Source organism: Emydura macquarii, unplaced genomic scaffold (assembly GCF_026122565.2).
Source record: "Emydura macquarii macquarii isolate MOO-44397 ecotype Brisbane River unplaced genomic scaffold, CSIRO-AGI_Emac_v2 contig_1451, whole genome shotgun sequence".
Taxonomy (NCBI): domain Eukaryota; kingdom Metazoa; phylum Chordata; order Testudines; family Chelidae; genus Emydura; species Emydura macquarii.
Genome location: NW_027131588.1, coordinates 19172358 through 19294253, shown reverse-complemented (window position 1 = coordinate 19294253; position 121896 = coordinate 19172358). Strand labels below are relative to the sequence as shown.

Below are 121896 nucleotides of genomic sequence, written 5' to 3'. Positions count from 1 at the left end.
TTTCACAAGCACTGAGTGCACTAAAACAATTAAGAAAATAAAATTCTTGCTAAGTTATGCCCCACCCAGACCCTGCTTAAATCTCTATGGCTGGTAGGTGCTGTTTCACCTAAGACAGCGTGGCTCATCCTTGCAGAGAAAGGAGAGGGTGTGTAGGGGAGAGAGAAAAAGGCAGGACAGAGAGAATCTCCTGGGAGATGCAAAACAAGCTCCCTGGATTGCTAGGACTAGTGGTGACACGCGCCAGACAAAGGAACTGGCATTCTATAAATGAGGCAGCCAGGATCAGCAATTGGCTGACTGCAGCGAGAACAGCCTCTCTGTCCAGGGTCTGTGAGAGCAAAGAGAAAGGAAGGGAAATCATCCTATTCTGCTGGAAGCTGAACCAGGTTTCAAGAGCAGCAAGCACCTGTGTTTGGAAAAGTAAGTGACGACGGCTTTCTGCTTAGCTAGTCATTTGGGGGCTTTCGTGTCTGCATTGCAACTTTCCTGGGTGTGCACAAGTTTACTGCCAGGTATACGCAGCAAAGTGTATTCAGGGAAGGAATTCCTTTTTGCCATCAGCTGGGGCTTTATTAATAATGACTCCCCTGTGTCCTGTCTCTGAAAAACTAATAAAAAAGCAACATATCAGACCAGCTGAAGTGCTATGAAAACTGCCTCTTACAGGTTACTGAATTCAACCAAAAAGAGACACTTGTGTTGTACTCCTTATGTGCCTATAATTTTTGTGGGATTTTAACTCAAGCTGTTGAAAATTTGCTAAAACTTGGCAATAAAAATCTCAAGCAAGCAGCAGAAATTTGTTGCTTTTGTCCATTTCAAAAAAATGGAGTGAGGAGGTTTAAAATTATATGAAATCAAAACAATTAAAAAAAACATGAATGGATTCCTTCATTCTGTGATTTTATACCCAAACACATTGGGCCTAATTCTGTCTTGTCCTGCACCCTAGGTAGTCATTGCCACCAATGCAAAGTGGGTGTAGAATGCTACCGCCTCAGAATTGACGCTCTTTGCACTGGTGTAAATGGCCGCAGAGAAGATCAAGCCCTTTGATTTCAGAAATAAAACCAGTGTAACTCAGTAGCATGGTGTGATGGCTTTGGGCATTTAAACACAAAGCTTTTAGAAAGCCTAAAGAAACCAGCTTGTTATGCATATTTGTGCAGTAGATTGTAAATAATATGCATTTAAACACGTTTCATCTTCAGGTCTATTGCATAAAGCTATATTTGACTAAGGAAATGAATAAATAATACTAAGAACATATTTCTAAAATAAATTGTCAAAACTCCAGTGACTTCTGTGGGCTCAGGATTAGGTCCAGTATTGTGTGTGTTAGGTCCTTTCTCTAAAAATCTGTTTCTAAAATGCCAAGTAAAATATAAACAACCTTTCCTTTTCCCCTTTACGTAAACCATTCAAGTTGTTGCGACACAAATAGCTAAACGAATCAATGCAGCATTGACAAAAGCGTATATTCCAGCTGAAATGTGGTTAGGAGGGAATAGGCATTGCCCGCCGAGTGTGGCAAGAACAACACTATTCTGACCACACGAACGCTGAATTTTATATTCCCGAGTCTGATCTCACCCGCACTGCTGCAGATGAGTAGTAGCCCCCTTGGAGTCAATGGAATGACACTGGTGTGAGATCAGGATTGGGACCTTTATTTCCTGGTGGTTTCCATCCCAATATAGGAAGGTAGGATTTGCCACAGTGGATCAGTTTCTCAGTAATTATGGGGAGCAGTAATTTTACTGAAATACAGCAGGTCAAATTCATTCCTCGAGTAACTCTGTGCAAGCCAGAAGCACTGCACCAGTTATGATTGTTGCGCTGTGCATTTGGAAGTGAATGTGGACTGCATACACACAATATGATCCATATAGAGGGTCCAGTCCTGCTCTCACTGAAGTCTATTCTCTCTCTGAAGTCAAAGGAAGATTTGTTTCTGCCGTGAGTGGGAGAAGAGCTGGGTCAGGGTCATATTTTAAAACGGCACTGAAACCACCCGCCTCTTCAGGCTAAAATCGCTTGCTGTGTTGCAGTCCCCCCCACCTCGGAAATGGCAATGAGTTTGGCATAAGCTGCTCTTTTGCTGAGCTCATAGGTCCAGAGCCCACCATCCCTGCGTCATTCTTGACATGGCACAGATTTCTTCTGTCACCAAGAGAGGGGTGGACTCTGCACCACCTGGAAGGAGGTGGTACAAGCAAACAGGTACCCCTGTTTTTTACCCTTCAGCTTTGTGGCAACAGATGCACAGGCAGAGAGATACAGCCAGATACCTCAGTTCTCATGAGCTGGGAGTATAACTGAAGGATGGTCTTAGAGCAGGGGTTCCTACATAATATGGGGCCCATCAAGAATTCCTGAAGTATTCACATAGTGCTTGGATTTTCTTTCTGATCAGGAAAGCATGGACCGTGACCCTTGTATAGACGAGTCGGGAAATGAATTTGACAGAGGCTCTGTCTGTGCTTTAAAGAAAATCTGCTGGGACAGGGGACCGAGCCGTGGCCTTAAGAAGGTTCAGTTTTCTCTACCTCACAGGATGGGGGAGCAGCAAAAGGGCAATGGAACATTTTACAGAAAATAATTTCTGACAGTAATATGGGCTTAATGAATAAAGAGCTCAAGTGTTTAATCTTTAATTAATGGTCCTTAATAAATAGCACTGAAGCTAAAGGTCAGCATGCCCCTGCAAATCTGTCAGATCTTGCTCAAACCAAACTCCCACTGGCGCCAATGAGGATCTTGCTTGAGTAAGGGTTTGGCTTTATAGAAATGTACATGCAGTGAAACTGAGGCAAGAAAGGAGCGTTCCTAATGGGAGAGCAATGGGAAAAGGAAAAGGGCTAAGAGGTCTGTTTTTCCACCTGCAAGGGAATTTATGCATTTAGCTCTCATCAATATTAATGGAAATCTTTAAATGCACATTTTGCCGAGAGGAGAACAGAGCCTCTGCTCTGCCATGTGCATATTGGCTAAACGCGGGTAGATCGACTGGCCCAACTTGAAAAGTAATGAGTGATTTTAGGTGCCCGACTTGAGATCCCCTAAAGACAGAGAGAGAGAGAGTGCTGAGCACCCACCTCTGAAAATCAGGCCCCTTTAAGGTGTCTCAAGTCGGAGCACCCCAAATAACTAGTCACTTTTGAAAATTCAGGCCATGTTTCTCAGCCAGGGTCAGAGCTGAGCAGTTGAAGAGCAACACAGAATCTTGATAAAAATGCCTTAGAGAAATGTGCAGGTAGTTGCAGCTTCATTTGTCCCGGGATATGAGAGACACAAGGTGGATGAGATAACGTCTTTTATTGGGCCAACAGCTTGTCTCTATCAGTAACGGAGGCTGGGCCAGTAAAAGATATTACCTCACCCAGCTTGTGTGTCTCATAAAAATGTGATGATAATTATTCTACAGTTAAAACAATGAGAATTCTGTGGTTGTCTGACGCAGTGGGTTTCTGCCCACGGAAGCTTATGGCCAAATAAATGTGTTAGTCTTTAAGGTGTCACAGGACTCTCGCTGTTATGCTGAAAACAGACTAACACGGCTACCCCTCTGGAACTATTCTACAGTAGTATCCTCGGCATACGGGAATACTAATTTAAGCATGTGTGTTTTAGACCATGGCTTTAGGACACCGGAGTGCTCATTTAAAAGTACCTTTTTACAATTTGAGAGCTCCAGCAAACACTGGCTTCAGAGGGGAAGGTTTCTGGGATCAGAGGTTTCACAGTGTAAATTTCGTCCCAGATTCATAGCTATTAGAAATGGTAAACATCTCTGCCTTTGCTGCTTTGTTTCTTAGTGTCTATTCTCTGCAGTGTTGTGCTTTCGAATATTCCATAGTAAAGCCACCACGATGATGGAGGTACCTGGCTTGTTGAGTACAAAGGAGCCCCCAGTTAATTCAGACACAGTTTATTTTCCCCCTCCTGCCTGTATTTATGTCTTTATTTGTTAATAATGGTAACGTTCATTAAAGGTGTTCGCTATAACTCCTTTAAACTCAGGAAATATTTATTATTGTTATCATTCCTTGAGGCCTCTCTCAAGGTCAGGCGCTGTTGTGCTAAGTGCTGTACAAACACACAATAAGAGACCATCCCTCGAAGAGCTTACAGCTGAAAGAGACAAGACAAGCCAAGGAGTGGGGGGGAAGGAAACGGACGCAGAAGGAGGTGAAGGTACTAACTGAAGTAGTGGCAGAGCTGGGAATAGAAACCAGGAATAGAGCTGGGAATATAAACCAGGTTTCTTGACTACCAGTCCAGGGCTCTATCCACTAGACGTCACTGCCTCTCTTTTATCTTCTTGCCTTTAAATATGACATCCCTGCAGAGGAAGTTACGATGGCTGCATGGCTCCTGTAGAATCCACCCTCTCTAGTAGACGCCAGGCGCCATGGACGGGTAGTGGTGGCGGTGACATTGGTGCTTAGTCCCTCACTGGTGAGCATTAGGCCCAAAACCCTAACGTCCACGTTCTGCTTCTCGTGTAACTAATTCATTCCAGTCACAAGGAACTCAAACTTGTTTCTACTGGCTTTTCTACCGGGACTTCAAAAGACGTGTGTGTTAGTGCTGGCCGGTGTAATATTTTGTGACAGCCATGTCAAATTTTCCCCTCGCTGCTGGGTTGCGTTCCACAGCCCAATGCTACCGTGAAATCGAAGGGCGAAACAATGGGGCCTTCCTCTTTCTCCCGTGTTTCACGTTGCACCAACGCACAGTGAAAAAAACTCAGTGCCAAGTGTTTCTCGGGGGCTCTTTGGTCCTCTTTTAAATCGACCTGGCAAGTATCTGCCCGATGTGTGAAACAAGCTCCATCATTGGTTTCATTTCCTGTTATTCCAAGGCTGAGGGGACTCAGAAAACCTCAATGGGGAAGTATTAAATAGCAAGTGTTAACAAACCTCCTTGCTGGAAAAACAGCACTGTGCGGTGGGTGTATTCATGAGGGGCCCGATCCTTGACATCAGGGGGCGTGTTGACTGAGCAAGGGTTTCAGGATCGGGTCCAAGGGGCTAGATACATCCCTAGTGTAGCTTCACTGAGCTCAAAGGTGTTACACTTGGGATCGATTTAGTCCAAGGTATTTGTTTTTAACCAGCCTGTTAGTAACTACTGAATCTCCCACGCTCCATGGCAGCTCCATCGCCCATTAACCGCAGCTTCGACAGCCATTTGCTTTGGAATGTCTGAGCAGAAATATCGCTTTGTGCCGGGAATTCCTGCTGCTGCGTCTGTTCGAACACCCTGAATGGCTTTTGCATAGAGCGGCTGCGAGAGCTGCTGCTATTGAGACCGAGATCTTCATCTGTTCTCTGCATTGTTTAACTTCTCGTATGGCCGCATTTGGATCTGCCTGAATTTTTTGGGTTTTTTAGGGGGTGAACGGGTTATGAGGTGCTGCTGGAACTTGTTCGCTTGAGGTTTATGCTCCTTGCTGCAGTTGAATGGCTGCGAGTGACTTACAGTTCGGCTGGGGTTATATTTAATCTGCATGCTTTGGTTAAACTATAATTCTGCGAATACGGCTCACATGTCATCACCCAGCATCTGTCAACTGATTTTGGGTGTTGCTTGTCTGATCCAAGGGAAATCCCTGAGCCAAATTCTGTTCTCTATTACTGTGATTTTAATCCAGAATAATACCGCCACTTTCAATGGTGTAACCTTGGATTTATACCTCTGAGAGCAGAATTTGTTCTCTTGGATCTAAGCCGGCATTTGCCTGGTTCTCCTTCTGTTTAGGTGAATTTTTGTCTGTGCCTGGAGGTGAACTGAAAGAATTGACTGGAATCCATACCTGCACATTAGTGCAATATATATATATATATTCCTGTATTAGATATGTATAAAATGGTGTCTTTGCATTAGATAAGTGGCTATACAATAAACGAGCAGCAGGCGGATGATACAAGTTCCATATACTGCATCAGAGAGAAATAATACCATGCTTAGGTATGTAACATTAGCATAAATCAGAAGCTGCAAAGAGTTTGAAAGCAAAGTGGAGAGCGGGGAAAGCAGGTGAAACGTAAGGCAGATCATTCCGTGGAATGCTGGCCATTTTTGCAGTGTTAAATATAGGGATCCAAATGCCTTAAGAGAAGTCTTGTGTGTGGAAGAATGGGACAGAAGAAAGAGCTGCAGTTGATTTCTGAGACATTAGAATTGCTGCTATGTTGGACTAGGTTGATTTTAACTTGCAAGATCTCTGTCCTGAGCTAGACAACAGGAAATGTTGAGAAGCCTGCAGCTTAGTGAAATAACAGAGAAGGAGCGAGGAATTCAGGGTAGAGATTGATGAGGAGGTATGGAAGTTTCACATGCAGGCTTCACGGGGGGAAACGCCTGGTGTTTGCTGATCTTGAACAAATGTCAGAGATGCAGGGGCACATTTTTAACATGTTGCACAGGAGCTGGACTCATAAAGACAGCTGTTTGCTCACAGGACTTGAGTTCACAAATCCGGTTTTGTCCTCCACCCGGGGAGGGGGGAGCCAAAGAAAGACTGATGTGAACGAGTAGGCTGTGGTCAGCTTTCCAAAATTAATACCACTGCAAAGATGGGGTCAAATACTTGGAGAGGTTTGCTGAAGGGAGGCCGGTGATCTATTCTAACCATTCTCCTGGAACATTTTACTCAGTGCTATAAGTAAAACCCAGGAAAAGAGGCCATGGGCTAGTGTTTGCACTCTGGATTTAACGTAGTCACTAAGCGGACACAGAACTATTAAAATGCATGTGCCGGTATTAACGTTCAGACTGTGATAGGCACATCACCACTAATAAAATCAACAACAAAGCATTGATGAGTTGTCCAGCATTTTAAATGTCTCTGTTTTCACAGAAGAATAAACTTCTCTTTAAGCAAAGCAACCGGCATAAGCTGTACACGATTATAATAAACAACTGCTAGGAAAACCTCGTCAAAAATATACAGGAGAAAGTACAAGTGTCCAGGGAACTTTATATACCAAATTAGGGATGAGGATGGGGACATGATGTACAAAGTCAGTGCAAACCCATGGTCCAGCAGCATTTTGGCAAGTAAAGTACACACTAGCTCTTTTAAATGGGTTCAAAAGACCCATTAAATATACGCTCTGTAGTGCAAACATAAGGTAACAAACAGGAAGCACAAAATAAATGAGATAAGATTCCCAGCAAGAACAAACCAATAGGACTCCACATTTCTGGTGGTTTGGGTTTTTTTTAAATGAGTCTGTTATGAGAGAGGGATGTTTTGATGAGATCGTTTCATCCTCTGGTAAAGCAGTTTAGAAAAATCAGGACTTGATAGTGGCTGGAAAATTATAACAAAATACAAATGTTCTAGGACTTGAAAGGATACAAATGAAGGCACCAAAGTGGAGCCGGGGATTAGCTATGAGAACATGCTAAAAAATGGAAGGGTGTATTTTTAGTGCAGAGCACAGAGGGTTATGCACCTTCGTTCAATGCTTTCATGTCCAACACGTTAAGATTGAAAGCTCTATGGTCAGGGAACATCTTTGTTGCAGAGACCTGTGCCTAATGTAGTTGGGCCTCAATTTCTGACTGCGGCCTTCGAAGCACGACTGTGAAATAAATCCTAGTAATGCTGACAGTATTTTCCTGGTGGTTTGGTAATTGGGGTGCTGGACTAGGACTTAGAAGATCTGGTTATGAACACCCAATTCTGCCACAGACTTCCTGTATGAGCTTGGGCAAGTCACTTAAATGTTTGCCTTCCAGCCCCATGGTGGAAGGTGGGTTATCGCCTGCTCAAACCATGTCACCGGCACAAGGAGCACTTTCCTTGATGATGACGATTGCCTAGCAAAGAGTGTGCAGTGAGGGGACGAAATCTGGTGATGATTCCAAGGTGTGCGTGGGAAGGACAGTGGTGAAGTATTTAATCTAGAAAAAGGAGCAAGGCGGTGGAAAATCATGGAGCAGCAGAAGGGTCGAAGTGCCTAATGGTGGATACAAAGCAACTCCGGGTGGGATTTTCAGGAGTTGGCCTTACTCTGCCACCACTGACATCAACAGGAGCAGAGTCCGGCCAATGATGATTGCTTTGTGAAATCCTACCTGTAAACCACACTGAAATACTGGGGGATGTGAATTATTTTAGGGTCACGGTCCAATCGGCTTGGTCTGGAAATTGGTCTCTGTACTCTGGTTAGCCTGTGATGCGAGCTGGTCAAAGCTAGGAAAGCCACATTTTGGCCAAAACTTGTCTTTTGTCTGTCCCAGTTTCCCTCAGTGGTCTGCAGGGTCCAGTGCAGTGGCATTTATAGCAGACTTACCGACACTGAGCGGGGAAAATCAAACCAGAGTTAGCATCTTTCCATTGAATGTTTACAGCTTTTCAAACTTGATTTAGCTCCTTCCCCCGCCCTGCCTGTTCTAGTGATGAGTGCACATCCCGTTGCTGAAAAGCCCTTACTTCCAGCAACGAGAGCTGAATGTGGATTGGGAGGGGAACCGGATCACTGCTTCCCTGAAGGGTTCTACTGACACAGCCCTACGACAGTCACCGGCGTAATTAGGCAAGCTACCCTGCACCAGTTCTGTTTTCCTAGGGGGAGTATTTCTCATGGTGATTGGTAGATGTCAGGGGCCCAATCCTTGAGCCCAGCTGGGCTCTGCTTGGCTCAGGACCTGGGGTGGAGGTGGGCAGCAGTGGGTGTATGCCATATTTACCCTCTTTGCCCTATTCTGAGGCTGGATTGGGGCTGGTTTGGCCCCCAAGCACTAGTCAGAGCAATTTCAGGGCTACTGTAACGTGTGTCAGCTGGTAATGGTCCCCAGGGGCAGTTATGCTGGTTTGGGATTGTCACAATGCTGCTGCTTTCAGCCACATCCCCTCCCCAGTACCCCCCTAGGTGGGGGTCTGTGAGGAAGGGTGGTGTGTGCAGAGGCAGGCTACACCAACTTTATGCTACCTGGGGATCCTCCATGCCAGAGGAATCCTCAGATGTCTGGAGAAAGCCAACTTTGCAGCCCCGGGGGGAAGTCAGGATCTGTCCCCACGTGTGCTCCTTCACCAATCCTCTGACAATACGATGCTAGACCGCTATATCCGACTGCAGTTACTGTGTTTGAGATCGGCGTCTGGGCAGGGAGTTGGACACAGGTGGCCTTGGAGTTATGGTCAATCCCCAGCTGGGGAGGGCAGTGTCTCAGAATGCTACCGTTATACCGCCTGAGGCCTCTAACTTCCCCACATTGTCCCCTTTGCTTTGCAGCGCCTTGAGCATGACCAGAAAGATCTTCACCAACACCAGGGAGCGGTGGAGGCAGCAAAACGTCAACAGCGCCTTCGCCAAGCTGAGGAAGCTCATCCCCACCCACCCGCCGGACAAAAAACTGAGCAAGAACGAGACTCTCCGCTTGGCCATGAGGTACATCAACTTCCTCGTCAAGGTCCTGGGGGAGCAGGGCCTGCCTCAGACAGGAGTGACTGCCCGGGGAAGTATACTGGGGCTCTTCCAACAAGCCCCACGTTTGCAGAGTATGGAGGACTTGACTCTGATTGAAGACTGTGGAGTCCCTTCTCCGGGCACAAGCAGCAATATTCCAGAGTGCTGGTCAGAGACATCGTCTCCCTAGCAGGCAGTGAGTGATGCAGTCCTGGTGTTAGTCTGATAGTCCCCTCGGCATAATTTGTGGATTGTTCCCCTCTGTACAGTATTTATCTATTTATATCTATTACTGTTTTATTACGTATATTTTTATTTAAAAGGAAAGGAGGTGGAAGGAGTCATTGGCAGGACAGAGCTTAGCTAAAGAGGGAGTGTTGTTCAACCCTTGGGAACTAGCAAGCATTCATTGTAGTGGTTCCATAGAATCATGGAAGAAACCAAAGCCAAGAGGGGACCATTATGATCCGAGCCCCTGTATACCACAGGCCATAGCATCTCATTTGGTGATTGCTGGAGTGGAAGAGATTATTCTTTCTTGCTACATAAGGAGATACTATTGAGCCCAATAGCTTGTGGCTGAACTAGAGTGTTACGCTTAAAAAAATATCCAGCCTTGACTGAAAGATTCCAAGCGATGGAGCATTTACCACATCCCTTGGCCAGCAGTTCCCATAGTTACTAACCCTCACCGTTAAGAGTTTACATCTTCTTTCTGTCTTGAATTTTTCTAACACGTAGTTTCCAACCGCTGGATCTTGCTATGCCTTTGTCTGCTAGACAGCCACCCAGGAATTCAAACAAAAATGCCAGCCTATGTTGAAGGAAGAAATGTTATGGGCTAGGTTTCTGCAGGTGCAGTGGCTAGAGGCCATCCGCAAATCCACCCTCAACTGTGGGAGCAGAAGGGGGGAAGCTGACCGTCCTCATTCAGGCTCCATTCAAAACCCATAAAGAGGCTAATCCTCCGGCCCTCCATGGCAGGACTTAAAGGGCCAGGAAGTCGGCTTATGTACATGAATCCCCTAGCCCGGCAAAGGCCCCCTGTATGCACGTCTAGGCACATTCCATGCTTCCCACAGGCTCTTCCAAACACGAGCAGGAAGTAAGGACTCTGTGGAACTGTTGCTGACCAGAACACAGGCTCTCGTGAGCCCAACTTTTGCAGCATGTGTGTGCGCCCGTTTGGGGCATGCTTCCAGAATTAGGTTTCCTATGATCGTTGCTACGGCATAGGAAACCTGGGCATAGCTCTGCAAGAATGGGCAAGGTCGTGTTTATTTCTACCTGTGTGCGTTGCAAGCAGAGGCGACGGGGTGGGGTGGACTACACATACTCCTTGTGTATGTACCGTGGGCTGCCCTTAAAACATGCTGATTTTGCCTTTGACAATTAGATGAGTTTTCCTCGCTGTGAGTTTGAGCTAAAGGCCAATGGAGTCAATAGAAAAATTTCACTAGGAAATACTTGCACTGAACTCAGTGTGCTTTGGATCAGGCCCCATTAGCAGTAGTCCCTGTGCAAATTACTGTAGGGAATACCTAAATTATACAGCAAATACTGAGATAATATTTTAATATCTAAGGAAATTGTCAGGCTTTTAAGCATGACCCCATGGAGTAGGAGAGAAATTGCACTGTAGAATGTTGCATACCATTCAGTTAATTTGAGTACCGGCATTACCTCCTGTGTCAGCAAAGATCTGGACAGCTCATAGGTGTTAAAAAAAATCCCATTGAACAGCAGGTGGAAAAGTCTAGGGAATCAGATATAAAGGGTTTCCGGGTCAAATCCAGCTTCCACTGCAGGTAATGACAAAATGCCCCAGGAGTTCAGTGAGACCGGGATGTGGCACGGATGGATACCTGAGTTTGAAGAACCTTAAATCCCTGAAAAGAAAGCTATTCATTATGGTTCAACAAGTGGAAGTGAGAATGCTCTGCCAGATCTCCTTGGCTCTTAGTGAGACAATGAGCCACCTTCAGAAACTGTAGCTAGGGCTTTGAGTGTGTATTTCACGGCTTACAATACTTGCTTGTAACACAGGGAATCTGTCCCCCGAAACTGAGTTTCATATTAAAATCACACAAACCAAACATGTATCTCCACAGTCCCTATATATTTATTTGTCTCAGGGGACCTGACCAGGAAACAGATATGGCCCAGCTGGGCATGGTTTTTGCCCATTTGAACCCTCACGAAGAGTAAAGTTTGTTAAAAACATTTCTACTCTGGCTCTGTGATTGCTGCTATAAGGCACAGTGGAAACATTTCAAATATTGACAAAAAAAGCTGAATATTTTAGTGAACATTTAATTCTGTTTTTCAAAGAGCTCTGGTTTCCAGCCTAGCTACTCCTAGATTTCGGTGCTTTGAGGACATGAAACGAGTGACGATACTGAAGAGCATCTGAGTGGAAACGTGCCAAGAGTGTTTTTCATGTTCTGTAAAGTTAATGCTTTATCCTCTCCTATGCCTACCTTAATGTTGCTAAATGGATTGATATTGTCTATTTTAGGCATCGTCTCAAATTTAATGGGCCAGTTTCTCATCCTAGGTATCTCTTGGCTTAAATGGAATTACACCACGGATACATTTGGCCAAATAGGTGTAAATGTTTAAGTGTGATTAGTGTTGGTGCAATTCTTCCCATCAGCCCATTGGAAATGTTTTCTCATCAGCAAGGCAAGTCAAAATAGATCCGTCCTTTGAGCAGAGTATTGTTGTCAAGGAAAGGGAAGAAAACCTAGCAAGTATGTAACATGAAATGCTTGTTGTTTATGTATTAAAAACTTTTCTTATTCTTGGTTCAAACGTTTTTTGTTCTCTTTTCATTTAGGATCCTCCTACTCTGAGGTACAGCATGTATGTGACTAGATTTATCTACCAAAGATTTTTTTTGTCAGGACTTCTGTTTTTTGTGATTTCTTATCTGTATGGCTGTGAACAAATATGGTGTAATTGATCACATTTTGTGGCATACAATGTTATTTAACTGCTAATATATTGAAATAAATTATTTAAGAAACTAACCGTTTTCTAAAATTTACTTTTACATTTTAAAAAAGCAGAATAAATTCTAATACAAGGATCATTTTCATGTTCAGCACCTAAATACGGCTTTTGATATTCAGAATATTTTACCAGCAGTGCTTAAAAATTAGAGAGGGTCTAAAAACCCAGAGATAAAACAAAACAACCCCACACCCTATAACATTTTTTGGAAAATTTTCTTACTTTATTTTTAGTCAAAGTTTCATCAAAGTATCAGTGTTTGAAAGATTTTAGCCAGCTCTTTTGTTGATCAAAAAAAATAGAGTGGTAAAAATGTGTTGTAAAAATGTTTGGTTTTTTTTCAAAATTTCACAGTTCAAAAGATTTCAGATAGCTCCATTTTAAAAAGTAGAGCTAGTCTGAAACCACAAAAGTTGGACCCAGTTATGGATTTTGAACACCCCAACAGGTTGGGATGTTCAGATAGGAACCATTTGCCATATTTTTATTGGGACCCAGGTTTGAATTGCAGATATTCCCCAAAACCCGGTGATGTTTAGAATCCAGTTTGTTTCTGTCCCGTGTCTGTTCCCAAAGGATTGGTTTTTACAATCTAATCCCAGCTAGTGGTTGGATGGGGTCTAGGAAGGCCAGTGGTGGCAACGCTGTGGTGAAAAGATGGGAGGAGGGTTTCCCGTCACTGGGAGATGGTGCTAGCATTGGATCCTGCTGGCAGTGACTTCTGCCAGGCCCTGAAGCTACTTTAACTTATACCAACCACAGAAATGGAGGATCTGAGAAGTTGGGTCTATTAACTTTAGAGGGAGTGTGATGGGGTTGACTAGGCTCAAAGGCCCCCAGCTGGAAGCTTCAGGGTCCTGCCACACCCATCCCAGGAAAGGGTAAGTGGAACTAAATCCTACATGAAGCCTAGAGAGATTGTGCAGGAAGCAGCCAATCAGGAGGAGGCCGCAAAGGTCTAGCCAATCAGAGAGGCTGCAGGGAGCAGCCACTCAGGGTCCAGGAGGGCCATATAAAAGGAGCTGCAGAGCCACAGATAGGCAGTTCCTTGCTGGAGCCAGAAGAGTGCAGGTGACCAAAGGAAACGGCAGCACCACAGACAGCTCAGTGCAGGCAGGGACTGGAGGGAGCGGGAAAGAGCTCCTGACTGGCTGCTGGGCCTGAACACAGAAAAACCCTGAGCTAAGGATGAAGCATCCATGAAGGCTGGGACCACAAAGAAGTGGCCCAGGGAACTGGAAGCAGTTTCGTTAAAGCAACATGGGGGCAATAACTGTTGTTCTTAGGGTCCCTGGGCTGGGGTCCAAAGAAGTGGGCAAGCCTGGGTCCCTTCCATAGGCCACTTTGTGGCCTACACCTGGACAGTGATAAACCCCCCAGAAGGGGATCTGAACTACTTAGTGGCCCAGCTGGAGAACTGGGGCCAGAAAGGCCCAGAGAGAGCAAAACCATTGCCTCCAGGGAGGAAGCCCTGGGAGTATGGCCAATACCAAGCTGGGACTGTTTAAAGACTGCAGATGTACCTGACCAGAAGGGATGCTCATGAGAGGTGAGTGCCATGCTATTTCAGGGAGATTTACTTGGGAAAAAAGGGTGACTGGACCAAATGACTCTGGAGTAAGAAAATCTAAGGCCTGAATCTCATTAACATTCATACCCCTTAAAATCACCAGCGTGGTGTGAAGTGTCTTCAGTGTAAGGCGAATAAGACCTATAGTTTGAAAGCCCCTGCAGAGCTTCTCAGTGGAAGCCAACAATTTCTGTAAAGGGGGACTGTGCGACATAGTGTATATGATCTGCACAAGGGATGGCACCAAGGAGATGAACCACTTTTGGTGGGGAGGGAAGGAAACATGCCCTGCCATGTGGAAAGCATCTGTAGTTAATACCAATTAAGGACCCATCTCTTGGCAGCAACCAAGATGACTGGATGTAAAGTAGAGAAGGGGCATCTCAACACGCTCCTTGTTGAGAGGTGATTGGACTATTTGCTTCCCCGCACAGCACAGATGGGGACTGATGCAGCCCAGGTACATGGCTTCATGAAACAAATTCTCAGTGCTGTAGGGACATGCTTAGTGTGGATCCCTCTCATCGGCATCCATCAGAACCAACATCTGAAGTGTTTTAATAGGATTGTGGCCCACTAGTCCAGAGCAAACATGAATTATTCTGTTAGACAAGTGAGCGTTAGTTGGAGCATAGCGAATACCCTTCTCTAAGAGACTGTCCACGTTGCAATAAACAACGTGCAGCACGGGCGTGGTTGGCCCTGGTCAGCTCACTCGGGTTTGCGGGGGTCTCAGAGCCCGTTCTCCAGCCTGAGCCCCCGCAAACATCTACACTGCAGTTTTATAGCCCTGCAGCCTGCGCCCCGCAAGCCTGCGTCACCCGACCTGGGCGCTAAGACTTGTTGCCAACGGTTTGTTATTGCAGTGTGGACAAGCTTTGATTCTGCACCACAAACATGACCACAGGTACTAAATTAGGACCAGAAAATGTCTCTTGCTTGGCAGCTCCAGAAACCACTCAACAGGAGAAGGCTGGTGCTGGGCTGATATGTTTGAGGGAAGTACCAGTTGAAAGCTGTTCAGTAGGTCATTCCTATTAATTTAGCTTGCTGCCTATGAATATTGTTAGACATAAGGGAATTGCCTGAGATGACCAAGTGAAAACTGCACAACTGACTTTTGTTCTTTGACGGCTAAGTGAGAAAGGAAGGGAGGGAGGGGGGAGAATGGCCAGCTTAACCTGTGGGTCAGAGGTCACTTTAAAGTCACATCCTTAAATCTTAACGCCAGAGATAAAGCAACAGACTCTAAATCCATTGGTTTTCATTGCTGTAATTGTACTTTTAAAGCAGCAGGTGCTGAGGGGAGAATCAAAGGGGGAGAGGGTTCGGAGAATCAAATCTAATAAATATTTGGCTAACGGAAGGAATCTATTTCTATATTGATCTGAAACACAGCAATAACGGACACGTTTATTGACGTACCAATATGTTGTCCCTGGGATTTTCAAACCTGTTCGCAGCGTTGGCCTAACTCTGCTCCCGGTCAAGTCACTGGTAAAACTCCCACCGTCTCCAGTGGCAGCAGAGTTAGGACAACGCTGAGCCGTTCTGAACACCCCACCCTGCGTGTAGGAATATACAGCCCATCCACTCATACTTTAGACTGATGACAGGGATTATAAACCATGCGGCTGTGGATTAAGGCAGGAGTCTTGGCACCCCAGGCTTTTGAGGGGGTCTTCCTAAAGAGGGACCCCCGGATGAATAGATTCCAAGGTCATTGTGATCATCTAGTCTGACCTCCTGCAGAACACAGGCCATAGAACGTCTCTGGATTAATTCCTGTTTGAACTAGAGCATAGCTTTTAGCACAACAGCTGTGGCAGGGGTGGATGGATACATCCCACACTGGAGAGAGAAAGGTGCAGGAACAACTCTGGACTGGGGAAGCCCCCCCACAACAGGCCTGCTGGGCATGCACCAGTTGGAAGAAGGACGTAAAAGGGAGTCTCTTCAGCACGGCAAGGCGCGGGCGGAGAGAGGCAGGCCTGCACTCAGTACTGCAGAGGGACGGCGCCAGGAAGGCATTCCCAGAGGGGAGCTCTGCTTCACAGAGCCAAGCCTCCCTCCCCGGCGAAGACCAGTGGACCAGGTTGCCAGGGACAACGTGCTCCAATGGGAGGGGCAGAGCTGTAGGAAGAGACCCAGGCAGGTTATCTGGATCACAGGAGTGTGGCACTCGGGAGGGCCCCTGGGTCACGATCCAGTGCGGTGGGAAAGCCGGGGTTGCCCTACCCATAACTGCTAGGTGGGGCAGCACCTGCGAGGCGGGGGGGGCTCACCCCACTCATCGCCTCTTACCTTGATTTTAAAAAAACGTCCTGCCATGGAGAACCCATCACAACCCTTCGTAGGTGCCAAGACTCTGCCAGCTCTGGGGTGGAGCGGCAGTGCACTCCTCACCGGGGAGGGGCACAGCAGGGGAAACCCTTGCTCGTGACTAAGAGCCGGAGGCAAAGCCCACGGAGGGGAATGGAACTCTTCCTGTAGACGTCAGCGGCCTGTCCTTAGGTAGCCATCGGGTGTGGGATTTGTTAGTCGCCCACCAAAACGAAATCAACTTGAAAGCTGTGATACAGGCCATGCAAAGAAATTCACAGTTAAAGGAGAACCTTCACTGAGTACATTCGCCGCTGAGTGTGTAACTCCTGTGATTAGTACCTGGCAAAGGGCAGCATTAAGAAAAAATGTCGAGTTGGTGTGTCTCAAAACCGGAGAGAACACCTGGCGCTTTATTGTCCTTCACTGGAATCGCCTGACTTGGTCCCTTAGAGAATCGGCCATTTACTGGGTGACTGATACCTGGCAATGACTCTACCGTACTGTCAGTATAGCACAATCTGTGAAAGAGAGTATAGAGTCCATTGGAGTACAAACCTTCAACGAACCAAGCTGTACCACAGCATCACTATGGATAGACAGTTCATGCGTGAGTAGGAATTTACTACCGAGCACCTGACCAGGGAGGTGATGGTGACTAGTCCTGGAACGCACCAGGGGAGAGGCAATGCTTATTTTAGTCCCAAGCGGTGCACAGGCTCTGGTCCAAGAGGTGAATATAGCTGAACCGCTTGGTAATAGCAACCACAGTGTAATTAAATGTAACAGCCTTGTTGGAGGGCAAAGACCAAAGAAATCCACCACAGTGACATTGAACTTTGGCAAGGGGACCTACACAGACATGAGGAAGCTAGTTAAATGGAAATGTAAGGAACAGTCACAAAAATGAAATGCCTGCAAGTTGCATGGACTCTTTTAAAAAAAAAAACCCACTATAATAGAGGCTCAAGCGAAATGCATGCCCCAAACAAATTACCAAACAGACAGTAAGAAGACCATAAAAATGCCAACGTGGCGAAACAACAGAGTAAAAGAGGCAGTTAGAGGCAAAAAAGGCAAATTTTCCATTGACGTGGCTGGATGGGGCTAGAGTTGGACCAACATGGAGCGTTGCATGGAACCTCTAATGGGGGAGTCTTGATTTCAACCCTTGCCCCTGAATCACACCATGACTCAGTGGCAGAGCTCATAGGGAGATGGGGAGACAGCTACCCCCGGGCTGTCATTTGATGTGCGGTGCTTTTCCAAGCATATTATGCAATTGACAAAACGGGGTGTGTAACACACAAGGCTGGAAAACACGCCTCCCCTGCACTCACCCAGCAGTGATGGCGCCTGTCCCCTGGGGCTGGCCCTGGCTTCCAGCTCGGGGCATTGTGTGCTGGTGCATGGCGGTCGCTCCGCCATTCAGGTTTGGCCTGGCTGCTGCTCCATCATGACCCAGGAGCAGCCGGGCCAAATGTGAGTCAGTGGGTTGCGACGTGTGCAAAGGGGCGCAGTGCCATGTCATTGTATGCGCCATCTCGCAACGCCTGGCGTGGAGATCCAGGCCTATTCTCATGGGACAGGAACCGCTGCTGCGGGGTGAATGTGAGTTTGGTCTTCAGCCCACTACCAATGACCAATCAACCTTCCCCTCCACCTCCGCGCAGTTACAAAACCTAGCTCTGGCACTGCCAAGAATGCTGCTGTTATTCCACCTCTAGTAGATGAGTGTCCAGTTGCCTATGCTTTAAATGAATTCAAGTGAAAAATGAAACCCAGTTGGTACATTTGCCACGGGAAATGCTAGTCTCAGGGGGAACCCCTCTCTGCAGAGCTGTGCCATGCAAATTCATGCCTTAACCCCAGCTTTTGGAAAAGCTTTCCACAAACCACTGACTTTAGGCAGCAAATAGTGAAGTGCAAATTTAACTAGCGGCTCGGAGCTGAATATCTGAACAGAGAAAATGTCCTGCTTTTTTTTCCCCGCTCCTGGAAGCTTGGCAATGTGAGAATCATAATTAGTATGTTTGCTCATCACCTTATTTTTATTTCAGATTAAGGAAAAGAAACAGAGAGAGAATTACTATAATGTCCCTGGGAAAGAGAGACAGCGAGAACACCCAGTGACATTGTGTGTCTGAACTGACACACGGAAACAGAAGCAGCCCCTCCTCTACATTTAAAGGTAAAGTCCACAAACATGGAATTGCAACATCACGTTTCAGTTACATAGCGATATATACCACCACACTAGTTAATTAAATAACTGAGCTCTGAGGACCTGATCCAAAGTCTCCGATGGACTTCAATGGCCTTTGAATTAGGCCCCAACAATATAGGTGCGCCAACAGTGAAACAAAATATCAATCAAGTATTATAATTAAAATATCCAAATTCATCTAATTCTTCATTTGGAAAATATATCTGTGAATTAATTGCCCTGCTCAATAGTCAAATAATGGCAGAAAATATTTGTCAAAAATGTATTAAAAATAAAATTCCTCCGATAAATTTGATGAGTATTATTCAGTCGGCTATTCATTACACTCTCTTATGTAGAACTGGACTGAAGATGGCATCTCGTCTCTAGAACACATCAGGTTGGAGCCAGCATGAGCCCCTGGAGAACTGTGGGCCGAATTCTGACGTTCTTATTAAGGCGAAAGTCCTGAGGAAGTCAAGGGCTGAGATTTTTCATAAGTAACTAGTGATCTTAGGTGCCCAACCTGAACCACTCAAACAGTCTGATTTTCTGAAGGTGAGGGCTTGGCCCTTTGTGAAGGTCAGATCCCTGTAACACATTTCAGATTGGCCCTCACCAATGTGAGCACTTAAAATCACTAAAAAATTGGCCAGTGATTTCAGAATTGGGCCCTCTGTGAGTTCTCCCCTCCAAGCAAATTTATAGAGATAGGGTAGGATTAAGCAGGATGCTGTGGGAATCATTCCAATCACTTTATGTCATGGCTGTATGCAGCGAACGTGGGGTGACTAAACAGGCAGCTCGTGTTTCCATTATCATCATAAACCTTTGCACCAGATTTGAAGGGTAAGGCACTGATTTCTTACACCCACCAACTACCTCTTGCATGGAGCTGAAGCTTTCTGCCTTTTGTCTTTTTTTAAAGTGTGCTTACAAAATGATGGTAAAAATGAAATATGGGCAATTAAAAACACTGTTAGGATGGAAACGTAATAAAAAACATAGCATTCCCCCAGATTTAGAAATGCAAACCAGCCACAAAACTAGCAAAATAAAAACAGCCAATGGGCCTTGTTCCTACTACATTTCTTATCAGTCTCCTGCAGAGACTCTAAAACTCTTATCTCGATAGACCAGATTACTGAGCTGATCACCTCTCCATGCTGAGTAGGAATCAAACGACCGTTTCCCACTGTCAGCACGCTGCACATTCCCAGTCCAGAGAAATCAATTAATGAGATGCAGGGCTGATTTCTTTCTTTCTGTCTGTCTTTCTGTCTGTCTTTCTTTCTTTCTTTCCCCTCCCCCAGTTCTAAATTTTAATACCATCTAAGAGTCCTTAGTTAGAAGAGGACTTGCTGGCAATGCAGGTGCAGGTTTTCAGCGCCTGGACACAACGGCAACAATCCCCCCTTCTGCCCTCCTCAGGGTTTCTCTTTGTGAGACACTTTTTCTTTTCTTCCCTTTTCAAATGTACAACCCCTGCAGCTAATCTGATTATGCTAATTTGTCCTTCATGAACCCAAACACTGTAACAGGATCCATGGAGGGTGCGCTGGCCTGGGCTGCAGGGATGATGGTGGTGGGGATGGAAGGGAAGGGAAGGGACAATGAGTTCAAGTCAGTTAACAAAAAAAGGCTTCTGTATTGTTGGACAAAGCGCACTCTGGGAAACCCATGCAGCTCTTGACAATTTAGAGTGTTCGAAACTGGCCATCGAGCAGAAAAGGCAGCACTGTGAATGTACAATGAGGGGCACAATGAAAAGTCTGTTTCCTGTTGACAGTTGTTTTTCTTTTTCTTTAACTAATCCTGCCCCCAATCAAGTAACTGAAGTATTGTACCCCAATTGCTAGCCGGGTGGTAGCTGTGACACTAGACATCTTCTGAGTGTACCCTGTCTCATTAGTCCTACTGGCTTGACACTACATTAAACCCACTTAAAATGTGGCAGCAGGGTTTGTGGACACACAACGGTTTGTGAACAATATTGTAACCACGCTCGAGTGCTGTTAGGCACAGCGTCTCCAATGTGGTTGTGCCCACACATGTTTTCACGACAGCAACGTGACGGGATCTGACCACTTTTGTACAAAGTGCTCAGTAAGATGCTTAAAAAGTTGCGCAATACAGTGGTAGAATGAAAGTAATCACTGCGGGCATGGTCTCTGTATGGCAGTGTGTCACTACCAGATGACTTTGGGCTAGTTCCTCAGCTGGTGTGCACAGGCATAACTCCATCATTATAGCAGTTCAGGACCCGACCCACGGTGGTGGCATAAAATGCAATTAAGATGCTTATTTTGCAATTTAGATTGGAAAGCCTTTAGAGTAGGGACTTTGTCTCCATCTCTCTGTATTAAAGCACCTTCTATACACCCCACACTTCATAAATAACAGGAATTATAAAGGGGCTTTTCAGCAAAAGATGGGTCTGAACCAACCCTTCCATACTGGCGAAGTTTGAGACCAATTTCTACCTGCAAAGAGTGTTTCTCTTTCATTATCCAAAGACGGAGAGGTTGATTTTAATGGCTCCACTAATAGCCAACATATCAGTCTCAGTCGCACTCCCTGGGTCCCACTAACATTCGGATGGTTCCTTTCTCTGCTATCACTCCTCTCTCTAGATTCGATTTCTTTGCAGGTGCCAGAGAAAAGGGGAACTGAGAGAATTTAGGTGCTCTGTGTTCCACCTTAATAAAGATGGCTCGCCTTGGAGGACAGAGTAGCATCATTCCCAGTTAGTTCATCAGCAAGGCACAAAGCAGACTAGTCATTTTATGAAAGCAAACAGAGGAGGTAAGGTGAGTTCCTTAAAGCTAATGTTTTATGTGCTCTTACATTGTCAGTTCTAGTAGCACTAAACGAAACTTCAAGAGGTGCTTAAATTCACATTATTTCAAAGGGGGATGATAATTTATACAGCAATATTTAACAAAATTAGCTCCAGCAGAGCAGTGAGTAGGCAATGGGAAGGGGGGGGGGCGAACCCCACACAAGTGAAATGGGATTAACAGGTTAAATTCAGCCATAAAGAGTGTATTGTTTTGATTTGCTGCATAGTGATTGGCACGTCTGTGATGTGAAGGAAAAATATACAAAGCAAGTTATGTTTATAATATACATGCAAATATCTCTGAGTCGTCCCTCCTCCTGCTCGAGATATACAGGAAAGCCTAGCAGATATGAACCAAAACAAGTGCTGGTTCTATGCGCTATCCTTACGTTGTACATAAATATAACTGTTTCTGTGAGTTGTGCTAAATCAAAGACCAGCAGCAGTTTTAATCCGGGAGTCATTTAGCTCTCCCAGCCAGCAGCAGTGTGTATTGTGGTGGGGAGGTGCTTGATGCATGGATGGAGATACACAGCACAAAGAAAAGTGAATGTTTTTATTTCCACTTTGGTGTGCAGTGGAATGGCAAGATAACCAATCAATCATGCTTTGTGTCCATTTTGGCACTGGAGATTCACTAGTATGCTGTGGCCACACAAAAAAAAAAAAAAAAAAAAAAGGGGGGGGGGGGGGCTGTAAAATTGTCTTAATTAACAGTTATTTTGTTAACCTATAACAGCCAGAGTCCACTGGTGAACCTGAGCCTGTCTTGTATCAGCTGAGAGAGGAAATCTGTATTTTCCCTTTAAACAGAAGGGATTGGTTTCAGTGACTTCAAGTGGTTGTTTTAGGATCTCATTATGACTGTGTACCTTGCTCGGATCTTACTATGATTTGAATGATAAGGCGGTTGGGGTGTTGAGTGGAGCCAGTCCGCTCGTTTGTAGTCCTCTGCTCCCACACCAAGGGTGCTACAAACATCTCCTTGGGGGTTACCCTGAAAACACGGATAGGCCCTTAGATTGAGGTGCAGGAGGCAGGTGTGGGGAACAGGTGAGAGAGGAAGGGGGGAGACCTAGCTGGGATGTTAACGTCAGGGGTAAGAGTGGAATAAGAAGAGAGAGAAGACACGGAGGTGCTGCAGAAGGAGTCGGGATGGAAGAGACTGAAAAGGGACAGGGAATATCAACCCTGGATAAGGCAAAGGAGGGTGCACTAGAAGAACCTAAAGAGGCACAAAGAAATGTGGGGGCACAGGAGGAGGCTGAGGGAGGGGCAGGGGAATGCGGGGGGCGCAGGAGGAGGCTGGGTGCAGGAGGAGGCGATGTGGTAGGACTGTGACGTGGTGCACAAGCCCCACACTGTTGAACTGAGGGCTATAGAGCAGCTTTGGGCCCAGAAGCCCCCACCCAGCAGCACCTGCTGGGCATGCTGACAGTGGAGGCAGGGCTCAAAAGGGAGCAGCTCAGCCCAGCCCAGGTGCACAGAGCAAGGGAGCAGTTGTGTGCTGCAAGCTCCTGCAGAGAAGCCACGGGGGCTCCATGTGGCTGGGATCAGCCCCCAGCACCAAGCCAGCGCAGGCCCTTCCCCCACAGGGGGTGGGAATGATGTGCCGTGACTGACAGTGGAAAACCCTCCGCAGCAGGATCAGAGAAAGCTTCCAGGGGAATCCAGACGCAGCCCAGTGGCACCAGTGAAGGAACTGAAGCCGGGGTAGGACATGGCCCAAGGAGCAGGCAGAGGGGTGCCCGGTCCCTGGCCGCACAGTTGAACTATTACTCACAGGGTCCTGCATCGGAGCCCAGTGGAGCAGGGAGGACCTGGGGTTCCCTAACCCCAGCTGTTGATTCTCGCCACTGGGTGACACGGCCATTGACTCTCATCACTGGGCCATGTTGCCGTGTTTGTACCTCAGCCCCCTAACCAGGATCCCAGATATTAAAGGGCAAATAAATATAATCCAATTTTCATTAGCAACTTTACTCAAAAAGAAGCAACCCGTCCTTTTACCATGAGTACCTTCTCCGCCAGGAGATACGACGTTAACAGACAGTTCTGTGTCATACGTCTCTCCAGGCTCTTTTGCGAGATCTGGGGAGTCACAGGATGAGGATGTCTGACTTTTAAACTGCCACTTGCTGTTGTGATGGGATTTCGGGATATTCTGTCACAACATCTTTCTTAAGCACGTGTAAGTGATGGTTGTTCAGCCAAACATTTCTTTGGCTGTAGAACCATTCAGGGCATATGCTCTGTGTTGCTCATGAACTCCATACTCATGCAAGAAAGCTGAATGCTTTGGCATGCTGATATGAGCTCTCCCGTCCTCCCCCACCTTCTGTTAGGTCTGAGGAGGTGAAGGACTCTGATTGCCACGCTCCCTTTCAGTGTGAAGTAAAGTTCGACTAAAAATGCTGCAGGCCAATCCATTAGGCCTGCACTTCTACCAACTTCAGTACCTTGGTTTTCCTCATTCAACAACAGAGGAGTCGTCAGCTCCCGGAGTGGCTGCATACCATCTAGAAGGCTGGTTATGATTAATTTCAGATATATATGCTCATCATGGGCCATCTTCTAATTACTTGAAGTATCTTTGATCTCTGGAAAGTTTGTGACCAGTTTTTTTCCCCCCTAGATTAGATTCCAGTCCAGCCCTCCCACTGAGCGTGTGGGGCTCATGTCTGATTTATTTTTGGTGATGTAATTTTCCCCACAATGAGATAAAGAGCCTGCCTGCCGCACTTCTGAAGGCACTGGAGTCCCTCCTGGCTTTTCAGTAGCAACTTTAGTAGGAATTATTGGTAGACTCCCTCTCTCTCTCGTTGCATCAGAAGCAAACTTTTTGTATTTTCAATACACAGACAGCATCCAACTCCTTCTCTTGCACTTCAGGAAGTAAAGGAACTAGCTGGCACTCGCCTTTTCATTTTGAGATTCATTTAAAAACTGTGCCCACACTACACAATCAGGCATGCACCATTACCAGCCTCATTCCACAAGAGACTAGGGAATGTTCAGTTCTCCCAGAATCACTATAGCATGCTGACCGCCCATCTCCAAAGCAACATCTAGTATAAGTAATGAGTTCTTTTAAAGTGGCTTCCTAAATGTACCTATTGCCACTTTCTCTCCCTCTCCCAGGCCCCATGGCCTCATGCAAGCTAGTTTGAATGGCTTTTTCTTCTCAGAAATGAACTTGATGCCACACAGTGGGAAAGAAGCAGTAGTGCAAGGAGTAAAGGAACTTAGAAAGGATATTTCTTTCTATAGCCAGTGACTGCAAGACGCATGTAATTAACATCCTATAAAACTGTATCAGTTATTCTTTGATGGCTACAGCTGTGCAGACATGTATCATAGTTCATTTCATGGGAGGAAAAAATACAATTTAACCTATTACTGCCTAAAACAGAATGCAATTTACTAACTTACTACTGAATCACACCATATATGAAGATTTGGTAAGCAAAATTGTACAGTGGAAAATGACCTGTGATTTTATGACAGGTCAAAATCTATTAACAGTTTGTGCTTCAACTGCTTTTCCTGAGAAGTGATGTTCATATTAATAGTTGTATACAGAGAATAAGGATGAGCATGTGATTAAGACGTTGGCTTGAAACTGGGATTTAGGAAATCTGGGTTCAGTTCACAGCTCTTCTATAGATTTACTATTGGTCTATATAGCATTAGCGGGATTGCCAACCTCAGGTGTTCAAGAATCATGAGTCGGGCCCAAGAATGTAATGGGCTTTACAAAAAAAACCCAACCATTTTGATTCTGTTTGCTGTCTGAGCCCTTGGGGTGCACTCAGGTCACATTTTCAAACGTTTCTCTAAAGCCATGAGGGATAGAAATTTACTTTTGTTTTTAAAATGAAAGATGAGATTCTCATGTAATCCCTTTGCAGGTGATTTAGGGACTTTTTTTGTAAATGTGCTTGCATTTTTAAAGGGTCAAAACATTAGGCAAGGCTGCTGAAAGAAGAAGCGCTCAGTACCTTCTGTTTTTGTGCATGTATGGAGGGAGAGAGGAGGGTGGTAGCAGGAACTTAAAGAAACTTTTTAGTAGAGTCTGAGCAGGCAAGAAGCTCTGTTACACAGGGCAGAGCATTCCCCTGTTCCTCGAACCACAACGGACATTTGGTATTTAGTGGTAGAATTTCAAGAGGTTTTTTTTTTTTTAAAGTGATGTGGGATTCCAGACCCATGATTGAAGCAAAAGCTGCCTAAGGAATTTAGTGTTCACCTCAGAACAGGTCTGCAGTCCCCCTCCACCCAGTAGAACCTCATCTTCAATGCCCATACCACTTCCGAATCCCCCTGCACCCAGCAGATCCCCCCACCCCCATACAGGTCCCTAATCCCCCTAGACACCCCCTCATTCCCATACAGATCCCTAATTCCCCTAGACACCCCCTCATTCCCATACAGGTCCCTAATCCCCCACCCCCAGACCCCCTACCCCCTCATTCCCATACAGGTCCCTAATCCCCCTAGACACCCCCTCATTCCCATACAGGTCTCCCCCCTAGGCATCCCCCCTGCCCATCAGGTCTCTACCCCCACCCCCATACAGGTCTCTAATCCCCCTAGGCACCCCCTCCATTCCCATACAGGTCTCTCACTCCCTGCCCCCAGCGGTTCTGTAATCCCCCCTCCTGCCCCGACACACCCCAACCCCCCTGCCCTGAGCGGGCCGCCCCCACTGGTATCTGACCCCGCCCCCGCCATGCAGCGATCTGACCCCGGCTCCCAGCCGAGCCTCCCCCCCGGGCCCCGGCGCGCAGCCCCGCGGGTGGGATGTCCCCTGACTGACAGCCCCCAAGCAGAGCCCGCCCCCTTCAGGTCCCACCAATGAACAAGCACTCCGGGCGTGGGCGTGGTCTACGTAGCTCTTCCCATCTCCCCGCCCCCGCTACGGCGGCCGCCAAGGGGCCATCTCGGTTCGTTCCTCGAGCGCTGGTCGTGCTGTTCGCGCGCTGTCTGCCGGCCTGCCTGGCGGGAGACGGAGTGTGTGCGCGCGCGCGCATCCCGGAGGGAGCCGTGCTCGCTCCAGCCGCCGCCGGCTCCTCCCCTCCCCGCCCCGAGCCAGGCCCGGCCCCGCCCCTCCGGGCCGAGGACGAGGAGGAGGAGCCGCTGCCGCCGCCATGGAGCTGGGGCAGGTGGCGCTGGGCTTCTCCCGCCTGCCCATGTTCCCCTTCTTCGACACGGCGCATTACCTGGCCTCCGTCATGGCGCTGAAGGAGCAGCGGGGTGAGCCCGGCCCCCTCAGGCACCGCCCGGCCCGGCCCCCGCCCCCCTCCCCCAACGGCCGTCTCCGCCCCTCTCCGGGGAGCCCGGCGCGTCCCCCCCGCTTCCCCTGCCCTGGGTGTCGGGCTGCCCCTGACGTTCACCCCTGCGGAGCCGCGGGAGGGAAACTGAGGCACAGCGGGCGGTAGGACTGCCCCTCCCCCCCATGGGTCTCTAGCAGCGCCGGCCGAGGCTGTGTGGGGCTGTCCGTGGAGCGGCGGGGGGGGGCACCCACCTCCCCTCTCCACCGCCTATGCAAAGCCCCTGACCCGCGCCCGACCTTCCCTTGGACTGCTCCGTGACCCCCGCCTGCCTGGGGAGCGCTGGAGCCCCCCCTCCTCCCTGCCCCGGAGCTGACACACACACACACACACACACACAGCGGGAGGGGAGGGTGTTGAGGGACTTCAACACCTGCCCCAGCTTGTCCACAGCTGGGACCTGCACCCGCGTGGGCAGATCAGATGTTGTGATCTGTCAATGTGGGTGAACACCCATTGCACTGCACACACGCAACCTGCTGGGGGAAATGTTTCCACCTGTAATCAACAAAAGGTGCAGAGCAGCCAGCTCAGAACAAACACGAGAGTCCCTTAGCACTTGAAAGACTCACACGTGTAATTTCTGCAGGCATGAGCTTTCCTGGGCTGCAACCCACTTCGTCAGAAAGCTCATGCCTGCAGAAATTTAATGTGTGAGTCTTTCAAGTGCTACAGGACTCTCCTTGTTTTTTGCTGTATACAGACTAACAGGGCTACCCCTCTGGAACTTTTTAAGTCAGCACAGTGCTGCTTGAGAACCCCAGCTTTGATTCAAGGGTATTTCCTGGGTATGCTTTTGCATGTTATGTTGACCCTTTGTGTGTTAACACTTACAGCTTTAACTTTGTGATTCACCACGTCTATTGTCATTAAATAATTCTGACCCTTCCCTCCATAATTCCCCCTCCCACTGTGAACATTTAAATAGATTAAAAATTGGAAAAAAACGTTTAAACCCATAATGTTGCACAGCTGCCAATTTAAATCAATAAAAATTAAAAAAAAAAAAAAAGCTTAAAAATAAACAGTTGTATTATCTGTTGAAATTATATTTAAAAAAATCAAATTCTGCCAAGCCTAGATACACTGGACTATGGATAGGAAATGGAGATTGGTGCTCTTGGGGGTTAAGTATGTGTGTGGGGCACAGACATAAATGGTGGGTTCTATATGGCTGAGATATTTTTTTTTTTTTAAATTTCTGTCTAAAACATATGATCTATTTCAAACAGGAACTAATTCAGGGAAGTTCTATGCCTTCTGTTATTCAGAAGGTTAGACTACATAATCACAGTGGTCCCTTCTGGCTTTATACTCTGTGAATTGTATCCACTTAAAATTGCCACTGATTTCAGCCTTGAAAATTAAGTCTTGATATGTGTAGAAATGATGTGGAAGTGGAGGGTCTCAATCTGCTGCCTGACACAGCTGTTACTACTCCCAAACCCCCTCTATGCCAGCACTGGGGGAATTATATACTATAAGCTTTTTTGGTGAGTAGGGTTGTGAATATTTGCAGGGGATAGGTAACATAAAGCAGGGTTAGATAATATTAATGGTAAAGAATCTTGACCCATGTCTACACTATTGCTTCTACTATTGCAACAAGCTTTGAAAAATTATGGTCCCATATTTGCTATTGTCATTCTAGATAAAAGAGACCTTAAAAACCATTTTCATTTTCACAGGAATTGAAGCTTGCTCTGGTGGCCTTGGATAACCATCCCTTTTACCCATGTGCTGTGCATTAGTTAGTTGCTGTTGTTAACCCCAGAGGTAGCTGCACTTCAGCTGTAGTACACACAGTTTGCAAAGTAATTAGGGATGAATGGTGTTAGAGCTGTAAAATTATTCTAAAAAAATTAAATTCTTACACTTTTCTAAAGTATTCTGAGCTTTAGAATGTGGTATTATTACAAGTGATAATGATAACCTGAAACTTTAGTTCTCTCATGTCTATTCCAATACAATTTCAAGTGGTGTATGTCCTGTCTAATTTAGTGGCAGATTACTGGAAAGCTTTCTGTAAAATACTTTGAAATGAGTGCCCCTCAAACAGGGAAGGTCTAATGTTTTAAAACATTTTGTATAGATTTTAGGGGTGTTGACTTTATTGACCTTATTGACTTTATATTTGTACGATTCAAGTCTGGTGAATGTGCTCTTGCTGCTATTCTTTTACTTAATGCACAAACTTACAGTGCTCATTCTTTTATCTAGGTGCTTTTTGACAATTCTGAAATATACAACAATGAAGGACCCTTTCATTAATCAGTATATCCACAACAAATAGCAATAAATCAGCAACAAAAGCCACATAGTTATGATCTCCTGCCAAGGCCATGCCTTCTCATTTTCTCAAGCTAGGGAAAATAAATTGACAAATCATCCGGTAACTTGCTGGTTGAAAGCCTTGCTAATGGTCTTGATATTTTTTCCTTATGGCTTTGGACAGAAGAGGTGAGGTGGTTGAAGCTCCTTGGAAATTCAAAACATATAGTAGTTTTGAGGGATTGAACAAAGATGGACCCATACACTCTCCAGAGTCAACATGCCACTGAGGCACTTAGAGGCTAATTTGATTTTCATAGTAGTAAATCCTCCCTGCTTTGGAAGGCTATGTTATTGCACTTCCAACATTTTTCTGCTGTGTAGGAGTTGGGGTAGTATTTGGAAAGTCTGTGTGGGGGGTGCATGCCCTATGAGGCTTGTTCTGCACTATGGATTTGGGGCTATCAACTAGCTTTCACCTGCCATAGAGGTGGGGCAAGTGTTGTATAGAATAATCCAGCCTTGAGACTGGAATAACTACTGTGAAGTAATTTAAAGAATATGGAAAATTCCTCTGCCCCAGAGTAATTTTCCCATATCTGTGTCTTTGGCATTTCATCACTGTTTTCTCAGATTTATGCAGATTTAGGAAGACCATTGCATTGGTCTGCTTCACATTCTGAAGGTTATTTGCTTTAGGTGTATAACCAAGATAAGCATGGAATGTGATGATATTAATAACTTACTTTGTAGGTTGGAGGAGGGTAGTGAGGAAGAAATACATAGAGGGGAGCGTTAAAAAGCAGGCTTTGTCACACTTCTTTATAAGAATAGTTTAATGTCAAACATATTTTTAAAAACAAACTGAAACCTGTATTCAGCAACAACCACTGCTTTTGCAACCTTATTTTCACTCCTAATCTACAGTATTTGCAGACTAGTTGCCTTTGCTCAAATCACATTCTGCATGGTTTCATGATGCCTCATTAGTGTTAAAGGATGCTTCATGGACAAACATAAATGACCATTTATTTGTAAGTGAGTGACCTACTTGAAATAGAATTTCTATGTTTTGAAAGGTTTTATTCCACCCATAATGTTGTCAGCAATAGCAATGCTAAAGGACAGTTGAAATAGAAAAGCAATGAAGCAACAAGCTTTCTAGCTATGTCAGCACTATAGTAAGAAAACAATGATTGAATTGCAAAACACCAGTGTTTAGAGCCAAGAGACTTCTAATGATGCCCAGCATAATCTTCTACTGGACTCCCTGATATTTTTTATTTGTTTGTGATACTTAAATTAACTTTTTATAGCTTAGTGCAGAGATTCCCAAACTTTGGTCTTGCTGGCTTTTGGAGAGCAGGAGCATGATATGGTGATATTTAGTTTCCAGTTGCTTTTCTGTCTTCAAAGATTGCTAAGAAGAGCCTGGAAGTATGAAAAAGCAGGTGAAAACAAGGAAGAAGCAGCCAGCTTACCTACCTCTACTAGGGACTTCTGCTCTGGATGAGGAGGAGATTAAATAGGAACCACCCCTAGGCCTGGTCTACCCTACATGGTTAGGCTGATGTAAACTGCCTTGCGTCGATCTAGCTCTGGAAGTGTCTCCATTTAAATTTGCCTCCTGCCAATGTAAGAGCTTCTCTTTGCCAATTTCTGATACCACCTTCTTAAGTGGCATAGAATCATGGTTGATGCAATTAGGTTGACACAGTATCAGTGTAGGCATTGTGTTGCTTATGTCAACTGTTGTTTTCCTTCAGGAGCCATCCCACAATGCTCCACACTGACAATACTATCATAAGAACGACCATACTCGGTCAGACCAATGGTCCATCTAGCCCAGTATCCTGCCTTCCGACGGTGGCCAATGCCAGGTGCTTTAGAGGTAATGAATAGAACAGGTAATCAAGTGATCTGTCCCATCGGCCATTCCCAACCTCTGGCAAGCAGCAATCCCTGCCTGTCCTTGCTAATAGCCATTGATGGACCTATCCTCCATGAACTTATCTAGCTCTTTTTTGATCCCTGTTATAGTATATAGAACCCCGGTACAAACGCTCCTGGTGAGGACATGCACTGCTGATGCAAGGAGCCAAGTGTGTGCGCACACAAGCCATTTAATAACTGCGGTGGCTGTATGCCGGCGTAAGTTAGGTTGACATAATTTCTGTAATGTAGACATGGCCCATCGGTTTCTGTACTAAGGAACCTTAACGCTAGCGGATTTTTTTTCTACCATTCATGTGAACCTTGATGTAGATAAAGTTTCAGCAGCATCTGGAGTCTTAACTACTTGTTAATTAATACTGCTTCTAAGCAACTTTTATTAACGTGATAAAAATACAAAAAAGTGATGAAAATTTGTCTACATTAAGATTCTATTGGTGTTAACACTGGGAAGTTTTTGCTAAAGATTCCTAGTGTGGACATCACTTTAAGGACTGGAACTGTCTGCCACCATTGGGAAAAGTATGTCCTGGAGAATGCAGCCAGTTGTCAGGGAAGCATATGGAGGGGACTGGGAAAGAGGAACAAAAGTGGTAGTGTGATTAACTTCTTTTTTAAAAAACCCAAACAAACACACACAACACTTACTGCATTTGATAGTTACAAACACCCTCAAATGTTTTTTGCCCTCCTGTTGCTGTTGGGAAGACTGACAAACAGAAAACTGAGTATATAGGAGAGAGAGTGAATTAGATTACATAGAAAATGCTGTCAAATGCACAAAGTAAACAAACTAGAAACAATGTTTCTCTAATCTTTGTTATAATAATCTTATTTACTTTAACAAATAGCAGGTACAATTTTCTGTCAGAAATGTGATTTAATTTGGTGACACAACACCCCAAAATCTTACTGCTGCCGACTGCTGCCAGTCTTACTGCATAGGTTTGTTAATTTTTATTAATCACCTCTATCAATATCTCTGGGTGCTGGTACAAAATATAAAAAGCAAAAATTAACATCTAAGACATAGTATCAGCTGGTAAACTTTCCCTTCCCCTTCTCGACCAGGAATGAAGAAGGGATCCTCAGCTAGTAAACTCTGATCTATGTATGACAGCTTAATGGGTCATCTCTTACATTATAGTAGATGTACTAAAAGATTTATCTTCTGTCTATTTCATTTTGCACCTGGCCCAGATGGTACTGTTGAACACCTGACCCAGTGTCTGAGGGAGAGAGCTCTTTTCTATGCCCTCTCTGGATAAAACTGAGGTGATATTGGTAGGTTGGAGGAAGCTATTGGAAGATATGGCAAGGATGATTTCTACAACTCTTATTTGAGAGGGTGCACCTGCCACTTGTGACATGGTGGGTTATTGCATCCACAGGTGCTGTTAGATGATCATATGACAGCAGAGTCCAGGAATGCTTCTTTACTGCCTGCACCTGACCAGAAAACAGACAGGTTTTTTTGGATGTGGACCTCGTTATTGTGATACATACTTTTGTCACCCCAAGACTGGATTACTGCAGTACATTCTGCATGGGGCTGTACCTTAAATGCGTCCAGAAACTAAAGCTAGTGAAGAATGCAGCAGTCTGCCTATTAAGTGGTACTTCCCAGTTATATAGCACGATACCTGTACTCAGTGCTTTACACAGGCTGCCTTTTGGTTTCCTGATTTAATTTTAAGTGTTGTTTTTGATCTATAAAGCCCTAAATAACTTGGGAACTTGCTGCTTGAGAGACAGTCTCTCTCCTTGTGCCATCTTGCCACAGTTGTGATTAGTGGAGGTATGCTAGCTGGATCCTCCTTAATTTAAGAGGCAGAGCATAGTTAGGCTCTGTAATAAGTTCCCTTCCTCAGTTTGAAATAGCACTGGTGTTCTGACATTAAGAGCATGCTGCAAGGTTAATCTACTTGTGCCTTTTAATGCAGGGGGGAGCAAAATTGTTTTGTGGTGGGTTTAGTCCTGTTGGCTGTCAGAGGGGTAAGCTGCTGTTTACTTTATTTCTGCTTTTGTAGTGTCTGGGTGGCCCAGAGCTCTGGTTTGGTGCCCCTTTTACATTTGTAGAAATCCAAATAAATACAATAAATGTGGGAAGAAAAAAAAAAAAAGCCCTAACTACCCCATATTCTGCATGTGTTCCCCATGTGTGTGTAGGGATCTGGATCTAATGACATTTTCATACACTTCACATGTGGCAGTAAGTAAACCTGATAGTTCACCCAGATCATTATCTCCTTTGTTAACCTTGTCAAGTACAATTAAATTTAATTAACTGCAACTTTAATGCTTGGAGCAGTGATAATAGTATTCAAGCTGAACAGATATCCTCTGATTTTGAACGCTAATTATTGTAATATTGTAAAACAAATCATGCAATACATATTAAATCTTTACAGTCTGTATTTTAGGCTTAGATTTGAAACTCCAAGATACTAGTTGGTGTCTGTTTTGTAAATTTGGCTTTTGTACTGCAGTTCACAAATATAGTAGCTGACTACAGGATATTTGCTTGTATTTATCATTACAAAGGGAGCCTTTTGTGACTATTCCAATTAAGTAAATACATTAAGGGTGATGTGTTGTCTTTGATCCACTTGTGCATCTTTTAATGTCAATAGATGTCCTCTTGTGATTCAAGGGTAGTTTAAAAAGGATAATTAGAGGCTGTCTTTGCTTTTTAAATTTCATTTGCTTGCAATAACCTGTTAGCTGGAAATGTAGTTTTCTTTTAGTGTAACTGTTCTCTTTCCCTTTGGCAATCATTCCTATGGTTAGAGCAAAGATGAAATTTAATATTGCTTGCTTTCTTGTTTGTACATCTCTGGAGACACTTTCACTTTAACAAATATAGTTTAGGGCTTATAAGAGGAGGAAGGGAAAAAACAAAACTTGACTTTAATTAAAAAATATTTAGAAGCTGCAATGGAAATTGTAGACTGACCTAAAAAGGTAAATTGTGGAGGGAAGTTGTGGTAATGTCATCTGTCTAGTTCAGAGAATACCTTAATATGTAATAGGGGGCAGTAGTCCCAACATTTTAGTCTGAGAGACTGCAGTACGTGAATTGCCTTAACTTTATTACAAAAATTGGGCGGGATGGGAGTGATAGTTTTTGTCCTTTTACAGCTAAATGTGGCTAAACCAAGGTGTGAGCTAGCAGTGCTTCAAAAGAGAGATTTTATCACAGTCATAGATATGCAAGGTGCTCATCTCCATATACCTATTGGTCCTTTTAATCAAAGATGCCTTCATCTTTTTCCCTGTTAGTTACATACCTGCAATATCAAGAATTCCCATTAAACCCAGTATCCACATTTAGAGTATTTAACAAACTAATGTCCTTAAAATGGCTGTAATTATGACACAGGGTGTAGCTGTCACAAATGTGAAAACCATCTCACATCAGGAGCTGTAGTAAGCAGAGTAATTTATTGTTTCATAATCTGGGATTAATGCATTCAGAGTTTAACAATGTCTCCTGATAAACATTTAAGCCTATTTTGAAATACAAAATTAGGTAAAGCCATTATAGAGCAAAAGTACAAGCAATAAGAGCAAATCTGATATCAATAAATTAATGTTTCTATCAACTGGATCTCTTGTTGTCATGTATATATCTGCTGTGGGCATGAGTTCATACCAAATGAGCTCTATTTTTAAGGAGAAACAAATTAATTTGTGATGTGGACAATATCTATATTTAAAGCAAGCATTCCAAAACTCTGACCACAGATTTAAGTGCTGAATGTTTTCTAGGGACAGGACATAGTGCAGGTATAGCAGTCTTCAGAAAGACATTGTTCTACAACTTTTTAGAAATAATAGTGGTCAGAAAAGTCTAGTGCACGCAATGAATTCTAACAGTACAAGAAACACTAGTTCAGATACACTGTTTTGTGTCCCCTATACAAATGAAGCTTTAAGTTTCACTCGAGGTTTTTAGGAAAGATTGGGAGTAAACAGCTTCAAAATTGCAAAAATCTGTAGGAGTGTGGAGAAGAATTCCATTGTTTCATTTTCTTTTTCTGATGAATGTAGCTCTCCTTTTTTCCTCTCCACGCCTCCTGCATCACCAACGTACTTTTAGATTAGATTGCAGCTCTGAACAAACTTTTTTATTGATAGATTTGTGAACTACCAAAATACACAATTTTGATAGCATATTTATAAGATGTATTTATCAGATTACTTTCATTGTTACAGTGTGAGCAGCTACCACAGCAACTGATATTTCTGCTTTATCTTGGTACATGTTATTCTCTGCAACCTGTTTTCTTTTCCAGTTTGCATTCTTTTTCTCCTCTCCCTGCTTCATATTTTGCTTTGGGATATCTGTAGGATCAGTAACTAAAAGTGCATCTCGTCATTTTCTCATTGCAGTTCATGCTGTCTTGAAAGTGATATTGCTAGTTGGTGGTCTGTCACCCATTGTGCATCTATATAGGCTTCAGGCAAACAATTGGTAGGGAAGAGTGGTTGAAAGCCAACTACATATGTGCAGACTTGCCCAACACAACCTGTGTGTTTGTAGATTGAGAAACGCTTTCTAGGGCTTACTTGAGCTAGAGGGTGTGAATTTAGTGGGGCTTGTGGGAGCAAAAGATGTTTCACACCATGTTTTATACATTGGAAGTGGTAGACTTTAAGAACATAAGAACGGCCGTACTAAGTCAGACCAATGGTCCATCTAGCCCAGTATTCCGTCTTCCAACAGTGGCCAATGCCAGGTGCTTCAGAGGGAATGAACAGAACAGGCAAATCATCCATCCCCTGAGTCCACTCTCAGCTTCTGGGAATCAGAGACTAGGGACACCCAGAGCATGGGGTTGCAGCCTTCCCATCTTGGCTAATAGCCATTGATGGACCTATCCTCCATGAACTTACCTGATTTTTTTTGACCCCGTTATAGTTTTTGCCTTCACAACATCCCTTGGCAGTGAGTTCCACAAGGTGACTGTGGTGTGTGAAGAAGTGGGGTTTTTTTGTGTCTGTTTTAAACCTGCTGCATAATAATTTCATTGGGTGACTCCTGGTTCTTATGTTATGTGAAGGAGTAAATACCATATCTTTATTCACTTTCTCCACACCATTCATAATATGATAGAGGTATATAAAATCTCCCATTAGTTGTCTCTTTTCCAAGCTGAAAAGTCCCAGTCTTGTTTCTCTCTCCTCAAATGGAAGCTGTTCCATACCCTTAATCATTTTTGTTGCCCTCCTCTGTACCTTTTCCAATTCTAATAGATCTTTTTTGAGATGGGGTGACCAGAACTAATTGTCAGTAGATTAAGGATTCCTTTATTAGGAAAGCCTCTCTCAAGTCTGCACACTCGAATGTCAGGCCTTCCTGGATCTGGAAGAAAAACTTCATTACTTCAGCAGTTTGGGAAGTATCAGTAGAGTGAAATGATAGTATGCAGCCATTACAATGTTGATATTTCCAGATGACTTTTCATTGAATATTTCAACTCCTAGTGGAGAGGTTGGGAGACTGTCTTATCAAAGCATCAACACCTAAGTTAATATGCTCAAGTGTCTTGTTTCAGCAGGCCTTCTTGATGCTTCAAGATCTGCCCTGCACTTTGGTGCTGGATAACTCTTTTGTCTTTCTCTTGATACACATCCAGGGGGCAGAAAGAGTGCTGCTGGCTTCAAATTATGACAGTTCAGCTGAACTATATCTGTGCAGGGCAATCATAACCAACATGGTTGCCCTTCACAATCTGCTTTGGAGTAGACCATGTTTTTCAGGAACGTCAGATTTACTTGCAGATGTCATTTTAGCCACTAAAGAAATGTAGGCAACTTGTATCCCAAGTGCAATCATACGAGGTTCCTAATTGCTTTTATTCTGTCTGGAGCAAACTATTATGTCTCACTGCTGTGAGGTTTGAAGAAGTATCAGATCTTTTTCTGTTTAACCTGGCAAGAGGGCACGTTGTTTTATTTTTGTTTCCATTGAAGTTGCTCATAAATCCAATCTTGGTTGGCATAGAGAGTCACAAAATTATTTAGCTTAGTCGTGACAAGAATTCAATGAGGCATTGATGTGAATGGCCTATCTTACCTAGGCAATTTGGTGACATGATGACAGATGATATTTAATGTAGTTAAGTGCAAGGTGATGAATGTTGAAACTAATAATTTGAACTAATCTCAGTAATAAGTTCTAAATGAACTCTAGTCACTGAGGAAAAAAAGATCTTTGTCATTGTGAATAGTTCAGTGAAAACATCTGCTCCATGCTCAGCAGGGGTCTAAAAAGCTGGCAATGTTAGGTTGCATTAAGAAGTGAGTATAATATGTATTGAAAATACTGTGATCCAATTATATAAATTAATGGTGTGTATTGTTCAGTTTGGTCACCTCATTTCAAAACAGTATATAATTAGAACTGGTTGAAAATGCAAAACAGTGTGAAAATTTGAAATGTCATTAAAATGTAACTCTGGAAAATTTTGACCTGCTCTAGATATATCAGAAATAGAAAGGGTCCAGAGGGGGAGAGGAGAATGAAAATGACTAGAGGCATTGCACGGTTTCCCTATGAGAGAGTTTTAAAAAATTATATAGTTTATAGAGGAGATGAATGTGAGGACGTGAGATATAAAACAATAAATGATGTACAACAGGGGAGTCATTTTTATCCATTCTTATAATAATAGAATAAGGGGACACACAAAAGGCTTTGAAAGATTTTAAACTGATGAATAAACTCCTATTATGCAACATCTAATTAGCCTAAGGAACTTGTGGATGCAAGATACTTTTGAAGCCAAACAAGAATAAAAAAGGATGAGCTATTAACAACCACAATAATGTTAAATAAGATAAATATTTTTAAGGAATATAACTTCCCACTAATTACCTGGGTTTTCTTTCACCTTTCCCTGAAGCATCTGGTACTAGCCACTGAAAGATTAGATATCAGGCTAGAGTCAGACTGATCACAGAACCTGATATACCAGGACTGTAAGTCACTCAACTTCCTGTGTTTCATTTACACAGTGAAGATACTGCCCATTGTAAAGTGCTTTGGGATCTTCTGATGAAAGACATTGAGTACAGAGCATTGTTTTTTGGGTGTTAGTAGGTTCCATAGCAATATTTTGGCAATCATAGCGTTCTCATGTATAGGTATTTTTCTTTTCCTGATCTTTCCTTAAGATGTTTGCCTTTTTGAGGAGATTGAAGTGTAGAATTTTGGTTGCAGCACCATTCATATTATTACCTGATATTCAATGCTTATCTTCAATGATATATAATCTTATCAAACAAACCAAGCCAGTGTCTAAATAATTTGGATGTTATTGATGATATTTAAAACAGTTTTAAAATGATTTGATATGTTTGAGACCATGTTGTCTTGTACAAATATGTCATTTACAGGCTGCCTTTTTACTTCGTTTTATTTCAGGAGCAGTGGAAGTGTCACACCAGAGTCCAGTTGCATGTTGGTTTAGTGCTATGCTTTACTGCTTTGGTGGGTCTGTTCTGTCTTCCTTGATGCTTGCAGAGCCTCCTATAGGGTTCCTCGCAAACAGCACTAATATCTTCCTGGCATCTTCAGTCTGGTAAGCATGCACAAGAGTATAAAATAAGTACATTTGTTTTTTGTATTAGTAAAATTATACTTGGACTGGGTGCACACTTTTAAAGCATAGGGTCAAGCTTTCACATCAGTCAGAAATTTGACTTAAAACACCTTGCGATGCTGGGACCCAACCTCTAAACCAGTCAGAAGGGTCACTGCACAGTGATGGCAAGTAGTTCACTCTCTTTCCTCAAGAGTGAGAGAGATGTGCTCCCAACCTTTGCCAGCATTGGAGAAAAATATATGGTGGCATACTTTGCAATCATTGCTAGGCCACTGGGCCAACTCATCCGTTGAATTTTGTACTAGGAAAAGCAAATACGGTCACTTTTTATACACTCTCCTCAATCTGTTAATGTGCTTTGTGAAAAAGTGTAGTTTCCAGTATTGCCATACATGTATTAGGAAGTCCTACAATATTACTTCTCACCTGAAGCAAAGGCTTATAAGGTTGATATATAGTGGATGTTTCTCCATATGTTTGTAGTGGCATCAGCACTAAAGAGAGTTAAACGTTGTCTTAATTTCTCTTTAGATTACTGCTTAAAATGGTAAAACAAAGGTATAATTTAAAGCAAATAAGTTGATTTTAAGGCCATAACCTTAACTTACTTAATTTTACATACTGGACAAAAGGACATTCATGGTTTTGAAATCTTGCAGTACCTACATAAAAGGGGCTGAGCTATGGCTGGAATAGCAGCTTTCACCACATATTGTCTTGGCACACACACAATTTAGTTATTAGTTTGTCCTGTAAAGTAAAACTTAATACTACAGACATGACTTTTGGACATTGAAGAATAAGCTGAAATCCCTGTTCACCCCATGTAAAAATGGTACTTTTTATTACAAACCTGTTGATTTTTTTTCAATAACCCCAGTCAGAAGTCCTATTTGTTGCCAGTGCTCAAAGTGTCTACAAAGTTTGGGGTGGGTAGAATGGGGAAGGTTGAAACCTGCCAGAATTTTGATATTTTGGAGGGAAGAGGTGGGGGGGCAACGCCCCCCACATTGCAGTGCCTTCACCAAAGTGGGGTGGTCCTGGGGGCAGCTCCACACCCCCTCCCATCTCCTCCTCTCCACTGAATCTCTGCCCCATGGCCAGGTCAGAGATGAGAAGCCAGAGCTGGGCAGTGCAAGCAGGCTACTGCTCTGGCTGGTGCCATGGAGTGGGCAGCTGCAGCACTCCTCCATCTCCTCTTGCTGCTGTTGCCGAGGGCCCCAGATGCTCCTCAGCCCCCTTTGACTGCTCACGCAGCCAGTAAGAACCACCCGGGTAGGGGGGACCCAGCTCCAGGGCCAGCAGATCCCTCAGGGAGCAGCTACCACAGCGGGGCCCTCTGGGCAGATGGCCCCTAGTTAGCCCCTCCGTGCATCCCTAGCTCCTCCACCCTCCGCCCCCTGAGCTGCCTGCAAACAGCTGCTAGCTGCCCATCTCCCTGCACCTGAACTACCCCCCTGCCTGCACCCTGAGCAGTTTTCAAACTTTATATGCTGAGCTCCCCCTCCCTTTGAGTTATAGTTTTTGGTTGCGCCTCCAGCTGAACTCAGACAGGCTGGATGAGATTGAGGTGGCACTCTCCCCCCAGGCTCCAAGTCCTGCTGGGCCCTGCCTCCCCCTATAGAAGTTAAACTACGTTTATAGGGCTCCCCCATCTGGTGATTGAAGACCCAAGTCCCAGCACCTTGCAGGGCTAACGCCCCAAAGCCATACTCAGATGGACGAGCTGAAAGCTACTTTCTAAATGTAGTCTTGTAATAATTCTTAGTTTTATTTCCTTTAAAATATATTTTCTGAACAAAATTTCAAATGTACAAATCCCCATTTAGAATTTACTTTTAGAAACCGGTTACAAGAAAGATAATTATTTGCTTTTCTTAAACTAACTGGTCTCCTTGAAATCTAATCAGTTACAAAAGACTAAGCAGTATCAGATACTAAATCAGCCCTTTTGGTGGCTTTATAATCACAGCCTGTGATTATAAAATCATATTTTATTTTAAAAACTTTGTACTCTTGCTGCATGAGATTCACGAAAGATAGATTCCTGTTTGTATGCATCCAGGGAAAACAGTAAAAGTAATGGTATGCAAACTGGAAAAAATAGAGAAATATATATATATTCTGAAAAGTTCCAGGGGGTAGCCGTGTTAGTCTGTATACAGCAAAAACAACGAGAATCCTGTAGCACTTTAAAGACTAACAAATTTCAGCGGGCATAAGCTTTCGTGGGCTGCAACCCACTTCGTCAGATGCATATATATTCTGTAATCTTGAATGTTACCTGCAACTATAATAGATAGACAGTTTTCACAAAAGACTTTTTTTTAAAGTTGACAATGCACCGAAAGACATGGAAGAGCAAAGATCACAGTATATAAACTAAATGTACTGTTATATCAGACTTAAGTGAAAATGGTGTATATTACTCATGACCCCGTACAAACATTATGAAACTTTTAGAATTATTAGTTGTATAAAAAAATGTCATTCTTGCTCACTACTAGAACTTTACATTGATTTGTCATATGATTCTTATTTGGTCTTAAAAGTAAAATAAAGCAAAATTTATACACCAATACATAAAACTGGTAATGTGACACTTTGTTTTCTCTATCTGGTAATTCAGCATCAATAACCTTTTAAAATATTATGTGGAATAGCAACATCTACTGGTAGCTATTGGTAATAGCATAAAATAAGTGTTTGGATAGTAGAAAATAACAAAAATAGAGAACTGTAGATGATTATGCCATTGTTCTACAGAATGCTGTGGACATTTTAGTTTTCTAATAAACTATTTTATTCTGTTTTTAATATTGGAAAAGCAAATATTATGCTTCATAATTACAGCACTAACACAAACAACTGAAAACTGGTAAAATCCATTTGAATTTCCCCACAGTTCATGGGCTTTTTAATAACTTCCATTAGTATGTTTAATTATTAAGTGGCTGAGTAGTATAAAAATATTAAGCCAGATTAATCCTTGGAGTAGGAAGGTGAAACTCCATTTACTGCACCACAGTTACATCTGCTTGCAAAAGGAATTAATTTTGTTCAGTGTCTTTGAAGTGTAGATATTGTCATCACTCTGCAATAGTATTTATATGAAGGAACCACTTGCACAGGAGAATGCTGTGAACATAAATGTTAACAATTCAGTATTCAGCCACAAGAATTTCGCATATGTAGTTTGTAATCATTACACAGATCCTATGCAAACTGCATAGTGAAACAAAATATTAAAATGTTCCATTGAGTTGGTTGGAGGCAACTATGAATTTTATCAAATGTATTAGAAAGATTTATAACACTTGCAATAGATAGGCTTTTTAATGAACAAATTCTTAAACATACACACATTCATGTAGATCAAGTGCACTGAATTATTAATTTGATTTTAAAAAGCTAACCATTTTGTGAAACCAAAGACTAATATGAGCAGAACTCCTTATTGTTCACTAGCCGCTGATCTTCAGTATTTCAGTTCAGTTGTGATTTTTATTTTACATGACTGATCATAGTGGCATGCAGAGTTGCAATCTCTTGCAGAATGCTTTAGGGTAAAAAAACCCCCCTGAGGACTGGATCGAACTTATCCACGGTATGTAACCATGATTTACCAGTGACAAGAGTTCATGTGTTCAATATCCAGAGTTTTAATTGGCTATTATAAATAGTATTTGCACAATAACGTCTTTGTATCCATGCTGTCATGCGCGCAGTCATTCTTTCTCACCATAAAATAATTTAATAAAATAATTGTTTTCCTATATAAGAGGAGGAAAAATGGATCACTAGTCAGTGCAAAAGAAAAAAGTGGATGTGGATGTGCTCTTATTTGAACAGTAATCATGCAGTAATGCAACTTGTGACATTTATTGCACATAAAAATGGGTTATTGCGCAGATGAAGTCATACAAATTATTTTACTTAGTCCTTTCACATCTCATTTTTAAAAGTTTAGATTATGCTAAGGTATCCTCAGTCCTAGGTTGCTATTCACAGATCTATTCAATGATTACATACAATCAGTCATAATTATTGAATCCAGAACTTTAATTCCACGCTTGCACTGGAGGAAGGAAATGGGGAGAGGAAGTTATTCAAAATTATGGAGGAGAATCCAAATTTTTGAATATGTGCCGCCTCAGTTTCAACTTCCCCATCACTGTTTACTCGGTTTTACTCCTCTCCTTCTCCCCTCTTGGGATTTCAAGGACACGGGTTGCAAAGACTTAGATCTGCTCCTCTCCCAGCAAGTACTGAGCATACCTCTCATGTGGCTTCTTGTCTTCAGAATAATCACAGGCAACAGCACAAGAGTCACACTCCATAGGTCTCAAGAAATAGGAAGACTTGATAGATCTCAGGCTCTCCAAGGAGGGTGCTTACTTCTTTCAGGGCCCAACCAAGAGACTGGCTTCCCATAAGAGCTGGGCAGGGACCAAATAGAACACTACACACCAACTGCTTCTTGTTCTGTTGTGCTGGAACAGCTGTACTGATTTCCAAAGGGCTGGGGCTAAGTGGCTGCAGTTCAACATCCAGTACACGATTCCCCATCTTGGGCAGCAATGAAACTGTAAAGACTGATTTAAGTACAATCCCAAACAATAACATACTCAGTTTAAGATACTGGATCTACAAATGTGAATCAAACCCTGTTAAATGAAAAAATGATAGTATTACCTAAACATCTAAAAATGAAAAGGCTATGAAAGTAAAATGTGCAAGACTTTTATTGTGCAGTAATCTATCCAGCTTCAATTTTGGTATTGTTTTAAAAAGTGAATTGTTTGAACATATGAGCGTCCTTGAATTGTTAAAGCATGAGACTATAAAGGGCCATCCTGAAGTGTAGCCTGCTTGTGGTGGAAATGGCAGGGTAAAAGAGCCCATTTTTGGATAAATTGGAGCCCACAGCTGTAGATTCCTTAAATTCAGAACACTGCATAACAGCATTCTTCTTTAAAGAAAACTGCAATGGTTTGCTTAGCTCCATAAACTGAAAGTTCAAAAAAGTTACAAGCACTGGTTGCTTTAAGAAGAGAAATGTATTTGAAAATAGCTTTAAATCAAGACTGGCATTGACTTTAATAAGGGATGGCAATCTTGCTAAAGTTATATAATTTTGTGTCACTGGCAATATGAGAGCCCTGTGTCAGAATATAAATTACCCTTCTGCTCTCATACTATTTTAACAATTCAAAGAAGCTTTTTTAAACAATAAACAACTTTAAAGCTGGATAGCAACTTGAGAGAGAGAAATCTTGGTGATCAATAAGCTTAAAGAAAGGTATGTGCTCCGTTCCAAGGATGGGTTCAACTTGTTCCTTTGTACTTTAAGGAAGCCTTGATAAACAATTTCATGTGTTTGGGAATATATTTTGTGTACTGATCTTGTGTTTTAGGTGCTCAAACATCAGGTGATGGATATGTTATAAATACCCAGAAAGAGATTTAATGAGAGAAATTCTAAAAAATGAATATTCTAAATTTCACTTTGGAGCTAGAGTCCTAAAAGATATAAGGAATGTATAGGAAGAAGATTAAAGAATTCTTAGTAATACTCCAAAATTTATTTTAAAAATATGCTTTAGGACTAGAGTAACATTTTGTTGCAAAGAGATTTTAAGTAGAAATTTTCTTCTAAATTTCAGGTATCTTATATTTTATTGTCCACATGACATAGTCTATCGATGCTTTTCCTTTCTGCCTCTTCGACTGATGGCTGTAGGAATGAAAGAGGTGACTAGGACTTGGAAAATAACAGCTGGAATTGCACACGCCAACAGCCACTACAAAAACGCCTGGTTTGTCATGGTAGCTGTGGGCTGGGCCAGAGGTAATGTGTAAAATTTCTTGTTCTGATGAATTGTGAAATTTTAAGTTGTATTTAAATGGTAAACCATGTAGTCTTAGAAGTAACACCATGACCTACCTTGTGGAAATGATAGCCTTAAATTCAAACTGTTATTCCTCAAGAAGGGAAAGCTGTGTGTCTGTGCAGCAATTTCTCTGGTCAGATTAGGGGAAGCATTGACTAGCTTGGGAGGGAGCCATGTCTAGCCCTTAGATGGAAAGATGGCTGTCCTCATGCAAGGATTTTTTGGATGGGTGGTTGAAGGCTAAAGGAATCAACAAGGCTACTGTATAACTTTATGATTATAATGAGTAACTTTTTAATGGAGCTGTTCTTACAGCAATTGCACTTCTATATGATTGGACTGTTACTTTTCTAATTTTTTTTGTATGTCCCAATACTTCAGTCAGATTGGATACACTAGAAGCATTTTATATCACTTAATTGAGTTGTCCCCTAAATTAAATAACTACCACATCTTATATCTAGAAATGTGTTACACATTTCAGAGCAGCAGTGTTTGGTTTACTCATGTTCTTTATATCTCACTACAGTAGAGACACCATTGGCTATACTCTGGCTTTACCTTTTTGAGCTTGGTATTGTAGTTTATTTCCACTGTGAAAGGGAGCCCACAGACAGGTCAACAAAAGTAATTTCAACTTGTGTTGGTGTTTTATTATAGAGTTCACTGAACAGCCAGAGTGCCATATTCTTATGCCTTATTTCCTGCATGCACGCACTCTCTCCTCCATATGTGTATGCATATATAGATATGTAAACTGTTGTATACGATCCTGGAAGAAAATGGATTCTCATAAGGACAGCCATAATGGGTCAGACCAATGGTCCTTCTAGCCCAGTATCCTGTCTTCAGATAGTGGCCAATGCCAGGTGCTTCAGAGGGAATGAACACAACAGGGCAATTATCAAGTGATCCATCCCCTGTTGTCCACTCCCAGCTTCGGGAATTTAGAGGTTTAGGACACCCACAGCATGGGAGTTGCATCCCTGACCATCTTGGCTAATAGCCATCGATGGATCTATCCTCCATGAACTTATCTAATTCTTTTTTGAACCCAGTTACAGTTTTGGTTTTCATAACATCCCCTGGCAACAAGTTCCAGAGGCTGACTGTGTGTTGTGTGAAGTAGTACTTCCTTTTGTTTGTTTTAAACCTACTGCCTATTAATTTCATTGGGTGACCCTTGGTTCTTATGTTATGTGAAGGGGGTAAATAACATTTCCTTATTCACTTCCTCCACACCATTCATGATTTTATAGACTTCTATCATATTCACCCTTAGTCATCTCTCTTTCAAGCTGAAAAGTCCCAGTCTTTTTAATCTCTCCTCATATGGAGGCTATTTCATACCCTTAATCATTTTTGTTGCCCTTCTCTGTACCTTTTCCAGTTTTAATAGATCTTTTTTTTTCAGATAGGGTGACCAGAACTGCACACAGTATTCAAAGTGTGACATACCATGGATTTATATAGGGTCATTATGATATTTTCTGTCATATTATCTGTTCTCTTACCTAATGATTCCTAACTTTCTGTTAGCTTTTTTTGACTGCTGCTGCACATTGAGTGGATGTTTCAGAGAACTATCCACAAAAACTCCAGGTTCTCTTTTTTTGAGTTGTAACAGCTAATTTAGACCCCATCATTTTGTAGGTATAGTTGCAATTATGTTTTCCAATGTGAATGACTTTGCATTTATCAACCTTTAATTTCATATGCCATTTTGTTGCCCAGTCACCTAGTTCTGTGAGATCCTTTTAACTCTTCACAGTCTGCTTTGGATTTAGCTATCTTGAATAATTTTGTATCATCTACAAATTTTGCCGCCTCAGTGTTTACCCCTTTTTCCAGATTATTTATGAATATGTAGAACAGCACTGGTACTAGTACAGATCCCTGGGGGATCCTACTATTTACCTTTCTTCATTCTGAAAATTAACCATTCATTCCTACCTTTGTTTCCTGTTTTCTTTTAGCCATTACTGATCCATGAGAGGACCTTCCCTTTTATCCCATGACTGCTTACTTTGCTTAAGAGTCTTTGGTGAGGGACCTTGTCAAAGGCTTTCTGAAAGTCCAAGTCCATTATATCTACTGGATCACCCTCGTTCATATGTTTGTTGAACCCCTCAAAGAATTCTAATAGATTGGTGAGGCATGATTTCCCTTTACAAAAGCTGTGTTGACTCTTCTCTCACAAATTGTGATCATCTGTGTATCTGGTAATTCTGTTCTTTACAATAGTTTTCTCCAGTTTGCTTGGTACTGAAGTTAGTCTTAATGGCCTGTAATTGCCAGGATTGCCTCTGGAGCTTTTTTAAAAATTGGCCTCACATTCACTATCCTCCAGTGATCTGGTACAGAAGTTGATTTAATTGATAGATTACATACCACAGTTGTTAGTTCTGCAATTTCATATTTGAGTTCCTTCAGAAATCTTGGGTAAATACCATCTGGTCCTTGGGACTCATTACAGTTTAATTTATCAGTTTGGTCCAAAGCCACCTCTGTAGGCACCTCAATCTGTGATAGTTCCTCAGATTTGTGACATTAAAAGAAGAGCTCCCCCACATTCTCTGCAGTGAAACCGATGCAGTGAAACCTATAATACCACTCCTGTACTTTCATGACCTACTTTTTCATTCCTGTATATTTTGTTCCCTGGTATTACTCTGCTCCATTGATTATCATTGTTCCACCAAGTTTCTGTGATGCCTATTATATCAATATCCTCATTTGATACTAGGCACTCAAGTTCACCCATCTTAGTATTTAGACTTCTAGCATTTGTATCCAAGCACTTATAAATTTGTCATTTTTTAGTTGTCTGCCATTAAGTGATGCAATTGAATAGGACTCTTTCATTTGACTGCTTCTCTTCAGTTCCTGCCCGTACTTTATCAACTTCTGTCTTCTCTTTACTAGAATATAGAGAATCCCTATTAATAGAGCCTCTCCTACTGTATGACTCTGTCCAAACCAGGTGCTCCTACACATCTGTTGGCTTTTCCCCATTCCTCAGTTTAAAAATTCCTCTACAACCTTTTAAATTTTACATTCCAGCAATCTGGTTCTGTTTTGGTATGGGTAGAGTACATCTTTCCTTTGTAGGCTTCTCCTTTCCCAAAAGGTTCCTTAGTTCTTAATAAACCTAAAACCTTCCTCCCTACACCATCTCCCTCACTGAGTCTTTGTCTCCTGTGAACAATTTAGGCACTGTGTTCTTGTTTAAAAGTGACAAATGACTTAGATGTCTCAGTTTTGTGTACCCAACTTGAGGCATCTTAACAGGACCTGATTTTCAGACGGTGAATGCTTGGCAATCAGGTCTCTTTAAGGTGTCTCAGGTTGGTCAACAATGTCACTAATCACTACTGAAAGTTTAGATTCTGTTCAAATCTGTACTTTAGGAGCAGATCCTGCCCCCATTGAAGCAGAGGCAGTTTGCAGAGCCATAGATGGAGCAGCATTGGACTATACGTCAGTAAGAGATCATGCTATTGAGACGTTATAATTTTTTGGATTTTCAGGAGCTGGTGGTGGCTTAATCTCTAACTTTGAGCAGTTGGTGAGAGGTGTTTGGAAACCTGAAAGCAATGAACTTCTGAAGATGTCCTAGTAAGTTTGTGTAAACCATAGTACAACTGGAATAATTCTATACAACTTTTTTCTCTTTGGCTCTCACACTCAAAGACCTACATGAGTGACTTTCTTGGTAAAGCTTTTAAAAACAGGTGCTAGGAAATTGCATATAAATTCAAAATAAATGAGTCCTAATGTTGTGATGACTGGCCGGCCTATGTGAAATGAATTGGAAGTCTCAAATGCTTTCCTCGTGAATAATTGTCTCCACCACAAAATTGAAACTAATTGGCAAACGTTGGCAACTTGTGCAGAGAAAACAATAATTTGAATGGCAGTTGAATGGCAAAAATTAACCTTCTCTCCTAGAAATGTAGTTCATCCAGCTCAGAAATGAAGCACATTGTGGCAGGATAGTGTGCATGAAGCTTACACTCCCATGTGTGCTGGTACATATTCTGAAGGTAAGTAGATGACTTTAGGACTGTCGTTCTGGTGGAAATATTCCACCAACGCTAAATTCTCTATTTAAAAAACAAACAAAAAAACCCAGTTGCACTCTTCTGAACCATATGCAAGCTATCTGTTAAATATATAGCATTGAAATACATCAACCCATGCCTCTGGTGCATTGCAAGATAGGAGATGCTACTTGAGTTTTGGCTTTCAGTTATTTGTCTTGCAGAAGCTAAATTGGGAGTGTTATGCAGCACTCAGTTTAATTTCTGCAGAAGAGAGAATTGGGACTGGCTGGCAAGCCACAAACTACTGCTGAAAAGGGAGACAAGCTCACAGAGAGCACTTTAAATCCCCTTTGCTCCCCCATGTGACTTCCCAGCTGGTTTCTGTGGAAATGATTATTTTAAAAACAGGGTTATGACTTGTGATGTGATAAAAGCAGCAGGAGCAGATAAACATTTAGGGATGCTGGTTTCATGTAACTGTCCTTGGTAATAAAGAATGACAGGAGAGAAATACAAAAATTATGAGCAGAAGTATTTCCAAAAGAAAGGATTGTGAGGCTTATGGTGTCAGCTGCTCTCTGGTGACATAAATACTTCAAAATTGGGGAAAAAAGTAATTTCCGCCAGTTTAAAACACTGCAGTCACTTTCTTCTTTAAAAATGTGCTAGCTGAAGGAAGAATGAGTTTTAAATGTTAAAAATTGTGGTATTGCATATAGTTTTCTGAAGGGTAAAAGCTGAGATTGCAATATGCCAGAACAGAGAGGTGTTGGACATAGATGACTGTCTTCACATCCTGAAATTATTTTTGTTAAAAATTCCCTTGACAACTTTTTTCAAATGTTCTCCGTTGGTTATAAAGTTAAATGCATGAATCTAGTTAAAGGTGTGATAAGAAATGAAACTTGACAAATCCCAAATCATAAGAATATAAATGTAGGGTTATACCGCTGGCTTCCTGATCAGGGAAAAGATACCAAGTACACAAAGTTGAGAGTGTACAGAAGGAACTAAGTCAAATAAACAGTAATAATGGATGATTCCAGCCTCCTATGAAGTGGTCAAGTGTCACAGTGGTCTAAGATCTAGACAGGCAATTTCTTGATACCTTAAATGATTGGTTCTCAGAACAGCTTGTTCTACAGCACACAGTGAGGAGAGCTTTTTCTTAACTGAGTCCCAAGTAACACATAGGAGTTGACTGAAGTAATAAATTAAGTTGAGCCACTAAGTAATAGTGACTACAGTATAATTAAGCTGAAAATCCTCAAGGGATGAAAGTACCACAAAATGATTAGAGTCTTGGCAAAAACTTCCATAAGAAGATTGCGTGAAAATATTGGGACAGTTTAGTTTAGAGGTGACTAATAAAGGGATATCTCAGATGTATAAATTAAATAACGGTATGGAGAAGGCAAACTGGGTGTTTTTCTTTACAGTTCAGAAACAAAGAGATCTTCTAAGAAATTGAAAGCCTCCAAACTTAAAAAAAAACTGGTGGAAGTATTTTTTAACAAAATATGTAATTAGCCTGAGAAACGTGTTGTCATATTGTTGCCACAAGCTTTTTATCGTTTACTTTCAGCCTAGCAAATATTATAGTTACATTTTTGTATGCTATCACTTTTCAATAATAATTTCTATTAATATAGGAAAGCGAGGAGAGAAAATTCACACATGTATCTTTACTTTGTTTGATTTCCAGCCCTGTAAAGGTGACTCTGGTAGGTTCAGTACTCTTCACATTGCAACACATCCAGAAGCTACAGATAGCAAGACACAACCTTATGTTTTTATATACCATCTTTCTAGTGGTCACAAAGGTAAGAATTTGGAAATTTATTGTATATGTTTGAATAATTATACAGCAGTATTTCTCCCAAAATGAATGTTGTTGAATATTAAAGCAAGATGAATGTTGTTGAATATTTCTCTCTTGATACTCCACCAGAATATTAATCAAAATTTTCTCTTGCTGGAAAGATCTAGTCAAACTCAGTTGGTGAAAATGGCATAGCTCAAATGAAGTCAGTGGAGCTACCCCAATACCCATGGAGGATCTGACCCCTACTTAAGTAACTCTTCCATATGTGAAGCAGACTACCAGGAAGTTTTTTGCATCATGACCTTTGCTAGTTGCGATAAAATATTTCAGAAATTTGGCACAGGAAATTGATCTATCAAGTTACTCAATTATTTGAGAGAGATATACCATTAAGGCACAACAGGTTGTCTTGCCAATCTGTTAGTACATTTGGAACAAAAATGAACTGCAGCCAAGCCCAAGTGTTTTTAATCACTGAATACGTTTATAAGTGAATAGAACATGCTCTGTTTTATCTTAATGCTGTTTTTGTAAAGTTTGTATTTTTGGATACATCCTTCAAAATAATGGTGAAGGAGAAGAGAAAAATAATATGAAAAGTGTTTACTATCTTTTTGTTTATAAAAGGTGTGCATGTCTACACATGTGAGATATATGCACAATTACTGTTCTTCCCTTAAATCTTCTTCCTATGTTTGATCTCTAATCTATCATGTTTTGCATTTATCTCCTCCCAGGTAGGCTGGGCTACATTCAGAACTGTGTTAACCCTAAAAAGGCAAAGTTGGACTCAGTGTCATCTTAGTGGTAACAATCTTGAAGGTTGCATTCCGTTTATGAGGAGATATTGAAGTGGTGGGCGAACTGTAGAGGAGAGTTCAAAAAGAGCAGCCTGCCTGCCTGCCACAGGGCATCCCTAGCAATATGGATTTCAGAAACATTCCGACTCGGGGGTGCTATGGTAATACAAATAATCATGATCATTAATGCTCCAGACTTACTTTTCTTAAAATACCTAAACATCAAAGGTGCACTCAGGACACCAGGGAGTGGTGTTAGGAAATGGTTGGATGTGGGAAGGGGGATCTCCAGCCTCAGCCTGCCTGTGCTGCTGCAGGCTGTAGTACAATGACACACAACTTGTGGCACCAGTTCTGCAGTGGTGACTTGTTAGGGAGCTTGAGGGCAGCTACTAACTGTAATGCACTTCTAAATTGACACAATTCGTGCAGATCTGGCACACAGACCTATGAAGTAGTGTCTTGCTTTCCAGACACTTCTGAAACCTCTCTCAGAATCAGGGTACTATTCTAGTCTTTGATGTAAGGTTTATAAATACTATATTGGGTCTATTAAAGGGTCCTTTTTCCCTAGTCCTGGAGAAAGTTCTTCCAACAAATTTGTTTTAAAACAGGAGTTGTTTAGGATACATGATACCTAAATCAATGTTGTCCAACCTTCACAGCATGGAGGAAGTTCAAGGTCGAGGGGCCACAAATAACACTCAGGCAGATTCTTTTCTTCTTTCTGAGTTGAATTCAGCAGCAAGCCTCCTGCTTGGGATATACCCCAGTGCCGGGGATCTTCAGAGGTATAGCACCAGCATAGCCTCATTCCCCACAGGCCCTGGCACAAGGATGTGTTGGAAGCAGGAAGGGGAGGAATGGCTGAATCTTAGGGTGAAAACTACAGCCAGGAACAAATATTAGTGCTGGAACCATTATTTATGAAGAGTCTATATTAGAATTTAAAAATCTTATTAGTTAAGATTTTAACTAGTTGCCAATTAGCACGTAACATGACTAAGAATTGAAGTCTAGACAGGGTCCTCTAATTTTATGGTAAACTTATTGCTTTGTTTTATACATATCACTTTTTTAAAGTTACTTTATTTCAGTGTTCAAGATAAATTTGGAATTAGTAGTTTACATTATGACTTTATATGCAGATACATGTGGTCACACATCTTATACCTAACTGGCTAGAAAATGCTTGCTAATGTGGGCAGAATATCCTGAACTGTATGGATGGTTTGAAGTCGTATTCTGGAGATGTGCCAAGGTCAGAAGAGAGCTAGAAGTGTGGCTCTCCTTAGACTTCTAATTAGGGACTAATTATGGACCCATAAACTGGAAAAATGCTATAGGTAAATTCATTCTTTATTGCTAGTTATGGCTAAAAGCATCTATCCACAATGGCTTTTAATATAACAAGGCTTTTGTATAGACTTCAGTTTTACATTACTACGAGTGAAATAATTCTTGCAATGCACAAAAAATTGTATAGAGAAGCCTACCTGGGCACTGACGTCTTCCTCTACCTACAGGGAGCTTCTGTTTCATCTTCTCATGTGCGTATTCTTCATGCATTTATTAAGCTTAGTTTATTTTCTCTGCGTATATTTAGGTTTATTCATTGGATTTGTCTAAGTTGAAATAACCACTGCAGGATTGTTTACTGCTATTTTTAGTTGAAAAGCAGTTATTTTGGACAAAGATTTGCACCAGAGGCTACAAATGCCCTGTATTTGTAACATGTAAAATACATCCCTAAATTAAAGGCAGTGACGTATGGAATTCAGCGTGATGGAAGCTTAGGGATGGTCCATGCAAACTTGCACCAAAATAATGAAATAAATTTCATTCACATCTTTTGTTATTTCAAAGCAAGTCTGTGTGACTTACCAGATGACAGTTTAATGTGAAGTTGAAATAAGATGCTTCTGTTAGAGGAGTGTCCACATGCAGACTTGTGCTGATGTAACAGAAGTGTGAATTAAAACTGGTTTAGGTATTTCAGTGCATGCATTTGTGTGTGGACCAGCCCATATGTGCCAATTTTTCTTCTTAAATAGTCTTTATTTGGAGAGCTAAGACTTTCTGACTTAAATGTGACTGCTTTCTTTATAGGTAACCATGATGTTGACACAATGTGCAGTTTCTCCATTAGCTCCCTTTGAGGCTGTGCTGGGCCGTATGCTCTTTGGTTGGCAACAAACTCCATCTAAAGTGAAGGGTGAGGCCAGAGTATCTTCCAACGGCACCTCTTCAGTCTCTGACCGTTCTGGTGGAGAGGCCAGTGAAAACATTAAGAAAAGACAGGCGAAGAAAACAGAATAAGTCACCAAAAATGATCTTATTACATGTGACCGTAACACTTTGAAACATTTCTATTTCAAATGATGGGAAAAAGAATAGTATGTAAGGAAATACATGTGGACAACAGACTGGCAGCAGTGAAAGTTTGGTGTACTACTGTAATGTGGTTAGCCTTTAAAGTATATTTTGTAAATTGTAATTCAAATGTTGGGAATGTGTGCATCATGGTAGATGTTTCTAAGTTAAATAGTACTAAATAAGAGATTTTATAGTGATGATGATATTATTAAATGAAATTCATTGTGATAATTTTGTTTTTATATTTATGAAAAACTAACTTTTAAATGTAAAAAAAAGAACGGAAGTTAGTAACAAAATGACAATCAGATTTGACTTTATTTTTCCTTTTTCTTTCATTTATTTTTAAATATATTTCTGTTTGATTCTTATTTTTCAGATGACTAATGAAAGGTGTTGTAGTAGTCTTGTTCATTGAGCAATAGAGTTGAAGTAAAATTTTACAAAAGGTTCACATTATGTGAATAAAAAATTAACACTGTAAATAGTTTGCACTGCAAAACTGTGGAAATGTGCCAAAAACAAGGCCTTTGTTCCCTAGAAAAATACCTGAATTACTACTATAGTTCATGTTGCACTGATCTTGATTCTGTTCAGTCACAAACTAGAGTATTTCTCACATTTTCTACTTTACAGAATAAAAGTAAATTCTCTTGCACTTTTAAAAAAAAGATATTATAGTTAGCAAATAGAAAATTTTCAGTACTAACATTTATCCAGCTTAACCCACTTAGGCACTGTCATTGGCAAACTTGATTTATCTGTTTGCTGTTCTATAAGCAGTAAATCAGACAGTAACATAAAATTACTGTTGTTGATGTGCATTTGTATTGAAGCATGTGGTTTTTAGTATTTCTTCTATTTTCAATTTTGCTGTGACTGGATGTGTTCTAGCATGGCATCTGATCCCAACTAGCTAACCATGTCGTCTCCTGCTTTCTAAGATAGATTGTCATTGTGAAAGAAACTCAGAGAATTATATGTTGAAAGTAGTACCCATTTTCCCCACTCAAAATGTTTATCACCTTAACCTTCTCCTTGGTTGTAGGATAAATACATGGATTTTACCTCCTCCCACACTCATGCCTTTTCTTCACTCGTGTTTTCATTAAAATCTCCCATCATTTTGCTACTACTGGTTAAGCTGCACCACGCACTGGTGCCAAAACTGTGTTCTCACCACTGTGTCATCTAATCCTGTTTAGATTAGGGTCATATGATATAGTAGTAAAAATACTTGTGCTCTATCTATTCCATTACATACGCTGGCACTAGCATTGGTAGAACAGTCTGTGCTGGTGGTAATGAGTAAGAGGACTTCTAATGTAAGATGCACCCTAATTGTCCATCAGCTTTTGCTGAAATGCCTCTTCCTGTTCCTTGCGTATGTTGCACACCAGTTTGGCAACTCATCTATAGCTGCTACTGTCTTAGTAAAAGTCTTTCAATTCTAGAAGATGTAATTAGTGTTTCTGAGGTGTTGCATTTTGTGAGTGGCATCTTTCATTTGGCCTGTCGTTCATTGTCATCAAAACTATTTTCTTCTGTTTCTTCTCAACTCTGGTTTGCACAAGCCTAACTTTTATCTGACAGCAAGCACTTAAATTAAACCACTTACCTCCATGTGAAAATGTCAAGGGGGAGAGAAAGCAATGTACATTTCTTCTAAAACTGCAGTTCAACTCTGAAAAATGACTGTGGGTAAACCCCAGTTATCCAAGTGGCTCAGGGGACAGATCTAAAATCTGAAAATGAAATTCCAGTTGCAGGGGACACTTTTGAATTTGAGATAATCTGAGTTGGGATATATGCAAACATGGCACCTTATTCAACAAACCTTTTCTTTCTGTGTATCCATAGTCATATGTACTCATTCTAGTAATTAAAATAACTTTTTTTACTGCTTTTTCTTCTGGTTAGTCCCAACCAACACAGCTGAGAGAGAATGCTGAATCTATTTGTTCATATGCATCAGTAGCAGAATTGCTTACTAAATTCCAGTATAGCCTTTGAAGGCATTGGGATTTGTAGTCATTATTAAGGGATGAAGTGGTTTACAGAACCATTATTATTGGTGGTGATGCAAGAGAAGGAAAGAACCTACCTCAACTCTAAGTCTAGGTGTGTTTGCAGGACTGGCAGCTAGACTAAACCTCTTCACCTATGCACTGAGAACGTATGATGTGGAAATAAAGACACAGATAGAATGCCATGATGCTAATTCAAGTCTCTTTTCAGATTAGAACCCAACTTTATAGTAAACCTTAGATTTTAGGTAATGTCCATGTATTTATTGGCCATATATTTTAGATCTTGTTAAGCAATACAATTTACTTCAGCATGGAAATAAATGCATGAAATCCAGCTCATCGGTGGACAAAGTCTTTTGAGTCTAGTGGCCTAATGGATAAAGAGCGTCAGATTCTTGCCTTATAACTTTGGAGCTGAGTTTGTTTTCCAGCACTTTCCAACAAGTCCTAGGAGCGTTGAACCTTCTCCACCAGAGTATTATTAATTTGGATTATATGGGGGTATTTGGATGCCAATAAAAGTAACTACTAGTTACCTGGTTAACAAGCAGCTAAAAATGTTCCAATAACAGAGAAACACCAGCAACTGCAGTACTTGATACACATGCAAAACTTTCAGGTAACTCTTAGGTGCCTAGGAAGCATATTAAGATTGTGAACAAGTGTTTGAATACTTCATAATGCTAGACTTGGCATATTGGGTTTCAAACACCTTTTTCCCAAAAGTAACTATTTATAGCTGTGAAATATTGGCCAATATCTGACTATTTTTAGTCTAAATGAATATGTGAAAATATGTTTAGAATTACTTTACAGTAAGTTTACAATAATTTAAAGCAGAAAATGTGATGTGTTGTATTCAGTGTGGACTTACAAAAATTACATTATTAATAAAATAAATGGAAACAGTTGTGTTTTTTTCCTGACTTTCTTATTTAGATGGTTTGGACAAATATAAAAACATAAAATCCAAAGCCTGTAAAGTTACTTTCAGATAGAAATACAATACAATCTTTCAGAAAAACTTAGTAACAAATTGTGTTCGCCTTCCAGAGGAACTTTGAAACCTCTTCATATTAAAATACTTCAGAGAATGAATGATTCTTGCGGAACAGATTTCTAAAAGAACTCAGCATGCAATAGCTTCCATTCCACCTAAATGAAAATCTGGCCACTCCAAAAAGGCCCAAAATCCAGCAGTTTCCATTGTCCTCAGGTTCTGGATGCTGAGCACTCTTGAAAATCTAGCTATAATTGTTGGTGCGGAGTACTTCTGAAAAATGGTACCCTTGCTGTGAAAGCTGCACTACCACGTGTGTCGATAATATGAATAGCAAGACAGAATTTTCGCTGTTTCTTGGAAGAATTCTTACGCCAAAGCTACAGCAGGAGAACATACATTACCCCTACACTCAAGATTTTTTCACATTTGTCAGGTCTGGATTGTAATGTAAAAAGGTGTCTTACTCATCACTTGTTTATTCGTTAAACTTTCAGATCTGATATCTTATTGTGTCGTACTCAAGTAACTTTTGCAACAGTCCTGGAAAAATTAATTTGGGGTTACTTTGCGTTATAAATACTCAGCCACATTCCATCCCTTCTAGGTATGGATTGGTTCAGGTAAGTGTCCCCTTCTCTAACAATCATCCCTGATATACCTTTGCTAAATCCTAGGCCAGATCAGCCACTGTATTCAATGTAACTGCTGTGCTGACTAGATTCAGGATAAAGTATTCTATATTAGCCAGATCCAGCACAAGTGTCAGATATATGAATTAGTTGCCTATCTTTCATTTGTCTGATGAATGTTTCCTCAAATTTATCCTTTGCTAATACAAACTAAGGCTGTGATCTTCATGGGACTATCCTTGCTCTTACATGGAGCCCCATTGACTTCAGAGGTTCTGTGTGGGCAGGGGGATCTGCCTGCATGGATCAGATTGCAGAATCAAGGCCTAAATTCACAATAAAGGCAAGTTCTAGAGCTGTAGAATAATATCAAGGCATGGGCAAAGTAAGTCGCATAAATATAGCAAAACAGAACCATTTCACACAACTTGGACCTAAATATTTTTTTTAGGAGTGTAACTTTCCTTTCTGTACTCTTCCAGTACTACTTTGTTTTTGGACTGACATGGAAATATTGAAAGCCCACAAGAAAGGGAGCTATTGTTATTTCCAACTTGGCTAAAACCAGCAACTAGCAGAAATAGTGTATGCCTAATCTCTCAAGAATTCTAGCCTCTCTTACCAGGCTAAGTAGATCTGAATAATCTTAAGTTTTTATACTGCACTCATCAAAGTGCTATATAAATAGAACCCCTGAGTCTTGTTCATTGCTAATATCTGAATACAAATTCAAGTTTTATGAACAATTGAAGCTGGAGAGTAAAATAAATTCCTCTAACTAGATTCTAAGCAAATGGCCACGAGCAAAACTAGCATTTAATAGCATAATAGCAATCAGAAAATCTGATGTAAAATGGCCACGACAGACTGGAGGCCTTTATTGAAAGCCTACTAGCAGCAAGGAGAAGGAAACACCCGTCAAAAGGCAGGTAGCATCATGAGGGAAAGTTGTTCAAAGTGATATACAGAAGGAAAACACTCATATTCTCAAGAATAGTATGTTGGTTCACTCCTGTATTCTGCTTTGAAAATGAATCTTACGGCTTTTGTGAACACTAATATATTAGAAGAATGTTGTCTGGATAGAGCAGCATATCAGAAACACACCAGCATCCTAAGCTAGCTCTTAGCTTCCAGCTGAGTCTGATGTGTCAATGAGATGGTTTACAGCTTCTTTGGAGAGACCAGCAGATGAGCTGCCAGTCTTGCAAAGAAAGTCAAGACTTTTTATTCCAGGTATCAAAACATTCTCTGAATTCATACAAACAGAGAAGCAGTTGAATCAATCCTAAACCTAACAATTACTTATATTGGAACTCTGAATGTTGAAAACCCAATTCCAGTGGCACTTGGTACTTTTAAAAGGCCTCCAAAAATGAAATATTGCATACATTTTCATGGAAGTTGGTTGAAAGTCGGGTAGGTAGCTGGGAAGATTTACCACCATAAAATGGGTGCATTTTTGTCAATCAAAAGAGATTTTCTTTGTAAAAAGGTCAAATTTTGTCCGAGATGCTGGTGGAACGCCTATTTGTTATGTAGGGTCCCCATCCCTGTAGTATCCATGGGCCTGACAAACATTTAAAAATAGAAATATTCTCTTCCTTTCCAATAGAAATTTTGTTTGCATGCGAGAAAGAAATGTTGAAGGAAAGCCGAGTCAAAGGAGTTTTGCATTTCTTCTGAAATCATTTAGTTCCATGGTTGCTCTCATCTCTTGCAGAAGTGATTTCCATAGTCTAAGGTCCTGCTCCTGCAAGAGCTTGACCTTCTGCATTTACAAGCCTCCCTTTCTTGGCCAGTGGGGCCAAATAAGTGTTCCAGTGGAAGATTGGTTGCAGGAGAGGAAGGGTTTCTTCATGAAGCTACGTCCTATCCTGTGAAAGGCTTTGAATAGCAGAGCAGAGACCTTGAACTGGTATTCAGGTGTCGAACCAGTGAAAAGAAGAACGTTTTGAGGTGATAGATTCATGCCGACCTGTGTTGCTGAGCAGATGGGCTGCTGTGTTTTGTACTAGCTTTCAGGCTGTGTTGCTTCACGCCTATTATTAGGATGGTATTTAATGTATTTTTAGCGCTCTCTAATGTGATGTAGCAGCTGGAAATGAAGAGAGCCAGCGCCATGTGATCTGCCAACTCACAGTGGACTCACCAGCAAGTGCTTCATGGGCCCAGTCTAGAAACCAATGAGTCAATCAGCAGGTACCTGCAGAGTTTCATGCCTTATGGGGGAAATGCATGAAGGTATAGCAGGTGGTCCAATGACTTTTTTAATCATAGAGGAGCTTTTTAAAAATCATTTAGACCAACATTTAATACATCCTCCATCTTCCTACTCCTGATCCATTTCCCCTGTTATCCATTTAGTTTTATTTCTTCATTTAAGTTATAACCTTATGGTTTATAGTAGTGCCATCCTCCTTGTAGAATTTGATGTGTCTTTATAGGTATAGCTTTTTTTATGATCTCTTCTGGGGTCTGAATTTGGACTTAGAAGTCTGATAATGCATGGAAAGATATAGGGATTGGGCTGAAACTCCAAATTCAGGTCCAGATTTTGGAACTTCCCTTCCCTCAAATTTTGGGGGGGCTTCACAGCTTTGATTTCACTAATACAGACATAGGACCCAAAGTTCTGATCCAGACCAATAGTGACTCGGAATGTGGAAGAGATGGTTACTCACCTTGTGCAGTAACAGGTTCTTCGAGATGTATCCCCCTGTGGGTGCTGCACTCTAGGTCTTGGCGCGTCCTTGCGTCCTTGATCGGAGATTTTTTACCATCAGTGCTCGTCTGGGTCGTGCACATGCAATCTGTGTCTTGAGGTGCCATTTGCGCCCTTTTTGGCGCATGCATGCGACTCAACCCCCTCTGTTCCTTCTCTGCCGTGAAGCCATATGTGTAGACTCCGAAGTAGAGGGTAGGAGGGTGGGTAGTGGAGCACCCAGAGGGGGACACATCTCGAAGAACATCAGTTACTGCACAAGGTGAATAACCGTCTTTTCTTCTTCGAATAGTGTCCCTGTGGGTGCTCCACTCTAGGTGACTCTCAAGCGGTGCCCTCATTAGGAGGAGGGAGCTTTGGAGATCTTAGGTTGAATAGAAGAGAGTACCGATAGTCCAACTGTTGCATCAGCCTTTGATGCTTGGTCAATAACGTAATGCTTCGTGAATGTGTGAGCCGATGCCCAGGTGGTTGCTTTACATATTTCTACAAGTGGAACATTGTGCAAAAAAGCTATGGACATGGAGACCACCCTGGTGGAATGCGTTTGGACTCATTGCGGTGGTGATATGTCTGCTTGTGCATAACACGGGTGAATGCATCCTGAAATCCACTGAGACAGTCTTTGTTTGGAGATAGCTTTCCCTTTGGAATGTTCTGCCAGTGATATAAACAATTTGGATGATTTCTTAAACGTCTTTGTTCTTTCCAGATAGAAAGCTATAGCTCGTCTAACATCCAATGTGTGGAGGGTTGCTTCTTGCACACTGTTGTGAGGTTTTGGGTAAAACGTGGGTAGGTGAATAGGTTGATTTATATGAAAAGATGATGCAACGTTGGCGATAAACTTTGGGTGGGGTCTGAGGGACACCTTGTCTTTGTAAAAGATTGTATATGGCAGATGTGCCATGAGTGCCCCGAGTTCCCCTACACGTCGTGCCGATGTAATGGTGACTAGAAACGACACCTTCATAGACATGTATAGTAGGGAGTAAGTCGTTAGTGGCTCGAAAGGTGGTTTAATGGTGGTTTTAAGAGCTAGGTTGAGATTCCATGGTATCGTGGGAGGGAGAATGTCTGGGTATACCTGTGATAAAACGTTTCACTATAGAGTGTGTAAAGACTGATTTGCTGTCTACTTGATTGTGGAAAGTGCTGATGGCTGCTAAATGTACCTTAAGAGAACTGATCGATAGACCTCTCTCCTTCAGGTTGAGAAGATAGTTAAGACTAGCTGGGATTGGTGCATCGATGGCGGAGTTCTGTTTCGTGCAACACCATGTGGTGAACCTATGCCATATTTGCAGGTAAGTCTTCCTTGTGGCGGGTTTCCTATTATTTAGCAATATGTGTTTTACTGATTCTGAACATTGTAGTTCTGTGCGTCGGAACCAATTAGGAGCCAGGCTGTCAGATGTAGTTTTTTTAAGTCTGGGTGAAAAATACGGCTGCTGTTTTGAGATAGGAGATCCCAGAGGAGTGGAAGAAGGGAGATAGGTTTGCATGCTGACATTTGTATTGGGTAAGTAAACCACATTTGCCTGGGTCACGGTGGAGCTATCAGTAGTATTCTTGCTTTGTCCTGGAATATTCTGTGCAGAGTTCTGGTTATGCCCTGTCTGCATAGATGCACCAATATGACCACGAGTACTTTGGAAAACACTCTTGGGGCAGGGGACAGGCCGAAAGGTAGTACTGCATACTGATAATGGTTGGTTCCTAGTGTGAACCTGAGGAATCTGCGATGTTCTGGATGGACAGCAACGTGAAAGTATGTGTCTTGTAGGTCAAGGGCTGCAAACCAGTCCCCCTTTTCCAATGCCGGTATTATGGTAGCCAAAGTGACCACCCTGAATTTTTGTATCTGCATGAACTTGTTTAACCTCCTGAGGTCTAAAATTGGTCTCCAACCTCCATTCTTCTTTTGGGTCAGAAAATAATGAGAATAAAATCCTCTGCTCTTGTGCTGAGGTGGGACATGTTATATGGCACCTATCTGCAACAGGTGATCAACTTCCTGTTATAATAGATGCTCGTGAGATGGGTCCCTGAAGAGGGACGGGGAGGAGGGTTGGGTAGTAGGTTTGGAGATGATGTGCCAAGACCAAAAGTGGAGCACCCACAGGGACACTACTTGAAGAATCCAAACTTCAGTTCAGATGTTTGTATCTCTGTTTGGTTCCAGGCTATCTCTTTAAACAAAACCCCTAGTCAGTAAAACGTAACATCAGATTTTGGGTGCCCAGTCCTGTAATCCTTACTTAAACTAAACATCTATTGATCTCAAATGGGAGTTTTACCTGAGTAAGGACTAGCAGACAAGCCCCCTAATTTTATAAGGTGAACAAACCAGAATGACATTGGGATTTTTTTTATAAATTATTGTAAGACTCACCCGTGTTCTTGAATAAGAAGACACGGATATTAAACAGTGAAAGTTTTACTGAACGAAGAATCAAGAAGATATGAATAAATGCTAAATGGTCACTCAGGATAACCACTAAAAAGTAGAGAACTGCAGCCACCAAAGAAAGCTACTCATCTTACTGATAGAAGTTACCATATGAAGCCAAATGAAACAGGAATGCCAAAATTGCAATTTGCTATATGAACAATCTCTCTTGTCTTGGAATGCAAATTGTACAGAGCATAAGGATAACGAGCTTCAGGCCAAAGTGAAACAAGTTGAAAGAATGCAAGGCATGAGGACAAAAAAGATGAACATCTAGTGAAACTGCTGTTCGACATGTTTTACGCTGAGAACATGCTGCTGCTACTAAGAGAGGGAAACCTAGAGGGTGTGATCAGAAACAAACTGAGAATATTGACTCCATTGCTTGTCACACAATCTCATCCCTACTGATCCAAATGATGATGCAACACTTCTCACTTAATGTGAATCTGGTCTGTACCGATGTTCCTGAAATGAACACATCAATATTATGAGAAAAAGCAACAATTAAGGAGGTCAAGCAGGGTAAGACCCTGGGGGATAAATTTTCAGCACGATGTATAGGAATGCAATTAGGTGTATCACATTATTAATAAGATGTGTTTCAAAAATCCCCTCCATTGTGCTGAAATTTTTATCCCCTGGTGTTAAGAACCAGGCTGAAATTATTTTTAAAAATGGATTTGTGCTTGACAAGCTTACTAATAAACAGGAAGCAGAAAAACAGCTTAAATAATGCACTTGGAATGAAATTTATCCCTGTGCAAAGTGCCAGGCAGCATCACATAACTCCTGGAGGCCAGAGGAAGTGGAAAGTGCTCAGCATTTCTGAAAATGAGGCCATCAACCTCTTTGTGCTGTCTTCTCGTCTGTAAAATGGGTGTCATTCTTTTCTTCCTTCCATGGGTGTTGTGTAGCTTAATTAATGGCTTGTGAAATGCTTTCAGATCCTGATGTGAAAGGTACTGTTATGTAATAATGTAAAGTATTATTAATAGAGCTGGTCAAAGTTTTTTCACCAAGATCCTTTTTTTCAATAGAAAGTGGATTTCTGACCAAAACAAAACTTTTCAGAAAAATGTTGAAATTGGATTTTTTTTTCTCTCAAAAAAACCAAACTGAAAACCAATTTTTTTGAGTAAAATTATCTTTCGGTTTTTGAAAACTTTTTAAAAACCAAATATTGATGTTTCGAAACCAAAAATAACTTTTAAAAACAAAGTTATTCAGTTTGATTTTTTTTTTCATCCAAAACCAACCAACCAACCAAAAAAACCCACCGACCCAAAAAGATTTTGGGAGAGTTTTGTGGGAGGGGGAAGGAGAATCAATTAAAAAAAATTACTATGGAAAAATTGGCATTTTAAACCAGCATTAATTATTATTAAATTGAATACTTGGGGAAAATGAAATATCAATGGCTGACTTAATAGAATACTTGTCATTCTATCCTTTTGATTAGGGCAGGTTGAAAATTGTTCATTGTGAAACTGTTTTTTAGTTATAAATTGGGGTTTTTAATTGAACTATCTGCTTTCTGTGGAAAATTTTGATTTTTTTTTTGGTGAAAAATTTAAATAAATTCATTTTTCAGACTAAATATTTCAGGTTTTTTAATTTTTGGCAAAAAATGTGGAAAATTTCGGTGAAAATGATTCTTTGCGGGTTTTTTGTTTGTAACAATGTTCTGCAGGAAAAAAACCAAACTTTCTGATCAGCTCTAATTTTGATTACATTGGCAATATGTAACTGCACGTGCTTTAACTGCATTCTAATTTAAAAATATTCTGATATAACCTGCTTGAAAACAAAGGTAGTAATTACACCCTTAGGTAACAGAAAGCTTCTCCACTAAAGTAAAAACAAGTGTATGGAGCATCACTGCCAGGAACATAATGGAGCTTATTTACAGCAGTACGTCAAAGCTCAATATGAAGCAAGGTCTGTACAGCCAGTTAGCGTGCAGCTGATGGTGACTTTCACTCCAGCTTGCCATACACTTTGTCTCCATCTAGGCAAGCCCGTAGTATTTTATAAATCATCCTGCCCATATTCCTTCAAACACTAATTTGATGCTAAAGTAATATGTATGGATCTGAATCCAGATCAGTCTGTTCATTTCACGTTGTTTTAATCAATGACTGGGAGCTGATGTTATGCACTTGTGCATACTAATCTCATGATCCTTTTTACCGTGTAAGAGTGGCAGCATTCTGAATCCTGCACAAAAGGAAGAGGCGAGTGGTCCAAATCAGATGTGTCCGAAAGACCAATTGAAGTGAAATATGAAGGTTGTTGGTTACACAGCACCAGGCGCTCAAGATCTCAAGCCACAAACAGGTATAAGACGAGCAGCAACCACACTGTGAGCTTCTGCCCCAATAATGTGCCTTTACAACAACCTGAAAGGATTATCTGTAGGTAGGTCAGTCGTCTTGTCTACTCAATTCTTGGTGCCTCTGTCAGAAGTGCTGACTGGTGACCATTGTGACAGTGCTTTATGTGATCTGAACATCAGTCCACTGTAAACCAAACTAAGATGATCAACTCTTTTTCATCTACCACTGAGCAGCCTGCAGATTATAATAATTTTAAATTGCTACTGAGCTGGGGCCAAATCCATCTTCCACTGGAGTCAACAGGAGCTGGATCAGTTGCCTGGTCTGGATTCAAACCAGAGAAAAGCTCCAAGCTATCCAGTGTCCGATGGAACCATAATCTTCTGCTACCTATTAAGAGCTGCCCATTTCAGTCCCTCCCAAGATCTATACATAATTTGCATAAAAATAGGATAGATGGGTTCATTGTTCAGAATCAAAACTATAAATTGTACTCCTATGTTTCTGTACCTTACTGCCATCTTTTGACTGTACAGTTGCACTTGATTTGTAGATGTGCCGTAGTTTAACTGGCTAAAAGCTGCTTCAAATCCTCTTTGTTCCCAGAAATTAATTGATTATTCTTCTTCGAGTGCTTGCTCCCGTTGATTCCTATTAGGTGTATGTCGCCGGAAGGTTTTTCCCCAGCAGCATCCCTTGGGTCTGAGCAGGTCCATAGTGCTCCCATGGTGTTGCATATAGGGCCCTGCTGTGACCCATTGCCTCCTCAGTTCCTTCTTTCCGTCCGTGACGGTCATCGGCAAGCTTTCCTCTAGTGAAAAAGAAAAAGGTTTTGAAAATCGTTATTAATTAGTTGTAGATAAGTTGATGTGGGGGCAGGGTACCCCGGTCCCCAATGCCTCAGTCTCCAGGATTCAAACCATGCAGGACCTGCCACAAACCCATGCCCAGGGTAGACCCATGCAAATCTTGCCTAAAGTGCCTGGGAAAGGCAAACCAAGCAGATGGGTGCAGGATCTGCAGAGGCTTTTGGCTGAGGACTTAAATGTCAGACTTAAACGTCAGGAGCGTCAGACTTAAACACCTCCTTATGGAGGCAGTGCTCTGTCCTCAGCCGAGCTCCAACTGGGCACCCAGCACATCGGTGTGGAATGCACCGGCCTTGAAAAGAGTGTATGGCGCTGAAAAGGGACTCGGCACCCAGAGATCAACGGCACCGACACTCTCCGGCACCGAAGACCCGGCACCACTCTCACTCGCCAGTGCCACAGAAGAAGGGGAAAAAGGCATCCCTATGCATGAGATCAGCAGGGCCGCTACTTGGTCCTTCGATTCGCACATTCACTGTGCACTACATCATCGCCCACCGGGCCAAGGATGACGCCACCTTTGGTACAGCAGTGCTTCAGTCAGTGATCCCGTGAGCTCCTACCCATCCGCCTTGGGTCAGCTCGGGAATCACCTGGTTGGGATTGACATGAGCAAGCACCCAAAGAAGAAAAGACGGTGACTTACCTTCATACCTGTTGTTCTTCGAGATGCGTTGCTCATGTCCATTCCACGACCCACCCGCCTTCCCTTTTGTCGGAGCAGTCCGGCAGGAGGAACAGGAGGCAGCGAGTCGGCAGGGCCCTATGTGCAACGCCATGGAGGTGTGACCCTGCTTGGACCCAATCAATGCTGCTGGGGAAAAACCTTCTGGTAACGGTGCACATGGCACGCGCACACCAAATGGGAATGGACATGAGCAACACATCTTGAGGAACAAGTCACAAAGGTAAGTAACCGTCTTTTTTTATATACAGCATAAGCAGTAGGGCACTTAAATATAAAATATCAACACTGGGCCCCAATAGTGTAGTTTGCAGAACAACATTGACAGTGTTGCTGAATTCTTTGTACAGCTTGCAGAGCAAATTCTTGCAAGGATTGCCCAGGCTTTTTGCCAATGGCATTACAGTACTAACCAACAACAAAAGCCCAGAGCTACATTCTCTGTTGGTGTGACCCATTGACTTTAATCGTTCTGCTAGCAAAGAATTGGTTCCCCTGTGATCCAGTAATATTTAAGGTGTGTCTTAAAACTATGAAAGGTAAGAAAAATCAAAGTGCAAGATAAAACTCCCTCTTAATTACACTCCTTAGTGTCTAGACATTGTGCTGCACTGAAGACCTCAGACGTACCAAATCTCAATGGGGTTCTAATCTAAACACTAAAGGAGAGAGTTTCAAAGACTTCTTAGGGATTTCAATACACAATTCTCATTTCCTAGGAAGCTTTGAAAATCTCAGGCTGAAGATCTAATCCTGAGCTCATCCCATAAAGTGCTCTCCTGCTCCCAGTGAGTGGAGAGTGCTCAGCACCTTGCAGGATCTGACCCTAAGTTTATGTGTATGTGCCTGTTTTATTGTACTAGTTTATTAGGGGAGCCAGCGCATGGATGTGCACGAAGCCATTAAAGCCTATTGTGGAAATGCACAGTTAGGCATTTTAGAAGCCTTTATTTCGCCAGTGATGAGTTTCCTTTGAGCAGTTGCATCCTGTCTTGTAAGCATTCTATTTAGAGCTTTTCCAACCTGTATTTACAAGCCCATATGGGCACGCTGGGGCTCCAGCTGGAGGGAAGGCCCTGCTGCAGTGACTCCTGGCTCCACATTCTTTCAAACATCTTGCTGCCTGTAGGGATTGAGGGGAAGGTTTTCAAAGGCACACATTGAAATTAGATTCCCAGTTCCCATTGGCATTGATCAGAGTTGGGTGCCTAACTCTTTTTGGAAATCTGCCTATTTAGTGTATGATATAAAGCCCTATTGCTTTGTGCTTGGTACCTTTGCCGCACTGCTCTCTTTCCCTTGACCCAGGCCCTCCTAACTGCCTGCTCACATCCCTGGGTAGACACTACTTTAGGTCCCCCAACAAGCATGTTTTTTTCTGCCTTTCTACGATTATGTTTCTCAATTTTCTTGGCTCATTCTTTTGACATAATAAAAAAAAAATCTGTTATTTTAAAATGTTTAGTACATAACAAAATAAAATAACTTTGCCCTTCGCCTATGTAGATCTCAAAGGGTTTTACAGACTTCAGTGAACTAAGCTTCAAACCGACCTTGGGAGCTAGGTATTATCATCGTATGACATGAGAAACCGAGACAGTAAAGGCCATATTAAGGCCCTCATCCCGCAAACACGCCCAAGCTTAGTTTTAAGCAGGTGAGTAGTCCACCTGATGCAAAACGAAGCACGAGTGTAAGAGTGTGCGAGATTGATGCCTAAGGCTTCCACAGCTGAAGCCACGATGGGAGATGGACCAGGTGCCGTGCCAAAACAGTGGTGGTAGAAGGCACTATGCCTGCAGAGAGAGACATTGCCTAGGCCCATTGCTGGGACTGCACACGCTGGCAGGCATTTCTATATGTTTGGGAACATGTTGTCCCAGAACAGTCCTCCAGCTGCATGTTCCCACCCCTCCAGCTCCTGGCACCTCTTTGGCACTGCTAAATACAGCATCCCTTAGATGTCTTTGGCACTCAAATACAGCCAAATTATGGTTGCCTCCTGATAGAATGGGCTGCCTACACCTTTCCCTTTTTCTCCCCCTTTCCCTCCCTCTCCTCCCCCCAAACACCTTTGCCTGGGCAGCCAGAAGTTGTCCCTAAAGGACTCAGCCCAAAGTCATACAAGAAGGCCATGGTGCAGACAGGAATAATATAATGCAAACACTTTCATTTTGTATTTTCCTTTTGCATCATTTCCTTTCTCTCTCCATTCTGATCTGACTCCATCACTGTGACCTTAGAGTTCTTTAGAACCACATTTTCTTCTTCTTTGTTTTAAAGGGTACGTTCTTTGCACTTCTGGACCCTTTTATGGAATTAGAGACGTTTCACATTTTTAACATGTCTGGGAATAAAAAAAAAAGGTCTGCTATTTGTTAATAATAAAGAGAGATGATTAGGTAGCATGCAGTGCTGACATGGAGCAGTTACAAAGGGGTATGGCATATAGCTTCATTTGCTTAGCTGCAAAGCACATTGGGTGAAATGTGCCTGCTGGTGCAAAGCCCTCTGTACTTTGTAAACCCTGCAGAGGGGACATGCAAGGCATCGGCAGGCTGCGTACACCCTGCCTGCTGCAGAATTTCTCTCCTCAGTAGGCCACTTTAGACGAGGAGTTATGGAGTTGTGTTCTTGCACCGCTGGTAACCCACACATCTGTAGGGGTGAAGGGCTTGTAGCTTGGCTCTGGGTTGCCCAGTGTGTATTTGTATATCTTAATTTCAACTCCCCATGTTCCATTCACACTGACCCCCAATATTTGGAGTATTCAAGTGGGGTGAATTTCATTCACTGTGGCTTATCTAATTCTTTTAAGGCCTGCTGCTGCAATTAAGTTCAATGGGAATTTTTTTATCTGATTTAAAAGGGAGCTCGATCTGGGCTTCACAGGACGTGGTTTTCAGAGCTTCAACAGTTCTGGCATATTGTATGTTTCCCCACCATCATGGTGAGACTTCCTGGTGCAATGCTGTCGTCCTAATCATGCATAAGTATTAGACAGTGAGATGTACTTGAGCGCTGGCTTAAGGAGAGAGGAAGAGATAACGGACTAGAACTGAGCCTAACTCTGCCATCCTTCCCCTAGCAATCTCACTGAAGTCAATAGAAGCAATTCCATGAATAAGGACCACTGGCATGCGGAGGGGCGGAGGAGCAGTGTTGCTTTGTTGAAGGTCAGTGTGTCCCAAGTAAAGGTGGGCAGCAAATAGTTTTCCTCTCCTTCAAGGATCTTTAATCATAGCAGATTAAAGTTGGAAGGGACCTCAGGAGGTATCTAGTCCAATCCCCTGCTCAAAGCAAAACTAACCTCAACTAAATCATCCCAGCTAAGGCTTTGTCAAGCCGCAGCTTAAAAACCTCTAAGGATGGAGATTCCACCACCTCCCTAGGGTAACCCATTCCAGTGCTTCACCACCCTCCTAGTGAAAAACTTTTTCCTAATATCCAACCTAGACCTCCCCCACTGCAACTTGAGACCATTGCTCCTTGTTCTGTCATCTGTCACCACAGAGAACAGTCTAGCTCCATCCTCCCTGGAACCGCCTTTCAGGTAGTTAAAGGCTGCTATCAAATCCCCCCTCATTCTTCTCTTTTGCAGACTAAACAGGTTGTCACAGTCAGCTTTGCGTGCTTCTGTGCTTTGCAGCATTGGCTCAGAAGCCTGACACCAGCAGCCTGCTTACAGCACAGTGAATTTCCGCTGGCTTCCACCAACCTGGTTACTCCAGCTCTGTGTTGGATCCTGGCTAAGGACTGGCCAGCCATGCTGGAAGACTGACTGTGTAAGAAAACTATTTTGAACAAAAGGCTCTAGTTTTCTAAGTTTGGTTTTAGTCTTATAAGCTTATTTTTAACTTTTGTTTGGAACGATTTCTATCCCAATTCCTTCTGCTTGGAATCGTTTAAATATCTGTCCTTCGTTAATAAACTTAATCTTGTTTTATTGTGGAATCATCTCACAGCAGTGTTTCAAACGACAGAGTAAAATGCTCTGCCAAACTAACAGGCTGATGCTGTATACTCTCTTCAAAAGAGCAGGGAACTTGATAAGGTTTTATGAGTGCTACAATGAGAAGGGCTGAGCTCTGCCAGAGAGACGTGGGACTGGAGGTGACACCTTTCATGAAACAGCCAGGCTGCTGGTGTAAGCAGGCTGCCGGTGTCAGGCCTCTAAACCAAAGCTACACAGCGCAGAAGCACCCAAGATTACAAGGCAAGTGGTGACACAGCCCCTTCCTGGTCGGGTGAAGCCTCATAGGCCACAATAGCCCTTATTCAGTATATTTTTTCATGTTTGGGGGTCTTTAACTAATTCTCAAATTGGACCCAGACGCTGGTGAAAATTATTATTATGAAAAACGTTGCGTGGATATTACTTCTTTATATTATCAGTCCTCCTAAAAGGTAATATTAGAGAGTGATAATAGCATGGGTAAGAAATAATGTATGTGTGTTTGTGTCAGAGAGTAAAGCTTTGTATTCACAAGAAAACCAACCAAACACTGTGTGGCCAGTAAGTACGAGGCCAGATATTCAACACACCTTAACGTGGTCACGAATTGTGCACATGCAATTTGCAAGCACACAATTACCACATCTATGTTCATAGAAGGGAAGATGCATATACAGACTTGTGCACGTTTAACTCCATGCTCCGACAATGAAAGCTGATCTGGAAAATTTGGCCCCAAATGCCAGATATATATTTTAAAAGATAGCGAGCTCAAGTCCCAGACAGATATAATTTTATTAAACTTTCTAGTTATTCGTTCCTTTGATGTGATCAAACATGAATTCATGCTGATTCTTCTCTCTCTTCTAAAGTGAAATGCAAACCTACTTAGACGTCAATAGAGCTGTGCCAATGTACCCCAGCTGCTGATCTCACCTAACGTATTTAGGAAAACCATCTTGTCTTTTTGTTTTTCCCTGAACCAGGAACCAATGAAGTCCCTATGGCAAGAGAAGCTCTTAAATTATGGGACCCTGGAGCAGCAGCCTCAGGGATCTGTGCTGTGATTCAGTGACTCAGCCCTTGCAAGAGCAAGGAGGCATGCAAAACACATTAAACCAATTAACAGTTAATGGATGCAATCAACAGCTGGTGGGTGGTGCAGGCCAAACAGCATCTGCAGCTGCCTATGGGAAAGAAATGCCTGCCGGCTATCTTCCTGACCCAGGCGGATGGTCACCCGGTGGGTGCTGAGCACCCACTCTTTTGTTTCCATGAGGGCTTGGGCCCTTGTGCACCCCCAGAGTTGGGCGCCTTTGGGCAAAGCAGAAAGTATCAACAACCAGATAGATATGCTGGTTGATTTGAAAGCTCATTTTACCATTGGTTTCAATAAGTTCGGTATAAAAATCAATGGCTTAGCATGGTCCTGTGTTAGTGCCCTTGTTATGTAGCAGCAAACGTGCATTTCGCTATCATCTATTTTTCCCATAGCCGTTTCCCCTGGAAAGACAATGGGTCAGAATCTGCTCCGAGTTACCCTTATGGAATTGTGTTATAGAATGTAATAGGAAATGACAACCCTTTCTATAGGTTTTTGAACCTTGAACTATATCCCTCCAATTGATCTCTCTGATAGGTAAACAAACAAAAATCCTCAATCCTATAGACCCCAATGTGGCATTACGATCAGCTATCCCATTGACTTCACTAGGCCTCCATTCAGGTGCAGATGAATGCACTAGCAGGTCCTGATGAAGGTTTAGAACCATAGAAAGGAGAGCATTTTCATGGCCATCTATAGATCTTTAGTGTAATTTTTATTCAATTTGAGCCCTATTAGTCTCATCCCTATTAAATTCCCCAGGATTTTCCCATAAGGATTATACCCATGCAGCTCTCATTGGTTTCAATGGGATAGCACTGGTATGGCTAAAATGATTTGGCCAAGTGTGTCTGTTGATGATTGCTTTGCCAGAACCTCTTTGCATAAGCCAATTGCGAGCCCTCAAGTGGCAATATTATGCACAGATCAGGCCCACTTCTCTGTGTCTTCATATATATATAATGTGCCATGGCTGGAGGCTGGCATCTGGGAAGTGGTAACTGTCTGGAGCTAGCTTAGAGGGCTCCCGTCAAAAGGAATTAGCATTTCAGCAGCTCCTTGGCGAATTCTGAGATGGTATTTAAATAGCTGATTGCCTTATATATCAACTGTTCTTATTTAGGAGAGGGCAAGTCTCTGTTTTTAAAGCAAATAACTATCATTCTTCCACTTTGCCCTGCTTGAAAGCTTTCTTAGTCCAATTAATTTCAATGGAATAAAAATGCACACGTCCCTATTTTTCTCTCTATCTGCCTCTATTTATAGCATTCAAGTGCTGGAAAACATGTGACAGAGGTCTGGGAGGAAGAACAGGCTTAAGCTGTTAACCCCAAATATTTTATTCTGTATAGGGCTGAGTTGTTGGTGAAAATATTAGAAAGGAAAACGAAGGGGCAGCACAGTGGAGAAACGCATGTGGTGCATATAGGCACAAATTTTTAACAGAGCAGGTGATTAACAATAGGAACAAACTATCTAGGGATTTGTAGCTCTCCATCTCCTGAAGTGTTCAAATCAAGACTGGATGGCTTACTGGAAAAGAGCTTTTAGACATGATGAAACTCTATTGCCTGTGTTACATAGGAGGTCAGACTAAAAAAACCTGATGGTTCCTTCTATCTTAAAATCTATGCGTCGGGAGAAACAGGATGCTGTTTTATGCAAAAGAAAAAGTCCCACAATAAATGGAGACATTTTGGGCCAAATTCAGCAACCCTTATTCACTTTGATTTATACTTCCTCACGGGAGTGGTAACTCCCTAACTCTCTAACTGCGTACGTACTACTCAACATCAAAAAGAACTATTCCATGTACTCACATGGGTAAGTACAATTCAGCACGAGCAAAGGTTGAAAAATCAGTGCCTCTGGACTGGAGACACACACACACCACTCATACATTTCTTTTAGCGCAACACAGACACACTGTATATATATACCCCACACAATTCCACTGGATCTTGCAGATTGTGTTGCCTTGGACATCTAAGGTTGTCTACACTACGAGCTACGGGTGTGATTCCCATTCCGGTACATGTACTTGTGCTGTCTTTGGGCTAGCATGAGTATAAATAGGAGTGCAGCTATGGTAGCACTGGTACTTGAAGTCGAGGCTTAGCTGTGCTGAGTGCATACCCACTGGTTTCAAGTGTGTTTATACCTGGCACAGCTGTTGGCTAGGGTTTGTGTTTACATTCCCATTCCATGCCTTGCTTATCGTTAATATAATTCCCCCATTGTTTATGTATACAGTGGAATGGGTTTATCAAATTAAGAAAAGGTCAGTCGCCATCTTGTATGGTAAAAAGGACCCAGACTCCATATTGGACACCACTCTTGTGAACCGTTCCCGCTCTTTTGGGCGAGAGGTGGGAAAAATAGGGCAGGAAAATGTTGGAGTCTGCCTAGTAACAGGAGCCTATATATATATATATATATATATATATATATATATATCAGAGAGACAGTTGGCTTGGGGCTGTCCACCCTAGAGGCAGCACAGTGGAGTTGTGCCAAGGAGCCAAAAAGCAGCAGCGAGATCCCGGATTCTGGCCTTCTCTCCCCTGAGGACAGGGAGAAAAAAAACATTAAGTGTAGACATGGACTTTGGGCCTGGGTTATTTGGTTTGTGTTGGGATAGAACCTGGAATTCAGCTCCAATAGTTAATCCCCCGGTGACCCCGGTTTTGTTATTTATCCCTTCAATACATTGATACCCTTGTTCACTTATTTTTCTTTTCTGGTGTTCTTTATCCACAGACTATCCGGTGATAGATACGGAGGGGGACCTTAGACGACATCTACTTATCTATTGTTGGTGGAAGGTTTTAGTGTCACCCTTAGTTCCCATTTCCCAACAATCTGACGACCACGAAGGGACCGCTTAGTAGTTGTGGATAAGTTTTCTTCCTCACTCAGTGCGATTAACGTAAGCCCAGTGGCCGAGAGGGAGGGAATCTCGAGGGAGCGAGTTGACTCACCAGTCGAAGGGAATCACTCTGGGAGAGTGTAAGCAAACTTTCTCCGGACAGCCTGCGTGCTGTTACGTGGCGTAGCCTAGTAAGCTCATGGCCGAAGAGTCCGGGTGCCGTAGCTGCTTTGAGCACAGCCGGAGAGTGTGGGATTGGAAGCAGAGATACCTACTCTTCCTGTGTCATGGTGGAGCGTGCTGTGAAGCAGCTCCGGTGACTGTAAGATCTTGTGCGCCTGGCCTGGAGGGGTCCCGGCCTACAGGGTCGGAGTGAAGGCCTTGTTTGCCAGTATAAGGGATAGGCGTGTGAGCCACGAAGTGGATTGGGTGTATCCGGTAGTACCGTTAAGTTTAATAATCAAAGAAGCAGTTCTAATGCCTATGGACATGCCCAAGTTCATCAGAAAGGATGGCACTGTGCTAAATCTAAAAGAATGCACCAGGGAGACAAATAAGGGTTATGTGTGTACCAACTGTGTTTATGAGGAAGGTCAGATATGTTTAGACCCGGAAGCAGGCAAATGCCATTTTCATATGAAACCAGCACCTAGTGAACACTCCTTAGTAGTTCAAACGGACAGGAACTGCCTTTGTATTAGGAGTATGTGCATGGGATTCACTGTAAATGAATTTTACACGGTTTGGCGTGATTATAATGTAAATACTTGTATATGAAATGTTTATCAAGTGTCAGGATGTGATACTTGTTTTACATCCACCGTTCTGAGTGTGGATGATTTGTCTCTTGTATATGAGACCTATAACAGCACTGATATAGCACCTGTAAAACTGGGACCAGATGCCAGGGTACTAAAGTAATTATTAAGACATCCTGAAATGGCTCAAAGATTAATGACTTAAAGGCCTCCTGAAAGGCAACTATGATCTCTATCCACCATGCCATGGGAGAGATCACTGGTATTTTGGACTGAGTGAAAAGACATTCAGTATTTGCTCACTGGTTGGAGAACTTATGGTAGGCTCACAAGAAAACTTGGCATTTGTTGGTCCATCTTTTTGTTGTAATTTTGACAATTCAATTTGTATTAATAGTAACATGGGTAAGTACCACCTGCTGGATGAAGCAAAAGTTTAGGAAGTTGTTGAGTTAAAAGGTTAAGGTATGCGACGTGTTTGGTCGAGGTGCGCACAGGTGTGCATCCCTTTGCCCAAGGCATCAAGGAGGGCATCAGTTAGAGTGAGATTTATATGTTTTTGAATATGTATAGACCTTTCCTGTGCAAATGTATGTTTGTAAATAGGATTGCGAATTCCATTTTGGGATTCTACCTTGTGGTTGGCAATATGCCAAGGATTGACAAAATGCCAGAGACTGAGGTCTGCCCAGCAACCATAAGGCGGGAAAAGCCTGAGGTAAATTGTTGTGTGCAGCAGATAGATTCTGGGCAGGAAGATTCAAGCCCTATGATTGGCTGAGCCGAGGCTCAGCTAGAACATTTAAGGTGACGAGCCCAATGGCTAGGGGCTGTCCGTTTATTTGCACGGGCATTGGAGACGAGGACGAGAAGTAGACAGGCGAGCAGACAAGTACCTTACCACCGCAACCTAGGAAAGGGACAGGGAGGACACTTACCTTGATCAAAACTTTGTTCCAATTGCTGAGTCCAGGAGGTTTAAGTTCTGGATCGATTCCAACATCCCCTGCAGGGGAAGAAGAGAAACAGTAACGTACTGTCTAAAACTGGGAACCAAGGGTTAAGTTCAGAGGTAGTGGGCCTGGAGTTTAACTCCCACATTTCTCAACATCAGTGTATACTTATTGGGATACATATTATAACGGTTTTGTCCATTCTTCCTTTATCCCATCTGCTGTTACCATCCCCCAAATAAACGTATTTGTTTACACTTCGCAAGTGTTTGGGTGTCTGGGTTTAATCACTTCACTCCGGTGATAGATGTGGACTGTCAGGACGAACAATTGTGCATACATTTGTTTGGAGACAAGTTCAATTTGTCAGAACATAAGCCCTCTGGATAGCATCTGACTTGGATTGAATGGTCAGAGCCCTAGTAGACTGGCTACTGGTCTGGATGGAGCAGAGAATGAGGACAGCTGACAGGAAAGCTGTTATGCATAGCAAATTTTTGCTCCATGGCTGGGAGTTGACAAAAGGGAGAACTGGAAGTGTGTATTTGCATAAAGTAAAACCACACCAGAAAAGAATTCTGCCGAAGCAGGATTGAACAGTAAAGTTGACCGACTAGCTAAAGAGGCCACCAAGATGGAGTCCAATACTGTATGGATCATGTCTTCGGAAAGGGAGGTCCAGTACATGCTAGTAAAGTGGAGCAACAGGATGTGCAGGATGGCATTTTAGAAATGCAAAACAAGGATTCTGAAGTACAAGCTCTCCTGCAGAAAGGAGAGATTAAGGGCAAGAAGATTTAAAAGGACTGGAATAGTATTATCTTTGTAGTTAGTAATGATATCCAGGATTGTACTCTAGTGCTTTTAGCCCCAACTTGTTTACAAAAAGAACTGGTACGGCTGACACACAGACAAGGGCACTTTGCAAAAGATAAAACATTGGAGAGGTTGAAGAACATGGCTTTGTAGCCGAACATCACAGATCAAGTGGAGGCATACATTAATCAGTGCCTGAACTGTGCGCATAATAATGCAGATTCCAAAGTGAGTAAAGGCCCTCTAAGGCATCAATCAGTGGTAGGTCCGTGGAAAAGAATACAAATGGATTACATTGGCCTGTTACTGCCAATGGGAAGGAATAAGAGAGAGGTCATCATGGTAATCGATCACTTCAGCAAATGGATCGAGGCATATCCCACTGCTAATAACACGGCAACCATGACCATGAGATTTCTCCTGAATGAGGCTTTTTCTTGATTCGGGCTACCAGAGATAATGGACTCAGAACAAGGTGCACATTTTATGGCTGAAATCACCAAGTGTCTGTGCCAAGCGTTAGGGATAAAACAAAAATTCCACATCGCTGGTCACCCCCAATCACGTGTGGAGAGGTCAAATAGAACTCTTTAGACCTGCCTCCATAAATTGGTGTGTGGGTCCGGGAAAGAATGGAACCTCATGTGCCCCTTGTATTAATGGCCATGAGATCCACGGTAGGGTTCCACGGATTTACACCACACCAAGTGTTTAACAGTAGGGTAATGAGAACTCCAGAGTTATGGTGGATTCAAGGAGGGGTGCCTCCAGATGAATTCCAGCCTTGTTTCAAAGTTGAGGAATTTGTAAATACATTGTTGGATAACATTTCAGATGTCCAACCTGGGTGGCGCATCAGCTAAAAAGTAATGTTCAAGCGATGGATAAAAGGCTGGAGGAAAAGCTGAAGATTACTGAGTGGAATGTTGAGGCAAAAGTACTTTATTGGTACTTCTTTAAAAAGGGACACTTGTTGAGCCCCCGGTGGGTGGGACCAGTATATATAACTAATAAGGCCGGTCCCACAGTATATGAGCTAGAGTTATGTGACCCAAAAGGTAAATGAATAAGAAAATGGTTTCATGGTTCACAATTAAAGGTCTGGAAAGGAAGTTGAGAAATTGTGTCCATCCATGGTGTTCCTCGCACAATTGACCAGGGACGTTGTCGCCCCATAGTTATAGGCTGAGTGATGGGTAATAGTAAAGGAAGGAGTATAAGATGATAATGCATGTTTTTGTTTAACTCTATTGCAGGCATTCTCATCGTTCCACCATCGGCTATATTGTGTTATTAAAAATAATGCATGGTGTAATGCTTATGGTCATAGTGTTATGTAAAATAGGTTATGGGTTGCTTATTGTTAGTATAATTCCCCCATTGGTTATGTATACAGTGGAATGGGTTTATCAAATTAAGAAAAGGTCAATCACCATCTTGTATGGTAAAAAGGACAACCCAGACTCCCTATTGGACGCCTTCTTTGTGAACTGTGCCCGCTCTTTTGAGCGGGAAGAATAGGGCAGGAAAAAGTTGGAGTCTGCCTAGTAACAGGAGCCTATATATATCAGAGAGACAGTTGGCTCGGGGCTGTCCACCCTAGAGGCAGCACAGTGGAGTCATGACAAGAAGGAGCCAAAAGGCAGAGGAGGAGCCTCTAGAAGAGATCATGGACCAGACCCCAAACCATTAAATGGCTTACCTGAGTCGGTTCCTGGTTCCAGCAATGAGATTCCGGATTCTGGCCACCTCTTCCCAGGGGATCATAATCAACACCCTGGGATAAGGAGAAGAAAAACATTAAGTGTAGACATCGACTTTGGGCCTGGATTATTTGGTTTGTGTTGGGATAGAACCTGGAGTTCAACTCCAATAGTTAATTCTCCAGTGACCCCAGTTTTACTTATCCCTTCAATACGTTGATACCCTTGTTCACTTATTTTGCTTTCCTGGTATTCTTTATCCACAGACTATCCGGTGAGAGATACAGAGGGGACCTTAGACAACATACTTATCTATTGTTGGTGGGAGGGTAACCCATTGTGTCACCCCCTAGTTCCCATTTCCCAGTACAGCTCAGCTCAGCTGTGTTTCTGCTACCACAGTTATATTGCTGTTTACACTCATGCTAGCTCAATGAGAACTAATGCAAGTAGATGTATAGGAGCAGCAGAATCACACCCCTTGCTCGTAATGTAGAGAGAGAGCCTTATATCACAGGTACAACTTTACATTAAATCGCCTGAGTGATGAAGTTGAAATTTGCACCTGGCCAGTTGGTACAAATGCCCAAAAAGTGTCTCTTTCTCGTTCGGGTAAAATATTTGTGTTATGGCGAAAAAGCATTACATAAAATCTAGGTGTTGTTACTACAAGGAAATCCTATTATAATAATATGTTAGAAGTGTAATTGTTGCTAGTATTTGTGATAAGACAACACTGTTACTATAGATGACTGGAGACAGGAACATTATGGGATCATTCCAATGCTGTTTCCCATGATGGTTATGCCTAATGATCATATTTAGTAAATAAACAGGAGGTTGGATCCTCAGCTAATTTGTGTTGGCATAGCTGCTTTGAAGTCAGTGGAGTCAAGCTGATTTACACTCACTGGGAATCATCCAAGGGGGCTGTTAGTTTAAAAATTTGTGGCACTGGTGCTACAAACTCTGATCTCCATGGCCCAGTCCTGCTCCCATTAAAGTAAGTGGCAAAATTCCCAGTGGCTTCAGCAGAAGTGAGCCCTGTGTCATTACTGTTCAGTTATGATCAGCTCTCAGAATCAGTTTACCTGCATGCTGTGGAGGCTATCTGTCAGTTGTTGTTATTCTATGCTTGTTACCCTCAAGTTTCCTTTCATTTCCTTCTGCTTTGCTATTGGAAATGATTTCTTTCATCCTCACTGTTTTAAATTCCACCAAGACCCTACTGAAATGCCTCAATAAATTTTATGTAAATATTACAAATACCTTATTATTCCCCTGGCTTTTTATCTACCCTGCCCACTTCCCCCCTCCCTTTCTAGCAATTTTTGGTTGAGATTGGCCTTCAGCTGTAAAGGTTGGATCAGCATACAGATCCAATCTTCCCAAGGGTGTGTGTGTGTGTGGGGGGGGGGACTTGAATCTTGGATTTTGGTTGAGACCATTATAGGGATAAGGAACCAGTTGTGAAATCGTTGTCCAGATCAAAACTTCCTCAATAGGTGGATTGGATCCATTTTAGAGGCAGAAGTCAGCAGTAAAATTCAGGCCTAGATTGTGCTGCAGAACTTTTCTACAGCTTGTCACATTCAAGTCTGGATTCTGGTTCAGACCCATCTCTCCTTTTTAGTAACTACAAGTAGGTGAGCTTAAAGTGTGTTTAAATCACAAGGCTCATATATCATTCAATGAACGGTACTGGATGATCCCAGACAGAAGAGAGGGGGGAATGGTGAAAATACCTTCTGTATCACTGTCACGTCAATTTGATTTGCATGTGTAGACGAATGCATTCACTTCAGTTACTAATTACACGTACTGTTTGACTGTAATTAGAGGAGGCTTTGACTCTGTGGTCTGTTTAAAATACAGTTGAGATCTATTTGATAGTACTGGTAGTATTTGGTAGTACTGGTAGTACTTGATTTTGTGGCAAATTACCCATATAAATATTGGGGTTTATTTTTCAAACTACATAAATACCACTTCCTTTATTGTGTTAGTCTCCACAATCACTTTCTGGCTACTGTTCATCACGGAATTAAATATATGAGACCCAGATTGTGAGTGTCAAATCGAATGCTGAAATGGAGGCCTCGGAAGCGGTTTAAAATTCGGAGAATGGTAGTTTGGTCGTTTGAATGATTAAAGAGTGGTGTCCATATCAGAACATTCTGCGATGCCTAAAATAATCAGTTTTAAAATAGAACTGTTATTTAAGTAAAAATTAGTAGTGGAGAATTCAGTGATGGCAGTTGGAAATGACAGTTGGGAAGGCGGGTCCCGTAGGAATGCATGGCTTCCATAGACTTGCAATGGGATGATGCAATCAACTCCTTCCTGTGGGGAATGACTCAGCAGAGCCCATAGAAATATATTGTGGCCCATTGACTTGTATGGGACCTCCAGACAGGAAGTACATGTGACCCCTCCCATGTGACTGGCATGTAAATTACTGAAAGCTGATTGGCCATAAAAATCATATGGAGATACATGTGACTGCTATGTAAATTACTGAAAGCCGATTGGTTGAGCTTGGGTAACCAAACTGTATATAAGGCGTGGTTTTCTGCCAAGAAATCAGTTCGGGTCGCCAATGCTGAAGAGGGAAGATTGTGAGAGGATCGCTCCGAGGTGAAGGCACCTGATCAACTGTCAGAAGGTGGCCCCTGAGAATTGGAAAGCTGTGACTAGATTATCGCTGAAAAGCTTAAATTACTGAGTGCCTAGTGCTATTGATAGCTGAAATTACTGAGTGCTACAAAGAGCTGAAATCACTGCAAGTTGTACTGAGCAATATGCGCCTCGGCTGTATGCGTCAGGCTAACTCACTGCGCACTGACTGAGCCTTGAGTGACGCCACTTGTTAAGCACAAAGACAACGATGAATCAATTATACGTCAACCTGGCGGGCCTGACATTGAGACACGTGAGATAGCGGCAACGTATCAATTCTCTGTATCATGGAGTACATTTCTTCTATTTTTGAGGCAATATCTGTTTTGTTCTAAGCTTAAATAAACCAAAGCCAGATGGCGATTCTTAAATATCAGTTAAGTAATACGTTTTCTTTGTACTGATCACAGAAAGGGGGTGACTAAGTCAATGCCAATGATAGATGTGGACAGCTACCTGAGGACCTAAATTATGTTCTAGAGAGTATCACATCACTTTAATGATTATTCCTGGAACATAGTAGGCGTCACCACAAACTTGGCTCAGCCATGCATAACTATGACAGTATTTAACAGAGAGTATTTAACAGTCAGGGTCAGAGAGTTCATAGAGACTCCCTCTTCTCCCAACACCCAGAAATATAAACTGACATTTGATTCAGGAGATTGTAAACTTGTTTCCTTTGGAGGCTACAGAAATTTATTTTTGAGGCAAGGAGTCAATCCACTCAAAGGTCTGCGCACCTGTTTTCCAAACACTGAAAGGATCCTTATTTAAAATAAATACACCTTTGTCAAGAGGGGATTTGTATGCTGTCCACAAATTATTTTAAGAACTTTTGTGCCACTGTCATTTCATGCATCTCTCCAGCTGTTGCACAGATGGGCTTGCTGTCTGTCTAAAAGGGCACCAGTAACACCGTAATGACACGAGGAAACCTTCACAGTAAACCTTTTGAAATCTCCAGATATGGTCTGTGCAATCTTCGCTAATGTAGTGCCGGCACTTTAAAAGTGTGGACTTTAAGTTGCCACAAATCAACCAACCAAGTGTAGACAACCCTGCCACAAACGAGCCAACCAAAAAACCTTTTTCAACAGCTCCGATCAGCTGAAGGAGAAGCAGCGCCACTGCCTTCACTGGGGTCTCTGTTTGGAAGATACCTCTGGAAACTGGGGCTTGGGCTCCCACCAGTGTTTCTCTTTGCAAATGATGGCACTCTGCATGTCCTACATCTATCAGTCTGATTGAAAAGTGGGAGCAGGAGGCCAGAGATGAGAAATTGGTCTGTGCACTGTGGCTTATATTCAGGTGCTTAAGCACATGCCTAACTTTGAGAACATGATTAGCACCGTTGATTGCATGCATCTCTGAATTCCTAGAAATAACTGCACCCTGACTGACACTTTGCGCACACACTGCACCTTCCCCTGAGCTGCTCAAAGCGCCTCTTACATATTAATTAAGCTTAAACAACCCCCCTTATGAGGTAGATAATTACTGCATTCTGCACAGTAAGAAGCTGAGGCCCAGGGAGTTTAATTGATTTGCCTAAGGTTACACAGCAAAGGCCTGATCTAAAGCCCATTGCAATCAAAGGGAAGACTCCATTTGACTTCAGTGGGCTGTGGCTAAGGTCCCAAATCAGAGCATGAAACGGAATCCACACAGGAGTCCTGACGGCCACACCCACTTTAATCTGTAAACTCCACTGCTGCCCTAAGTGCAGCACTAAGGCCGGGTCTACACTAGCACCTTGGCCAGCAAAACTTTTGTCGTTCAAGGGTGTGAAAAAAACACCCTCCTTAGCGACATAAATTTTGCCGGCATAAGCGCTTGTGTAGCCGCATCACGTGGACGGGAGAGAGCCCTCTCGCCGACATGATAAAATCACCTAAATGAGCGGTGGGGGAGAGCGTCTCCTGCCAACACAGCACTGTCCACGTAAGCGTTTAAGTCCACAAAACTTCTGTCGGACAGGAGGGTGTTTTTTCATATCCCTGATCGACAAAAGATTTGCCGGCACAAATGCTAGTATAGACAAGGCCTAACTTAAAATCCTCTGGTTTGGGGGCTGCTGGCCGGAATGGTGCATTAATAGACTAGGGGCCAGATATTTTTTAAAGTATGTGCCTGATACTGATTTCAATGGATGTAAGGCAACGACATACATTTAAAAATTTGGCCACAGGCCTCAAGATATTGTTTACTTGGAGTAAAAAGTTACTTACATAAAGTGCTTTGGTCAGTTTGCAGTGTTCTGATTTAATTTTCCCTTTGCTTTTGCTTTCTATTTCACCCCTTTGCTTCATGCATCAACACCTGCTTTTTCATTCCGAGAGTTCACCTCTTTTCCCTCCTCCCGCCATGCACACTATATGCTCCTCAGTCTCCCTTTGAGGCGACAGTCATCACGGTCCCTTCCTTTGACTTGGGGAGCTTGATGCTCACTGCCTGTGCCAAGAATAAACCCCACAGATCATCTGACAGGTGGTGCTTTGTTCTGAGGTCAGTCACTTCCCTTTTGCTGTTTCCTCATAGACTCTGAAACCAGCAGGCTAGAACGTCCTGCTCAACCTCAGAGAATAGCACTGATGTTCCTCCATTTCTGGACAGTACACACTGTTCAGAAGAGGACCCCTAGACACGTGCATGCAGGTGATGCCTCCAGTTTCTATAATCACAGGAAACAGCACATCCAAGGTCCTCTCAGGTCTCCACACAGCTAAATCTTCTGTGCCTCCTTGCTTCACGTTCATCAAAATATGCTTTAAAAAAAATCACTCGTCAGCTGTTCCTTCAAACTTAAAACCACCTCAAATAGGGGCATGTATTTCTATTCCCCTGCCCCAGCGTACTCATAATCTCTAATAATTTTAAAACAATAATCCTCAGCAGCATTCTCCAGCCCACCTGGATGTAGCTAGCGCTGAAGATTCCTATGAACCTACCTAATCTAATTAATAATCTAATCTAAACGTTATATGGTGCCCATTACAGAGGTATTTGAGCTCTGAAAAGAACAGACGATGCTGCTGAAACACATGCACATTATGGAAACTATACACAGTCTAACAACACACAAGACAGCTAACACATTTGTAAATATTAAAGACACTGTAGAGTGGGTGCCATTAAAGAGTCAACATTTACTGCCGCAGATGCCGGCAGTAACCATGGTATCTTTCTGTACCTAGAACTAGAAGATACCAAAGTACCACACTCATTTTGGAGAGGCAAATGTTGAGTATTTATAGTTGGTGCCAACTGTACATTGGTGTGTTTTTCTGGCCACATATGGCATATGGAGAAGATTCAGAACACTATGACATTGTTTTGGCTAACCCCAGGCCTCCCACAATTATGCAGGTGAACACCTGAAGAAGACTACATTGGCTGTATCCTCATCCGATCTCCATGCCTGTAAGGAAGCAAAATACACATGAGTTATAAATTCTAAGAAGGTAGATGGTGACATGAAAGAATTGTTTAGAGAAATGATTCTGCATTGGGATATTTTATAATGTAGAACTGACAAACCAGCACGTAAGAGGGAGCTCAAAAGCCTATACTGTACTAGCAGAAAGAATAGCAAGTTAAAAAATTAAAATAAATAGAAAAGCTAATAGAAGAACGGGAGTTGTGCTCTAAAATTTACAGGGCCCAGATCCTTAGCTAATGAAGGAGCTAGGCTGATTTACACCAGCTGAGAATCAGTATTACATTAATTTCTCATTTGTTTTGGCACTACACTAGTGCTACTGTAATTAAGGTTAAGGCTTTCCAGGAGTTCTTCATAGAAACACCTTCTATCAGTCAGTCATAAATTTGGCAGAAATAACCTGTTTTTGTTGAAATTTCCCATGCTTAGTTCTCACCTACTTTTGGCTTAGTTTTACAGAATTTGGGTTCATAGACGATAAATCCCTGGAATGAAAACCAAATGCTTTAAAGACTTTTTTGGGGGGGTGTTTATTTAAAAGCATGTCCAAAACGTTTACTACTGAAAGAGAGAGAGCTCAACATCCAACATGGAGAATGACCTGCTCCAGCGCAGCTCATGCCCAGTGATAATATAATACTTGAAAAAAAGAGAAGAGACGTCAGGATTTATTTACTTTAGCGCCCAAAGATCTTACATCTACAAAGAAAAACAAGAGCCAAAAAATAAACCCAAAGCCAGTAAGGAGAGGATTTTAGAGTACAACCAAATGCCATCTTTGGTCTTATCGACCTGACTTCAGATGCTGAAACTCAGGACCCCGTGATTATGAATGTTGGAAGATATCCTTAGCAGAACAGTCTGGAAAAGGCTTTGATAGCCCTGGATGGCAGAGCTGAAGTTATTTCACAGAACGCACTAAATCGGACACCTAAGCGGCTAAGAATGAAAAAGGACTACATGTATTAGAGACTCTCTGAGAGAGAGAAAACACAGGGAAAATAATTAAAGAAATTACAGCCCATATTAAAGCATCAGCCAGTGTTACAATACAAAACACAAAGAACAAATTGAAAACCAAGTTTGGGTTTGGAACATAAGCAACTTGGGAGGAGAGAGGCTGGTGGGGAAAGTGTTTTTTTGACTACTGTAATCCACCTGAATACCAATAAACTGCTCCGTTCATGGGAAAAGTCTATATAATTCTCTCCTGGCTGGGATGATGTACCATGGCACGCTAATTGTGGTTCTTTGACATGAGAGACAAGCACAACATGCAGCAGAAAAGAGCTAAAAGTGATCTGTGATATTAAGGTGGGAAAACACACATTTCTCTTCACCTTAGCACTATGACACAGACAAGATGATGGAGAAACATGTTGCTTTGAAGAAGTGACAGCCAATGGAACGTGTGGACATTTCCCCTCCTGTCCATGGGCAAACTGTGAATTACATCACAACTAAGTGCCTGATTTTTATTTACACTAAAGTTTCACTGCTTGACAACTAAAGGAGCCTTAAACTTGGGTATAAGGTACAGTTTCATGCACTTTAAAACCTCTTTGCACCATAGTGTCATGGAGAATTCAGGCCCAAACATTTCTTTTTTGGGGATGGAAACGCAGCACTGCAGGAAGATTTGCTGGACAAGAGAATTCAGGCGTATCTGCCAGAACGTGGCATCTGGTGTGGACTCAGATAAGCTGCTTTCAGGGCCTGGTCCTGCATCGCTTTGAGAAGCCTCCACTTGCGCTGGCATCAGTCAGCACCTCACAGGCTTGGGCCTGAACGACAGAAAGGAGGGGAGCCCTGCATGGTGTTCTTTTCTCCTCAGCTCCCGTTGTGCTGAGCCGGCGGGTTGCGACAGGGAAGTCACAGAGTCCGAGAGGGGGCGATTCAGACGTTATCCGTCGGAGCACGTCCATGCCCCACGCTCGGTAGGAAGGTTTAGAAAGACGTTCTACTCTTGGAGCTCACTCGGTAAGTTGTTGTGTGTGTTTTGACAGGGTCTCAGCAATGAAGAGGGGGAGGGAAACACCTGTGAAGTTTACTGTGGACCCAGCGCCCCTGACAGAAGCCACCCGCCTTCCTGGGGCAGGGGTAACATACACCAGATGCAGGCCCTTCCGTGTGGCGGGAAAAGGCTGCCATTGTGCGTTGGAGGCCGCTGACACCTGCACGGGCCCCGATCCTGTGTCAGGCCTGGCTCCCGCAGACCCTGTGCCCGGGCAGAGCCCCAGCCTGCTACAAATCGATGTGACAGGGGCCAGCGAGTGGCAGCGAGTGGGCCAGGCTCACTGGCCCCTGTCGGGCTAGGAACCTCTCCTGCCCGGCGGCTGGATGGAGGCGGATGGAGAGGGAGATCGGGAGCAGGCCGGGCACGGCCCTAGCAACAGCCGGGCACGGCCCTAGCAACAGCCAGGCCGGGCCAGGGCACGCGCCTAGCAACAGCCGGGCCGGGCCAGACACCTGGCAGCAGCGCGCGCCGGGCCGCTCTTATCTCTCCCTCCTCCCCCTCCCTATAGGAGCCACGTGGCCGAGCGGCTCCCCGCGGGCCTCTTCCCCCCCCCCCCCCACCCCGCAGCTGCCGGGCGCGTGTCTGCCGGCAGGTGGCCCCTGCGCACCGCCGGCTCTCCCGGGCGGCAGCCAGCAGCACCCGCGCGCGCCGCCTCAGTCACGCGCGCACCGCGCCGCCCAGCAGGCGTCTGCATTGGCCGCGGTGGGGGGGGGAGGTGCGACCTGGCACGTTGCAATGCAAAGGGAGCGCGGGACGGGTTCCCCCCTCCCCCAGCGCCTGGCGGCTGCTGCTGCTGCTGCTGCGGGGTTTGCAGGTGTCAAATGCAGCCCCGGGTGGGCGGGCCGCCCGAGCCCTGCCCTCGCAGGTCCTCCTCCCCCCAGCGGCAGCTGCACAAAAGAGCCCAGGGACGGGCCCCGGCTCCCTTTGTTCCACTGCTGGGCCGCCTCTGCACACACACACACAGTCCGTGCACAGCGGGCGTCCGCCTCCCCGCAGCGCCCTCTGTCGGGCAGGGAACCTGCGGCGTGTGCACGGGACGGGCGGCTTCCAGGTGTGCGAACATGCACACCCCTGCAGGCACACCCACTGCCAAGTGTGTAACCAGCTCTTGCGACTTTTTTTTTTTTTTAAATCACTGGTGTGGGGTGAGGGTTGTTTTATTTAAAGCCCCATTTGGTGGGGGTCCAGTGGGTACTGGGGAATCACAGCTTTCCTTTAACAATAAAAAGTTTCCAGCCTTCAGGGCTGTGGAGAAATCCTTGGAAATATGGGCCATGTTCACCGGAAAGACTCAGATCCCAGATGGCACAATAAAAAGAACCCCACATTTATAATTTAAAAAAAAATTCATGCTTTATAAGCAAGTCTCATGGGTCTTACGGGGCCTGATTTTTGATTTCTGAACACAAGAGGTTGGTAATATTGAGTACATACATACAGGTTTACACAGAGGATTAAGGAAAATCACTCCAAATGCCCACTGGCTTCCAAGCAGGGTGACCATACATCCCGTAGGTAAGACACACATTCCTTTTTTGGTACCTAATGTCCCATAAGCAATCAAGAGCTACGAAGACACGTTTGATCAGATTAAAAGTATGTTTTGGAGCAATAATCATGCAAAGGCTCATGCACGGTGATACAAACGTGGAGGAACAAAAAGAATCCTGACAATGGTATTGGCCCATTATTAGTTGGAAATGGTAGAATTATCAATAATAGCGCAGAAAAGGCAGATGAGTGCCATAAATATTTCTATTCTGCATTTCGGGAAAAATCAGGTGACTTAGCGTCATTACATGGTGAAGATAACGCTCTCTTCTTTCCACTAGTATCTTAGGAGGATGTTAAACAGCAGCTATTAAAGGCAGGCGTTTTTAAATCAGCAGGTCCGGATAACTTGCATCCAAGTGTTTTCCCAGAGCTGCCTGAGGAGCTGGCTGGACCGTTAATGCTGATTTTGAATAAGTCTTGGAGCACTGGGTAAGTTCCAGAAGACTTAAACAAAGCTAATGTTTTGCCAGTTTTTAAAAAGAGTAAACGGGATGACTTGGGTAATTACAGGCCCATCAATCTGACAGCAGACCTGGGCTAGAAAATGGAGTGGCTGATATAGGACTTGATTAATAAAGAATTAAAGGCGGGTAACGTAATTAATACAAATCAACATGGGTTTATGGAAAACAGATCCTGTCAAACTAAGTTGGTGTCTTTTTTTTATGAGCTTATGAGTTGATAATGATAATAATGTTGTCGTGATATACATAGACTTCTGGTTGGACTTGGTAATCGCATAACATTTTGATTAAAAATCTAGAACAATATAAAATTAATGTGCACACCCTACATGGAGTAAAAGCTGGCTAACTTATAGGTCTCAAAATGTAATTGTAAATAGTGAATCGTCATCAAGCAGGTGTGTTTCCAGTGGGGTCCCTTGGGAATCAGTTCTTGCCCCTTCACTATTTAACATTTTTATCAATGACCTGGAAGAAAACATAAAACCATCACTGAAAAAGTTTGCATATGTCATGAGAAATGGCGGAGTGGGAAAGAGTGAAGAGGGCAGGTCACTGATTCAGAGCAATCTGGATTGCTGGGGAAACGGGGCACAAGCAAACAATATAAGTGTTAATATGGCTAGATGTAAATATATACGTCTAAGACCAAAGACTGTAGGCCATACTTACAGAATGGAGGACTCTATCCTAGGATGCAGTGACTTGAAAAAGATTTGGGATTTGTGGTGGATAATCAGCTGAATAGGAACTCCCAGTCACAGCCAAAAGAGCTGATGTAATCCTGGGAGGCATAAACAGGGGAATCTCAGATAGGAGTTGAGAGGTTATTTTCTTATGTTCTGTTCTCTGAATTTGGCACTGATGTGAGCTCTTCTGGAAGGCTGTGTCTCGGTCTGGTGCCCACAATTCAAAAAGGATGTTGATAAATAGCAGAAGGTTCAGAGAAGAGCCACAAGAATGATAAAAGGATTAGAAAACATGTCGCCTAGTGATAGACTCAAATAACTCAATCTATTTAGTTAACAAAGAGAATATTAAGGGGTGGCTTGATTACAATCTATAAGTATGTACCTGGGGAACAAATATTTAATAATGAGCTCTTCAATCTAGCAGAGAAAAGTATAACACAATCCAATGGCTAGAAATTGAAGCTAGACAAATTCAAACTGGAAATAAGGCATAGATTTTTGACAGTGAGGATAATTAATCATTGGAACAATTTACCAAGGGTTGTGGTGGATTCTCCATCACTAATAATTTTTAAATCAAGATGGGATGTTTTTCTAAAAGATCTGCTCTAGGAATTATTTTGGGGGAAGTTCTCTGGCCTGTGTTATACTCATATACAAAACAAGCATGTTTTGAAATTCATAAACCATTACATACACAAGTCTCTCACACCTATAAGCTTACAACAATGGATATTAGCACTTTCTCTCTCTCTCACGCATATACCTCTCTCTCCCCTCCCTGCCCTGCAGTTCTTCTGGTGGGCTTTGTATAGATCTAACTACTTACAGACATTCAACTATGTAGTGATTAGACAGTTTGATAGCAATTCCATGCACTAAATAGAGATGGGACAAAACAGCAAACATGCCCAAAGCTCCTTAAACTTTCTGGGAGTTCAGATGAAGGAACCTCATTTCAAGTCACCCATGTTCATGATTTTTCTTTCTGCAAAAGCATAACTTGACAGATGATGTTTTGCAAAAGTAAAAACAAAACAACTCCTGGTTTTACCCATCTTTCGCAACACATCCCTCTATAAATTATTTATTATTACTACACATTTATATTGTGGTAGCACCTAGAGGCCAATCTCCATTGTTCTAGGCAGTGTACAAACACAGAGTAAATGACAGTATCTGTGCCAAAGGGCTTACAATATATTCATACCCTGGGTTATTCTGATTATATGGTCCACAATGAACACAGCCATGCAGGAAGGAGGTCACTGATAGCCACAGATCAGTCTCTGCTTATTTCTAATTCCAAATTATTAATAAAACCAAATACATTATCTCAGCAGCTTTCTGCTTTTACCGTTCTCTCTCGACTTAGCCTTGTAAATGTAAATTTCATAAGAGCAATCTGTAATGTAGCGGGTGCCAGGCGTTACTTTGTGCTTCCATAGGATCCAGTATCCATATATGTGGTATTAATGTAATGAGTGGCAGAATCAGAAATGAAAAATATTATGCTTCTGTTTAAAAAAACAAAACAAACCCTCATTAGTGGAGTAACAAAGTTAGCCCCACCAGTGTTGCTTGCATTAGTATTATTAAAGACCACCTGCCATTGGATTTCACTGTGGGCAAGGCCGTAAATGTTCAGGAGAACATTGTTGTGTTATTTGTGAATCAAAATGACCACAGCAAAGGTTGTGTCAGTGATTGCAGTTTATACAACCTCCCCCTTTCCCTCAACCCCAAATATTTTACATATAGGATTTTCAACAGTATAAGTTAGCTGTTAAAATCTGTTTCAGTTTGAAATTTGGTATGCCAAGAACTCAAACGGAGATTAGTATTTTTGTTAAAACCTGGTTGATATTAATTTGGACATTTTTAATTGGAGATGATTAAAGCAAATAAGATTTAGAGTGGCTCCAGACCCCTATTTTCTTTTTCAGATGCTGTATCTCAAACTAAACAATGGCAGAGTAACACCAGGCAAGAATGTGGCTTATTGGCTTTGTTTTTACTAATGACAATTTGCAGGATGTTAGATTTTAACATGAAATCTGTTCGTTGGCTACTTTAAAGTCTCTAAAGCCCAGGATAGTATATAATTATCTTCTGGATGTTCAGTGCCTTATGTGGAATGAATTGACAAAAGTGCATTTCTTAAGGTTTTTCTACACTAGGAAAAGTGGTTGACGTTAGCTAACATGTTAGCGCTATTCTTGTCCTAAGCTTGACCTTAACCTTAATTTAGATGCAGGTTAACATGATCTATCTGGTTGAGGTCAACCTTAGGGGAAGCCATAGTGTAGACATACCCTTAGTGCTCATGCATCTACATGACAGAAGCTACCATCGCCAACACTTAGCATTAATTGACTATTTGTTGCTAGTCAAGAACAGTTAAATGAGTTGGGGATTGAACTACAATTTTGCTTGTAAGCTGCATCTGCAGTAAAGGCTTACCTTTTCAGAGCACAGATGCAGAGTGCTACGTGTGCAAAGTCAAGGGAGTCCGTGCAGAGCAGGAGAATTTAGGCAGAGAGCTGCTGTAATGCCTATAACTATACTTGCTTTGAAATAGGAGTAAGGCTAAAGAGCGGAGTGCATAACTAAGGCCTTTTTATGTCCGTGGTTTAAACCCACACCTGCTTATGTATGCCATTTCCCATCAAGGAGCAGGTTTATTCGGGTCTGGGTATGTCTGCTCTGTCCAGAGGCTTACATTTAGGCTCAACTACTCAAAGGTATTTCAATGGGAATTAGTGCCTAAATACCTTTGAGGATCTGGGCCCTGCTGTTTAACCTTATTTGTGGTCACTGTGGCCTCTGCTTACATCCACTCCGGAGCAGAACAGCTTTGCACTCTCTCTTTTTGCACTGCAGAATAGCTTGCAGGATCCAGGACTGAAGGAACAGATCCTCCCGGAGCAGCCATGAATGCTTTTTACAGTGACCTCCAATTTCAAATGCAATTGGATGACAAGGGAGAGACAGAGTCTGTTGGCTGCTGAGAGTGGAATTTGCGAGGGCACTGCACGTGGGGGACTGGAATCCTGGGATATCATTATGGCATTGTCTCTGGCCAAGCCCTGAGATCAGCAGCTGGTCCAGCAGCCTGGTATTAGCACCCATTTGGCCTGCTTTACAGCTGTCATCCTTACTTAAGTGTAGCACAAATTTGGGACCAAGTCTCCACATCCATTTCACATGCAGGAAATATGGGGTGCAGGGAGCAGCAACAGAATGTCTGAATGAGGATAGATACTTGTTATTACCTCGGTATGGATTGTATCTCCGATCTTACTCTAGAGTTTTGTTTGCACAACATTTCTGAGAGGGAGGGCTTTCTCTCCCAGTTAGTGAGGTTCAGTTCTCCAGCAATGATGTTAGGTACAAGGTTCTCTCTGCCATTACTTGGCAAGTGCAGCAACAGGAAGAGAGAGCAACTTGAACTGGAATCAAACAACAAATATTGGTAATGATGGACTATAAATGAAGCTGTGTATTAATTGATTTTTAGATACCTGCTTCCTGATTATGTGTAGTACTTGATTATTTCATCCTAAGTGGAAGAGGTGGGGGATGAGGGAAATGAGGATGATTTTATGAGGTATAATTATCAGTCGGGTGCGATTTCTCTCACACGGAACCTCATTAAATCACTTCTGACAGCACGGTTTCCTGTTTTCACTGCTGAATAAAAAACCACCACAGCATATTTTATAACAGAGCTTTAAATAAACAATCAAACAAATGGAAGTTGAGGGGGCTGCCTATAGGTCTGTATAGCTGCAGTGTGTGGTATCTGAATTAGCAGAGCAATAGGAGGAAGGCGGTAGCATAGTCTGGAGAGGGTACAGGGGATGGTGGCAAGGACAAGGGAAGTCTCTAGGATGTGAAGTGCTGGGCTGGCCCGCCTTAGTACATTCTTGCTCTTTGTTTTTTTATGATGGCAGTAAAGCCCACATCTTTCGGTCTGAGAAGCTGACCTGGCGTCCCAGCTCTGTTGTTTACAGATCTTGTGCTCCATGTGTTTGGATTGTCTTTGGGCCTCTTTCTCCATCTGCAGCTTCAGTCTTTGCCGCCCTTATGCAGCCTGCGATTACCTCTACATCCTCAGTGTCTCCTCCTGCACTCTTTCCTCCTCCAGCTGCTGCTTCATTTCCAACTCCTTCCTCAGCTCATGCTGCACTTCTAAGAACATTTTATCCCGGATCATCTCCTTCCTGAGGATGTGGATTTTCAAAGGAGCCTAAAAGGGAATTAGGCCCCCCAGTTACCAGAATTTCAATGTGCTTGAAAATCCCAACTTAAATTGTTAAGAGCTTCTGGGTTTTTCCCTCCCTTCTTTATACCACGGCTGGGGCATTTCCAGGGGTCCATGAGCACCTTCCCTACTTTGCATGCTCTTGCTGCAATGGAGTTTGTTGGAGAAAGCAGAAGGTATTTAACGCTATCTAAATTGCTATCTAAAATACATGAACTGGAATGCAGCTGAGTATTTAGTGCACAGGTATGATGCTGAGGGACCCATTGTTAGTGCCATCCTTGAGATATCAGTGGTAAAATGTAGAGGCCTGAGTTGAGACGTGCATATCAAGAGCTGAACGTCTCCAAAATCCAAAGGTGTTTGGATCCAGTCGGCTTATTTGGGTTCATCTGCAATAATAGATGATGCAGTGAACGCTTTCCTAAATTCTATTATTTTGGGTTTCTTTGTTTGAGGTGAAATGGTCATTCTTGCCTGGATCATTTAAGAAGAAACAATTGGGAAACGAATGCTGAAGATCGTTAACAGTCATTTAACTCCATTGGTTCGCCCAGTGCCGTACAGATACAGAAAACGTTCCCTGCTCGGAGGATCACAGCAAACGGACTTTGCCTAACATTCCTTATTACCTGTGTTTGGAAAAAGCTGAGCCAGATCATAGGCGGGCGTAGCTCCATTGAGGTCAATGCCAACTCACCCCACTTTATAATCTGGCTCTCTACTGTCAGACTGGGCCCTTTCGGAAGCTGTCTAGACTGCAGGCTGGCTGAGTGAAGTGAGCAGGTAATGGAGGGAGCCAGGTTATGTTGCAGCTGTGAATAGTCCTTCTGGCTTCTGCTTTCCTCTGTGTTTGTTCTGGCCTTTTCACATGGTTCGAGGCTGCCCAGATACATCTGGACTCAGATGTAGTAGAATGATGATGATTTCAGATGATACTGGGGCGCAGTGGAAGGAGCTTGTAGAGTTTAACAGACTGTGGGGAAAGGGTGGCTTGTAACCTTTAAACCTGGAGGGGTGAAAGGCTGAGAGACTCCTTGTGCTGACAGTAGGAGACTGACTAACTCAAGGTTAGCGTGTTGGTCTCTTTAAAATAAAGAGTTTTATCTGTGCTAGCATGTGTTCCAGTGATGATGGGCTTGGACTCAATATACCAGTGAGATTTTCATCCTCTGGGCACTGGTTCTGCCTGTCCGAGTTGGGTGCAATAAAGAGATTTGCCTTTTTGCTTGTCCTTAATATTATGTATGTCTCTTTTTTACACAGGGAGGAGCTTAGCTGCCTCTTTGCGAGAGGGAAGTCATGGGAGAGCCTCCACGCTCAATGGCTAGCTATTTCCATCCTTCCCCATGTGTGTCTAGACAGTGGCAGTGCACAAATTTGCTTTTTCTGTCAGCGCTTGACTAGAAGGCTGCTGCCGTTCTTCCCCAGTGCAGACCTCACCGCAGTGATCTATGACTTCCGTACTTCAGGCTTGGATTGCTGGAATGAGCTCGACTTGAGGCTACATCTGAAGAGCACTTGGCAACTTCAGATGGTGCAGAATGAGGCCGCTTGCTCACATAATAATGCCTCGCTCTTATATAGAGCTTTTCATCAGTAGATCTCAAAGTGCTTTACCAAAGAGATCTGTGTCATTTTACAGAGGGGGAAGTCGAGGCACAGAGCGGTGAAGTGATGTGCTCAGTGGTGTTGCTGCCGGGCAACGTGTTGAGCCTTTGCTCTGTAAAGCTACACTTGGCTTCCAGTTTGTTTCCATGTACAGTTCAAGGTTTTGATTTTGACCTATGAAGCTGTAAATGGCTTGGGTCCTGATTCCTCGGAGCTCACATGACACTGCATCAGTTGAGCTCAGACAAGGTGCTTGAACAAATGCCCTCCAGGATTCAAAGGGAAGGCAGCAGAGCGTTATCAGTGAAGGGTTGTCAACTCAAAGACCCTTTATTTGTTGGTCTTCAGGCCCTGTTGCAAAGCTCATCTGTTTTCCCAGGCTTTCCTTCTGGTGGCTGGGAAAATTTTAATGAGTGTGGATAGAATGACTCTGCATGGAGTTTTGTAAACAGGTTGTACATGGGCTGGAGGGTCAGTGAGGTGTATTATTTATACACAGAAGTATCTAATGTCAGCTGGTAGGCAAGTGTTTGGTAGAGGCTGCAGAGACAAACAGACTTGGTCCTGGACCTCAGAGAGAGGGTTCGTCATGTTGATGTGGTCTTTGGGAGAAATCAGCTCAGGAGGAGTTCTTGCTTAGATCACCATTTTGCTCAACTCTGGAAGTGGGGGAGCTCTGGCCTTCAGTGGCAGTCATTGGTGCCTTTACAATAATGCCTCTGTACAGTAATTTAGTGGGGGCAGGTCGGGTGACCAGACCTGATGGTGTAAGGCTGTTGAGGAGTGCGGGTGCATTGCCAGCGGGCATCCTCTGAATAACTTGCAAGTAACTCTTCCCTGTTCTTGACAGCCGTGAAGCTGCTGGGGTGCTGAGACCACAGCCTATCATGCAGGCCAATACGGTGTCATGGTTTCCTTGTACTCTCCCTAGTGATCTTTTGTCTTTTCTTTAGATTGGAAGCTCTTTGGGGCAGCGACCGTCTTTTTGTTCTGTGTTTGTACAGCACCTAGCACAACGGGATCCTGCTCCTTGACTGGTGCTTCTATGTGCTATGATAATAAAATTAATAAACAATAATAGAAGAGAGCACTGGTGAGTGGGGGTCTCCAGGGAGGAGCAGGGTGCTGGGGCAGCAGAGTGCAGGTAGGTGGAAGGAGGTCTGAACAATGGAAATCCTACATGCTTTGTGCCATTTTGATTCAGCTCCTGCATCCAAATTTGGAACCAGCCCATTGTTAGGGCTTGGATAAGAGCCAAAGCCTGTAGATTGGGATTTTCAAAGGAGCCTAAGAGAATTAGATACCCAGTTGCAGTACATAAATTACTATCGACATATATGGGACTTTGTGTTTTGCCTGCAACAGCTGTTTGGACTAAATGCACTTGAATTCACACTGAACAATATTGAGTGCATCCTGTTAGAGCATGGCGCAAGCAACAATGCAAAATGCCTATGAAATGGGAGAAATAACCACATGCATCCAAACATGCACATCATACGCTATCCAGCAGTAAATATATTGGTCTTTAGTTTGACTCCCCAGGTTTTAGAACAAAGTGTCATACCATGTCTAAGTTTCTGGAATTTTTCTGAAAACAAGTCCAGATTTCCCTGAACATCCAACTTGAATGCATCTAGTTGGGCTCAGAAGCATGGAAAAGAAATTCTAGTGTGTGCAGTCATTTTCTTATGTTTCCAAATGTTGCATTGCATTTTCCAAAGCAACATTTTAAGCGCACCCAGATTTTTTTGAGAAACATGAATCAAATCCCGTAAGTCTGTCCACCTATATGTACTCAGATGAAATAACCATGTAGACACTTGCAGTCCACTCTTATCTTAGTGCTACTCTTGAGAGGCCTGTGAGTAATGGAAGAGTTATTTGATGTACTCGGTTTTAATGGTAGTCAGAGCAGAAGAGGTCTTAAAACAAAGGCCCGTGTATGTTTTACTAAGAGAAGTCATAGTAACAGGTTTCAGTGTAAATGAGAGTTGTATTGCCTTCCATCAGAGATGACTTGAAAATAAAGTGCTTTTGATGGTAATAGTGCAGATGTCTGCAGGAAACCCAGCATAGCCTTGAACACTGTAGTTAGATAGCTGTGCAAAAAAGTACATGAAGAGAGGAGCTAATGTGCAATACTTCTATTTAAGATAGAGGGAGGAAATAGAAATTGTGATAGCATGCTATTTCAAGTAAGTAATAATAGAAAGTACTTGATGTTTACATGGTGAATGGATCAATACTAATTCTGTAGTCAGAGCACATACAGTAGTTTGGATTATACAAGTGATAGATGCACTCAGTATAGCTGAAATTTCCACCCTGCAACATTTATTTCTCACTGCATGTTAGATGGAATTTTCCACCCAACTATCTGGAAGGATTTGCATAAGAATGGTGATAGAGCAGTATTCTTTAATGATGTGCTTTTCTTTGTTAAACTTCAAAAATGTCTACGATGCATGATGAGGTTTGGATGAATTGCTAAGCTAATGCTTTTATATTTTCTTTAAAGAGCTTATCTTCACTGTGTTGTGGGAGTTACTTTATATTGTTGTCATAAAGGCAGTGGCAGTAAAGCCGACTTTGTAGCAACCCCAAGAGGTGTCCCCTCCCCCAACCTTTGGTCTTCACTACCACCGAAGGCAACAGATTGAGACACCTCTTAGCCAGCACCCGTTTGTGCCGCTAACGGTGCTATTAGGTCATTGGTATTTCTCTTTTATGGTACTATACATGGCATTACTCACTGTGGTACTATGCAATTTTACTTTTAAAACAATGACCTCTTGGTATTTAACCTCAATCAGTACAGGTTGCTGCAATGTTTGCTGAAACTGGGTCAAAACTGGGTTCTTTCCAGCATAACATTTTTGAATTAATAGAAGCTAAAGAGTAGCCAAATTTGGAAAGCCTCTGCTGGTTAAGGCTGTTGCAGAGATTGGTTAAACCTGATCCAGCAGGCTACTTCCTCCTCACCCCCCCGCCCTTCTAACAAGAGCTTAATTTCGAAAACACAAGGGGGAGAAGTGCTTGAAATTAGATGAATTTAGGAATGTAACCTGATGTGAAGCAATATTTTCTTCCTGGGATGTTGGCCCTATGAGTCATCTACTGGCCTCCACTGAGGCTATTTGGAAATTTCAGGACAGCATGAAAAATAAGCAGGACCAGTAACTGCAAGATTTGTCATAAATCCAATTGCATGCATGGGACAATGATTTCCCTTATACTTATGTATTAGACAGAGTAGGCCTAATTCTGCCCTCAGTCACACTAGTGTAATTCCATGGATTTCAACAGAACAGCATGAGTGTAAATGAGAAAAGAATTTGGCCCGGGTTTTTTCTTTTTGTTGCCAGTTACCAGCAGTAAGTGTATAAATGTATTTTTTAATGGGCATAATTCTTCTCTAATAACCATATGCCAGGGCTTAGCTCCAATAGTCTGCTTCACTAACATGGGCAGAACTAGTGCACTGCATGTATTTATTTATTTGGACTAATGGAATAATAATAGTAGGCAAACGTCCCATATTCTGGGCCCCCTCACAATATATTACAACCTACAGGATCACGTACAATCTCTTGATACATTCAGAGAGATAATCAGTCATACTCACAGGACTTCCATTATTCTCTTGTTCCCTCTCACTTTTCCCAGCCAAGCTACCTCAGCCCCCAAAGCCCTGGAAAACAGATGCTCTTTGCAGCAAGAGGAGAGCATTAATATCTGAGTTGATATGTACCATACTCTCTCCTCTCTCAGATCCCTTCCAAGGCCAACTTCTGCTGCTCTGACCCTAAAATAAATAAATAAACAAACAAATCAACATATGTATCATGACTAGATGTAGGGGCCCTTAGGGAAGTTGATATTTACATAATTACAGAACAAATTTGGATGTATATAAAATGGTATGTATTGGATTGTCCCTCTTTCACCAACCTTTACCATATTCTTGCTGTAAGCCTTTTTTCAGAAAAACACTTAAGCATGTGCTTAATTTTAAATCAGTGGAATTGAAGTGCATGCTTAAAGCGAAGCACGTGCATAAGTGCTTTGCTAAATTGCGGGGGTGGGAGCAAAGATTGTAAGATCATTGGGTCAGGGGCCGTGTCTACCTCCAGTCCGACAACTCCTACGACAACAGGGCCCTGATCGTGGCTCAATAAACATTAAATAATATAATGATGTAAACAGAGTACGATATTAGCATTAATCTTCACTGCGTGAATTTGAGAGGGGAAGATATCCCTTATGCATGGAACCTCTCAGTAACCAAACCTGAATTAAGAAAACTAAAAAATATTAGGGAAATATTGGAATCCCTGGAATAACGGAGTTAGGGAAACACTAAGTCTCCAACAATCATTTTAGAACGTAGACATAAAATGTCTCTTGCTGATTTTTACATACTGTGTGAACCCTCCCACCATTCACATGACAAAAGAATTCCTCTACAGGGTAGTTATTCCATAATTGTCCTTTACTGGCATTTTTTTGTTCACCTTCCTCTAAAGCATCTGTTCAGACACAGGGATACTAAGCTAGACGTGCAATCGATCTGTTCTGGTCTGGCACTTCTTATGGCCTTATGACTATTAAGACCCCACCGCTGATTGAGATTGCCAGTTCTATTCGTTCAAATGGTGGTGAATTTTTTACAAATTATTTACCCGGCTTCAAACAGCAGTTAACATGATGACGTAAGATGGAATGGTGTGTGGGCATTTCCGGCTATATTTTACACCCCCCCTTGTTAGTTGCTGTTCTTGCTATACCTGTTTGACATCTCCGCATTCCAGCTGTATTTATTTTACACACCCACTGACTCCTCAGTTAGTGCAGATTACATCACTTTGCCATTTATACCTGTTTTCTGACCAATTTCTGTCCACTGTGGAACTGGGCATCCGCACTTATGCTACAAGTGAATTTGGCCCAATGTAATCTGTGGTGCTTCACGATCCAGCCACTTCCATTGTATACCAGTCTAATGCTGTTAACTTCAGTGGAATTAATATTGATTTACAGTCATGTAAATGAGTGGAAAATCAGGCCCAGTGTAAAGGGTGTTACTCCAAATCTAACTGGTATAACTGAGGGCAGTATTTGGCCTGGTCAGTAAAGACTGTCAAAGGCATGACAACCTACACTCAGCATTCCCTTGCTTTTTGGATTTGGTGTGTCTACTGCAATATTACGATAACACAGATTTTGTGTTTAATTAACTTGTGTGGTGGAACTGCGAAATAAATGCTGTCTTTATGTAGGTAGAAGATGTGGTATTTGAAAAGCTATTACAGCGAAGATAAAGCTTTATAACAATGCAGGCAATAAAGCCCACAAAATTATTTGCGAAGTCCCACCATCCAGGATAAATGTTACAGGAAGCATTAACTGTCCATAAAAATTCCTTTGCTACTCAGGAATTTAAACCACAGCCACTGTGAGAGAAGATATTAAACCACAATCACATGCTGTAATGCTTTCTTTAAGAATTAGACATTAGGAAAACCTTGGTTGGCTGTGGTTTATGATATTTGTGTTGTGTTGTTTTTTCTTTTGCCTAATGATGCTTTACTTATATAAATAAAATAAAATTCATATATACAAATAATATAAAATTAAAATGTGATTCTTCTAGAAATAGGATTGTATACGTCTTTGTGAATATGTATATACATCAAAATCTCCTATGTATTTTTTTTTCTTTAATAAGCACTTTGAAAAGGATAAATTGTGCAAGCCTGCTTGTAACTACATTAGGAGGCACTGAGGTTGTTATCACAGTAATTTGGAACCACAATTCTTCCTACAGCTGAAAAAAAGAATCACTTGAATTCTTTTCTTGTAAAAGGCTTTAGCCTGACAGCTTTGGAGACTGGAGTTCTCTGTTTATCTGCAGAACAAGCACAAGGCAGGCACTAGTAATGGTAACTTCCTCACTGCACTCCACAATATGCCTCTGCCATAACTTAGGTTAAGAAAGTTAAGCCAATAAAGTCTCAAACGTGCAAGATACTGTGGGGTCTCAACTCCCACTGTCTTCAATTGGAATGGAAGGTGCTCAGTATAGTGTCTGGCAGGATCACATCCTTTATCTTTCTCTTCCCTGCTGAATCTGCCAGAAAAGGGGCCACTTCTGTTGCTTTGTTTTGTGGACACCTGGGCTGTAGGAACTGGACTCAAATCTCCACCTCACTTCACTAAACAGTCAGCCGTTTGCAGCCACTACCAGCCTGGACTGGATTTGAACTAATATTGCATGTGAAAGGCTTTGTAGTTCCTCACCAACGCTCAGAGCCACTCAGTTCCAAATTCTAGCTACCCACAGCTGGTCAAAAACAAACTAATGTGACATTTTCCACCACGTTGAAAGAATTGCCTCTAATGCCCACTTATGGGATCTCTTTTCATATATGTGGCCTAGCCTAAGGATACTTCTACCTTTCTAAAACAAAATTATCATGGATTTTTGGGGCACTTCAAACAGGAAATTTGGTGCTCTTTCTCTCTCCTTGGGATGGGGTGTTCACACCACACAAGTTCTGAAGGGGTTAAGCTAGGTTAGATGGGCCAATTAACCACATAGGCTGCATCTGGAGGGGAGCCAGGGATCAATAATGCTTAATTAAGGATGAAGTGCCCCTGGGCAGGAAAGGTGGGGCTTCTATGAAGCTAAGAAGCTGAGAACAGAAGGGAGCTGTAGGAGGAAACAGTCTGTAGTCACTTCCAGACTGGAGGAAGGTGTGTTAGAGATTCCAGGAGCTGGCAAGAAGCCAAAGAGGGAAGTAGCCATGGGGAGTGGAGGAAGCTTGGACAGATGGTAAACCCAGCAGTGCTAGAGGATAGAAGGAGGAAGTAGGACAGAGCCCAGGGAAGCAGCAGCCAGATCTGGGATTAAGGAGGCCATACTGTGGAGCCGGACCTGGAATTAGAGGATTCCCTACCAGCCACAGGGGACTGCCTGGACCAGCAGAGGGACAGCTTGTGCAGAAAGACATTGACAGACCCCTGGCAGGGGAGAACTAAAGTGACCTGACCAGAGAGCTGAGTCACCAAGGAAGATGACTACCCTGAGTCCTGGAGGGTGAGACTGAGATGATGAGCTGAGTGGCCGCAGGAAGGGACATCTGACCAGTGGTGAGTTAATCCCTAGATGAATCACAATGTGTGCCAGCAGTAAGCACACTTCTGTTCTGTTCTCCCTTTATTCTGGATCATTTTTTACTCCTATGATTCATATGTTGCAAATATTTAATAGATGTTCAAGGCCAGAAGGGGCCATTTTGCTCCTCCAGTCTGACCTCCTGCATGGCACAAGCTGTAGAGTTTCACTTGGTGATTCATGCATCTAGCCCAACTACTTGTGGTTGAACTAGAGTGTATCTGCTAGAAAGACACCTGATTTTAATGGGGAGGCTCTGGGAGTTGGAGAATTTAGCACGTCCTTTTGCGCCTCGTCCGCTTCTCCCATATCAGAGTTGCCCATATGCCGTCTCCAAATTCTACACTCCCCTGTTGTTTGGAGGGCAAACACATTTCTCCAAGATTTCTGTCCTACTCCATCGCTGGTTACATAGAACAGAGTCTGTAGCCCAGCTATGTACTCTTCCTCCATAGTCCCCAGGCAAAGAAAGTGAAGCATATCCCCTCTATTTCACTGCATGGCAGAAGATTGAGCCGCCAGCCAGTCCATCTGGACAGTTCTAAAACTGGGTTCTTCTTTATGGCAAGGGGTTTCTTTGGATAACGACTATAAGGAAATGCTCATTTTTGAATAATCCAACCCTCAGAGACCTATATATTAAAAAAACCCAAAACTATCCCTCTCTAAGATTGCATGGAGCCTTCCAAAATAATAGTTTGTTTTAAAAACAAACGTCATCTGCAGTTATTTCCTTATGTGTTAATGATTTAAACCCCAGTCTACTTTTCATATTTTATTGGTTAAAAGAACAAAAACAGTGCCCAAGATTTTCCAAAGTTACTAGTGATTTTGGGGACCTCCGTTTTGGAATGTCCAATGTCAGACATCTCAAAATGGTCTGATTTTCTCAAACTGCTGAGCACCTGAACTCTGAAAATCAGGTTCTTTTAAGGTATGTGCAGTGGGGCTGGTTAGAAAACAAGAATTTCATTTTGCAAATAATACTGAGGTTTTGGAATTTGGTTTTGTTCCACATAGAAATGAAAACAAGATCATTAAAAATGTTTAATGAGGAAAATGAGACCCCAGAATAGTCTGGTGGTTAGGCACTCACCTAGAGAGACCCATGTTCAAATCCTTTCTCTGCCTGGTTCAGACTATTGAGTATTTTGTGTCTCTGGGTGCTTCTCTCTCCTTTTGACCAGAAATCCATCCTGGACTTGAAAAACCTTTTTGATGAAAATTTCATCATCCTGGATGAGCATCTGCAGAAAAGTTTGGTTTAGATTAATCAGCATTTTCCAATGAAATTTATGCTGCCCTTATGTGCTGTGGTGTCCTCCAGAAATCCATTAAGTGACATGACTAGCATTTGTTGTGCATGATTCTCTTTCTCTCTCTCTTCCACCTTTCTTTTCTTTCCAAAGAGAAAATTGTGGTATTTGGTTTAGGTTTTAAACTTATTTAGTATTTGATTATTGCCGTGTGTGTGTGTGTTGAAGTGAAGGTCAGAGAAGTATGCCCTGCGCTTGGCCTGGAGAGTGGCGAGGTTGGAAGCAGTCTTTACTCCCTGGAGGAGTTTGTTCTACCACTTTAGCCTGGCCACAGAGAGAGTTCTGTCTCCTTCAAAGAGGAGGAGTGAAGTTGTTGGCCACCATCTTCAGCCTGGAGCTTCAGGCAGTCTGCTGGGGATCCTGGGCCCAGGCCACTGGGTACCTTGAAGATAAGGACAGAGACCTTGAATCTGACTCAATATTTTATGAGAAAACAAGCCACTGTAGGGAGCAAAAAACAAGTCTGCTCATGGTAGCCTGTGTGCTGAGGAGATGTGCTCCTGTGTTCTGTATTAGACGGTGTATCTTAAATGCTGATGGCTTTGTCCCAGGTGTGTAGCGTTGCTAGATCCAGCTGGGAGATGAGGAAGGCATGCATTACTAAGGCCAGGTCATTGCCTGGTAGGATGACTTGTGACAGTGATTTGCTCTACATCACACAGCAGGTCAGTGGCAGAGCAAAGATTAGTACCCAGGTCTCCTGCGTTCCTGTCCAGTGCCCGGTTCTTACACAACACTGCCTCTCATTCATGAAGTTTAAGGACTTCATGTTGTCTTCAGTCTTCTGGACAGTTTTTAATTGGGCATTTTATATTCATACATAAAACTACAATAAAGCCTCATATAGACCATAATTGGGCTTAAACATTTTAAGAAACAAAATTGCAACAGCAAGGTGTCTGAATATGCATGGAACCATCACTGTATTCTTCTGCCTAGGAGCTGACTACATCACCTTCTAGTGCTTTTGATATGGAATCTAGTGAATCATTTTCTGTCTCAATAATTTCTCAGATTGGTACACCTCCTGAGGGATCTTCACTATATCACTGTAAGTTTGCTGTGTCTTTCTCTATAAATAACACTTGCAAATTCATTTAGGCAAAGCTGGGGTTTCTGTCTATCTTTAGAGGCTCTTCAAAGGTGCTGAAATAGTATCTGAAGGAGGTGTCACCCGGCTAGAAGAGACACCACCAGACAATATTATAAATGAGAGACAGATGGGTTACTACTCTCAGAAAAGATTATGGAGAGAAACCTGTTTATCTTTTGCAGTACATCAGCCAAGCTGAACGAGTATTCGGAATAGAACTGAGCTGAATAATGCATATCTTTACTAGACTCTAATTCTCATAGCATAGGGAGAGAGTTCCTTACACTGCATCCAATAATTGCCCCACTGCATGTTTGCAGAGTCATCTAGCCAGATTGCTAGGAAAGAAAGCTCATTTGTTTCAGGTTTTGCTTTGGCCTTTTGTAAGTGCAACCCCTTGGTTGCTAAGACATGTTTTAAATTCATTTTAACAATGTAAACATCTTAAGTGCGCCTAGATTTCTCTAATTATCTGTGTGGAGTGGATGGACGCCCCCTTTGCTGTCAAAGTGGTTCCTTCCAACAGTCACTGTGTGTCATAGATAGGCACAGGGCGGCCCAACAAACCACAGAGAGGAAGTTAACTAGCCTGAAGCTTGATATCCGGATCTGATACAGCCACTTGGTCGCGTCAGGCTACCACAACTAGATAACAACGCTAGCAACCCTGATAGTGCTGCTGTAGTTCAGGTTGAGCAGCCGTGTTATCTTTCTCAGGAGTTAATTAGCAGCTTTCGAAGACTTGCTCTGGAGGGCTTGTTCACATGCACCTTTCCAGCGAAGTAGCGTTTTCAGATGAGATATGTTAGGTGCCGTGTGGAAGGGTAATGGCACTGGTTCCTTGTGCTGTCTGAGGGTCTAGATTCTGCCATCATTACACTGAGTGAGCCTGATTCCAGGAGCGGGCTCAGTGGGCTAGACAGCGCACTTGTCTTACTGCTCTGAGCAGAAGAGTAAGACGGGGCCAACACCCCACTCCCGCACCCTAGCATGGCCTGCCCAGAGGTTGGGTCCAGGTCTGGTGCAGAGGGATGCTCTTGCTTTCTGAATGCTGCTCTCTGAGCAAGTGGGTGGAAGAAGGCAAGGGGTAGCTAGAACTTTGGCTTCACCTCCATGGCTTGCTAGCCAGACTCAATGAGGAAAGGGAGCCCCTCCCTTTAAAAAGGCTGCAGTGACTTATTTGCTCCCTGGAGCAAAAGGGAGGTAGGGGAAACGTCATGACTCTGAATTTCAGTTGTTTCCCAGGGCTGTTCTTTGGGGCTGGGGAAGGGGAACAATTATGTGCCACCGCCTGCACACGGTGGAGCCTGAAGGCTTTATCTAGCCAATGGGTCTCAGAGGGACTAATCGTGGAATAAAGTCCTAGTCCGCATGAGCAAGGGTGAGGGAAGCTAGCACTTAAGTAGCTAACCCAAATTGCCAGATACGGGTCTTTCTGCAAAGTGAATGTTGAGAACAGTTTGTAGAAAAACCTGTCAGTGTCTCAACTTTTCCCGTATGTGTGAATGATGGCGAGGGTGTGCATGACACTCATAGCAGGAGCTGGCGTTAGGTACTTCCCAGTAGGAAGTCCAACCTGATTACGTAGAGCAAGTGTTGGAGATTCAGCACATTAATGGAGAGTGAGAAATCAGGGAGGTTTAAAGCTCTCCTAAGGTCATTTCTGCTCTTTATTATTTTTTGATGTTAAATTGCAGGACAGGATCTTAGGACTGCTTTATGGGTGGGATGTTCAGATGTGCCCAGCGTTGCACTTCAGTTGGTGAAGTCAGGTCAATGCCGAGTGCTGACAATCGCACCACGAGAGTCTCTGAGATCTCCTGGATCCAGATAGTGAGCCTGTTCCCTGAGTCCAGCTCTACAGAGCCAACCTGTCAAGATGGCTGTTTGCTAATGGACTGCTAATTACCCTTCCCAGATCCTGTTTAAGACTCGTAGGAAATACTTCTGAGATCTGCTCTTTGTTATAACTAAGGGCTCTGTTGTGCCTGGTCCTGTGCGCATGGCCAAAGTGAGGAGAAGACAGAAAGTCCCTCCTTTTCCCCTTGTGTCTCTATGTGAGGGCTGCACACAATACCCATTGGGAATACAGGTGCTGCTAGTGTTAGCCACCCCACCAGCTGTGCAAAAATCGATGGGGTGAGGATTGGGCCGTGTCCCTGTGCCCATCTGTACCAGGTCAGGAGAGCAGAACCATAGTGGGGCTGCGGAATGCACTGTCTGGAATCCTCAGACAGAATTCTGGGTAAATTACATTGAATTCCACTTGAGGATTCCTGCTGCAATGCGGCTCTTTCACTCAGGCTTGGTCTACACTTACCTCCGTGATTCAGCAGCAGTCGACGGGAGTTGCACAAAGTATGCAAAGAACTTGCATAACTCCTGTCGACTGCTGTGCTTCTCTTCTGCGCGCCATCTTCACTGCACTGCGCCACTTGCGGGGGTGGATTAATAATGTCCACTTCTGGATCGACTGAGCAGGTCTTCACTGACCGCTCAGTTGATCCAGATAAGTCGATCTGATGGCGGCGACTTTGTAGACATAGCCTCATTCTCTGGAGCAGGCTTTGGTCTGAAAGCATGGATGGTAGTGTTTGAAATGTATCATGTTGCCATGTCCTCTTAGTGTCCTGCCATTCTGAAATGTGATTTAATCCAATTACTTGTGAGTGGAGTAACCTAGTAACTGTTAAGGAGTCTCTCCCCCCCACAGTCTATCATCTACTTTTATGGTCCTTATCAACAGACTATCTGAACATATGTCCAATGTTCAAGCTGGGCTACTACAAAGTGACCAGGATAGATGGGAAGAGTGCTATAGTCTGGCTGCCTGGAATAAGTCTTGCTCAGAGGTTCCAGGCTGAAAGGACAGAAAATAGCTTAATTTGGAATGAAGGAAGAAGAGTCACTGACTTGAACTCTGGTAAAATATGCTCAGTGGCTGTGGAAGGATGCATTGTGGTAACCCCCTTACCTATTGTTACTTCACAGGTCACAGCCACCCTATTTTCAAAATCTAAAACTAGGGCACTTTTTTTTTTTTTTTGGAGGGTTGTAAAGTACTCGCACAAAAACCAAAAGAACACTCTTTTTCAAAAGTGTGCTGGTGTCACAGCTGCTCAAAAACATATGCATGTTGCTCAGTGTGGAAGATTCCTTCCAGGAACTTGGGCCTTGATTGCACAATGACCTCTGGAGGGCAGCCCACCTGGGCCCATGCTCATGGTTGGTGTGTTACAAAGAGTTGACCGTGAAACACTGTCACCATTGCCCATTGTGAGCAGAGGAACAGCTCTGACAGTGTCCATGAACTTTTGTATACTCTCTTTCTGTCGAACTACTGTTCACCACAGTGAACACTTGTTCCACTGGATTGTCTGTTCCTGGCAAACCTAGAGCAAATTATGCTTGGTTTAGCAATACATCTGAACAAGTATCCTAAAAGACGTGAAAAGCCAGTGTATATATATAAGTACGGCCATACCAGATCAGACCAATGATCCTTCTAACTCAGTATCCTGTCTTACAACAGCTGACGTTGCCAGATGCTTCAGAGGGAATGACCAGAACAAGGCAATTATTGAGTGATCATCCCCTGTCACCCGGTCCCAGCTTCTGGCAGTCAGAGGTTTAGGGACACCTGGAGCACCAGATTGCATTCTTGACCATCTTGGCTAATAGCCATTGCTGGACCGATCCTCCGTGAACTTTTCTTATTCTTTTTTTGAACGCAGTTATAATTTTGGCCTTCATAACATCCCCTGACCCTTGAGTTCACACAACACACAGTTAACCTGAGGTAGGAGTACTTCCTTTTGTTTGTTTTTTAAACTTGCTGCCTGTTAATTTCATTGGGTGACCTCTGGTTCTGGTATTATGTGATGGGATAAATAAGACTTCCCCATTCACTGTCTCCACACCATTCATGATTTCGTAGACGTCCCTCATATCTCTCCTTAGTAGTATCTTGTCTAAGCTGAACAGTCCCAGTCTTTTTCATTTCTCTTCATATGGAAGCTGTTCCGTATCCTTAATCACTTTTGTTGCCCTTCTCTGTACTTTCTCCAGTTCTAATATATCTGTTTTGAGATGGGGCAACCAGAACTGCACACAGTATTCAAGGTGTGGGTGTACCATGGATTTATATAGTGGTATTATGATATTTTCTGCCTTATTATCTATCCCTTTCTTAATGGTCTGTAACATTCTGTTAGTTTTTTTTGACTGCCACTGCACATTGAGCAGATGTTTGCAGAGAACTATCCACAGTGACTCCAAGATCTTTCTTGAGTGGTAACAGCTAATTTAGACCTCATCATTTTGTATGTATAGTTAAGATTGTTTTTCAATGTGCATTACTCGGCATTTATCAATATTAAATTTCATCTGCCATTTTGTTGCCCCATCACCCAGTTTTGTGAGAATCCTTTGTAGCTCTTTGCATTCAGCTTTGGACGTAACTATCTTGAGTAATTTTGTATTATCTCCAAACTTTGCCACCTCAATTTACCCCCCTTTTCCAGATCTTTTATGAATATGTTGAGCAGTGCAGGTCCCAATACAGATACGTGGCGGATCCTATCATTTACCTTCCTCCACTGTGAAAACTGGCCATTTATTCCTACCCTTTGTTTCCTGTCTTTTAACCAGTTACTGATCCATGAGTGGCCCTTCCCTCTTATCCTGTGAGTGCTTACTTTGCTTAAGAACCTTTGGAGTGGGACTTTGTCAAAGGTTTTCAGAAAGTCCATGTGCATTATATGAACTGAATCACACTATTCCACATGTTTGTTGACATCCTAAAAGATTTCTAGTAGATTGGAGAGGCATGACTTCCCTTTACAAAAACTGTTTTCACTCTACCCCAACATATTGTGTTTATTTATCTGTCCGGTAATTCTGTTCTTTACTACACTTTCAGCCAGTTTGCCTGGTACTGAAGTTAGTCTTAGCAGCCTGTAATTGCCAGGATCACTTCTGGAGCCTTTTTAAAAAAAATGATGTTACATTTGTTATCCTCCAGTCATCTGATACAGAGGCTGATTTAAGCGCTAAGTTACATACCACAGTTAGGAATTCTGCAATTTCATATTTGAGTTCTTTCAGAACTTTTGGGTGAATACCATCTGGTTCTGGTGACTTCTTAATGTTTAATGTATCATTTAAGATTTTTAATACTGTTATCTGTCTCCAAGGTTCAGATTCTGAGCTTGTTACAGTAATGGAAACCTAATGGAAATCTACTGACTTCACTAGAATTGTATTGATGTAACTGAGAGAAGAATTAGGCCCCTAGATTTCACAATGGAAGCATTTGTGGAAAACCGTGGGATTTAAAAGTTCATGGAAGAAATTGGCCTGGTGACATAGGGCTAATACAAATTACTTTCACAAGTAAGTACTTCAGGTGAACAAGGGTGGAAGAATCAGGCTGTAAATGGGGTAGTCTGATCATTATCTGTGTGAGGTTGCTATTACTCCTAATCGTCACATCTCTAGTTAAGGACTGCTATTTTACTTCTGGCATGAGGAAGCATGGCTTAATGGACGGGGAGGCTGACAACCAAAAGCACTAAGAGAGAGAGAGAGAGCTGCATCTTTTTGTTACTGGAAATGATGAAACAGGGTGCTGTTGGATGTTTTCTGGTCCCTCTCAACTTCCCTTTTTTCTACAGTGACTGCTGTAGGTGAAAGTTGATGACCAGGGATCTGTTTGAAAGGAAATGGCATCCAACCGTGGGTGTAGCGTGCCCACCAAGGCTACCCAGCCCAGTGCTACAGGAACAACTGAGGGAGAACTCTGGAAACCATTAGCAATGTGACACATCATCTCTTTCTGGATGTCTTTAGACATGGAATACTGACCTTACCATTCGCTGGATGTCAGATACAAATACCAAAACATTCTGTATGCAAGAGATGTTGTGTTGTATTGCATATAATGCATGGAAATGCATTTGTCCTGGGGGGCAGGATTCCTTATTGCTATCCAGAGATCTACTCACAGAGGTAGCCACTTGGTCTTTTTGAATAAAAACTCCTTCAGTTGGCACTTGTGCTGGAACACTGAGTCCCATCTACTTCTTTCCCCACAAACATAGGGTAAGTGTGGATTTGGATTCAAATCTGGATTCTAACTCCAGGTTTGGGCATATCTGTATTCATTACATTTAGTGCTTGCTTGATGATGTTCCTGGCTATCTTTTGTTATAGAGCAAACTTGCCACTAGACACACACTAACTGGGTATTTGTCTCAAAGTAGATGTTAGGCAGCTATCAAAGAGCTGGTTGTGAGCAAGATACATGGACCAAGTGACCAATTAGTTCATGAATCAGTAAAGCTAGAAGTAATTCAGCAGAATTCATACAGTCAGCAAGAATGGGGTAGTCCTTTCTATGACAGCTCTCTCTGCATTTTGATCATTAAGCAATTCACAGTTCAGCCCATCCATCTTGTTTATGTACCCTCAGGGGAGAGTGTTCCCTGCATCCCAGGCATCTCCACAAGTTTGAAATTCAAACATATTTTTGGGATTGTCAATAAAATATCTGATAGGCACATTTTTGATTGTGGGCATTGACATATATAAAAACTACTGATGACTTTTGTAATGTATGATATAGGGAAAACAAATCTGTATTCCCTCTGCCTGTTAGACTGCAACACTGATCGTAACACCAGCTTGATTGCCCTGCCCCCTTTTTGGAGAAAGCTAAGGGTCTGCAATGAATATAAAGGTCATATTTTTAAAAAATGGTTAGAATAAAACATACTAATCATTCCCAGCAGTAGTCCCAAGGCAAGCAAAAGCCATCTCCAGTGCAACTCCACCTTTCTGTGTCTTGGCAGATTTATTTACACTCACTTGGGTTAAGAGACAGCTTAAAATAATCAAGTCACTATTTATTTTGGATTTCCTTGGATCTGTTTCCCACATAAGAGATCCGTCACTTTTATGCTGTAAAATATAGTTTTAACAGATGCCTGCTCCAGGGTTGGTATGAAGGATTAAGTAAATTGGTCACTTTCTAGAAAGACTATCTTACCAGTGTAATACCAGGACAGATGGTTTCAGAGCTTGGTGGTCAGTCTTTTAAAAATATTAATTACGACATGTTGATGTTAGCATCCTGCTTCTCAACTTGCCAAGGCCCAAATGTGGGATGCAGTGTGTGACTTAGGACATGTCTACACTGCAGTCAGAGTTGTAACTGCGGCACAGGTAGACATGTCCAAGATAGCATTCATCTAGGTCTGCATGTGATGAAGTCACACCTCTGACTGCAGTGTAGACATGTCCTGTGAGGGATACTAACAATTATACATGCAGAAAAATTTAAAATGCTGTGGGATTCCTTGCCTTAGTGTAAGTGGCTCCTTGTATAACCGCGGTTTCATGATTCTTTATTTTTGACGTAAATAACGTTCAACAATAAGAGGAGCGGCTCACCAAATGTGTGGAAGCTAAGCCACTTTGGGGCTCAAATGGATGACGTCGCTCAAAGTAAGGTACATGTGAGGGGCATGGATAGCATATTAGCACGTGAACCATGAGACACTGAAGTCAAGGGCAAGATTCCCAGTGACTTCCATGGGATGTGTAACAGGCTCTTGGTTACGTTCAGTGTTTCTGGCTTAGCTTTCATCCTCACTGCTTTATGCATTGCATCTTGAAGGTGTTGGAACAAAGTTCCGTGTTGTCCTTTAGTGTTTATGTATAAATATTTTTTGGTACATTCTTGCACATAAGTATATGTTCTTCTCAATTTTTGTTATTGTTTCTTGTGTAAAGAAATTTTTCAGATAGTTATAAATACTATTACTAGCCAACCCCCCAGCTACATACAATCACATAATGTCAAAATAAGACAACACCTTAACCTAAGACAGTGATACAGCAACACCTATGGGTGGAGGTGCTCTGAGCACTGATCATTGGATAAACATTGTTTAAAATAATTCAGGAAGACACGCAGTACAACGGGAACGTCTTGATCTCATATCATTTGGCATATTGTCTTTTGCCATTTAAGATTAAAACACATATGGAACTTGCTTTAATATGTCACTTTTATTTTCTGAGTTGTCGAGTCCCAGACTCAGCTGAGATGTCACATTAATTCTGTGTAAGACTTGGGGAGCAGGCAGGTTGGTTTGAATTAACTCTGTATTGTATAATGATTCTGAACTTAAGCAATGTTATCTCCAGCAAATGGCTGTGCTACAATAGTCATCTGCGTGGAGCCCTGGAGCAATTCTGGGCTTTTTTACTTGTGTCATTTCACTATCAAAGCTGAAATGATTAATATTCACAGAAAAAAAACAGATTCTCCCACAGCAATTTATCCTTTCTGTTTCTATCTGGTGAGAGCCAAGCCTTCTGCATGCATTATATGGTCCTTCTAGAACCTCTTCTGGGAAGTGAGGAAGTGCATCTGTGAAAGTGCTACAAATACATCCGTGCTTAGGCATGGAAATTGTCTAGATTTCTGCCTCAGATACTGATCTGTACCTTTTAGTCCTGATTCTTCTCTTACTTATAAATGAGGAACGATACCCTTGATGGAGTGACATCATGTGAGAGCAGAAGTGGGGCCTTTGTAGCTGTGCAAACTGATGGCTGTGATGCTTATTACTTGTTTGACAGACGGCATGTCTACCCATACAGCACTGCAGTGGTGCAGGCAGCTGTGCCACTGCAGCACATCTGGCGAAGGCGCTCTATACCGACGGGAGAGAGCTCTGCGGCTGGCATAATAAAACCACCTCCGCGAGTGGCGCTTATGTCGGTGTAACTTATGTCGCTTGGGGGGGTTAGTTTATTCACACTCTTGAGCGACATAGCTTATGCCGACATGAGCTGTAGTGTAGACGTAGCTCTCTGTAGACAAAACACAACAGCTGACTGGTGTGAAGAAGGTCAACCATGTGATCACCCTGGTCTTAGCCCAGTTACTGATCAAGTTTTAAGTTAATTGAAAAGACTGGGATTTTAGGTCCATATTAGGCACCTAAATAAATTGCCTGACTTTCAAAAGTATAGAGAACCCAGGTCTTGCAGGTCAATGGGAACTGCTCACCGCTTTCAAAATGAGACCATTAATTTGGTGCCTGAATATGGATTTGGGAGCCTAATTTAAGGTACCCATTTTTTTTATTACCTGGTCAATATATTTATGTGACTTTAAATCCCTTTATAAGAAAGGACCAAAGGTCTGAATCGGAGCCCACTGAAGTAAATGACAGTCTTTCTATTAGCGTCAATGCAGGAGTACCAGAAACTCCCTAGATGTGTGTGTGGGGGGGGCCCACTGGTGCCTGAAGTGTGGCCCCATCCCCATACCACCTCTCCCCCCTGAGGTCCCCCCCCCCCGCTCGCTCCTCTCCTCTCCCCCGTTGCTCGCCATTAAAGCAGGTAAAAAGTGGGAAGGCATAACCCTCCCACTTTGAAAAGTGATGGGGCCATGGCCTCCTGCCTCGTCTCCGATTCCGGCATCCCTGCTTCAGTGGGCTTCAGATCAAACCCCAAAAGACTTCAGCTAAGGTTCCAGCTATAGGCTCCCTTGAATCTTCACTCTTGATATATGTGGGTGGTCGATCCTTTAAGTATTAAGCAGGTGCTTTTGCAGAAATCACTGCCCCACGGTGTCTCCATTTTCCAACCCTTTCAATCTAAACTTAAAAAATATATATTTACTTTCACTGGGTTATAACAGATTTCAGTTAATTATTAACTCCTTTGTATGGATAAACTTTGTTGTTACCGTTACCGTAAAATGCCTTGAAACGTTCCTGCACGATGGAGTGTAAAAGTCTAAGATGCTGTAATTCTTCCAAATGGAAACAGGTTTACCAGTGGGGTGCCCAAGGCTGAGTTCATAGCATGCCTCATGGACGCTGAAGTCCGATAGAAGGGAAAGAGTGTTCTGTATCCTGTGTAGGACCTGATTCTCCTCTCCACTGCACTGGTGTAAAACAGGCGTGACTCCATTGAAGTCCATCTGGTCTAAATCGGCGTCTCTCCTACCTCAGTTACAAAACTGGAACCAATGCTAATAGTATCATCATCAGTAACGAGTAATCCTGAGGCTGAGCTGATGGAGACCAAGGGGAATATGAGGCCCTGGTTGTTGCTTATGAGAGGTCTGTGCCTGTCTGGGCAATCTTGAGCACAGACAAATGGAGGTGAGGGAGCTGGGCATGGGGCAGCACATTCAAAGCCTCCCAGCACAAGTCACTGTTTGTGTGGGGATGTGCGTGGGGCAGTACCACTCCATCACCCTATGTCTGTCCTAGGGAAGGGGTAATGCACCATCCCAGTAGGCCATGCATGTATGTATGAGTGCTGGTTTCATTTCAGAGCTGTCCCTTGGCTCTTCAGGGCTGGGGCCGCTCTTCACTGCCCTTTTACTGCCTCTTCAACTGATGGAAACACCCCCTCACCAAATGCTAGGGCATTGGAGGAGGTCTCCTCTGACCGGAAATCACTCCTCACTAAACCAGGGTACACCTCTGGGGCAAAGGCAGGACTCCAGGGTCAGGGATCCACACTGGTGTTTTGGATTTGATCAGGGCTGTGTTGGGGCCGAGTCAACCTGGGCAGCAGACATCTGGCTGGCTCTACACCCACTCTCTGAGTGGGTCAGGATTTGACCCTAACTAATTTCATTGAGACTAGTAATAATAAGGTACCATCATTCACTGATGCTACTGATGTTGTACAGCAGCAACCTAAGGAGGTATAGGAAGATTGTGACCCTCTGTCAGTGAACCAGCCAATAACCCAGGCAGATAATGCAGGCAAATGTAAAACAGTAAACCTGGGATCAATACGTGGCTGAAGAAAGCACACTGTCTTGGATGGAACATGCTGGAAGGAATCAAGAAAGGTATTTCCAAGGATATCTTCCAAGTCGTCATCCAGTCCAGTGGAAAAGTCCAACTGGATTCTGAGATGGATTGCCGCAGGGATATAATTCAATCTGAAAGAAGAGTTGTTTGTCCAATATCAAGCATGGCTTTGTACTTCAGCAAGAATTTTATATTAAGAGTTTAGGTTATTTATTTAGCAGCAAGGGTAATTTTCCCTGGGAGAGCGTGCAATGTCTGATAAGCCAGATGATTTCAGATTTCAAGGACGTCCTAGAAGAAAAGGCTAAAGTGGCTGAGCAAAAGGTTCTTGCAGATGAGAAGCGACAGAAGTGAGCTCGTACTGGAGAGGGTTTAATAAATGTGAGCAAGGTAAACTGGAGCTCAGTTCTCAAAATTCAGACTAAATAGGGAATTCAGACAAAATGCTTTAATTTCATAGGGTTGGATTGGGATGCCTTTTCTCTCAACAAATAGCATCCTACTTTATGTATAGTCCCACTGAAGTCAGTAGGGCTCTCTGCGGGGTAAGGATATCAGAGTTTGGCCTCTAATTACATGAGATGCTGTCTTCTCCTCCATTGACTGAAGTGGGGGTTACATCAAGGATCCATTTGCCCCAAAAGCTCAACAGTAAGTTGCAAAGTAAGGTAGTCAGAACAAACAATACTAGTATGGGAAACTAGACGTTTTGTGGAAAGAGTGCGTAGAATAGTCACAGTGAGAAAAGGGAGCTGCAGTTGTGAGGAACTGACTGGAAATACACCTGTAGAGTTAAGTGGCTGTTTCCTATCTGGTAGATCCTTCTGTAGGAGATCTTCTGTAGGAGAGTGCTGATGTGGAAACACTAAGGGCCTGATCCTCATTTACACTAAGGCCCCTTTACATCACTTTGGCAAAGTAAATATAATGTAAGTTCACTTAAAGGCACTCTTTAAACTGTCGGAACAGGGTAAAGACACCTTTTTGTAAAGGGGGCAGCTTTCACCTTCATGAACATCAGGCCCTATGACTTTTCTTAGATGTTTGTTCTCTGATGTGAAAATATTGGACCTCTAAACGACTTTCCATGGAAACCATTACCTGTCATACCTACCTTAAAGCTGTTTTCATTGATATTTGAAGACTCATCTAAAGAAAATATAGTGACATATAAAACATGAATTACTTACTTTTTTGCATAAGTACAAAGGAACAATTAATACTTCTCTTAGAAAGATCTCATAACCATTACCAGCAAATCCCACAATGAAAATAAATAATTAAATTGAAAGAATGCATCGGGTCCGCTATAACCAAGGCTGTTGTCTCACCCATCTACCTTTTTTAATAGTGGTGTTTGATCAAAACCCATGTATTTCCATTCATTATAACATTATTTTCTCTCTCTCTCTCTCTCTCACATACACTTTTAATTTAACAGTTTGAGTTTTTACATACAGGAAATAATGACAAACTATGCTCAGACAGTATAGTACTTGCATAATGTGTATACAGAAATAACATCTAGCAGGCTGCTGCTATTATAAAATAGTGTGTGCTCCATGCAGAGTACTACAGTAAAACCGTAATTATTATGGAGCTGCGTCTGATGCAATTCCATGTGTGGAGTTCTCTTGGAAGGCAATGGATTTTGACACTTGTTGCAGCTGCAGCCTCAGGCCGGACAAAGAACACATTCTCCAGACTATGGAACCAAAACCAAAATTAAATAAAGTCCCTGGTTGTTCCTCTGTCCTAACCCAAATGATTCATGTAGGTGCGTGCAATAGATAAGCAATGAGTGTCTCATCCTTAATGCATATTCTTATTAAAGTAGATCCAGGAATAGCTTCCAGATGCAGGCATAGATGACCATTTCATGATTACAGGTGAAGGGAACTCAGTCAAGCGTAGCTCTATCAAGAAGGACGGAGATCGACGAATCTGTGTCTGCTGTGCATCTGCTTGTCTAGTACGCCTGCACAATGTATTTGGCTGCCGTGCAGTCCGTAGGCCTCATCTCTCTTCCATTTATAAAAGTTATAGGAAGTGAGGAGTTGTTTCCAGACACCAAAACTCATGGGTCCTTAGCAAGGTGGGTTGTGGGGCAGGAGGGTAACAACAGGCATGTGCTAAGCATGTCCCACAGCATGTGCTAAGCATGGCTTTCTCCATAGCATATCTCCATCACTTAGAGACCACTGGAGGGTAACTCCTCCCTCCTATGGGCATCCTGGCTTGTCTTAGAGCTGCCAAAGCTAAGCACCAGGGTTATTCTCTCTGGAGGCAGTAGCAGACTCAAACCTGACGTAATCTAGCCACTAGAGGGCAACAAAGACACACACGCTTGTTCAAGTGTTACACGTCTATTAGGGGCCAAACTCTGCCACTTCAGTGCTGGCCTAGGATTTGGTAGGAGGGTTTGTCGCTGGAGCACTGATTGGGCCCTGGCTACCGCTGTTCCCTTCCCCATGCTCACTTCAAGGACTTCCTGACTCTTGCTTCGCTCCAGATGACTCTGACACACTGTTGTTTCTGACAGCTCTTGGCCTTGTCAGAGATCATGGTGTAGATTGAAAGCTGAGGTGATTCTACCTAATGCGTATGGAGAACAAACCTGCCCTGGGAATGGCTTCCCAAGGGGAGTCAAGGTGTGCGCTAGAGTGACTGACATCTCCTCTCATGGCATACCTCCCTTCAGGGAGTGCGGAGAGGGAACCTGCTAGGACAGAGTCCCACCCCCTCCCCCCAGAGGGGAGCAGAGTCAGAGGAAGGGGAAGAAGGGCAGTTGTGATGGGGATGTGGGGGGACCACCTGCTGGGTGTATTAAGGGGGAGAGAGCAGCCTGAGGAGACAGGGAGACAGGGATGGTGGGAGACAGGGATGCAGCAGGCGAAGCTGCTGTGTGAATCCACCATGAGTAGAGTATTCTCCTCCCCTCTGGGCTCTCTGCAGTGCCACTGGGACCTGGGAAGAAGGGTGCTGACCAAAGGACTGTGGAGAGCAGGAAGTAGCATTTACAAGAGGGAGCCAGGGCTGGGAGGAAACAGCCTCGACATGAGGGGGGAGCAGGTTAAGAGGTCCTGAGGGAGCAGCTGCACGGGCCAGCCCAGCAACTGCACATGGCATCAGAGCAAGGAGAGAGCCTGCAGCTGGCCGAGGAGCCTGTGTGAGTGTGGAGGGCTGAGGAAGGAGAACAGGCACGGGAAAAGCAGGCTGCTGGGCCTGATGCTAAAAAGCAGTATCCAAAGTAGGCCTCAGCCAACCCAGTCCCCCAAGGTTCTCTCTCGGGGGGAAGGTGTTCTGGATGAGGGAGGAAGAAGATGCATGTTTTCCATTGGTTACCACCTGACTGAGTTAATGAGGACAGACTACCCCATCGGGATGCACTGGTTTAATGGGGTCGCTGAGAAGAACGGTCAGGAAATAAATTCCCCCTTCTGCAGACCTACTCTTACACAGAGCAAGTCTTTTTTAGCCTGAGCTGCACTGGAAAAAAATCTCAGCACAGGCCTCTCTAAGCAGGAAGAATTCCTTCCTCGTGGCTTGTGCAGCTGGGATCAGGTGCAGGAGGGGAAGAGTCCTGGATGCTTTATATTTAATTGCATTATGGACCCATGTGGCAATCCTCTTGCAGTCTTGGGAATCTGATAATGCTATTACAGTGGTCCTGCCTGGCCAGCCAGCAACCTTGCCTTACCCAACCTGGTATCCTCATATTCTCTTTCCACATCAGCTAGGCTCCTCTTAACATTAAGTGGGTTGACAGTTACCGTAAAAGATGCCGTATCTGCCTTCTCCTTACCTTCAGATCATGTTCCCAACACTCCTGCGTTACACTGGTGTTCTTTCTTTTATTCATTAGGTTCTCAAGCCTAAAAAAAAGCCCTCCCTTTTTTCTCTGTCCACCATGCATAAAGAGACCTGAGACTGTTTGCTTGGTTTTTAGGGTCATGAATCCTGGCCTCAGCTTCTTCCTCTTATCATCGCTCACCTCTCTGCTCCATGGCATCCTGTTTGGCTGGCACTTCTCCAGGTCCGTGTTGTTCTGAGGGCATTAGGAACATGGGAGTTGCCAGACTGGATCAGAGTAGTGGTCCCAATAGCCCTACATTCTACTACTGACGGGCCAGTTCCAGATGCTTCAGAGATGGCTGGAAGACACCCCGCCGTAGAAGCTATGGGGTGGTCTGTTTGCTGGGAACGTTTCCTCCTAACCGTCAACAGATAGAGGTTTGCTTATCTCCCAAAGCATGAGGGATTATATTCCTTCCCACAATGAGTTTGTTTTTAATGTACAGCTATACCTATGGGTATTCAAAGGTATTCATCCTTGTTTTGAATCCTGCAAAGAGCTTGGCTTCAATGGCATCTTGTGGTGATGAGTATCACAGGCTAAGTATGTTGTGGTTTTTGGTTTGTTTTCGTTTTTTTTAAAAAGCATTACCTTTTCTCTGCGTGATTTGCCATCCTTCTGTTGGCTGGAAGCAGCTGATCTACTTTCTCTATATCATTCATTATTTTGTATCCTTCTGTAGACCTCTATTTGCCTCCTCTCTAAGGTTAACAGGCCCATTCTTTTCCATCTCTCCAGCTGAAGGCTTTTCTGTGCCCCCTAATTATGCTCATCACCCAACCCCTTCAGTTTCTGCTATGGGGTGACCAGGACTCGACATGGTATTCCAAATGAGTCTCTACCACTGATTTGTAGCAAATCTTGTAACACGAGTAGCAATCTTTTCTGGAATGGGAGTTGAGGCTCAGCATCTGACAGGGCCTCTACCCTCTGGCAGTGAATTAGTACACATAGCACAAGATAGAGATTTCAAGCTTCACTTAGTGAATATATATAATATATATACATATCCTCTTATTTATTGTCTGTATTACTGTGCGGCCTAGATGATCCAGCCAAGATCAGGACTACATTGTGCTAGGTGTGAACTACTGATAGTGAAAACCCCAGTTCCACACAGTTTACAATCCAAACAGACAAAAGGTAGGGGAAAGGAATGATCTCCTTCTTATGTTGGGGAAACAGAGGCACAGAGGACCGGATTTATAAAAAGTTAATTAGGGTGCAGGGAGGTGCCTTGTGCGGTTTTCAGAAGTGTCTAAACTCCTAACTCCTGGCTAGAGAGACAAAGGAGGAAATTTTCAAAAGCTCTCAGCCTTGGTCTTACATTGGTCTTGACATCAACGCCTCCGTGGGAGCCAAGTTGGAGCAACACGGAGCAGTTTTGAAAATTCTGCCTTAGGTGACTTGCCCAAACTCATAGAAGAAAGTCATCTAGGAACTGAACCTAAATTAATTGTGTTGCAAGCCCGGCATCTTAACCACAGGCCTATTTTTTTTCTCCCAATCTTTATGAAAAAATTGGAACTTTTTTTTTTTTTTATCTAGTGTTTCTTTTATCTTGGGTAGGAAATTGAGGCTATCTGAAAGATCAACAGCAATGATAAGAAATCGGCAACTGAATGAAAACATGCCTACATATGCTATACTTACCACCGAAATTCAGGAGCTACTGGAGGACATGATGGCCATCTTGAACTGTGGCTTGTCTCCTTCCCCAATGATTTATCTGCCTTTGAGTGCTTTGAGAAAAAAATCAGTATGCAGGAGCTTCTTGCCTTGACCTGAAGCCTGCAGAGGGGCATCTTCTGGCATTATCACAGCTTGGGAACATGGCTTTGCTTTGCATCATTTAGAGCGTATGCATTATTCTGGGCTAATGTGAAACTAAGCCTTTGACTTTCCTCCATTGAGCCAAGTGAAATAGAGGTAACTGTTAAATTCCTTCCTGCTTTATCATTCCACAGTGAATACTGTTACAGCCTTCTGTTCCTCCAGTTCCCTCCTCCGTTGTAGGGTCTGGGACAGCTTTTGCCTTCCTTCCGGTATTCAATTCTGTTGCCTTCCACAAGCTTTCCAGAAAGGTTTTCTACACAAAAAGGAGAAAATACATTTCATAATGCAAACGTGCACGGCTCAGCACTTTATCTTATTTATACGCTGCAGCACAGCTTTCTATGACCCAGTGATTATCATTTCCCAGAGCTATCATCATTTTAAAGCTACCTCTGAATTGTGCTTCAGCAGATGGTTCAACTCTAGGAGTACTGTGCGAGAGCCGTAAAGGGGGGAAAGAGGACCATGTTGTTGCCCCAATAGGAGAAAAAACTCCAACTTGCATTGTTTCACTGACTGTTCAATGGTAGTCTGTGTTGTTGAGTATTGTCAGACTGTTAACCACAAGGGAAATCAAGGTGATTGTTTTTCTTGTTTTCTCTCCTGTCTACCCACCTGAGTTTTGCAGCATAACAACCGGGCTGATTA

At 42.8% G+C, this 121896-nt stretch overlaps 2 protein-coding genes across 2 annotated transcripts; both read left to right on the top strand.

Moving 5' to 3' along the window:
- Positions 1-317: 317 nt before the first annotated feature.
- Positions 318-12455, top strand: TAL2 (TAL bHLH transcription factor 2). Its single transcript, XM_067553453.1, has 3 exons — positions 318-423; positions 9258-9627; positions 12271-12455. The coding sequence occupies exon 2, from the start codon at positions 9268-9270 to the stop codon at positions 9619-9621; it is 354 nt and encodes a 117-aa protein (XP_067409554.1). The 5' UTR covers positions 318-423; positions 9258-9267; the 3' UTR covers positions 9622-9627; positions 12271-12455.
- A 14060-nt stretch (positions 12456-26515) lies between these two features.
- Positions 26516-56438, top strand: TMEM38B (transmembrane protein 38B). The gene is made up of 6 exons (XM_067553284.1): positions 26516-26642; positions 38376-38532; positions 44223-44407; positions 47981-48068; positions 50202-50319; positions 53231-56438. Exons 1-6 carry the CDS (start codon positions 26537-26539, stop codon positions 53438-53440), a joined length of 864 nt encoding a protein of 287 aa, XP_067409385.1. The 5' UTR covers positions 26516-26536; the 3' UTR covers positions 53441-56438.
- The last annotated feature ends 65458 nt before the right edge of the window (positions 56439-121896 follow it).

Excerpts from the sequence above, each read along its gene's own strand:
- TMEM38B (XM_067553284.1), top strand. The coding sequence starts at position 26,537 with ATGGAGCTGGGGCAGGTGGCGCTGGGCTTCTCCCGCCTGCCCATGTTC. Across the intron at positions 26,643-38,375 it reads GGCGCTGAAGGAGCAGCGGG|GAGCAGTGGAAGTGTCACAC; the intron begins GTGAGCCCGGCC and ends GTTTTATTTCAG. Across the intron at positions 48,069-50,201 it reads GAACTTCTGAAGATGTCCTA|CCCTGTAAAGGTGACTCTGG; the intron begins GTAAGTTTGTGT and ends TTTGATTTCCAG.
- TAL2 (XM_067553453.1), top strand. The coding sequence starts at position 9,268 with ATGACCAGAAAGATCTTCACCAACACCAGGGAGCGGTGGAGGCAGCAA.